This window comes from Pholcus phalangioides, unplaced genomic scaffold, assembly GCF_987345545.1.
Source record: "Pholcus phalangioides strain wild (caught in Gottingen) unplaced genomic scaffold, Ppha-v1.0 ptg000017l_1, whole genome shotgun sequence".
NCBI lineage: Eukaryota > Metazoa > Arthropoda > Arachnida > Araneae > Pholcidae > Pholcus > Pholcus phalangioides.
Window position 1 is genome coordinate 47,458,453 of NW_028301610.1, and position 142,896 is coordinate 47,601,348.

A 142,896-nucleotide genomic window follows, 5' to 3' on the forward strand; every position below is an offset into this window, starting at 1 on the left:
AGTATAGATAGCTTCGCGACCTACCCCAACATATTTATTGTATTTCTTTTTAAACGTGTCAATTGTGTTAGAACTTACCACCCCCGGAGGTAAGCATTTATTAACAATCCTATTAGAGAAAAATTGCCTGTGACACACCACAACCTAGAATTGTCTCTCACCAATTGATACTGGTGTCTTTGTGTCAAAGCAGTTGATTGACAGCGTATTAAGAAATATAAAAGGGTTCTACTCTATACCCAAACCTGGAGGATAACCACATATAAATTTATGTATACTTTACCACAAACAAAAACTGCTTTCTATCCAACTTGTTATTTGGGTCAAGCAAATTTTTCTTTTTCCATACCTTGTTAAGCAATAACAGATATAACATGCAGGCCTTTCTAATATACTTTTATTTAAAAGAAGAATCACTGTCAAAAGACTTCGTTCTACAATATCCTGAAAACCAGAGTAAAATCATTATTTTACATGAAATAAAGAAACTTTATTCAAAACACCCAGATCATTTGATTTATTTCAGAATAACTATCAACCAGAAAGAATAAATAACCAAATAAAATAAAACTTTCACATGAGATATGATATAAGTGGCCTATTTTTTGTTTGTTACTGTGTTCAATTCTCAGTTTGAAAAATATTACAAATGAATAAATAAAAAATATACAAAACATTGAGTATTTATCATGCTTGAGTAAAAATTAAGCATACATATAGCCATACTACTTTGCAATTAAAATAAATTTTCGTACATTCAAACCCAAATTTAACAAGTTGAGTTGTATTAACAATCTTATTATTTAAATTAAGGAAATCATAGAATTGGGGTTGAGATCACCACAAATAGATACACACAGACAATAAAAAGTTCTTAAGTAAACGGAAAAAGGATTAAATCAATATTCATTATTTAATCCTTTCATCAGAACTTGGATTCTACTTTTTATGCAGGCTTATATAAGGATAAACATTCTATTGCTTTGTGACAGAACTGCTTAACTGAGATTTGATTGAGCACAATACTTTATAGAGGAACAATGACCTTTTGCCTGATATTAACAAAATAAAGAAATCATTCCTATATATAATTGGTTTCGGCACCCATAATATGTGGAAACGAGTTAGGTATACGTCTCTTTTCCTTGTTATTTGATGATATTGTTGGTTTCTCCCTTATTGTGCACAATAACCTAGTTTCAATTTTAATTTTTATGAACTGGAATTAAAATGTTGGAAATTAAAACTTATTGCAATCAATTGAAAAAAATGAACAAGCTCATTATTTCATTGTAAATTCCGTGAAACAGACCAATTATTAAATATCAGAGGTTTCATACAAACTATATTTTTTGTCAAAAGAAAATAATTCACAACAATCTTAATTTTCAGATAATTAGGAGTTTAGTTAGTTTCGAAATATGAGTCAATACTCAAAAATGACATTTATTGGTATCTTAAACACTATCTGGCTATCTATTATATATATTTGTTTATATTATTTCAGGACTTGTGACAAATCAAAAATCATGTAGGCACCAGCCATATCTCTAGCGGAGCAAAATTATTTTTTCATTAAAAAAAATTATTAAAAATAATGTTCTTTTTTTTACTTTTCCAGGACTTAGTTACCCCTTTCTGTGCTGTTAGAGTGACAAAATTTCTGAAAATTTTGTGTTGTCTTCATGCTCTAACTTCGTGATCACAAAGGAAATTTCAGGCACCATTACAAATTTTTCAGTTGTCATGGTGCCCGGGATTTGTCAAGCCCTGTATGCTATACAACCAACCTTGGATAAAACATCAATAGGCTCCGATCTTGGCTGATTTCTGAAAGTTGAAATGATATTCATGACAGGATTTGTTGCATAATTGCCACTCATTTTGTGCATTCATTGCACATAGGAACATTGGGAAAGTTCATAGAAAATGTGGATCTCTATTAATATATTTTTCTTGGTATCTCCTATCAAGCTACAAGTATTTTTCTAAGGACCTGGATCCTTCACTCTGATTAATAAAAGCATTCATAATAATTTTGAACTTTTATTTAAAGGGATTTCTGGAATCCATCTCAAGGAAACAGCGGGAGACAAAAACCTCTTACGTATAGGCATTTCTATTAGCAATTCAGATTTCCAAAGAAGCATGTTTTGCCTTCTCATACACAAGTGTGCAAGCTTTGTTCATTTCTGCATATGCAGTCTATTTCAAAAGTTTAATCACTAAGTAAATTGCAACAAACAGAAAACTAGATGACAGCAAAAAACTTAAGATTTATTTGCACACATACACACTCTAGGCTGCATATACATAGTAACAAATTTTGGAAATGTAAATAAATACATACAGGCCATTCCGAAGTATGAAAAACAAGTGTTTCAAAAGGCACAAACATCATTTATGGAAATTAATGATTGTGTGTGATTGGATGATCAAGATTACGTGTCAGATTCATGATATAAGATCAGAATCACTGATTTCATTACTAAATCCAAATGTCAAAGTCATCAAAGAACCAAGACAGAGGTTTGTAAATTGTGGTAGCTGAAAACGAAAGGCAAGGGTATTTAACAAAATTTTGAATACTTTACAATGGTCCAAATGAATTATTTACCCTGTGTTAGCCAATAATATAGATTCTGAGCCAAAATCATGATGCAGAAGGCCACGTACCGTGACTACAGTGAAGTAGATTGTAAGAATGGCATTTGGTCAGAAAATGTCTCTGCATCTGATAAAAAATGGCCTTGATCAAAAAATTGTGTCAACAATTTGTCCTCAAATCAACTGTCAACCAGGGGTGGCTTGTGCAAAGGGTGCAGTGCACCTGGGCGGTAGTGTAGACTTTGATTCGATTCCAAAGTTTTTAAAACGTTCGCACCTTAAAAATTCACATGACATAACGCTTTTGAGCCATGCCTTGACAACGGCAATGTTGAGAAAACTTGAGGGAATAGATAGGGTCTGGGACCATGATACCAGAAATAAGAATGTGATCTACCCAGGGCGGCTCTAGACAGATTTTATAAACGTGTGGCACTTATGTTTTGCTCATCCTGTTTATCCCCTCCCCGTGGGTCTCCATCCTTACTTAGGGCTCCTAGGCTGAAATATTTCATGGGGTCCTTCTACAGTTATTTTATAGTGTGGAAAAGAAAAATTATGAGAGAGAAAGGATAGTCTTCTGGGCTGAACATGACCCGTTGCAACCGCAATGGGTCGCATGGCCGAAGAGCATTCCCTGCATTCGATTACGAGAGGTCAGTGTACAGTTTGGTTCTCTCTCATCTTGTAATTTTTTCAAGAACGGTCAAATGAAGGCAAAGGAAAAATTTGGCTTTTCATGTGTCTGGTCCCTGGAGCACCACAAAAACCTTTCGAAATAAATTTCTTAATAAAAATGAACCTCATTATACATCATCTTTAAAGGACAAGTGTATATATATGTAAGTGATGATGGCTCACCAATAAGTGCTGCTTTGAGGATTAAGTTATCTGACATTATTAAGAACAATAAAATAATCTAGACCAAAAAAGCAGGAAAATCTTGCTTTAAAATTGGGACGTATGGACTAACATTTTACCACACTAAACAATGGTGTGAGATTTTCTTCTGAAAAAAATAATCAGGTTTATCTCAAGGACCCCCAGACTGCAGCCTTGTCATCCTCCCACTAGGGTAGCTTTTAGAGGCTTCGCATCCGGGCAGCACGTAAGCTCGAGCCGTCCCTATTGTCGACCACATACTTTTGCAGAAAATGATTTGCCCGCTCTGTCAAAAATCAACCTTAAAAAATGAAAGATTTAACTTGGCTCGTAAGTCCATTTGTTTATAAGGAACAAACAGTTACAAAAGTCTGGAATGGTTTATAGCGCATTTTACTTCAGAGGACAGATTTTTTTGTTTTTTCTAGAAGTCTGAAAATTCAGGAAACTCGAGCATAATCTGCTCTTATTAGGGGAAATAATTAGTGAGATAAATAGGTATTTCAACAAAAGATAGTGCCCGATATATCTTTTTACTTCTATAAAGTGGTGACTCATCTTGTTGAAGTGATCTGATGCTAAGTAGGCCTAAATATGTAAAATATTTTTGTGTGATCTAGGAACTTGGAAACTCGTTTTCTCGATTTACGCTTAAATTTTTGAAACATTTGTTTTTCATACTTTGGCACATTCTGTGTATATTTATCTACATTATTAAAATTTGATACTATGTATATGCAGCTTTGTGTGTATGTAAATAAATCTGAAGAGATTTTTTTACTGCATCATCTAGTTCTCGGTTTGTTTTATTTTTTTTACTGTGCCTAAATTTTTAGATGATATTGACTACTTTATTTTTGCATTTGATAATATATTTCATACCCAGATTTTAAAAACCTTAATTTTGATTATAACATATTTTCACTAATGCGGTTATAACTGAGATTGACTATATATGTTAGATTTACTTTCTGGGAATGAATGTGAGACGTATGAATGCATAGTAGCTCACATTAAATACATCAGAAGAATTCAAGATTAAAAATAACAGAAAATGACACGAACATTACACCTTTTAAATGAATATTTAAAAAATGGAAATGAATTAAATTTTTTTTTGTAACAAAGGTAGTATCAAGAGAGAAATTTTCTTTCAATCCTTTACTTATAGGTGTGTAAATATGGAGACTGAAAAACAAATGTGTTGATAAAAAAAAGATCAGAGTAGCATATCTTTCTCCTAGTACTTTTTTCAATAGTGGTGGTTTGAATCATCTTTTTTCTTGACATTGTTTGGTTTTGAAGTGACATAATTTTTTTCCATTTCAAGTGTTGCTAAAAAAATTCTAGGAATTGCTTTCCCAAATCTCAGGTTTTTAAATGCTAGGCTGATATTAGGTCAGAGTTAGGACTGTTGTTTACATATATGATATTAAGTAAATAAAATTATTTTATTTATCGCTAGATGTTATCATATTTAGTCTAAAATAGAGTCTTATATGACATCTTTTTTTGTCAACAAACCATCTATAGGTTTTTATCATAATCTTGTCAAAAAACCCTTTTCCCAAAAAATATCAGCAATAAAAAAAAAGACGACACCATAGCTGTTCCGAATGATCAATTAATAAATATATCTGGTAAATAAGCCACATCCAGAAAAATGACTGAAGAAAAAAAAGTTTTCATAGAAACATCAGTTTTTTTTACACACCGTAGCTTCATCTAAGCTGCATACAATTTTCATTCCAGAATTTAAAAACAATTATAACATTCAAATAAAATAGATTTTATACACTTAATTTACTTATTGAGTTATCTTAAATAATTTTACAATAATACTGATCAAACATTACTATGTAGTAAAATACAATTATTTTTCAACTGGAGCGCTCACATAGTAGAAGATTTCTTTTAAAATGTATGGAGGTGTCTGAAAGATGCAATGCAAGTGCTCCAGAGTTAAAGTAAAAAATAAAATGTTTATAAAAATTTGTTAAAATCACTCCAAGTCAGAAGGTTGGGAAAAATAAGTTATTGTATAAGCTGCAGCTTCATTAAGAGAAATCACAGTACATCAAGAAAACTCATTACAAATAAAAACAAATACTATGACTACCAGACTTGAAACAGTGCTGCATTTTCCAAGATAGGTTTCCATCAGAATTATAGCGTATTTGTACAATTCACACACTCATTGACAGATAACGAGAAAAACTTTTCTTCACCGGTGACATTAAATATTATGAAGGTTAACTTTTTAAAGATAGCTTATAAGTTATGCTTGAACATCCTGGATTAACACCAAATGGTTCTTGAATAGCATCTTCTAATTCTTTTTGCAAATTAGTCTCTTTTATCCGTTGGACAAGTTCTTTTTCTGCAAAAGTTTCCTCAGCTTCTTTTGCTTTATACACCAACCACCGGGATACCATTTCATTATGCTCTTTTTCAAGTTTTTCTTTAGTTTTTTCAAGGCTAGAATAAGTCAACAATAAAGCAGCATATTCATCTTGAACTAATTGTAAATTGTTTTCAGCTTCTAAAGCTTTATCTGCAAAATACTCTTTTCTTTCTTTCGAAGCAAGAAGTGCCACTCTTGTTTTATCCAGTTCTTCTGTCTTCACTTTTAAGTCCCGTTCTTTTTCATCAAGAGATCGCCTCAGTTCAATAATTTCTTCCGCGTGATCTCCTTTATTTTTATGAAGCTCTGCCAATTCAGTTTGTAGGTCATAAATCTTTTTTAGAAGACATTTATTCGTTTGAGTGATGTCTGGAGAATGTTCACAACTCAAGTTTTCAGCTTCTAACCTCGATTTTTGAGCTCGTAAACGATCGTTCTCCTTTTCCAAAAAATCGACATCCTCGTGCAACGAAACACAAAGTTTCACGACACCTTCAAAACGTCTTTCTATGTCATTTCTTTTTTTCAAATCAACGAAAACTTTCTCATTTGCTTTCTTGAAGGCCATAAGTCAATCATCGTTTCGAACATTTATTTCTTTATATTCCACTTCAAATTCATTAATCACACCACATTTGAACAATCTCTTAAAATTTCGAAAATTAATCAATTTCACCTCAAAGAGAACTGATCAAGAAAATCGAAAAATAGCTGCTCCTAGTCCGAACTTCTTGATCAAATTTTCTTGATCCGATTCCGATTGAATTATGCAGAAATTTGTTGATGTTTTCACTTTTCCCACACAGTTCGGTTCGATAAATGGGAACATGTTTAGACTGCACTAACCGTTTCTGTAGAACAATGAGACTTTTCGAATAGACGTCATAATCATCATCAGCATCACTCTGAGGGAGAAACACTAGGTGATTCCTATAGAGATCAATGTTAAAATTCCAGATTTTAGCGTAGAAATGCGGAAATTTAGTGGGATTTTCTGCCACATCAATAATTTTAAAAATTGAATTGAATTTTTGGTTTTCGAAATATTGATTTCGCTTAGAGATACGAAGCCCAGAAAATAAAATATAAAATAATGAGCCAGACCAGCACTTCCTAGAGATAGAAGGTCTCTGCACTGTTTGCCATGAACGTCATTCAGACTACCTAGCAAGTTTGCCACATCTTGAAATACAGCATCCTATTTCGTTTCATCTTATTTTGGCGTAGAATCTTCCTAATTGGCTCACAAATACCGCATAGCGATTGGATGTGGGGCATAGAAATAGCCAATTCTGAGCCAGATCATTTCTCTTCCTCGCAATGATGATACTGGCACGAGCAGGGAATTTTTATCCCTGAGTAATCTGAGGGAAAATGGACTACTTATTGACGTCACAAGCAAACTGCGGAGGCCTTCTATCTTACCAGACCCACTTTTGAGGTGAATATCCATGCAATAACATCGATTGGAAAATGGATCTCTCCACATCCTTCAGTCGGGAATCCAGTGGTATATATATGACATGATAAAATATTATATAATGGCCATAAAAAATATTTATGGTTGTCTTATTCTAAGTATGAATAGCTTCTTGATTTACCTCAACATGATTGCTTATTAAACATGTCAATTGTGTTATAATTTACTACCCCGGGGCTAAGCTATTCCATTTATTAACAACCCTATTAGAGAAAAACTCTCTGCCACACCCACAACCTAGAATTATCCCTTAACAATCGATACTGGTGTCCCCTTGTCAAAGCAGTCGATTGACGGCGCATTCATGGTCCATCCTATCCATCCCGTTGAAAATTTTGAGCATTTCGATCATATCTCCCCGACACCTGCGTTTATCCAATGTAAATGTATTCAAAAAATGAATTCTCTCTTCATAATTCAAGCCCCTTGTGCCAAGAAGCACACGCGTAGCTCTTCTCTGTATCCCTTCAACCAAGTCTATGTCCCTCTGTAGGTATGATGTCTAAAATACATGTTCGTGTCCTGGGCAGCATACACCAGTCCAGGACGAACCAAGTCTAAAAAAAGCGGAAGAGTGACTTTAGGAGAACGCGATGAGACCTTTATGAAAATGAAACCGAGCATTCTATTCGCTTTTTTTCACCACCGCTGAACAATAGTCAGAAAATCTAAGCTGCTCGTCAATGAGAATTTCGGGTTGCCGACCCTAGTTGCATCCGGGATGGTGACACCATTCAACTCGTAAGAGAAACGTGGGTTGTTCGAACCAAAATGAGCGATCATGCACTTGGTGCAAGAAATAATTTCAGAACTGGTGAAAGCCTCCAACAATTTATTGTGATTTCACGCGACATTATCTATCTTCTATAGGTGGTTTTGCATGCACTCACTGTAAATTATTGGTTCAGGGCCCCCATGAAACGCGGGGCGTGGTGCGACCGCACCTGTTACACCCCCCCCCAAGGGTAGTTCTGGTATGAGTAGGGTGACCATACGTCCCGTATTTCCCGGGACAGTCCCGGTATTTTCTGTATTTTTGGCCGTCCCGACTTTTTCGCAAAAGTGTCCCGGTTTTTCCCGTATTTTACACGACGCTTACTTGAATTTTTATTCTTTATTGAAGTCAAAGATTGAAATTATTTTTCAACTAATAAACTATATTATGATAATTACAACTATAAATGAGAATATTTATCTCCCACATTTGTCTTGGTGAACGTTTTTTTCGTGAAATTCATTTTTATCCACTGCAATTTGCAGTAACGTTTCATTTCCCGCCATTGTGATTTTACCGTAATTTTAACAATATTTGGCAACTTTGATCGGTTTTGGCGTCATTTTTGGCGATAATTGGCGATGTCCCGTATTTTCCAATATTTGCAATCTCAATGTCCCGTATTTCTCTCGAGGAAATATGGTCAGCCTAGGTATGAACCATTTTTTTCCAGCATGTCTCAGGTCTTCTTCGACTTATATCTCTTCGTTGAGACATGATATGGTTAGGAGTAGATATGGGCCGTATTTAATCGAAATTTGGGAAACAGTTTCAATGAATTGTTCTTTACTTATTGATTTCGTCTAATACAACAATATATTTTGGTGTCCTTGAGTCTTAACTCAGCCCTTATCTCATCAAGCGTTCTTCGTAAAGAAATAGTTCCAATTTTAAAAATGCTCAAAATACGTATATTGAAAAAATCACCCTGTGTGTGTGTGTGTGTGTGCGTACCAATTTTCAGAGTGAAATCAAGAACCACTACTGTAAAGGGATTACCGTTATACCGGGAGGCAGTTTCATAAGGCAGACTACGAGCATTTCCAAAGAAGATTTGAAAAAAATTTTGCGGAAGAGAAACTCATCGTAGTACCGAGTATCGTTGAAGTGAGGTTTCACAAAAAATATTGTTGGTATGAAACAGTATCCCTGGGAATGAGAGACAGACATTACAAAGGTAATGATACAATATATACGGGGTGATTATAAAATAACTATCCCGACATATGGGCCCCTAACTATCATACCATTCACAGAAACTGAATGAAATTTTGGCATAAGGTATTTTGAGGTATGCGCTCAAGAATGATATGGAAAACAACAGTGTCACTCTAACAGTTACGGTTACAGTGAGAAAATTTCGAAAATATCAAATGGCAACACCAAGTTTTTTGTATTGGAATGTGATCTCCATTGTGAAAAACCCTAAATAGCGCTCGAACGGCAACTGTAGCAGGAAAATCACCGGCGGTAGATAGGCTAAAAGTGAGGACAACAATAAGGACAGAGAAGCAGCATAAAATAAAGCATTTTATTGTGTTTCACAAATTTTCCACATGACCTTGTGGAGGACTAATCAGGCTGGGATCTCAGCCGAAGTAACGGTGTGACGAATGAAACGAACATTAATGCTCTGGTGCACGGCAAAGTCCTTTTTAATTTTTCCTTGCCTAGCTCCGGGGATTTTCGTGCTACAGGTGCCATTCCAACGCTATTTAGTGTTTTTCAGTATGGAGATCGCATTCCAATACAAAAAACTTGGTGTTGCCATTTGATATTTTCGAAATTTTCTCACTGTAACCGTAACTGTTAGAGTGACACTGTTGTTTTCCATATCATTCTTGAGCGCATACCTCAAAATACCTTATGCCAAAATTTCATTCAGTTTCTGTGAATGGTATGATAGTTAGGGGCCCATATGTCGGGACAGTTTTTTTATAATCACCCTGTATATAGAAAGTGGTTTAGATAAAAGTCAACTCAGATGAGGTATAAAATCTGCTCCCCTTCAATGACGATATGCAATTTCTTTGAGATAAAATTTATAATTATTTCTCTTTTCTGCTATGCGCGAGAACTTCCCATAATAGCCAATTACCAATAATAAACACTGATGGCGAATATGTACAGGCTACTTCAGTGGTTCTCAACCGGTGCTCCACAGAGCCCTTGGGGATCCTTGTGCATTCACAAGGGGCTCCGCGGCCACTCGAGGAAAACAAAAAAAAAACCAGTAAAATTAAAAAAAAATATTATAAATATTTTTGAATAGTAAAAACTAAATCAATAACTTTGATGAATAATTAAAAAATTATCCTAAGGGGCCCCCGCCATAGAATTTTTTACTATAAAGGGCCCCGCCAGTCAAAAATGTTGAGAATCGCTGCTCTAGGCCAGTCTTCTAACAACCTTTTTATCCCATTAGCCTTCGAATACGGTGGTGACCATATTGTGAAAAAAAACCTACAGTTTAGAAATTGCTTGTAAACCCATGTTCCCACATATTCAATATATTTTAGGCTTCCCGGTGATCCCCCCTTTCCGAATTTTCTCTGTTCAATGACAAGCAGTTTTGAGATGAGTTAGAAAAGGCGATCATATTTTTATTTGCCTTTGCTTAAGATATGCGCGTTTTCATAACCATATGATGTAGCCCAGCGGTTCTCAACCTTTTTTGACTAACGGAGCCCTTTCTGGTCTATAATTTCTATGGCGGAGCCCCGTATACGCCTATTTTTTATTTATTCATCAAAGTTACTGATTTATTTGTGTTATTTAAAATACTTATAACTATTTTTTTTCAAAGTTACTGTTGCTGTTCAAAGTTACAACCGCTGATCTAGACAAAATTAATCCTTTCGCTCGCAAGTGATTGGCAAGAAGTTCGGATGATCTCCATTTAACGAATCAGCGATAAATATGGTAACTTTTTCCTAACCAAACCACACTTTAGAAAAAGGAAAAGAATGAAAGGGGAAAAAGTAGAAAAGAAAAGAAAAAAAACAAATGAAAAAGTAAAAAACAGTATAATAGATAAGTTGATAAGAGTAGTGCTAAGTATATTTCTCTTTCCCCCTCACCCTAATTGCTTATATGTACGTATACAGTAGAAAGATACATGATATATTTGGGAAAAAATCACTATCAGTTTATAGAAAAAACAAAGAGGAAAAAATTATAGTGTTACAACAAGACTTCGCCATAATGGGGGGGGGGGGTTGGGAAGAAAACAGAGAGAACTTGTTTGAATTTATTCCACTGGCATTTGGACGCAATATTACGTCCTTAATCGTAAAGTGGTTAAAATTATGAAAGGGCAGGTTCGTTGTCATTAAAATCTTAGTGACAAAGCCCTCAAAATATCTGCCATCCAAATTCATGGTTCTGTAAGACACTTGCTGTCAAGTTTTGTCAATAAGAACTATGCAATGTAAGGTATTAAAATATTGTTTTCAGAATTCTTGAGTGCTAGTTAATTCTATACCCAAAATTATTGCAAAACATCTTTGAAAAAAATTCTTTGGTGTGTAGAGCTTCTTAAAGTTTAAAATGACCCGTTGATTCATGGGATGGAGAACAGGAGTCATATTTGGGGGTGAGAGCTTTTAACTCTGGTGAAATTTAGTCATTCAACCAACTCCCTGTCAAATAAAAAAAACGAAATGCGGTCACAGACATCTAAAATATGCTTTTCCGGGAATTAGTCCATTTTGAATGTTTGTAAGGCTTCCTTTCGCCAATTTGTGGGATTGTAAACCAAGAGAGAGAGAGAGACACCAACTCACACACACACTAGTGCGAAAATCAAATCATTTTGTACTGTTCGTAAACTGAATTGTTCGCAAACTGGAGGGTTGACTGCATCAACGTTTTGGATGAAAATAACAAATTCAAGAAAACTAGAAAACTGGAAAAACCGGGACATTTTTTGTCGGGACAGGGCTAAAATTCGCTGTGGTGGTCTAGTGGTCAATGAACCACTCGCATCGCGAGGATCCGGGTTCAAACAACACCACCTATAGAACAAGGCCTCCGCACGAAGCTTGTGACGTCAATGAAGAAGGTCATTTCTCTTATTGCCATTGGATATACTGCGAAAAAAGGTAAAGATATCGCATGCGTCGACCTGCTATATCCAATGGCAATAGGAGAAATGGCCTTCTTCAGTGACGTCACGAGCCTCGTGAGGAAGCCTTGTTCTATAGGTGATGTTGGTTCAAACCCCACAGGTGGCAGTGTGGTGTTTAAATCAACATAATATTTAATTTCTGGAAGCAATGGTGAATAAACAGCCGTCAACAAATAAACGAAATTTAAAATGTTATAACAAAATACAGATCAAAACACGTCACGGAGACGTAACTTTCGAGTATATAGAGCTAAATGTGGACGTGATTGCTATGGGTTATTCATAATGGCAACCGATACATTATTTTTTTATTTATTAGTTTTAAATTCAATCTGCTGGTTTTAAACAGTGTCTGTGGTGGCCGAGTGGTCATAATGACGGACTCGCATAGCGAGAACCCAGGTTCGAACCCCACAGTGGTGGTCGGCTGAAGTTGATTTTCTGTGGTTCCGAACTTCGAGGTGCGAATGCAAGCCGATCTCCTCGTTAAAAATTCTCACCACCGAAACCAACAGGCCTGCAATCATTACACTTCACTCATAGTTCGAAAAATTGATGGCAGCACGAATAGCATTGCACAGGTCTTCTTCGACGTAGGCTAAAATCTCTTCATTGAGACAAAGCGATGAGTCATGATCTGCTTAGGAGGAGGACAACCAAAAAAAGAAGAAAAAACCAGGACTGTCCCAAAATACAGGACGTATGGTCAGTGCACATAAGTAACATTTGATTTCCACACTTTTTTATAATTACTAGGAATTTTTTTAATTAATATAACTAAATACGCGATCATAATTTAACTCATTTGAATTAAATAAAATTATTTTTTTAATTCAGTCCTCAGCCACGTATGTGCAGTGGAGCCGTGGATGAAAATAAATGTACGTTTTGATGATAAATGGTGAGTGGTAGTACACACAAACACGCGAAATTTCAGGATATTACTTACTTCGCATTTAATTTCTTAAATAAAAATGAGATCTTTAATTTATAATTGAAGGAACTGCAATACCGGTTTATTTTTCCATTGCGTGAGTACAATATAACCCCGCGTATTTTTATTTATCGGTAAATCGAAATAAATATGACCTAGAGGCAGGGTTGCTGTATTGTATTCAATTTTATTGTTGCAGATGTGTGTATATGTTACTGCCAAAGCCCGAAGTGCGGCCAGTGCGTGAAGTGGCCAAAAGTTTTGATCTTTGATCAAAACTTTTGATCAAAGTCTGATTTGCAGAAATGATTCGGGTTTTGGTCGGTCAATTCGCGAAATGGCTGAAGATCCCTAGTCAATGTTCGATGTGCTTAGGTAAGACTGTCCAGTAGGTCCCAAATCTATTTTTTTTTCATAGCCAAAGTGTGGTACATGGCTATATATATAGTAGCTAGATTAGCTTAGCTCCATGTGACCCAGAGAAAAAAAAGGAGAAAAGAGAAAACTATTCATATAATAATGTAGACAGTTTTTTTTGTCAAATTTGGAAAAAAAAGTTATTATCGCATCGTCTCAAATGGGTTCCCATAGCTAACGTGGACATAATTATCACAAAAAATATACAAAATGCTGATGACCCCGAATCATGCCACTTTTTGGACTTTGGCCAGAGATCTCCAGCTCCTTTGCAAACTGGCTGGCCAAAGCCCAAAATCTGAACATTGGCCGGGTCAATTTGCAATGAAATTAGCCAATTCATAAACAAGCCGATTTCAGGCTTCGATACACTGCGCAACAATGTTTGTACTATTTATTTTATGTTATTCAATTAGTCCATTACTTTCTTAATTTAATAGGCCTTATATGGGGTGTTTGTAATTAAACTGACAATACTCTGAGCCCCCAAAGCAGAATATGCCAAAATATACAGTGTTATTGGGAAATTTTAGATCAGAACATTTCCAGTCAGCCGAGGAATTGTTGCAGAACAATGCAAAACATTCTGCTTTGGGAATCAGAGCCATCTGTAGCTTCATGGTGCGATCTGAATAGCACAAAACTTGGTAGAGTGACTAATGACACTATGAGAAGGATTGTGTGAAAGCCATTTTTAGTTCCAAATAGTGCTGATTGGGTAAAATGTTTATAGTGCATAAAAGAGTCAAAGCCGTTACAAGGGGGGGCAGAGAATATGTGTACGGAGCTGGACATTTATTCGGTGTAAGGCAAATGCTCCATGCTGGATCTTTTGGAGTATTATGTGACACCATGTGTGGAACAGATGCAGTATGGTCCGCCACGACTTTGGCGACTTTTTTCTCGCGATAAGTCGCCAAGACCGTCATAATGCTTCTCTGGGTTGCCGTATTTTTTAACACTTTTCCGGTTTCGTTGGGTGATACTAGATGGCGCTAGCTTCAACAAACAGGATTTTTCTTTTGTTCACCGCGTTTTTTCAAAAATTCTAAGCAGCCGTTGTTCCATTTCCAGCGCCTCTCTCTCTCTCTCTCTCATTATTATTCCTCCCTTCTGTAGCTCTAGTTATTTGGATTATCTACTGCTCAGGTTGTATCATACCATTTTATTATTTCGTTGTATTTATTAGTTATTCATCCATTGCCATGCCTTCTGTTTTATCGGTTTATTATTTAAAATGAACCTACAGAATTTTTCATGCCCGGACCCGTTTACTTAAAGAAAAGGGTCCGGGTTTTAATTTTAATGCATAAATATTTATTTATTCAACATGCCCGGATCCGTTTATTTAAAAAAAAGGGTCCGGGTTTTAGTTTTAATGCATAGAATATTTATTTATTTATTCAACATGCCCGGATCCGTTTATTTAAAAAAAAGGGTCCGGGTTTTAGTTTTAATGCATGGAATATTTATGCCCGGAATTCCTTATGCCCCGATCTTTTTATTATTAAAAAAATGGGCCAGGTGTAATTTTTTTTTAACTGATATTTTTTTATATTTTTATGCTTGGTGGTTTCTATTATGTTTTGCACGCTTTTTTTTCGGCGTCCGTAGTGTCTGACGGCCTTGGCGACTCTTCGTCGGGCCATCAGACATGTGTGGCGCCAAATAATCGCCAAGTGGCGGACCATACGACAGCTGTTCCCTGTAATCAGACATGTGTGGCGCCAAATAATCGCCAAGTGGCGGACCATACGACAGCTGTTCCCCATGTGTTTATTCAATGTGCGTATGGCAGATTTAATTAAATCCCTGGTTTATTTTATGTACACATGCTTGCTGTACCTTTTGGAAATAACTAAAACAAATAATTGCATCTATATATGCTATTTAGTGTGATGTAATTTCGTTTTTATGTTGTCATGCCGGCTCACAGTGGGGGCCAGTGTCCTTGCCAGTGTCCTTCTGCCAGCCCCACACAGTAAGTACATCATTATCCTTCACTCCTGAATACAAGTTATTAAAAATGAATCAATTATTATGATGGCTCACGCCATGGCCGCCATAGCAGGGCTCCTCTATAATGATTTATAGCATGAAAAAACAAAAATAATGTGAATCGTTTTGGCCTCGCAGGCTGGAGCCCTGTCAACCCCTGCCCTTGTGAGGGGTCACGCGAGCTGAGGTGACCCTCTGGGGATGACTGGACGCTTCATACACAACTTTGAATACAAGTGAAACACAAAGAAAAATAAATCAGTAACCAAAAAAATCAAAGATGTAAGTAAGAGAAAAAAATCAGATGAAAGTAAGAAAAGAAATAAAAACTAGAGTTGCATGCTGGATTAGAATTGTCAACCTTCGTACTGCCAGTTATACACTTTTGCAACTGAGTTAACAGCAGATGCTAGGTTAATATTACTGGCCAGAATCCTAATTTAATTAATTCTTGTAGATCCACTTGTCACTAGTGTCAGGGTTGGCAGGTTTTTGACGCATGTCAGTTTTTGACGGTTTAAACTGTCACGTCAAAAACCTCAAATACTGCTTTTCAACATATAAATTCCCATTGAAAATACGCACATTGATTGCATGTAATGCTTAAAGCGACTATGCTGCAATACATAATGTGTGATTTTAAAATAATCTTCCCACCCCCCCCTACATAATTATTTTGGACAATTATATACATGTATATATACTTGTAAAATATAGAATTTGAGTAGAGCATAGCATAAAACTATGGAAGGATATATAATGTATTCAAGATAGTTTCAACCTTCTAAAATTTCTTCAACTGTTTATTTATATATGAATATATATATATTTGCATATCAACATCTGCTCTACTTTTTTTTTTACAACAGATACATGTTTAAAAAGTTCTTTCATGCTTGTTATATATAATGTTGATTTCCGTTATTATATTATCTAGACAATCCCAGATATTTAAAACAATATTATTATTGTACATAACATTAGAATATATATATCCAGCAATCAAAATACTAAATTATCCTTAAATAATTTTTCCCCTGAAAAATTAATTAGTTCATTATTAGTCAAAATTTTTCATTGTTACCACAGTTTCTATTCTTGGGTTACATTTGGTGGTATATTTTTAAATGATAAGTGTTTTTTTTCCCTTCAAAAAGACCTTATAAAAGTAGCCTAAATATACATATTTTTTTATATAAAGTATCTTAGTTACTTAAGTTATATTACAATATCAAAATTGCTAATTCTTACCACATTTTCTAACCTTGGGCTATGCATTCTGACGTTCTATTTTTAGAAAATTCATGAATGGGGATTGCATCACAGATCTAAATGTAGTGGTATATTATCTCACAGAGTTTTGTTTTTCTTTTTCCTTCATCAAGAAGCAGCAACAGTAGTGACTGCATTATCATGCTAGGGGCAGATGGTCTTATAATCCAATAAAGACACCAGCTGCCCTTAGAGGACAAAGACCAGTGTACTAGAGAAAAGTCCAACTTTGCTATTTATTGTTTGAATTGTAAAGTAGTGAGGATTAATATGGAAACCAATTTCAGAAATTTCATTTGATATTTTTTTATGTTTAGTGAAACCAATTTCTAAGAAATCATAAATATTTAGTCTATTATTAGTTTAAAATATAATGAATCGTGGTGGAAGTCCACAGCATATAGCCTGGCAAAATTTTGATAAAGTAGAGAAAAATGGAAAGATATATGCAAAATGCATTAATTGTGGAGTTATGCGATGTAATCGTGTGGACAGGATGAAGAGCCATATAGCTCAGTGTATTGGAAGGGGCAATGATGTTGAACAAATACCTGATGTACAAAAAGCAACTACATCAACATCTACAGAGTCCACTGCTTCACAGCCTATTATTTTGTTGGAATCAACAGAACCTGAAATTTTCACTCAAAAAAAGAAGCAAAAAATTGATGACTTCATTGTGAAATCAAATTCTGCTACAACTAAAAAAATTGATTTATTAGTGGCAAAGTTTTTTTATGCCAATAATATCCCATTCAGTGTTGTTGAACATTCAAGTTTCAAAGATCTAGTTTCTGCTTTGCAACCTGGTTATAATACCCCAAGTAGAAAAGCTTTGGCTCAGTCATTGCTTGATGAAGTTACAAGAGAGGTTGAGAAAACTGCAAAAGACAATCTCAGTGGAAAAGCTGTAACTTTAATTGAAGATGGATGGAGCAATATTCATAATGATCCAGTCATAGCTACATGTATACATTCTGAAGGTAAATCCTATTTTCTTGAAGCTGTTGAGTGCGGTGCTATTATGAAAAATGCAGATTACCACAAGCAAATAATTGACAATTCCATACGTTTGGCCCACGATAAATATTCTTGTGAAGTAAAGGCAGTTGTAACTGATAATGCGAAAGTAATGGAGAAAGCCAGGCAACTTTTGCTTAATGAGATTGACCAAAATTTAATAGAATATGGGTGCTCTTCTAATTGGCTCAACTTACTCTGACAAGATCTAACACCTGAAGCTGTGCTCAAACAGGTGGTTAAAATACAAAAATACTTTAGAAACCATCATTTGCCTTTGGGATGGCTTAATGAACATATGGGGTCAATAAAACCCCAATTACCTGGTGATACTCGATGCAAGAGTACACTTACTTGTCTTGACACATTTTTACACAATAGGCCATTCTTTCAGAAAATAGTAGAAGATCACGAAAATGACATTGACAAAGGAATTGTTATTTTAATCAACAATTATAATTTATACAAACAGTGTAAAGATCTTTCATTCCAACTCAAGCCAATAAGTGTTGCATTGGATATTCTTCAAACAGATACAGCTACAATAGCTGACTCATGCCGTGTTTGGCTAAGCCTTCTCAAAGAAAGTGCTCTTCAGCCTCACATTGAAAAGATACAAAACAGGATGAACCAGATTCTGAGACCATTTCATTATTTGGCATATAATTTGCACCCAAAATATAAAGGTGAAGGACTGACTGATGTGCAAAGTGATTTGGCTCGCACATGGGCAACAGAGAAAATTAACGGTTGTCTGCCATTGCTAATTTCATATGAAGCGGAAGAAACTCCTTTTCCACCTTCTTATTTCAGTGCAGCAGGAAGAATGACAAACCCTGTGATTTGGTGGTAAGGACTTTCTAAATGTAATGCTTTTTCAGCTGAGCCTGCATCTGAACTCATAAAACTAGCAATGCTTTTGCTATCCAGTCCCGCCAGCTCAGCCTCCATTGAAAGAGTATTTTCTAACTTTGGATTTGTCCATTCAAAACTTAGAAATCGTTTAGGTGTAGAAAAATGCGCAAAATTAGTTACATGTTATCGGATGCTACGTGGTAAAAATGAACCATACTATTAATTATATATCTATTCTAGACATTTTGTACCTCAAATTCAAAATCTCAAATTATAATTAATATTTTGTTTCCATTTTAATAAATTAGTGTCTGAAAATGAAACATTGTTATATCAAAGTGCCTCATCATTAAGTTATATACCTATTCTATTCAAAACATCCCAAAGCATTCATTTAGGTTTTTGACGGTTTAAACCAGTTTTTGACTATGTTATCTGTATAGGTGTGTGTGCTTGTACAGGGTGGGCAAAAAGTCAGTAGAAACTTTAAAAATTAATAAAAACTGGAAAATAGAAATAAAAAAAGTTTGCAGGGTTAGCATCGCTAGGTCACTGGAATTTTTTAAGACAGGAAAAAACACAGCCGATAGATGGCACTGATGTACACAAGTCGTTTGCAGTTCTGCAAACGACCAGTTCATGGACATGCAGCGTCATCTATACACATACATATCAGGGTTGGTAAAAAAAAACGTTTTTTTTGAAAAAATCAAAAACTGGATTTTTTTGGTTTAAACTGGTTTTTTTTGTTTTAAATAGTATTAAAAACAAGATATACAGAAGACTGGATGTTGTGAAGATATTTATTATTTGAGATGTTAATTTTTTTTAAGGAAGGAAAAAACTCATCTCTGCCTCTACCGGGAGTCGAACCCGTAGTATTAAAAACATTATTATAACATTAAAAACAATAAAATTTCTGAAAAATCATTCAAACTTCTAATAAATTAAAATAAAATATTTATTAATGTAATTATAACACTATTCCCATATTAATTAATAAATATTTCTTACATTTTCACAAAAACCAACTTTTGCAATTTAATCTTTTTTTGCTTAACTCAATGGATTACTTTGTGTTTGAAAATTATTTTAATATTATAAATAATATAAAGATGTTTTCTCTAGTTGCTTTCAGTATGGTTAATTAGGAAGCTATTTTGCAAAAACTATAATAAAAATTAAGTGAATATAATGTATTTAATGAAGCATAAATAATGCAGATTAATTAGCAATGATTTACGATATACAAGGTGATTATAAATAAGGTTCTGATTTCAAAACACTGTAAAAAAAGAACCATTGTCAGAATGACTTGAAAATTACCATGAATATTCCTGAAGAAATGGAATTTTATTAGGTAAAGGGGGGAAAAAAATACTTAAAAATGTAAAATTAATGACATCCAACACGTGGGAAATTTGCTTGCGGAATGGAAACAATAGTTAAATATGTTGTCCACCGTGTTCTGGCTATGAGGTGAAAGCACAAAAATTCTTGTTCAACAACAGATCAGAGTATGCCATGGTCATGATGTGGATGCGCTTGCAGTTCACCTTTATTAAACCAAATGCGCCCCCCACGTTAATATTCCTGAGGAACTTCTAACATATAGAGATTTCTAATGATGTTATTGCATTGTTATATTCTTCTTAATTTAATAAATATCTTATTAGAAATACATAAATAAATCTATTATTTTAGGTTATATTTTCTCTTTTTATATGTTAAATACCAGGCTTGCAAATTAAAAAAACAATTTTTTTTTTGGAGCCAAGCATTGCTTTTTGCTGGAAAAATTGTTTTAAATAATATTCTTTTTGCCTTTCCCAAGACTTGATGACCCCTTCTCATGTTGAAAGATGCATTTTTTTTTTGTCATCCTTAGACTCTGATTTAACAACCCACATGTAACTCATAAATTTCAAAATCTTGGGCACACGATTTTTCTTCTCTAAAATTTAAAAACTTTTCTCTAATTCATAATAAATATTTAGATATGTGAACCTATCATTTGAATAAATAAAAAATATGACAATGGAAAAAATCAAAAAGAAAACACATGTAGCTTGATTTCCTAGAACTATAGGAAGGTTTTTCTCCTCTTATATTATTTTTAGGACTAAAAAATTTGAATAATATGTTCCACAATGGCAAAATTAACTAATTAATTATTTGTGGAAATGCCTTGAGAAATGAAAGGATAATGAATATATGCTCACGGTCTGGTACAGTTGATGTCACAACCCGGTGGTTGAGATACACTGATTTAGATAGTTGTGATTGTTGTGTATTACTGTTGATTTTTAATTTTTCTAATTTTTGGGATAGAATTTGATATCCTGTGAGAATAGCAAAGATGCCAGAAACGATAAAAACTGCAGAAAATACTGGAAACAAAGTAGATGTTCAAGGTGATGAGAAAGCTGGATCTGCTGAACTCAGAAATCTTGGTAACCTGTCGACTGACTTAGCAGCTAAGTCTACATTATCCTCTGACAGCAAATCTGAATTGGAGTCTGTCTCAAATGAAAAACAGAAAATCAGAGAAGTGAATGCAACTTCTACAAAAGAAGTCAGAAATGCAGCTTCTATGTCTGCAGCAGCTGCTAAAAGCAATCAATCAAATCAAGATGGAGAATGTCATTCCAATAAGGCAACAAATGATCACAAGACAATTGTTGCAGGTCCTTCTACTGGCAAAAGACCTATAAATGCAACAGGCAACTACAGCAAGGGCAAAAAAAGCAAGACAGCTGTAAGTTTTGTGTGTTTCTATCAATGTACATTTATTTTTATGAATTAAGAAAATATTGGGGGGGGGGGTTTTCTCTGCTCCATCCATAAATTTTAAAAAATGGGACATGAGATTTAGTAATAAACTGTCAATGTTCAATGAAAGATTGCAGGCTTTCATGGCTGGTTTCATTATAAACAGTTTCTGGGCAATAGAACAGTGGTCCAAATGGAATTAAGTGAAAGGCATTTTGTCTACATGTCATAATATTCAGCTTATTGGATATAGAGATGTAAAATTCTTGAGAATAATCTTTAGGAGAATATTCTCGTAGAGGAGGACTACTTTTATAAATTACTGGGGAATATTTTATCGAAAATAATAAGAATTATTCTCTAGTTATTAATAATAGTCCTTCCAGAGAGTATTCTCAAGAATATTTGTAATAACGTGTTATAATAAATATAATCTCTATAAATAATGAGAATAATTCTTATTATTTTCGATAAGAATATTCTCTAGTAATTTATAATAGTAGTCCTCCTTCGAGAGAATATTCTCTGCCCATCTCTTTTCCTGTCAAGAAGACAGGAATATTGGAGTTTGTAGCCCACAATATCAACGTTTGAAAGCAAGAAAATTAAACCACATGGCTGAATTGCACAACTTTTAAAGAAATATGAGTGATACAGAATTTTTAATTGTACGTATATTTAAGAAAACAACAGTTCTGTATCTTCTTAGAATGAAGGTGATTATATAAGAAAAGCTTCCTTTATCAATCAACTTTGGTTTAATTTTTTTGTTTTGAATTTATTTCTGAAAATGTATCTAATTTTAAAGTAATTTTTTAAGGTTTTAATTTTAAGGTTTCTAAAATCTTCATAATCAAACTTTTAAAACCTTTCATCATGACCAAGAGAATATTCTGAGAATAGGAGTATATATTCTGAGATAGTTTGAGAATTCCTATTCTCAAACTAAAAGTTGTCATTGGGTGATTATGCCAAAAGTTGTTTTGTTTTAAATGTTTCAGGCAATGGAAACTAATTTATATTTAATATAAACAAAATTAGTAAAAAAATATTTGAAATAAAAATGAATATTCTCAATTATTCTCCATTTTTTTACATCCAGGAGATGTTTATGATTAATATTCTCCGAGAATATTCTCTAACTGGATAGGACTGGAATCTAAAAGTACAATTTCATTTTGTACTTTTGAGCTGAGGTTTACTAGCATATCCATAGAGAAAAAAACTGAGCTCTTAATTCTCAGAGATCAGTTGTTTTGGGTATCATTTCACCTCAACTTATTTTTTTACAGGAAATTGTATTAAATTCTTCATTTTCATTAGCACCAAAATCACGTATTTCTTCAGCTGTCCCAGTTATGGGGGAACTTTGCGTCATTTTTCTATAAAACATATTACTAAATCATAGATACACCTCATAAACATTCCTCTTAGAAACTACTAACAAATTTGCATGCTAGAAGTATCTTGTGTGCATTATGAATTCATCTAACATATAAATTTATGATGAAAAAGTTATTCGTGTTTCACAGTTGAGAAGTACTACTATCTGTCTTCCATGCTAGGAATGAAGTGACTGATACCCAAATTTTGCTCTTTTGTATGAAAAACCAGAAAAAGGTATTTCAATTGTGTTCTAAACAAGCATAAACATTTGTTTTAGCCTTTACTTGTAAGAAGTGGTTACATAGAGGGTATCCTCTGACCATCTGCACCCAGGGCTTGCTCTAAACATTTTTCAAGTGTAAAGGAGTAATATTTTGGTGATAAGAAATTGCCTCCTCCCCTTCAGTTGGCACCCAAAAAAATTGCTCTCCCTCAGTTGGTGCCCTAAAAACTCACTCCCCTTTAGTTGGTGCCTTCTGTGGCCGCCTAGTTCACAAGATTCAAGATCCAGGCCTGTCTGCACTAGTAGTGAAGATAAATACTTAAGATTTCACTGTAGTTATGATTTTCTATTCAAAATCACAAGCACAGTTTAAAAAAGAAGTCATGTTTTTTTTTGGTACTTTTGTTTCTAACCATTAATTTTAATCAGTCACATAGTCAATTCATTTACATTAGTATTTTCTATCTTTGTGTAGGATAAAGATGCAAGGGGATTTCATAGAGGCTTGAAGCCTGAGCGAATACTTGGAGCAACAGATGCTGCTGGAATTTTGATGTTCCTCATTAAATGGTAACTCTAATATACCTGTACATTATACACTTAATATTTATACAGAGACTGTGGCTTATCAGTGTGACAATATTCTGCAGACCAAGGAAAAATATCAATGTGACAATATTCTGCAGACCAAGGAAAAATATCGCTGTAGAGGGATTATCTTGATATAGAGAGGTGGCATCATAATGCATGCATAATTATGATTAAAATCATAATCAAAATTATATTAAAATCATTATGCTGCTGTTCTCTCTTCTAATGATGACTTCCATGATGTCACCAATGACCAATCATTAGGGAATTTAGATAACTGATGGCAAATTTTCATGATTATCTGCCTTATGCAGTTCTACTAAAGCTCGAAAAGCTATTCAATCAAGAAAATATATGGTTTTACTTTACTAAGAATTGCAACTTTACCTGAAAATTGCTTCACCATCTCATTTCCCTCCAATAGAGCAATAGCTTTTCATACAAAAATTTGCAATTCGAACAACTTCCTTAAGAAAATAATAAATGAGTTTATATATATGGGTCATTCCCAAAAAAAGTGTACATTCCACATTTTTGAGATGAAAAAATTCAAAGTTGAATTTTCGCAATAAAATTGATCTCAAATTATAGCCAATGACTTGAAGTTTAATATTTCATAAATATTTTTCACTTTTATTTCATAATAATATTTGATTTTTTGGGTTTTATGACTGAAAATGATGGATTTTATCCACTCTGTTACGAAAACAAATATCGCTGTAAAAAAATAAATATTATTATTTCTGCTGTTTTTTTTACCCCATAAAATAATGAAATCAGCTTATTTCTTACACATGGGCTGAAAAAAAAGTAGTTGAAAAAAAAATTCTTTTTTTTTTCTGTCGTTTTGATCGTTTTTCATGATTTTTTCAAAATAGCACATAGAAAAGTTTATTTTTTACATTTTTTCAACTACTTAAAATTAATGTTTTTTATTTCTGGCAGACAATGGGTTGGTAACTTATAATTTGACACCTTAGTTTGAAGTGTTTTTTAATTTTTTTGCCTGTGAACTGCAAAAATGCTTCCCGTAACAGAGTGGACAGAAATGTTTAACTTAGAGTAAGCAATCACAATCATTCTTAGACACTTTTATTTTTTCAACAATTATATAGACAGTATGAAAGGTATCCCAGGCACTCCTCTATGACATCTGAAAAACATCCACGCTATGAGGAAATTCAAAAAACACGCCCCCCCCCTCGTGGTTTGAATTTTGGCTTTGGCAAAATTTTTTAAATCTGGTTAAAGTGGATGTAAGAGATCTTTGTGATCAGCTCTGAACAGCTTCCTAGGATCATTCATAGTTTTGAGGCACATAACTTTGACCTCCACCATCATCTTCGCTGTCATTTTCGGCTACAACAACGTATCTGTATGTAGATTTATAGGCCTATACACTACAAAATCAAAATTTCACGAGCATATGAACACCTGGTTTAATTAGACCAGTTGACATTTCTTCATTGCTATTTCCTTCGAAGTCGATAGCATAGTTTTCACTATTTTCTTGAATGTCATTTTCCAGAGATTCAAACTCTGAAATCAGTTGTGGAACTTCCAGTTTTATACTTTTTTGGCAAGAGTAAGTTTTCTTTTCGTAGCATTCACACAGATTAGCATTTCTTTCACAAAAGCAAGAAACATCTCTGCATTGCAGCAATCCCTCGCCAGTTGCTACTATTTGGTGGACTGCCATAGTGCCTTTCAGCACAGGTATATCATTTGGGATAATTATTAATTTTATTTCTTCATTTTCGATTTCATACAATTTTACATTAGTGGCATCTTTGAGAATTGTGAAAAACTGAGTAGCATCTGATATGTCATTCCCACATACTATAAGCTGTCCTTTTCAATATATCACTAACACCATCAACTCCTCTTTTTCCATGGTTTGCTTCAAAAAAATTCCAAGTATAACACTTGAAATATTTTGAGACATATTTGTCTAATAAGTATAAATTTTCTCTTTTGTTTGTACTGAGTACAATGTCCATCAGAAAAAAAAGTGAACCACATTTATTTTTCATATTCTTCTTTCATTACTTTCAAAATCGGTTCCAAATGAATTCTGTGACACTGAGCAGCAGGGTTGTTTGGTTTAAACCAAGTGTTTTTTTTTCAAAAAGTCAAATAAAAGTGGCCTAAATATCACTTTTTCCTTGAAAAATATCATATTGGTTCATTATTAGCCAAAATTTTTCATTTTTATCACATTTTATATTCTTGGGGTATATTTTGATGGTATATCTTTAAATGGCATAAGATGGTGTAAGTGGTTTTTTTCTAAAGTCTCATAAAAGGGGGCCTGAATATATATATTTTTTTCATATGAAGTATCTTAGTTATTCAAAGTTATATACAGAAGCCAAAATTTCTTATTCTTATCACATTTTCTAACCTTTGGCTACATTCTGATGCTCTATATATATAATCTTTACCAAATTCAGGAATAAAGATTGTATCATACATCTAAATGTAGTGGTGTATTATCTCACAGGGTTTCTTTTTCCCTTCACAAAGCAGCAGCAACAGTAGTGATACCATCATGCTAGGGGCAGGTGGTCCTATAATCCAATTAAGACACCAGCTGTCCCTAAAGGACAAAGACCAGTGTACACACTAGTAGTTTTATATATATATATATATAACCTCACAGACATTTTCTTTTCATTTTCTTTCCCATAAAAAGTAGCACATCTCCTACTGTATATCACCCATCCTTAATATTCAACAATTTTTTTTATACTTTCATGGTTAAGCCCAGTTAATCAAGGTTCTACTGTATAGTAGTAGCAGATTTATGAAATATAATCAGCTATATAAAGGGTGATTATAATTAAAGTTTTGATTCAAAAACTATACAATAAGTACTGGTCAGAATGACTTGGAAATTTGCATGGATACTCCTGAAGCAATGGAATTTTCTTTGGCGAAAGAAAAATGTGCAAGTAGATGATGCACATCATCTTGGCCAGCAGTATAATCTATTGTGTGCAGCCACATCATTTCGGCACTTCCACAGCATCAGTGTGTGGATAGGACAACTTCTATCAAGATGCACATTGCAATACCAGCAAAGCAGCTGCTGAAGACCCATTTTGACAATAACAGGATTGCACGACACCTGGCCGGCCATCAGTTTATTTGACCTTAACCCTAGTAACTTCTGGCTGTAGGGGGTACCTCAAACTATTATGAACAGTGGTCGGATCATGGCCCCCACATGCTAGTGCTGGGCCCCGCTACCCCCCCCCCCCCCGAAAAATCTTGTGCACCTCCCTTGAGAAAAGATTATGGTGTATTTTTTCAGTAAAAAAAAAGAAACCCCTTTCGGGAAGGAAAAAATGTTTAATGCTCTTCCCCCCCCCCCATGAGAAAATCCTGCATATGATACACATTTGTATATGCAGCAAAACATCGCTACAACACGATAATCGATAATAAATACATCTACAATGATATTTTTTTCAAATCTTGTTTGGAATTGCCTGGCTTAATGTAAAACTCTCAGTACAACGACATCATCTACTATGATAAATGCCTCTATAACCCAATATTTTTAGGAGAATTTTGAAATCGCTACAATATTTTTTATATTTTGTTCAAAATTGTTTTGAATTTAATTTTAACTTCGCCACTTGTTCTCGTTCTTTTGAAGACGTCTGATGACATCAATATTTTGCACTAAATGATCACCGAAAGCTAACGTTATTTGTATTGCTGCATTATGTGTACAACACAAAAGCACTATGCGGTAAGCTTCTGTACAGGGACAATACACATCTAAGTGAATTTTATAGATAAGCTAATCAATTACAATTTTTTGTAACGAATAAATACATAACAGTGTATTTTCCGATAATATTAACAATGCCAATATAGAAAAAATGACAATAGCATAAATTTGATCACACTTGAGGATAATGTTACCTCTTTAATCCCTCTACCACAATATTTTCTTTTTGGTCCGTAGAATATCGTTATATCGAGGTTTCACTGTATATTTAAACTAACTAATAAAATATAATTGTGTGTGTGTGTGATAAATATTATCACATTTCGAGATATGATTATGTGATTTGTATATAATTTTTCGCAATACAATAGAGCTCCTCTATGGGCCAGTTAAAAGAACGAATTGGTTAGGCGATATGGTTTTCCCATAGAAACTTGTGATTGTCATAGGCGTATTGCCATTTTCACGAGGGTGGGGGGGGGGGTTTACGTTCTTTTTTCCTGCAATAATTTTGATAATAATTTTCCCTATAATCTCGGCTCTGGGGGGGGGTGAGAACCCTAAACCCCCTTTGCATATGCCAATGGTGATCGTGATCCATGGTCGGCAGGGCCTCAACAGGGGGGGGGGGGGAGACAAAAGCAGGTATCTTGCCCAGGACCAGAAGAGTGAGCAAAATTCACCTTTTATAGCTTCTTCTTCAAAATTACAGGGGGGGGGGGATGTCAAAATATGTGCTTACCTCAGCTGATCAAGCATTTGGTTGCGGCCCTGATGGCTAGTGTTCAATGTCAAAGTCTCTCAATTAACGATAATACCTCTATTATGGTATTTTTCTTCGTCCGCAGAATATCGTTATATCGAGATTTCACTGCAGTTTTATCATGCATAATACTAGCTACAATACCCGGCGCTGCCCATGTTTTCTTTATTTATTGGGAGGATTGGAAAAGTGACAAACCATTACAAAGGAATAAATATATAATACTGGCAGGATTAAAGAAGTGACAAGCCATTGTGAAGGCACGTGTAAAACGCATTACTAGGGAACCACGGTAACCAAACGAAAAAAAACCGAAAGTGATTGTTGAGGCCCTGAAACCATTGTTGCCCGACGATTTTTCGTCCATTTCGGGTATCTGCCCTTCTCTGACGAACTTTTAAAGTAGCCTATCGTTCAATCCGAGCCCTGTTTGGTATATATCCAAATTTTGGCGACGATCGATCTAAAATTGTGGATTTGTATAGAGAACATACGCACAGACAGAAAATCAATTATATATAGATACTAGCTGTAATACCTGGCGTTGCCCGGGTTTTCTTCAGTGAGGCTTTTTGGATCACGTGATATATCCCTCTTTCTTCGAGGGACATACAAACCGTGTTCGAGTTGAACCAATATTGCGATTTAATGTGCGACACACACACACTTCTTTTTTTAAAGGGTGCTAGGTATTTTGATTCCACCCTTTGAACTTCAAGTTATTTATCTCTGCCTGTTTCTGCATCAAAAAATGCTTTATTAAAGCTGTGGAATTTTTTCTTTTTACGGGCCCATAATTAATTTTAAAACAACCTAAAGTATATGTGAATTTATGCAGTAGAATATTTAAGTAGAATATGCAGTAGAATATTTAAGTAGAATATGCAGTAGAATATTTAAGTAGAATATGCAGTAGAATATATATTTAAAGACAATACGGAGACATTAATTTTCATGCTTGAGAAGATATGAATAAAAAGTTGAAATCAATGTTATTGCATGGATATCCAACTCTAAATATGAAGTAATTAGTCAGACTACTTTTATCTCCTGGGCTTTGTATATCTCTCAAAGTGAACTCAATATTTCAAAAATCGAGTATTTAATTCAATTTTTGAAATTATTGATGTGACAGGAACCCCACAAAATTTCCGCATTTCTACATTAAAATCGGCAATTTTAACACTGATTTCTATGAGGATCACCCTTTTCCTGACCCTCAAAGCAATACTGATGATGATTATGACGTCATTCAAAAAACCTCATTACTGGGAGTATTGAAAATATGGGAATCCATTATAAAGGCATAAATATTATACATACATTGGCAGCGTTGAAGAAATGACAAACCATTGTAAAGGCATATGCACGTCAGAAACGTATTGCTAGGGAACCACGGTAACCAACGTAAACGTTCGGAAAGTGATTGTTGAGGTCCAAAAACTATTGTTGCCTGACAGTTTTTTGCCCATTTGGGGCATTTGCCCTGCTCTGATGAAATTTTAAAGTAGCCTATCGTTTAAGTCGGGTCTCATTTGGTATATATGCAAAATTTGGCGACGATCGATCTAAAATTGTAGATTTGTATAGAGAACATACACACACACACAGACAGACAGTCAATTTTATATATATAGATATATATGCACAGTATCAAATTTATCCTTAGTTTCTCTCAGATAAGATATCCACCGCATCTCTATAGTTTCGTTGTTCACCAAGCAAGCAAGTATACTCATACTACACCAAATGAAACTACTGTAGAATCTCTACACATGAAGAACCAATTTGAAACGTGTTTTACACAAAAAATTTGTATACAAACGTTTAACTTCAATTTAGAACATCAAAGATTATTCCTATAACGCACGGGTTCTCAAACTGTGCGCCTCCAACCTTTGTCATGGTGTGAGGTTTTCAAAAATATTCTTTGTTAAACAGCTCTGGAGAGCCGGTGGAGCTCGCGGATAAGCATTGAATAGGGGAAAAGGGTGCCTTGTTCTAATGTGAAGTTATTCCATGCAATGATTTTTTTGATAAAACAAAGCGATTCCGTTATGCCAGGCGATTCCCTATAAGCGTACAAAAAGAATAAATGAGTTTAGTGAATTAAAGAGTTGAAGTAATAATACTGAAAACTATTTTCAGTGGCCTTGGTTGAAGCACCGGCCTGAAAAATTGTGTGTGAGAACCGAAATAATTCAAATATTTATGTTCACTTCATCTATTCAACTGAGCAACTTTACAATTTTGTTACAGTCGTTTATACGACGTTCAAGAGGCCGAGTAAAAACGTTTTATAAAACGTTTTATGTATAAGTCGAAGTGAATATAACAGCCTTTTTAAAAAATTATTCCCCCCTCATACATATAAAATGTTATAAAATTTTATGTGTTTGTGGCGCTGCTTGTCTTGTACAATTTTTATATTTTTATTATATTTTTTATGCCACTCGCTAGCTAGGCATTATCTAGCGTGTTCTTGTATTGGAGTTCAGTCTGGCTCCAACTGTCGACCGAACGTGTTGTAAAAATCTCTCTCTCTCTCTTCTATTAAATAACTAAAAAAAAAAGGAATCATGATTGTATGTTTCCGCAATAACAACCAGACATCCACCAACACTATCATCACCATAGTACTGGTGACCCGCGTAAAGCAGATGTTTGACAGCCACGAACTCGAAAGCAGACGAAAACAAGTACTCTTTCTCGCTTCGTAATATGTTACTTGCTGCATTTTTTCCCCCCCTGTGTGTGGTGCGTTTGCTGACTGATTGAGGGGGCATCTCCTCAATTCTCTTCCTGGATTGTGCTGAACTTTTTTTTTGGATATGCCGAACGCTACAGAAGAAACAGGTATGTCTTCTGAATTAGAACTTTCGAGTGTTTCTTTTCGCTCGCCTTCGATTTGGAAATCCGATGTCGATCTTTGGTTCCTTCAGATTGAATCAAACTTTAAAATAGCTGGAATTACTGATCCTAAAATGCAATTTCACTGTGTTGTGACAGCTCTCGATGTCGAAGTGTTGTCATATGTTAGTGATTTGATCAGATCTCCTGTTACAGATGATTCTTACAACCAGTTAAAAACACGCATTTGTCAACAGTTTTCACTGTCGGAAACTTCCCGCTTAGGAGTTCTACTCCAAGAGCTCACTCTTGGGGATAAGCGACCTTTTCAGTTGTTGCATGAGATGCATATATCATAGCTGCCAAGTCTCCCGAATTTTTCGGGAATCTCCCGAATTTTAGCTTCATCTCTCGACCTCCCGAAAAGTTCTTAAATCTCCCGAATTTTTACGAAAATCACAAAAATCCCTAATTGTCCCTTAAAATTCCCTACTTCATTAAAAAAAATCCCCGCTTATAAAAACAATCCCTAAGGAATTTCTTGTGGGGCATGAAGCTTCTTTTTTTTCCCCTTTCGAAATGACGTCACACGTCGTAAATGGGGAAATTCCCTTTTTAAGGAAGTTTTACAAACCCTCTGATGGTAACAAGAAAGTTGTTTGTCTTATCGTGCAGGGAAATGGCTTAGCAGCCAATAGTCCTGGATAATAATTGAAGATTATAGTCACGCGCATGTGGTCAAAATTTCTTTTGTTATAACGTGCGATATAACAAAACACGAATACTGATAAGCAAAAACATACTTAATCAATTTTAAAGATACTTATTCCGATGAATTTCCTTTCATCAAACGTTCCAGAAGAGGGCCGACTTTTCCTTTTTGTACAAGTTGTGTTACGGACATAAACATCAGTCATGGTGGAAAGAGTGACATCATCACTCATGTGAAATGAAAAAAAAGACACGCAAGTGTCACAAAAAGTCAGTGTTCTTCAAAAATTGACGGTGTTTTCCTTCATCTTCCGATGATTTTGGGGTCATTCGCGCAGAATGTTTGTTCACAGCGTTTCTGATTGAACACAATATTTATTTTTACATCATTGAAGTTTTGGCCTCCAATTTCACTTGTTTTTTGCCTAGGAATTTTATTCCCAAGTGTTTAACTTCCATGTGTGTAAAATCCCTATTTTAATTTGACTTCAGTAGGGATTTTATTCCCTACACTTTAACTTTTATGTTTGGAAAATCCCTATTTTATTTGGAAAAATCCCTATTGTATTTATTAGGGAATGGTTTTAGCATAAAATACGGGTTTGCGCGAAAATCTCCCGAATTTTCATTTTCAAAAGTTGGCAGCTATGATATATTAGCTGACAAGAAAATTTCAGATGAAGTGCTTAAAACCCTTTGGTTAGAACGTTTGCCTATCTATACACAGCAGATACTTTCTGTTAGTAAGGGTACATTGCCGGATTTAGCAGAAATGGCAGATAAAATTGCCGAAGTAACTGGGCACACACAGACTATTTCTGAGGTCAGCCGTAACGAAACCGTCAGCTTACAATCACTTCAAAGTCAAATTCCGACTTTGAACGTTGCTGTTGACCACTTATCCCGCTATAGAGAGAAAAATTTTAGCAAGAAGGGAAGAGTTCGTTCAAATTCTCGGTCTAGAGAGAGATCTAGTAGTGATGGTACACTCAAACGTAAACCTTATTGTCGGTATCATTTCAAAATCAGCAGGTGATGGCCGGCGTTTAGTTCGCCTTTTTGTTCATGATCGAAAATCCGGTACTGGTTTTTTAGTGGACACAGGTGCTAGCATTTCGGTTTTCCCACGAGATAAGGATTACACAGACTGTTTAGATGGTCCTTCGTTATAGCTGATGTTAATCGCCCGATATTAGGTGCTGATTTCTTAGAACATTATGGTCTATTAGTTGACGTAAAAAAGTCTCGTTTGATTGACAGTTTGACTTCACTTTCAATCAAATGTAGCAATGCCAGTTGCCCTACATTAGGCTTAAAGACCATTAGTGGAGATTCGCCCTACTTGAAAATTTTATCTAAATTTCCTAATCTAACGAATCCTTCTATGCTTGGGGCTACTTCTAAAAAACACTGCGTTACACATTGCATTACTACTAAAGGTTCTCCTGTCTTTACCAAAGCCCGCAGACTTTCTCCAGAGAAATTTGCTATTGCAAAGCGTGAAGTTCAAACGCTAATGGATCAGGGCATACTGAGACCTTCAAAAAGTCCATGGGCAAGCCCGATACACATTTTTCCTAAACGTAATGGAGAATACCGTTTATGTGGGGATTACAGAAAACTTAATTCTATAACGTGTCCAGACAGATATCCTATACCACATGTTCATGATTTCAGTTACGGTCTGCAGGGAAAAAACATTTTTTCTAAATTGGACTTGGTTAAGGCTTATCATCAGATACCTTTAGATCCTGAGTCTGTTGAAAAAACTGCCATTATTACCCCATTCAGACTTTATGAGTACTTATATATGTGTTTTGGATTGTCTAATGCGGCACAATCATTTCAACGGTTCATAGATATTGTCTTAAGAGACTTGAACTGTTATGCATATTTAGATGACGTACTAGTTGCATTAGCAACAGAAGAATAACATCTTAGAGATCTAGAGTTAGTTTTTGAACGTTTAAACAGTTTTGGTTTAATTCTTAATCCTGATAAATGCATATTTGGGAAATCTGAGATAGAGTTCTTAGGATTTTTGGTTAACAGCAACGGCATTTCTCCTTTGCCAGAAAAAGTTGACATTCTTCGTAATTATCCGCAACCAAAAACGGTTGATGAACTTTGAAGATTTCTAGCAATTCTCAACTTTTACCACCGTTTCTTAAAAAACGCAGCATCTGACCAGGCTCCCTTACACAATTTGTGAAAAGGAAAGAAGAAAAAAGATAAATCTCATCGCTTGGTCGGGGGAAACTATTGCTGCTTTTGAAACGTGTAAACATGCTATTACCAACGCCACGCTTTTGGCTCATCCTAAACACGATGCTCATCTTTCGTTGACAGTCGTCAGATTTCGCTCTCGGAGCTGTTTTACAACAAGCTTCCGCTGGTGTCATCGAACCACTCTCTTTTTTTTCTCGAAAGTTAACAACAACTGAAAAGAACTATAGTACTTATGATCGCGAGTTGCTTGCTGTTTATAGTTCGATTAAACATTTCAGACACATGTTAGAAGGCAGACCATTTACGATCTACAGTGATCATAGGCCTCTAACTTATGTTTTTCACAAAGTTAATGATAACAGCTCTCCCAGACAACGTCGTGATTTAGAATATATATCTTAATTTTCTACGGACATTCGTTATATTTAGGGTGAGCAAAATGTTGTAGCGGATGCTTTTTCCAGATTATCCAAAATTAATTTACCTGACTCGATTGATTACGCAGCTATTGCTACTTCACAGAGTACAGACGCCGAATTAACGACCCTCCGACAACCAGGTGGGTTGCTCAATATAAAACCTATAAAATTCGGTCCTCAGGGTACAGAACTTTTTTTGTGACTTATCCACTGGAACTATCCGTCCCTACGTACCAGAAAAACACTGACATCACGTGTTTACGGTCCTTCATAACTTCGCCCATCCAGGCGTTTAATCAACTGTAGACCTTATTCATCAACGATTGGGGGCCCATTGCTGAAAGATACTTTGCAGATAAATTATATCGAATGTACACTATACTGTACTGTATTTTATAGGGCTGTGATTCCCAATCTGTTTGTTGCAGCACTTTCTGGGTGCCGCGGACAGGGTCGTAACTAAGAGTGTAGATTATTTCTGTCGAGTGTGTGTGGTGAGGGGGCACTGAAACAAATGTAGTTTTAGATCACCTCCACATAGTTTTTGTATCCCCTAAAATTTGCAGTGCCCTCAAAATTGCTGCCCAGGGCCAAAAGTTTTTGTGAAAACATCACAGTGTTTTACACGCTGCACATTATCTTTCTGCAATGACTGATGAAATACTGATATTCAAATAAAACTTAATTTATTTCAAATTAATTCCCTGGACCGACAGAGCCATTTGAAGCCCCCAATAAATTTTATGAGGGGGCTGAGCCCCCCCCCCTCCAATAATTTCTGAAAAAACAATGCAATGCACCTTCTCTCTTGCGTACACGCTTGAGTCTCGAATATACGGGACGACCAGCAACTTTCATCTCCCCCCACAATGTTTTCTTTATGTGGACGCCTCTGCATGCCCTCCCATAACATTGGCGGGGCTGACAGGGCTCCAGTCGAGGAGTTCAGGATGATTCTTGTCATTTTTTCATTTTGCACGCTTTAAATTTACTATGTAGAGGCCCGTGAAAAGGGGGGGGGGGGCTTTTCTTCTTGCATTGTCTGGAAGCTTCTTTCCCCAAGGGTCACGTTCAAACAAAAGAAGAAGAGATGCTTCTGAGTTTTCCGACAGCAGGAACAAGAAAGGACCACCTCAACCCCATATCATCTCCAGGTGCCATCCAGAGATGCATGCCTTTGGGGCAGCTACGATTGGTACCGAGGGAGAATGATAATTGGAAATCGAGTGTCGTCGTTGATCATGAGAAAAATACTAGAAATTGTTACAAAAAAAGAAAGCCAAGGACAAGTCGATTGCAATTTAAAAAAAAGTATTAAAATAAAATTTCAAGCAGATTTTTTTACTAAACTTTTTTTTGGGACAATTTTTTTAATCATAAAAATTGTTTTTCCCAGCCAAATATGGGAAATGTATCCACACAATTTTTTTGAGGGGGGGGGGGGCTGAGCCGGTCCTTCAAAATTATTGGAGGGGCTTGGGCACGTGGACCGGATACAAGTTTATGCCTTTGAGGCAGTGCGGAAAAGTAATAAAAAAAACCATGCAAATTAAAATAAATAGCGATTTAAAATACTTTTTAATTATTTAAAAAAATTTACTTCACTTTTTCCATTGTGCAACATGATGTATAATTTGTGTATGCGCAGAAAAGAGATGCACGAGACATTTTTGTCTCAATTTTTATGGTGCATGCAATCAGTGTTTGATCTCATTTATCGAATCATCTTTTCTTTCATGCACAAGAATCATCGTTGAGATTTGTCTTCTGTAAATATAGAATGCTGAAATGATTATTTACCTGCATTCTGAAAGTAGTAGTGGAAGGGTTTCCTCTTGGTGTTTTTGACGATAACTTCATGAGGATAATTAAAACGTGTGTACCTTTTCTTTTTATTTGAAGTCATTTATGATTTTTTTTCCACAAATTCTTCTTCACACTGTCAGAAGTCGTGAAAAATGGAAAAAAACAAACGTCGAACCATTTTTCTTTCGTCTTTGAATCACAATATACAGCATCTCATTTTAATAGGATGTTCTTTTTAATACATGTTTCTGTGTCTGTGTGTTTGTTTATTTATATATATGTTGAGCTTTGAATTTTAATTTTTTTAATAGCCATTGAATACACGATTCTGTAGTCTGATTTTTTTTTTGCTGTATAAACTTTAGGCAACAAAGCTACGTCTTTTTGCATTTATTATTTTTTATTCTATTTTAAAAGTTTTATTTTCTCTCTCTCTCTCAGCGACTTTTTTTGTACTGTTTAACTACATCCAAGGGCGTAAACATCATAAAGTAATGAAAAAGCAATGGATATAGAGCAGCTTTTTCAAAGTGTGCGTCGCTGTTTCTAGAAGCATCACCAACCTTTATGTGGGGTGTCGCGGCAAGCTTGAGATATTGATTTGTGCACCTAATTATGCTTTGAAATTCTTTTATATGGGAAAATAGCTATCAATCTATCCTGAATAGCCACTGACGAATCATGAATTAGGCAAGGGAGCCGTGGTTGACAAAAGTTTGTGAACCATTGGTATAGGAAAAATGTGTTCCGCTGAGAGAGGGATTAACTTCACAAAATATTTGGGCTTGCCAATGCTAAAATAAGGAGAAGAGATATCTTGTCAATGCCACTAAAAGGGTTGAGATTCGTCTGAAATCAGCGATGAAACGTACTGTCTTAAGTCTATTGCTGTGATTACTGTTGTGATATTCAGATTCTATGATGCTCATTTTATATATTCTCATGCTTAATAAATATACAGGGTGTGTGGGAAAGTCCCTTGGACCTGAAATGACTTGCAAACAAAAAGAGCTAAAGCAATACAACTCCTCGCATGGAAAGGGTCCCAAGGATATGTCTTCAAAAATTTTAATTAAAAAAAAAAAGAAGCACTTTCAGTGCAATATTTGAGCTGTGTTCAAATGGTGATTGGTATTGCTGAGCAACACCATTCAAATGATTGGTATTGCTTTAGCAACACGAACAGATATGTTCCGGCATCCCTGTCTTCCACTTAACCAGTGAAGTGGTTACGACGGCATTTGCCGTCGCTGCCATACCTAATGGTGGTGCCTATGATGTCATTTGCCGACACACAGACTTTTTGGTCTTTTTCACATAGATATGACGAAATAATTTGTCATACATGTGCTGTCATCTGTAGAGCCATCCCTAGATTGAGTTGACAATTATATTTCAAGGTCTGAGATTATTATTACTATTATCTTTGTCATATTTTGCAAAGCTGCATCCCCATCGCTTTTTTTTCCCGATTCCCTTGCAAAGATGCATCTATTTTATTACTCATATATCAAGGTTCAACTACTATGGTTCCACATAAATCCATCAACAGTATTTCTTCTAGTCATAGGACATTATGACCCCCCCCCCCACTTTTGGGTTGTCACATTACGTCTCAACACATGCGACAACCCAGCATAACTACCCAGGATTCTGATCTGGCGAAATTGGTGCAATTGATACACAGTCAGAGAAAGACAAATGATTTCAAGAGAATTTCTAGATTTTAACATAAGTAAATTTATTAATACTTTTAACAATTAACTAGGTTACAATTAACAGAACAAAATTATTTCTCAATTTCATACCAATCACCATGCAAGTCTGTTGACTCATCAATATAGTTGATATATCTGGAGACTGAAGTTTGGTGATCTTGAATCACTCGACCAGTGACGTCGTTGACCTTGACGGGAGCAAGCGAAGGTCACCAGCTGAGACTCCACGTGGCGGCAAGAACTGCAGGCTCAGCAGCTAGAGCCGAGGTGACAATCAGGCGGTCGGAATAGACAATCAACGGCAAACTAAATGACGGACCAGCGATGACAGGAACCGGGACAACGGCAATGACAACGGATGACTAGAGAAGAGGCATGATAACGTCCGGAACCAGCCGGCGATGTGCAGAGCACCAGTGAGACGAGCTATTTCATACTATGGACGATTCACCAAAAGGCGACCACCTTCACCTTAAGGGATGTATACTGAGTTTAAAGCGAGATTGAATGCGAGAGAATGCAAGGGTTCGCACATCTTTACAAACTCCTTAAAAACTCCTAACTTTTCATTTCCCTCTGGAAGGGCCCTTAAAACTCCTTACTTTTTGCAGCCACGCCTGAAAAAGTCTTTTTTTTTTTTTTTTTCTTTCTGAAGGGATGATCTTTCTTAGAATAGGCATTCCCCATGGTGATGCATTGCCTAGAAAAATAAGAGGAAGCTTATTTTGCGTGTTTCCTGCCTATGTCGCAAACTGGTCAGCGTTGGAAATCGATGGTCCTTAGAACGACATCACTCCGCTGAACCAGTAGCCGAAAATTCCCCCATGCCCAGTGGTGAGAAAGTTTTTTCAAGTTTTTACTTATGCGGCGAAACGATGTCTCGAACCTCCTATATTATGCAGTATACTGAGTGCAGACCTCGCAGCTTTCCTATTTTTCCTACTATTTTCCTACTTTCGCCGCAATTGTCTTTTTTTTTTACTGCAATTCACTCCTACTATTCCTATTTTATCCCTCCTTCCCATTTGCTTACAGCCAATATCTCACTACGAAAATTCCGAGAAACCGCAAAATGTCACTGCTTTCCGCAGTTTTTTTGACGTGTTTTATTCATATTACAACTCGCTACTGAAAAAGAAGAAAGGAAAAAAAATTTCAGTTCCACTGGAGTAAGGGACGACGACAAGCGTATCTTTTCGCCGCCGCGCCTTAAAATGCTAAAAACTGAAGTCCAGTGGGGAAAGCGAATCTGTTTCGCAGATTGGTTGCCGTAAATAAAAAGGCAAAAAAAAAGAGGAACAGGCTCTATCCACACACTCTTGTGTGTGGATAGAGCCACACTTCTATGAGAGACAATGGGTTTATCTCTCCTGGGATCCCGTAACGAGCGTTCATCCCTGAAGCCAGGTTTTCCTAGGAGTAGGCTTTTTGCGCCGCGTGAACCTAACTGGATCATTTCGTGTCGGCAGAAATGAGTTACATAATGACGTTACGCATTTGTGTTTTCCAAGCGTGACGCATCGGCTCAGGACGGCTATATAGTATATGACCCTGGCGTCATATACTCTATCGGCTGCATGCTCCGGTTTAAAGGGAAGAGACACAACACACGAAAATGAAGGGAAGATCGCTTAACTTCTCCAGAAGCAGTCTGCCAATCACGCCCGACGTAAAGCGCTGTCGTGAGCCGTATTGCGCTCTGTAGGAAAATAGTCGTACTGCTTTTCATATTGATGAATAGACAGGGGTGATTCACGTTGCGCGCGGCATAGAAAACCTGCTTGTAAAAGTGACGGCCCGAGCCACGTCTGGTTTTACAGGAGGGGGGGAGGACGAGCCGATCAGCCGCTATAGCTGAACCCACTTTTTTTAACCTTCAGAAAATAACTTTCGGGTATCTTTATGTTAGGGGTCATTCAAGTATTACGTCAGCATGGATGGGGGATTTTCGATTTGCTGACTTGATGACGTGGAGGGAGGGGGGTGGATGATTCTTACGTCATCAACCACCCTTTATAAAAAATATGAAATATTCTTAATGGCGTCTTACTCGGTGCGTGAAAAACGAGTAAAACTTTACTAATTTGTGGGCACCTGAACTAACATTCTCTCTATTGAGTCCCCTACAGAGCCACTCTAGTGATTTTCAAATACTTAGCGGATCCAAATGCTCTGGAGCTTTGCCACGCGTCATATAAGTGATACGTGATTATGCCGCAGATCACTTAAGTAATCTGGGAATGTGCCGCGGATAACTTAAGTGATGTATAACCGCACTGGTTTGCAGGACCAATGCTCTAAAACTTTGTCACATGTCACTCAAGGGATCGCTTAATGTGCCACAGATCGCTTAAATGGTCTGAAATTGTGCCACGAGTCACTTAAGCGATCTGTAAATGTGTCACTTGGTTCATTGTTACAAAAATAGATTTAGGGACAGGTCACATCATAACACCAGGGCCACATTTGGTCCGCACAGGCCGAATGTTTACCGCGGGTCAAGGGTTACCAAGGGCTTAGAGAGGTAGGGTCGCAATGAATTTCTTGAGCAATTTTGGGTTCTTAGCCTTCAAATAGCATTGAAATTAACAAAAATTGATTATAATAACATATAAAGATATTTTGTTTCGAAATTGTAAAAAATATTTTTACAATTCTTTTAAAAAATATTTTGTGGATTAAAAAAATAAATTTTTGATCATTTGGGGGGAAGCCCCCAATTCAGATTCCACCAATAAGCGTTAGGAGGAAGGAGGCAGAGCGCTGACAGGGGGAGGGTGAGAGTTTTGCTGACTTTTTCTGACAAGAAGGGTGAGTCAAAAATTGCTGAAAATTTGCTGATGTAATACTTGAACAGCCCCTTATTTTAAAGCATACATGTGCTCAACACATGATCTAAATGTGGCCTGCCTCAAGTGGCTCGTGGCAAATTCTTACTTCAATTGAGCGGCCCGCGGCACATTCCCAGATTGTTTGAGTGAGTGATTTCCGGGGGGAGGGCGGGGGGGGGGGCTTTCTTTCTTTCAAACCAAGCACAACTCAGGTCTATTGCTATCTATGGGCAATTTACTATCTATGAAGTTGTGCTGTAAGTGTGTGTGTGTGCCTAGAGTTGCTGCAAATATAAATAATTTTGTAAGAAAAATCTTTGTCAGCTGTGGTTTTTATTTTGAATAATTGGAGGGGGAATGAATATCACTTTTAGAATTTTTATAATTTATGTGATGCTGTTATGAGTTATATTTTTGACTAATACTTGAAGGTTTTAGAACACTTTGGCGACGACAGAAAACATGTATGTGGATTGATTATTTTATGAATTCTTATGATGCTGGGTAACAAATCAAAACTTCTACATCTATATTTTTGAGAAGAGGGAAAGTTTGTTTGCAAATCAAAAATAAATTTGCATATGTGCCCCGCCATTTTTTTTGCTGTAAAACTTGTAAGTTATGAAGTTTGCCATGACTCCTTAAAAACTGCTTGAAACTCCTTAAAAACTCCTTACTTTTCATTTTGAAAATTTTGTATGAACCCTGAATGCGAAGTGACTCCGGGTATTTATACCTAAAAAGGAAGTGCGGAACGATCCAACTCCTGGGACCGACCACCTCAAAAAAATACACATCAGAGCACGACCAATAGGAAAATACAACATCTAATTTGCATAAAGAAATGACAATAGATTTTTTATAGGTACTTTCAAAATAAAAATGGCAACAACAATTTAAAATGGCGATGTGATCAGGATCACTCATTTTTCCAGACTATGAGCAATGAAAATATCAGACTAATTTAATCAACCGTGCACAGTTATAAAAGGTAAGAAAACTTAACAAATTCTATTAAAAGTTATACAATTACAACTATATAAACATGTTTCAAAAATAAGAGATAGAGGCAGGTTTGGCAAATTCCCCAAAGGTTCCCGACTATTGTTACACACATTCGAGCTATAAAAAATATTTTAATATTTCAAACTTTCAAGAAAAGGAAAAAAAAGGGGAAAACCATGCACATCTTCAAAAAAAATTGGGCACTGCGGGTAACGCTCGGAGAAATTAATTGGACAGTTGACTGTGGTTAACAGAGAATGAGGAATTCAATATTCCCTGCAATAAGTGTCCAAAAGATACATTAGTCAAACCAGAAGATCTTTTAAACAAAGATTCAATGAACATTGGAAATATGTTAATAATCAGTAGGGCTCAGATATGTTAGACAAAGATTCAATGAACATTGGAAATATGTTAATAATCAGTAGGGCTCAGATATGTATGACCTAAAAAATCTCTTGGAAAATATGCAAGCATTTATGACCCAAAAAACATGAAATATGACCTTATAATTTTCCCGTTATGTCATCTTTTTTTTCCAGCTAATGATTTTTTATCTTATTAAGTCGAAAAATAAACAAAAAATTAATAAATTTATTTTATTTAAAATTCTCACACCAGATTCAAATGAAAACCATGCTTACTTTGTGCATAATAGCTGTTCCTTAGGACATTCTAGAATCGCGCTGAATTTTATAGATGCGTGTTTCCAAATGTTTTAAAAAAACTTTTTTTTCCTTCTAATAAATATTTGAGGAAACTACATTGCAAAGGTTTAAAATCTCAGGAAAAATTACCTGATAGAGTAATATTTCTTAATGCTCAAACTCTAGTCTATCGCCATGGGCAATTTACTACCGATTGAGTTGTGCCAGAAGTGTAAGTGTGTGTACCTAACAGTCTGAGTGCGTATATTGTGTTATGTGTGAATTTTTTGTGCTGCCATCAATATTTCAAATTGTTAGTGATTGAATATTTGTACCTTGTGGGCCTGTTTCTCTGTTTCAAGACTTTTTGACCAGTCAAGTGGTTACGACGGCGTTTGCTGTCACTGCCATACGTAATGTTGGTGCTTACGACGGCATTTGCCGACACGCAGACTTTTTTCAGTCTTTTTCACCAGTGAAGTGGTTAAGACGGCATTTGACGTCTCTGATATACGTAATGGTGTTGCCTACGACGGCATTTGCAGACACACAGACTTTTTGGTCTTTTTCACATAGATATGACGAAATAATTTGTCATACATGTACTGCCATCTCTGTACAGCCATCCTTCTACTTTATTATCTCATCACTAGATTGAGTTGACAATTATATTTCAATATCTGAGATTATTATTACTATTATCTTTGTCATGCTTTGCAAAGCTGCATCCCCATCGTTTTTGTTTCAATTTCCAACTCCCTTACGAAGATGCATCTGTTTTATTACTCATACGTATATCTTTTAGCAAAGGTTCAACTACTATGGTTCCACATAAATCCATCAACAGCATTTCTTTTAGTCACAGGACCGCCCCTCCCCACTTTTGGGGTGTCATATTATGTCTCGACACATTCGAGCTATAAAAAAACATGCTATAAAAAAATATTTTAATATTTCAAACTTCCAAGAAAAGGAAAAAAAGGGGAAAAAGCGCGCGCATCTTCAAAATAAAGTGGGCACTGCGGGTAACGCTCGGAGAAATTAAATAGACAGTTGACTGGTTAACTTGTGTTTCTATATTCGTGATTTGAAGCTGGGAACCACTGAAAACCAATTTCAGCTGACCAAGTGAAAAGCCACCAAACTGGTGACTGTGGTGTTCGAACCCGGGTACTTGCGATGGAATTCCATCACTCTGACCACTCGACCACTGCAGGGGAAGGGATCTGGTGTCCTTTGCTCTGGACCAAGGAAAAGCAGCAAATTTGCTTTTTGTTTATTCAAAATTACAAGGAAAAGGGATGCCAAAATGGTTACTTACCCTGTAAGAAAGTGTGAAAGTGTCTATTTTTGTTTTTGGTTGCAGTCATGGTGGCTGATGGTAGCACTACACATAACAAGCATTACAGAGAAACAACAAAACTTCACGGCAGTTTTCACTACACGTACACGCACATTCCTGCATGTACCGATTCGTTGGGGGGTTCCGCGGGGGGGGGGGAGGGGTGGGTGGGCGGGGTGCATGTGTGGTGTTGTAGTAGTAGTAGGTAGGGCCTCCAAAAAATGGCTCGCGGATCCATGATGTTCTTAAGTCAGCTACCTCGTTGGGCAATTTGCCTGTTGTGGCGTTGTATTTGTATGTATTTGTATACATCATCGGGTACAGTGAAATATCGGTTGTAGGATCTGTTGCAATACTTTTCAACAGGGAGACAGACTCGCATTAAGCTGGAAAACATAAGAAAACCAACTTTAGCCAAGCACCACTGTGCCAACGGTGGGACTGTTATGCAATATGCAGATCCTCGTGATGTGAGCCCTGCATGGTGCCCACATACCATCGGTGCTGAAAATATTCTTCCATAAGTTCTGTGCCAAAAAAATTCTAAATTTTTACTCTAAATAACTTAACTATAGCCAGAATTTAAAAAAAGAAAAGAAAAATGAAAGAGGGGGGGGGGGCAACTACCAAACTTGAGGGAATTGCAATTTTAGGGGGGGGTTGGAAAGATTATTTTTACTTTAAAATATAATGCGAAAAAACATTTTTATAGAGCTATGGAGCTTTACCGTGATGGGTTGCAGTAGCAAAACCAAGTCTGCCCCTCCTGGAAAAAATCCCTGTTTAGGCATGATGAAAATGCATTAAGCGCAAATATGTCCAGTGTCAGAATGAATAACATCATCTGAAGAAAATGCCTGCAGATGCAGATTAAAATTTTCTGTGATAAATTAAAAAAGACTAAAAAATGATTTATTGCTTGAAAATTCCTAAGCTGTGACTGATTGCTCAAAAATGCTTAAAATATGACATGCCATAAAAATCTGAGCTCAGGTCAGGAAGTGAAAGATGTTTGAACAAGAATCATATTTTTAATTTCTTGGTGAGGGGGCAGAGTTGTACAGAGACAAAATTCAAATACCTTATGAATTTCTGTGTAGGTGTGTACATCAATATTTTTAAGGACACTGTGAACGATATGAAATCAACGTCAAATGAAATCAAACAATTCCATCGCCATGGCTGACTTTATTTTCCAGGAAATGTTTTCACCAGCTAGGTGGCTGCCAAGTGAACAGCCAAATCCAAACTATCCAACTGAAGACTTGGGATGACAGCCAAGAGAGACAGAATATGAGGAAAGTAATTGTCATTTCATTGTTGTAAGATTAACAGTTATGTCATACAGTGATACCTTTGAAAATGGTACCCAGGAGTGCTGAAGTTGTCTGGTTATTTGAAATTCTTTCATTGTCTTAAAAATGTTCGAATTGTAAATTTTTTAACGAAAAGCTGTTGCTCTATTGAAGGGGAAACAGTGGGAAAGTAGCAGAATGACAACCTTGTAATGGTTTCGACACTCTCAAGCAACTCTCTCTGATTTTTTTTCATTTAACACGAGCCGGTCTGTTTTTTCTGTGCACAGTGAGGCAATCTGCTATAATCTACAAACAGAGTATTTAATGGTTTTGGGTGCACAGGACACATTTTCACCGTCTGCATGCCCACATAGTTTAAACAAAACATCTTGTCCTAGGTCCAGCTGGAGATTTGATAGGAATAAAATATTGTAGGAGGGATTGCTAGACATCTGTATATACAATCCACAAAGGTGCATGCAGAGGGGAGTTGCAGATTCAAAATTCATGAATTGTGACCAGAGCCCCTAAATTCCAGCGCAAATAGGGTTCTGTATTTTAATTAGACTTTCAATTAATTTTTTTTTCAATTAAATTTGAGAATTTTGAGTGATTTTTTTTAAAATACTTTTTTTTATCAGGCTATGGTTAGGTTGTCTCAGTGGATACTCTGGTGCCCTCCCTAACGCCAATGTTGACACATCTAGCTCCTTAAAAAATCGGCCTTAATTTTTTTTTATTTGTCAGGCCCTGATGAGATTTATCATTGTATCAAGTATCGTTACAGAAAGGTTTCACTGTATTTGTTAATAAATTAAGATGATAAGATTTATTAATAAGTGCTTGGGTAGCATTATGGGTGTATTAAGAAACCTCAGTGACAGTAAATTATTGTAGACCACTGTGTTCTTTAATATAACACTTTCAAAAAAATGGAGGAATGGATCACACAGTTGACAACGTTCTGTAAAAATTTTGTTGAACTTTAATTTTTATTGCTATCCTTTAATTCTTGTATCAGTGATGTATTATAGCATGTCGGATACCCATAATTAAAAAAAAAAGTTTTGTCCCATGGGAGATGTTTTTTCTTGCAAGAGAGTGGTTTCTCCCCCATACTTCAGTATAATTTTTTACTCTTCATATCACCATCTGCCATAATTGCATTATCTTGTGACCCTTTGAGAGTAGTACTATTATGTGCCTATAAGTAGAAGTACAGTGGAACCTCCCATAATGGATACTCGTGAAGACTGTGGAACAGGGCTTCAATGTATCTCATATATTAAGGGACACTCCCTGTTAGCTGACAAAATTTTTTGGTGTTTGTTATCGAGAGAATTCACTGTATTACCACAGTTTCCTGTTTATAAATAAAAATAAATTTATGCTCTGTGTGAGGTAACGACGTGGGTAATCTATGCATATATAAAATAACATGTTCTAATTCATTGACTGACTGATTCATCATCGCCGAGCCAAAACCACTAAAGCTATAAATATGAAATTTGGTCAGTAGTTTTATTTTATAATGAGACTCAAACAAAGACAGGCGTTTTTTTTTTTCAAAATTCAACCCCTAACAGCTGTAGGCACCCTCAGCAGTTAACTGATGAGGGAATGTTGAAATGCTGGTTATCTGAAAAACTGTATTCTCCTAGCTTAAACACCCGGTTAAAGTTCTGTATAGAGCTAAAAATAAAAGTACTTTATTTGTCAAAAATTATCATCCTGGCAGTGAACAGTCCAAATGTTTATAAATCCCTTTAAAAAGAAGTACAGTACAGTAAAACCATCTGGTTCTTCTTGACTTATTTACATTGAACCTTGTAAATTGCACATTTTGCACAATGCTTTTGGAAGTGGTCTTTTAAAGGAGCATTATTCTTAAAAAACTTGCATATCTTAGTTTTTTTGTGCTCCGTGGAAGAGAGATCTTTTTATATCTCTTTATTTGTTATGTATGCTTGTTGTGAGTGTGACAAGGACAAAAGTTTAGATCAGTGGAGATTATACCAGATAAATGATGACAGGAACATCCAAGAGAAAAAAAAGAGTTGAATATCCCAAAATTTCAAATTTTCCCTACTCTTCTGTATCATTTGAAAATATGGGATCCTTTTCAATATAAAATAAGTATAAATACAACAATTAAAAATCAATAATTTAACTTTTTACTGCTTGAATTAAGGTTTGAACTGATTTTATTAATTTTTTTCTGTTATTTCTCCTTCTGATCTTTTAGTTTAGAGATATCAACCATAAAATTCATGAAAAAAAAAAATGTGTGTATATTTTCTGTACTTTCCCATGTCCATAGAAACAAAATTAAAATTAAAAAAATATATTCCTTAAAAATGGTATATATGGAAAGCAATTCCAAAACAGACAAATTCATTAGGCTCAAGTGACAGTAATTCTAATCCTTTTGTACGCAAAAATTCATCTCAAAATATGGCTGTATTGTTAGCTTGTAGAATGCACATCAACTGAAACATTTGTTGGCCAAGTTTGGAAAACTGCAAAAAAAGAAAAATTGTTAGCTGTAACTAGAGACGTAAAATTCTTGAGAATATTCTCTGGAAGGACTACTATATTATAAATAACTTGAGAATATGCTTATTATTCTTAATAAGAATAGTCTCCAGTTATTTATAACAGTGGTACACAAACTTTTTGAAGCACGACCCCCCCCCCCCTTTTGACCAAAAAATTTATCGCGACCCCACATGGGCTGACCATATTCCTGGTTTTCCGAGACATTTTGATTTTTTGCCAGTAAACGTGCTGTCCCGAAAGTCCATTTCAGAACGCTTGTTCCGATATTAATTAGGCGATATTGACTTCTAAAGGCATTCAGTTTTTAAATATATAAATATTTACGTTGTTTTTTTTATGTACTTGGTGTCCCTTATGCAAGATGGAAGTGCAGTGAGATGTATTGTTATTCAATTTTGTATACAGGGTGATTAAGAAAGAATAATCCGATTTCAAAATGATTCTACACTTGAAATCGACCATTAACAAAAAGTGTTCATAAAATGTAGGCACATTTTCCCCCATATATTCACATATTACTTATCATTCTATTCTGTGTTTTTAATTTTTAAGATAATAAAACATTGTTTAACCTTGATGAGGTTAACAGAGTGTGGCATACCTCGAACTGCTTACATTGTCAGTCATTTCATCTAGAAAGAACTGCCGATGTCATAAAGGACGTAATGGGACGTTATGGGCATCTTTTTATCAGCTACCTCGTTGGGCATTTTGCCTGTTGTGGCGTTGTTTTTGTATTTGTATTTGTAATTAAAAGACTTCTTTTAAAAACAAAAAAAGACTTCTTTTAAAAACAAAAAAAAGACTTCTTTTAAAAACAAAAAAAAGACTTCTTTTAAAAGCAAAGTTAGATATTTATTAAATATAAAAAACATGATAGTGCCAGACGTTACATTAACAAGGTAAAAAGGAAAGACTGACAATATGCTGAAGGTACATTTTGCTTATATAGGCTCTACACATCATGTGACGTCACGCACATGCTGTGATAGCAACATAATTTAGATAACATTGCATGTGATGCCAACACAAAATGTCTAATTGCATTTCCGGTTTTTCTCTGGCCCACCCGGGTGTATTATAGGACAGAAAATATGTTTATGACACATAGAAACAGATGAAAATAAAAACTTTATGAATATGTACAACTAGCACCGCATTTGTTTGGCTCTGTTTATCATCCGATTGAAGTAGCCTCGAATGCTGCCGTTTGGTCATTCACATCCCATATCCAATGAGTTTGTCAAAGGGTCGGCGACATCAAGAGGAGCTGTTTTCGAGTGTACGTGTGACATTCTTGGCTACTCGACATTCGTACATGCTCAAAATAAGGCTATCTGGTCATGATTTGCATAAGAACAGAAAGAGGAAAAATATACGATCGGTTGTGGTTGAAACCGTAAACCGCAAAGATAAATATGTAAATATTTTTTTTTATATTCCAACATTGCCTTCTGTCTTATGCACAGGACAAGATACATCTTACAATTAAAAAAAAATTCACAATAGAAAAATTCAATTCATATAAGCAAATAATTCCTTTGTAAATTTAGATAAGCTTTCTTTTACAAGTGATTTGTGAAAATGTCAGCTAAATTATTTTTACTGTTCACATATTGAAGCTTAAACAGATTATCATGCACTAAACCTCTTAAAAAATGAAATGCTATATCAATATGTTTTGTCTTATAATTTTCCTTGGGAGATTTGGAGAAAATCAATGGCTGCTTGATTATCACATAATAAAATGTTAGTATTTGATTCAAAATCAAATACACTGCTGGCCACCCAAATTGCAACACCAAGAAAGACAAGAGATATCGCAACAATATTTATTTTGTAGATAACATGTTGACCAAGCATCAAATGATTAAATTTATAGACTTCTGTGAAGTGTGATTCCTGCCAAAATCAGTAGCCAGAGTAGCCGCCATTGTTGGAGATCACCGCTGCCACACGCCTCGGCATTGATTCAAAGAGACTTTGGATGTGTTCTTGGGGTACAGCAGACCAAGCAGCTTCCACGCGTTGCCAAAGTTGATCTGGTGTGGCAGCTGGGGATGTAATCTGGGTCAATCGTTGAGCAACCATGGACCACATGTTTTCTATCGGCGAAAGATCCGGAGAGCGAGCTGGCCAGGGAAACAATTCAATCTGGCAATTGACGAAGAACCTTTGGACAATGCGTGCCACGTGTGGTCGCGCATTATCCTGTTTGAATATGGCTGTGGGCAAGCCCTGAAGGTAAGGAAGGACAACTGGCTCCAACACCTCGGAGATGTAGCGCTGGCTTTTTAAAGTACCGGCAATGCGTACTAGAGGAGTGCGAGAGTGATATCCAATACCGCCCCATACCATAATACCCGGTGCAGGACCAGTGTGGCGGTGCATAACGCAGCTGTTCAGCATCCTCTCTCCACTGTGTCTCCAGACTCGAATCCGACCATCGTGGTGTTGCAGACAGAAGCGTGACTCGTCAGTAAAGACAATTTCATTCCATTGTGCCATCCACGTCCTTCTTTCATCGCACCATTGGCGGCGGAGACGTCTGTGGTTCTGCGTCAAGGGTAGACGAAGCAATGGACGTCTTGCGGACAGACCACTCTGCTGTAAACGGCGTCGAATGGTACGCGCAGACACTGGATGATGCGGTACAGACTGAATGTGCTGTGCTATGGTTCGTGATGTGGCTGAGCGATCCGTCACTGCCATACGCACAATACGGCTGTCATCACGTGAAGTGGTGCACTGAGGTGGATGCGATCGAACACGTCGGTCCGTCGTACCCTCCTGCATCCAACGATCACATATCCGCATTACAGTTGTTTGGTTTCGTCCAACACGACTACCGATTTCCCTGAAAGATAATCCACAATCTCGGTAGGCCACTATCCTTCCTCTGTCGAACTCGGATACGTGATCAAAAGATGATCGCTGTTTTCTACGAGGTATAATTGATCGTTTTTTTGAAAAAATCACAAGAAAAACACAATTGCCGTACTTCAAATCGTCGGAATCTCCAAGCCTTAAATAGCCCTTTGAAGTGGCGCCACAGGCGCGCGTGATGTGCGTCTGCGCTAAAATTCTAATCATTTGCATATCTCACCTCCGCTAATGCATGTTGTAAATTTCATATTATTTGCATGCTTCCTTCAGGGTGTTGCATTTACGGTGGCCAGCAGTGTAAATTGAAATTTTTACATTTCTCTAGAATTCTAATAATCTACATCAGTTCTTTAGCTGCTTCAGTCAAAGTGATATATTCAACTTCCACGGTGGAGAGTGCAATACATTTTTGTTTAAATGTGTGCCAAGAAAAGAGCACTTCATCAATAAATAAAATAATACCCCCATTGAAATTCTATTGTCTTGATTCGAGGCAAAATCATAATCGCTATAACATTTGACATTTCATTCATTTAATTTAGAAAGATCTAATTTGTATTCTTTAGTAGAAGAAACATATCCTAAAAGCTTTAACATACAATTCCAGTGTATAAAACTAGGATTTCCTTGGAATGGAGAAAGAATGTTTACTGCATAACTTATATCAGGTCGTGTATGGCCTGCAATATGACAAACAACCAATAATATTTCCTCCGATAACAACTCATTTAAAATTTTATCAAATTTAAAAAGTTTTCATCATCCCATCTATAAATAACTTGTACGATACCTGAATACTCTTTGGGAAGGTATCTGATAAGCTGGAATCCTTTGTATAGATCTTCTGTAGGATGTCTGGCATCGACAAGTTGACTGACAATCCGCTTTAGGGGTGTGGGTCATAATCCCGACATATCGAATTTAAAAATTCAATTTCGCCGTATAAGCCGTACTTCGCGATTTCTGGCGGGATTTGAATTTCTCGACGCGAGGGGCGTTGTGGCGACGATAGGAATGATAAATTGCGATCAAATAAATTTTCAAATTTTAATTTCGCCGTATAAGCCGCACTTCGCGATTTCTGTCGGGATTTGAATTTCTCGCGGAGAGGGGCGTTGGGGTACCCTTGAAGAGATAATGAATTGCAATCAGAAAATTCCTAAATTTATTTGATTTTGCACCGCGACAAAAATCTAAGGATTCTGGACCAGAAAGTTTTGACCAGATCTCATTGGCATGAGGCCATTTCTTTCGTCCGGGGCACTGGTTCTGTTCTAAACGCATAGTTCTTGGGTTAGTTCTTACAGGGGAAGGCAAATATTGCTACTGCCCTGTGGACACATGGTGAATATGTTTTTTTACATTATAAAAAATGATTCCTTTTTATGATGTATTAATTTTTGTGAATATTTATTTACTGAAAGAAATCATTTAAAAATTGGATTAAAGTGAAAAGATTAAAAACAACGACTTCGAAGTAATTAAATGTCTTATTTTGGTCCCCTGCTGAAACCGCGTTCCCGTTTTCTTATTGCACACTGAATTTTTCTGTTGTGATTTGCCGGATCCAGAGTAATTGGCCCGGCGGCTTCGTTGAGAATTCCAATTCCAGCTGTAGTCTGTTCTACACCGTTCTAGGCGAGAGACATAAAATGTGTTCATCTCTTAAAAAGAGCCACCTTACCTAAAAAGTGGCTCTCTTTCCAGAAAGCGGCATTTTGTGGGAAAAAAAAAAACATTCTTGAAAAAAGGAAGTGGCAAATGAGAAAAAGCGTTATATATAAAAACGCTATAGCGCATATGACAGAGAACTATTGGCTGCATAATCTTCTATCAAATATTTTCGACACATGCTTGAAGCACGTCAGTTCACTCTATTTACAGATCAAAAACCTTTGGTCTATGCTTTTCGGCAGAAGCATGACAAATGCTTGCCTCGCCAAACCAGACATTTGGATTTCATTTCCCAATTCACGAGTGATATTTGTCATATTCCTGGCTCAGAAAACATAGCAGCCGATATAATGTCCCACATATGTGCTATTTCAATGCCAGGCCCAATTAATTACAATGAAATCGCTGAAGCTCAAGCGACAGATGATGAATTATCAAAATTGATGGGTGATTCAAATTGTGGCTTACAATTGAAAAAAATTAAACTTCCCGAATCTAACATAGATTTAATTTGTGATATCTCCACTGGAAGTGCGCGTCCTTACATTCCTGTGCAGTATAGGAAAACAGTGTTTGATCACGTTCATAACTTAGCGCATCCAGGCATCAAAAGAACGATCCACCAAATCTGTTCTCGCTTTGTTTGGCCTGGTATCAATAAGGAAATAATAAAATGGGCAAAAACTTGCATGGCTTGTCAAAAAAGTAAAATTCACAGACATGTCAAATCTCCTTTGAAAGAATTTCCTATGCCATCTGCAAGATTTGACCACATTCATCTGGACATAGTGGGTCCATTAACTCCATCAAATGGTTATTCTTACTGTTTGACCATGATGGATCGTTTTTCCCGCTGGCCAGAAGCACAACCAATGAAAGACATCACAGCTCCAACTGTAGCGGAAGCCTTTTATAAATGTTGGATATCCCGTTATGGTGCTCCATCAGTTATAACAACTGATCAAGGTTGACAATTTGAGTCCCACCTTTTCCGCTCTCTCCTACGACTTCTAGGCACCAAACGAGCTAGAACTACCGCTTTCCATCCTCAAGCGAATGGTTTGATTGAGGAATTTCATCGACCACTAAAAATGGGCATTAAATGCCATAACGCCGAACGTTGGACCAAGGTATTACCAACTATACTTCTGGGCTACTGAGGCGCTCTAAAAGCCGACCTGCAGTGTACGCCAGCCGAACTCGTGTTTGGTGCACCCTTGCGTCTTCCCGGCCAATTTTTCGACTCAACGAATGTCAACATTGACCCTTGTGACTACGTAAATAAGTTACGGGGCCCACATGCAGCAGCTCCGTCCAACGCCAACAAAACATCATGGAAAACGTGCTACATTTGTGTATCCAGAACTGATGAATGCTACTCGCGTATTACTACGTCGTGATAGTGTCCGTCAACCCGTCCAGAGACCATATGATGGTCCCTTTCTTGTCATTAACAAAAATGGAAAAGTGTTCAAACTTGACATCAATGGCATAACAGTTTCGGTTTCCATCGACCGCTTAAAACCAGCATTCTCCCTCTCGGAAGATACAACGCCGCTGGTGGCGAAAACGCAAACTAACGACTCTATGTCAGAGAACTCGACCATGAAATCGAAACCACCAGTGACCACACAATCTGGACGTCGAGTCCGGTTCACAGATTTTTATTGTGTCCAACATTGACACTGGGGAGGGGGTACTGTAGAGCCTCAATATATATTCTTATATGTATTATTATCAAGGGCGTAGCGAGGGGGGGGGGGGACTTGGGGGTCTGGTCCCCCCTGAAATGTGAGAAAATGACCGAAAAAAGGGAAAAAGATGAACAAATCCATTGTTCTGTCACTTTGGTCCCCCCCCGAACGAAATTTCTGGCTATGCCCCTGATTATTATTACTTTACTTTGTACATTGGCTCTCTCTTAACAAGCACGCTCTGGTCACGTGAAAGAATCTCAGTACATTCTGTACTGAAATACGAGATGATCACGTGACCGGATGACCCTTCGGAGGGTCTCGAAGGGCCATGTGTGTGAGAACATCAGTTCAGCTTGAGCTCTCACATGAGATGCACCAACGTCGTCTTTCTCTCTCTTAATATATGTACCATGTAAATAATATCTTCTATATAGCATCATAATTAAAGATAATGTATCTACAACTACGTCTCATTCATACGGAGTCAGATGCAATTGCATTATCGTCACTACTTAGCATTAAATTTAGCAAAATAATGTTGTCCATGCACGGTGTTCCCTCGGGGCCGGATTTAGACGTTTGAAGACCCTAGCACTTGAATATTTTTGGTGGTTCCCCCGATACCTACAAGAATATTTTACTCGATATTCAGTCTATAAACTTAAAAAAATGAAATTTTACATTTCAGAAGTGAGACTAATCTAAGGATGGGATTTCACTCTAAAAGGTTTATGAAAGTTATTTTATAAAACTTGAAAAAAGCAACTAATAAATTTATCGGTTGCATTTGCTTGAATGCAACCGATAAATTTTAGTTGCTTTTTTTAAAAGAATTATTATAAATTTTTTATAGTGTAATCCGCACTTAAGACCAGGATTATGCTATAAAGTTTTATAAAAGATATTTTATAAAAGTTGAAAAATTCAACCAATAGGCGCATCGGTTGCATTCAAGCAAATGCTACTGGTGATCTTATTGGTTGAATTTTTCACGTTTTATCAAAGAGCTTTTACAAAACTTTTATAGTGTAATCCCGGCCTAAGGTTGGTATTACGCTATAAAACTTTGATAAAAATTCTTTTATAAAACTTGAAAAATGTAACCAATAAACACATCTGTTACATTCGAGCGAACTTAACTGATCCGCCTATTGGTTGCATTTTTATAAACAAACTTTTATAAAACTTTTATAGTGTAATTCCGGCCTAAGACGAAATTGTGATGTGAATATTTCTAAGCACAGACATCTTGAAAGTCTCCACCCCTCCCCTTTTTTTCTACTTGCAAAGTCTTTGATATCTCCTGAATAGACCCGTATTCTATGACGCTCGTCTAGACTTAACCACCAAAGAATGCCACTAGGCACTGAATCAGGGGTGAAGGAGAAAAATAATTACAAAAATTACGAAAAAATAGTTTTTATGCTCGAATTTCAAACTAAAGATGCGGGCGAAACACCCGCATCTTTAGTACACTTGTGAAAGGGTATGCAGACCCACGTCCGCATCCGCTCTCTGTGAAAGGGGCCTTAGGGCGCAAGTTTTATTGCAACTAATGAAAGAGAAGGCCTCCAATTCAGAGGGGGCGGGCACAAATTTAACCCTTTAACTTCTCCTTCGACATTACAAGGAATCGCCAAAATGCATGCTTGCCCAGCTGGCTTGCCCGGGCTGATCATGCATTTAGTCACTGTCCTGGGCACAACAGGTAGCAACATGATCACAAACCTAACTTCTTAATATGACAGCTCCTTGTAACCTTGTATGAGAAGCTATCATATGGACTGAAAAACAGTGTAAGAGTACTGAAGAAAAATTTTGCAAGAGACTGTTCCTGGAAGTTAACTGAATTTTGCGACTCATATTGGGTTCCACTTCCCCTGTGTTTCCCCTTGCCTCAGTGTACCTTAAAAGTTTATATTTTTAAATAATACCAGTATATAAACAGTGGTAATCAGGATTTATTTCATAATTTTTTTTCTCAATTATTACAATTTGTGAACTTTTGATCTTGGTTTTTTTTTTATTTCAAAGAATTGCACAATAAGACAGAACAAAAACGCAAGGAATGACATAATGCAAAACAATACAATTCAGACAAAACAATAAAAATAAAATTGAACACGCAATTCGTAATCAGCGCAATTTCATTATAACCGAGGATTTCTAGTTGTTATATTATTGTGTTCATAAATCATATATCTATAAGTTCCTGTTTCATGATGTTAATTCACAAGAATTTCTTTTTTTTATTCAATCCTACATATCATAAATTAACATTTTGACAAAATTATATGTTTTATTTTAGTTAGAAGCATTTGTATGTGTTTTAAGTTCTGTATATTTTGTTTATGTTGTTCAGTTGGGGTTGATTTATATTGCTATCATTGCCACCCCCTCCATAAGCACATATGGCGGGGGGGGGGGGAATATCTCACTATAAAATATATCATGCATCTTTGATTAACTTCTTATCAACAATGTATAGAAATTTGAATTTTAACAGTGTAAAAAGTCTTATTTTTAAATTTCCTCGCAATGTACATTTCAGATCATCTAACATTATCACGCCAAAATAAAATATCAGACCCTATTTCTTGCCAGTTACATTGTGCAATTATATGACAGGGAATAAGGATCTTAATGCAGATGTTTATTAGCGTTTATGTAACTGGTTTTGAAAACATGTATTTACATTTCTTGTACGTTTATTTTCAGTTTATCTTTGACTAGCCACAAATTGATTTTAGTCCTGTTCCTCTTTTTTATGACCTATTCCCTTTCAGTGTTCTCAGCGTATAGTACTGTGTCATCAACAGAAGATAGACTTATCCATTTAGGTGAAATTTACAAAAACCACTGATATAAATAAAAAAACAACGGTCTTAGAACAGAACCTTGTGGTACGAATTGTTTTGACTTCTTGATTTATTATTCTAATCCACCCCGCAATATTTCCTAGTTCTCTAGTGCAAGAAATCGTATAGAGAAAAGAAACCTAAAGCAACGACTTAGGGGCCATTCAAGTATTACGTAAGCAGATTTTCAGCCATTTTTGACCCCATCCCCCCCCTTGTCAGTAAAAGTCAGCAAAACACTGACCCCCTTCCCCTCTTGCCAGCAATATTTCGTCAGCAGCTTAAAATATTTCATATCTTCAAAAAGGATGATTGATGACGTAAGCAACCTTCAAACCCCCTCTCCCCTTGTCATCAAAAGGCAGCAAATCCGAAACCCCCCTCAATGCTGACGTAATACTTGAATAACCCATTACGTGTTGAATTTTCTAATTTTTTTTAATCGTAATTTACTACCTTGTCTGCGCCCCAACGTTCCGCTCTGCAAGAAATAGGAATCCGTCAGAGAGAAAGCGCGAAGAGTGGCTTATGTGGCGAAATTAAAATTTGAAAAATTATTTGATCGCAATTTATCATCCTCATCTGTGACCCAACGCCCCTCGCAGCGAGAAATTCAAATCCCGACAGAAATCGTAAAGTGTGGCTTATACGGCGAAATTAAAATTTGAAAAATTTATTTGATCGCAATTTATCCTCATCGGCGCCCCAATGCCCCTCGCAGCAAGAAATTCAAATCCCGACAGAAATCGCGAAGTGCGGCTTATACGGCGAAATTAAAATTTGAAAAATTTATTTGATCGCAATTTATCATCCTCATCGGCGCCCCAACGCCCCTCGCAGCGAGAAATTCAAATCCCGACAGAAATCGTGAAGTGCGGCTTATACGGCGAAATTAAAATTTGAAAAATTATTTGATCGCAATTTATCATCCTCATCGGTGACCCAACGCCCCTCGCAGCGAGAAATTCAAATCTCGACAAATCGTGAAGTGCGGCTTATATGGTGAAATTGAATTTTTAAATTGGACCGTGTCGGGATTGTGAACGGAACCGCCGCTTTAGACAAGCTGCATAAAGTCTCATGCTTTCTCCATCCAGGATACGGCAAGAGAAGAAATCATCCAGAAGTGAGAGGATTCAACTTCAGCTATCTGGTTTGAGAGAGAGTAGTGATCCTTTAATTTCCTCTAAGCAGCTGATGCATCATCACAATCTGCAATGATATGTTCGGGAAATCTATCTCAAATCAAACAAAACATAATCATAAACATACAAAACACAAAAAAGTGGTACTGTATGTATGAAAAGAATGGTATTTTTTTGGCCCGAAATATACTGAGAAATTTAATTTTCTGGATGTTATGCCGAAACTAATATTTGGAAAGAAAAATTATTTGTCTCCTCCAGGAATTGAACCCTGTCCCTTACATACTGGGCAAATGCTCTAACCAGAGACACACATTTCAACTCCTTATAACACACATTAGTAGTGTGAAGCGCTGAGTGGAGACATAGCAGCCTCCCTTGACTACATCAATTTTCGCCCCAGTTGGCGTTTTGTATTAAGATATGGTATTTTTTTGGCCGAAAGTATACTGAGAAATTGAATTTTCCGGATGTTATGCCGAAACTAATATTTGGAAAGAAAAGTGATGTCTCCACCAGGAATTGAACCCGCCAGCCTCACTAATCAATGGTGCCAAGATACTTTCTGTGTACTTGGTTATAGGCTAGCAACAAAATCAATAATGCATTATATTATTTCTACACATATTATCTTTAACCACACATCCCAAAGTGTAATTTGAAATAGTGAAATACTTTTCAAAATTCTTTCGTGGCCAGATTAAAATTCTAGATGGGGCCTGTCAGTGGTTTGTGCACTCCTGTGATTTAAATGCTTGCATTACTTGAATATACAGAGTGTCCCACAATCATCTGACGGTTTTCAAAATGGGAATAGCAAGAAAATGGTGACAGATATTAAAGTCATTCTTGCGGAATGTAAATGTGCGAAGTCAGAAATTTCATGTCATTCATGTTTCAAGGGATTGTTTAGTTATTAAAATAAAATAAATTAACTTTTTATATGGACAACCTGTGCCCAAAAATCGAATTAAAAAGTGGTTGCCCTGTCTCTTTTGATGCCAAAGAAGAAATTTCCACGTTTCGAAGTGAAATACAGTTTCAAATTCAAATACAGTTGAACCTCGTTATAGTGAATACCATTATAGGGAAAACTTTTCCAATCCTTCAAATCAGTTTACATGGGAACAATGTATTGCACAATTCTGGTATAATGAAATGAAAAATCTGTTATAACGAAACCGAAAACAAGTGTCAGAAAAAAAAATCGTGTATCTCCATCTACTCTTTCAACATTTTTGAAAAATCGGACGAAATTGGAATTGTAAATTAAAACAGTAGTTATAGGATCCCATAGGAAAAAAATCTAACTATCGAATTTCCAAGATGTGGATGTAATTGTCTTTACCTGGTTTCAGGACATTTGTTCCTAAAATGTGCCAGTTACCGATCCACTCATAAGAAAGAAGGTTTTGGAATTCGCATGCACTTTTGGGTGCGAAAACTTTGAAGCAAGTGTCGGCTGGCTAAATCGTTTGAGGGAATGGTATGGTACGGTAGCAAAACAGATTTGCGGGGAAGCAAATTCAGTTCATATAAAAAATGCGGATGAATGGAAAACTGGTGAAATAGCAAAAGTGATAAAGTCATACGATTCTTCCGATGTATTCAGCTCAGACAAAGCTGTAATATTTTTGCCATTGTTGGCAAAAACTCCAAGCAACTTTTATTTTGCTGCAACATGAATGGAACTGAAAAAAGAAAAGTTTAAATGATCGGCAAATTTGCGAATCCATGATGCCTGAAGAACATGAAATTACTGCTTTGTAATTACAAATAGGTTGGCTGAGGGCATGGATGACTACAAGAATTTTTAATGAGTGGCTATTTAAGCTGCACAATTCTGATATAAAACTTATTACAAATACAACGCCACAACAGGCAAAATGCCCAATGAGGTGGCTGAGAAAAAGATGCCCATAAAAATATGGATGTCATATATTTCAAAAATACAGCAACCCAATTAAAAATGCAATTAATAAAATTTATAAACAATATATACACGTGATAAAATATTATACAATGCCCATACAGAATACTTATGATTGTCTTATTGTAAGTATGGATAGCTTCTCTATTTACCCCAACATGTTTATCGTATTTCTTTTTAAACGTGTCAATTGTGTTACAATTATTACTACCTCCGGGGGTAAGCTATTCCATTTATTAACAACCCTATTAGAGAAAAATTCCCTGCAACACCATAACCTTGCATTGTCCCTCACCAATACTGGTGTGCCCTTGTAAAAGCAGTCAATTGGCGGTGTACTGAAAGTTCATGGTCCATCCTATCCATCCTGATCATATCTCCTCAACACCTGCGTTCATCCAATGTAAACATATTCAAAAAATGAAGTCTCTCTTCATAACTCAAGCCCCGTGCGCCAATAAGGACACGCATAGCTCTTCTCTGCACCTCTTCAACCAAGTCTATGTCCCGCTGTAGGTATGGTCTCCAAAACCATACCAGTCCAGGACGAACTAAGCCTCGAAAAAGCGGAAGCATGACTTTAGGAGAACGCGAAGAGACCTTTTTGAAAATGAGACCAAGCATTCTATTCGCTTTTTTGACCACCGCTGAGCAATGTTCAGAAAACCTAAGCCGCTCGTCAATGAGAATTCCCGAATCGGTGAGCCTAGTTGCATCTGGGATAGTGACACCATTCAACTCGTAAGAGAACCGTGGGTTGTTTGAACCAAAATGAGCGACCATGCACTTATCAATGCTAAACGTCATGCTCCATTCATTTGCCCATGCTGCAATCCTGTTTAAGTTGGTCTGGAGCAACTCACTATCGCTTTGATTTCTAATTACCCCCATTAGCTTCACATCATTTGCAACCATTAAATACTTACTTTTAATTTTGGAAATACTTGCCAATTTTAAAAATGCTACTCTGTTAATTGACTGTTGAATATAATGCGATTCAATAGGCCAATCTCTTGGAAATTGCGTTTTTTGAAACAATAATGAACATAAATGCGCATCTCTCTCAGTGTAAGCACCACCAGTCTCTAAAAATCACATTTTTCAAAACCTAGACAATGCGATGCTCGTTCCATGAAATACGGGGATTCATATAACATAACAATTAAAATACTCTGTATATGTCGAAGGCACCATGTCCATTTTTGTCAATATTGAGATAACGCTATTAATTTGCTGTATTTTCATTACACTATATGCATAGGTATATATTACATATATAGGTACATAGAGTCCTATTTCAATAAATTACAGAGATATTCACTTTAAAAACACTTTAAACGGCTCTCTTGTAAAATTTCCCTTTTCGGCACATGGTGCCAATTATCTCAAATATACAGAAATAGTTCAAACTGCAAATGTAAAATGCAAATTGTTCACCTTTCGTGTTTGTTACTCATCTGAAGAGCAAGTAAGACAGGACAATATAAAGATTGCAGAGCAAAGTTTTCTAAAACACGTTTTAATTGTTGCCCTTGTATTAAGACCAGGATGTGAGTCAACTTCATGTGGTTTTGCAACCAAAATGAAACTAAAATACAATAAATATTTCTTTTTTACTTTAATTTCTTAAACGAGCGCTAGCTCAAACTTTTTCAATTTATCGATGTATCATATAAAAAAATGAGTCTTACGCCTTATTCAATACAGTATTACAGAGGATTCCAAATTACCTAAGACTAAATTGTGGTGATTGTTCATAAATTATCATTAAAGAAAACTCTCACAAAATAAAAAAAAGTAATTCACTTACAGCCAGGGATTCTTGAGCTATGAGTGACGTTTGAAAGTTGTGCATGGGCTTGCAAGATGTGTCGTACAAATCCACTGACAGCCAGGGGCTCTTGAGATTTTGGATGATGACCCAAATGTGATTCGCCGGGGCTTTTGTGACGAGTCGTACAAATCCACGTACAGTTTTGTTATAAGTGTACTTATTGCGCTATTTTTTCACTAATTTTGAAAAGCAAAGTCGCATGGGTCGTGAAGCTGATCTTGTTGCTGATTTTGGGTTGTGGCTGAAAAGGTCAAGAACCTCTGTTCTAGGGGATGTCAGTTGAACTCTTCTTTTCCCAACACCTTCAGTAGTCTAAAATGGGTGATTGCCCAGGTGACCAAGCATCTAGTTGCGGCCCTGGGAGATCGGCTTGCATTTGCACCTCGAAGTTGGGAACCACTGAGGTGACGGTGGGGTTTGAACCCGGATCCTCGTCTTTCTGTACTCCAAAATTCGCCACCCCCCTCCGAATTTGTTGCCCTGGGCTATAGCCCACTTAGGCCCCCGTGAATACAGTACTGGTGATAGATCATGCTGAAAGCTTTATCCTTTGCGAATTTGATGATCACGAATCACTTCAGGAGATGCTCCGGCATCTAATTTGATCTCTGTTCCGAGCACAAAGTCCTACAAGCCTTCGTCTTTGAGTAGGAATTTGACGTCATCCGACCAAGTCGCGAAGTTATTTCCATTCAATTTCTTTATTGTATTCTCCATCACATCGTGAAGATTCATGAATTAAAAGTTCTGTGATAAAGACAAAATTTCAGTTCTCCTGTCGAATAAATTCCAAGCTCTTTTGTTAAAAGTGATGGAAAGTTCGTATTTATATTGATTGGAAATTTGATGTACCTGACTTCACGCAAATCGAAGTCATCACACCTGGAAATAATGCAGTTGTTTTCAAATACACAATTTCAAAGTCCAGGCACCCACAAAACACTCAAATCTTGCAAGGAAATAACATGGATGATGGCTCTAATGTCAAACTTCTGATGTAAACATAAATGATAATCCACTAAGATCATTGTTATTGTTCACATATTCAGGCAATATCAAGGATGATAGGATCACAGATGATAAATAAAGTTTGATCTAGGGGTAGTTGGCCCATAACCAATAATAAAAACATTGCTTAACCTTGATGAGGTTAGCAGAGTGTTGCATACTTCAAACTGCTTACATTGTTAGTCATTTCATATAGAAAGAACTGCTGATGTGATGTCAGGGACGCCGGAACATATTTGCTCGTGTTGCTAAAGCAATACCAATCATTTGAATGGTATTGCTCAGCAATACCAATCATACAAATCACCATTTGAACATAGCTCAAATATTGCACTGAAAGTGTTTTTTTTTAAATTAAAATTTTTGAATAAATACCCTTTCCTTGTGAGAAGTTGCATAGCTGTAGCTCCTTTTGTTTGCTAGTCATTTCACGTCCAAGGGACTTTCCCATACACCCTGTATATCCATTAAGCATGAGAATAAAATGGGCATGATAGAATCTGAATACCACAACGGTAGTCACAGCAATAGACTTGAAACAGTACGTTTCATCGCTGATTTCAGACGAATCTCAACCCTTTGAGTGGCATTTACAAGATATCTCGCCTTCTTATTTTAGCATTGGCAAGCCCAAATATTTTGTGAAGTTAATCCCTCTCATAGTGGAACACTTTTCCCTATACCAATGGTTCACAAGCTTGTGTCGACCACTGCTCCTTTGCCTAATTCATGATTCTTCAGTGGCTCTTCAGGATAGATAAATAGATTTTTTCCCGTAACTTCTTCAAAGCATAAATAGGTGCACAAATCAATAACTCAAGCTTGCCTTGACACCTCACATAAAGGTTGGCGATGCCCCTAGAAACAGCGGCGCACACTTAGAAAAAAGTTGCTCTATACCATAGGCGGTAATAGACTTGAAAGTCTGGGGAGGCTTGATAATAACGATGTCAATTCCTATTTAAATATATACATTACATTATATATGTGTATAGTCGACTCCACCTTTAACGCTGGGGGCGCTGCAGATGCTTGGTCAGCCAGAGCAAGCATGCATTTTGGTGCCCCCATAATGTTCAAGGAGAGATTAAAGAGTGAAATTTGTGTCCCCTAGTAGGGCGTCCGGGGCACCAGACCCCCCCCCCCCGTATCTCCGCCCATGCACTATACTCATTACTTTTACTTTTTCATTAATTTATACTCATTTACTGCTGAAAATCATAAGAAATGTCGCTGAGAAAATAAAACAAAAATAATAATAAATGCAATAATGACATAGCTCTTTTATCTGAAGTTTATACCACAAAAAAAAAAAAAAAAAAAAAATCACACTACAGAATCGTTTATTCCAGCGTTATTACCAAAACTAAAATTCAAAGCTCAACATAAGTATAAATAAACAAATACACCATAGACACAGAAACATGCGGAATGCGAGGATTACTTCGCAGAGACCAGACACAGAAACATGTATTTAAAAAAACATCCTAGTAAAATGTGTGAGATGCTGTATATTCAAATTCAGAGACGAAGGAGAAATGGGTTCGACGTTTGTTTTTCTATTTTTCATGACTTCTGACAGTGTGAGGCAGAATTTGTGAAGAAAAAATATGCATAAATGACTGCAAATAGAAGAAAAGATCACAAAAAAAACGTTTTAATTATCACTATGAACATAGGCATACGCAAAATTTTCTCGAGGGGCGTGGTTCCGATTTTTTTTCTCTTCTGCGGGGGGGGGGGGTTTACGTTTTTTCCTGCAAAATAACACTGCAATTTTAGCTCAAGGGGGTTAGAACCCCAAACCACCCCCTTGCGTACGCTAATGACCATGAAGTTATCGTCGAAAATATCAGGAAACCCCTCTGCATGGCCCCCACATCCTGTAGCGGGGCCCCTCGGTCAGACTTTTAACGAGCCCCTTCTGCAGTTAATTTATAGGGTAAAAAGCAAAAAAATGATGGTAACCGTCCCGGGCCCCGGGGCTAGAGCCCTGTCAGCCCCCCCCCCTATGTGGGGCCATTCCCCTCCGCTACTACTTCCAGAACGCATGTGAATAATCATTTCAGCATTCTATATTTACAGAAGACAAATCTCAACGATGATTCTTGTGAATGAAAGAACAGATGATTCGATAAACAAGATCAAACACTGATTGCATGCACCATGAAAATTGAGACAAAAATGTCTCGTGCATCTCTTTTCTGGACATACACGCATACACAAATTATACATCATATTGTACAATGGAAAAGTGAAGTAATTGAAAAAAAGTATTTTAATTAAATCACTATATTTATTTTAATTTGCGTGTTGTTTTTTTTAAAATTTCTTTTCCGCACTGCCAACAGTAAAAGTCACCAACCCCCCCCCCCCTCTACCCACGGAGAACCTATGAATTCATTGAACCAGAATTTTATGGTGATGCTTGCCCCTATTTCGGGCCATACCAAGTCACCATGAATTCATGTTTGAGAAGTCTGCACACTTTTCCAGACGTCTGGCTTGCACATTATCCCCTAGGGTTGACAAAACAGAATTTTGCTTAAAAAGACACCATTAACCAAATGTCGTTGTCATTTTCTTCCCACATTTCTTGTATTCATATACCCATGTGATTTGCGTTGTGTTGTTCAAAATCAAAGACTGCACCGATTCCCGCGGGCACCATAGGGAAATGAAAATTGCAAACGAATATAGCTTCTTTTTTTCCTCGAAACCAAATATTTCTATAGGAAGAGGAAAAAACCCAAGGTTTCTAGAACATACAAGGTTCTAGAAAAAATCGTTTTGCAGATCCATTCAACACATGCGTTCAATTAACATATAGCTGTCGGTCTTTTTACTACTCAGCGAAAAGAAAGCCGATGATAGCGTACAATTACATTAGTGTGCAGCCTGGCTGTTCCTTGAATAGATATGCAGTATACCTACCATATGAAGGGGAAAAAAATCGTCGAAAAAAAACCGGCAGATGTGGCAAAAGTAAATACTGGACCCCTTAAATTAGAAAAAAGTGTAATGTTTGGGTTTTACGCTGCCCAGGGTGTGCGCCCGTCCTTAAATCCACCTCCTACTTGGGCCTGCTAGAATTCCCAGCCTACGGGATGTGAGGGCATAGCCCAGCCAACAAAATTTAAACAACAGATATTCACATTAGTCTCAACCCCTTCCCCCCCCCACCTGTTCCCCAATTCTTGCTTTGTCCTCAGTGGAGAAAACGGTTGATGCTGCCAAAGAGAAATGAGAAAAAGTGATTTCCGCTGTGAAAGTGAGAGTCGCTCTTAGGAGTGTGCGACAGGAGTGGTCGCACTGAGCACCGTACTTTGTGGGGCCCCGCACTGACGGTAAACTATTGGAGACTTTCATGAATTCTGAAATTACTTCTTGCATTAATGCTGAAGTTTCAACAATTCTTGAAATCCCCCGCCCCCCGTAAATTCTGAATTTTTATTGATGCTGGAATTATTACTTTGAATTATTTTTGATTCATCAAGTCCAAAATTTTTATCAGTTTCAGGATTTTTTTCTCTCTCATTAGTTTAAAATTATCCTCAGTGCTGCATTTTTGCCAGTTTTTGTGTTAATTTATTGAATTGTGTATTTAACATTTTCTGTATGGATATTTCACAGCATTCTTGTATTTGTATATTTTGAAATAATGGATGCCGATTCCATTAATAAATAATTTTAATTTTTGGTTGTCTTGGGCAGGGCTGTCTTTAGAGCGTCATGGGCCCCCAGGCCAAGTAATTTTTCCATTGATCCCACCTGGCAAATTCTTAAAAATTTTAACCGGGTCTCATTTTTGTGAGGCCCGCATTCTCTTGAGGCCCCCGGGCCGTGCCCGGATAGTCCCATGCGTTAAGACTGCACTGGTCTTAGGGCTGACATGGTACCATTATACACTCTCGTGCATAGGTTTGTTACATTTTACTGTGGTAAAAATCTTACCACTACTGCAAAAGTAGGTTGAAGAACGGACCATCACTGAAATCAAATAGATTCGAAACAAAAAAATGGGACGTATGGTCAGTGGAAAATATATGTTAATATCGTGGCCTGTACAGAGAAATGACTCATATACTTTGAGCAACACCAATCATTTTTGACTTCCGCCGTCCCTGTGTGATGTGGTAAAGGAGATACTAAAAAGACTTCTTTTAAAAAAAAAAGTTAGATATTTATAAAATATCAAAAAGGTGATAATACCAGGCTACACATTACATTAATGAGGGAGCAAGGTAAAAAAGAAAGAAGACAATATGCTGGGGTTACATTTTTCTTATATAGGCTGTACACATCATGTGACATTGGGACATAATTTACATAACATCACGTGATGCCAACACAAAATATCCAATCAAAATGATGCTATCTGGTCATGATTTGCATGAGAACGGGAAGAGGAAAAAATGTATGATCAGTAGTTGTTGAAACCGTAAACTGCAAAGGTAAATATGTAAATATTTTTCTTATATTCCAAGATAAGAAATGTACAATTTTGAAATCGGGTGATTCTCCCATGCACTTTTTTTGCAATAACATTGCACATTCATTCGTGATTCTGCCATGACGGAGCGATATATTGATTATTGTACAAGTAGAATTTGATAAAATTACATTGTATGATACATGGTAATTAGCTCAGCTGAATATAAAGGCATTCTTTAGTTTTAATATATTTTTAAATAAAAATGAATTTGTTATTTGAAGTTTTTATTTTGGGGAATCTCTTGCGACCCAAGGTTTGTGCACCACTGATTTATAATAATCCTTCTAGAGAAGATTGTCAAGAATGTTTGTAATAATGTATATTATAATATTCTTTATATTAATAACTTGAGAATATTCTCGTCAAGGAAAATATTTTCATGGAGAAGATAATACCTGGAGAATATTCTCTGGAAGGGGACTATAATTTAAATAACATTCTTATTATTTTTGATGAGAATATTATTATTTTTTATGAGAATATTATTATTTTTTATGAGAATATTATTATTTTTTATGAGAATATTATTATTTTTTATGAGAATATTATTATTATTTTTTATGAGAATATTATTATTATTTTTTATGAGAATATTCTAAAATTATTTTTATAGATGTACAATTCTGTGTTATAATCTTATGAAAGATTCTCGAGAATATTTTTGAAGTTACAATAAATAAATTCTCTTTATTTTTACTTGGTAATGAATGTCTCCAAAATTAAAAAATTATATATTTGTTTATAATATACTACATGTGTTTATGAATAATTAAAATATATATGTAATAGCAAATTCATATAATGGTAAATTCATTATATTTAAATTTGTGAATGAGGGAGAACCTGTATTTTCTTCTTTTCCTGAAAACAAAAGTGAATACAAAAGTATACAAAAAATATTCTCATTCTCAAAGGATACAGAACTGTTTAAAATGTGTATTCAGACTAATTATTCACATTATTATTAATAAATAATATTTTAGACTAATTATTCAAAATTATTATTCGCTTAAAATTGAATAGAGTAAAGAAAAAGCAATGATAAAGCAAAAGCAAACGCCGCCTCACAGTCTAGTGACTAGGGATCTAGCTTCTGACTGCTCAGGTCTGGGTTCAAATCCGGGTTGGGGTATGGACAGATCATAAAGATCTCTTGGGAATACGTGATGATCACATTTTATAAAAAAATGAGAAAAACCTTGGATCCTTGGCATGTTTGCACATAATAAATTAGCTAACCTGGTACTTACCATCTTGTAAGTACCATCAGTAGATGAAGTGTTAAGCAAAGATGAGCATGAATCAGAATTTATTTACCGTTTGGCAACTGCAGAAGGTAAGCCATGAGAGGGGAAATTCTTTTAAATCTACCCAAATACTTGGAAAATAAGACTTTCCGTAAAGACGAATGTCATGGGAATTCTGCAGAAAACTTTGGTGCTGTTATGTGGTGTAAAGGAACGTGTATTGGAATGAGTTTGACAGAAGTTGCATTCTAAAATTGCTGCAAGAGCTTTCAGAACCTCATACATAAACCCTTTAAGCCTGAGCCAGAACTATCGTGCGGGTGAGATACTAACAAAAATTTATGCTTTCAAAAATTTCCCGGTCTAAAAGGAATAAAAGAATTGTCAATAGAAAGAAGAGGGAAATTAAAGTTTGCAGCCCATCATATTAAACATTTAAAGCAGAAAATGAAAATAACATGGATGAATTGAACAACTTGCAAAGAAATACGAATGGTAAAGAATTTGAGTGTATGTTCATTGAGTTTATTGAAGAAAATGACAGTTCTGTATCTTTGGAACGAAGGTGATCATATGAACAGCTCTCTTTGTCAATCAACTTTGGTTTTATTTATTGCTTTGAACTTATTTCTGGAAATATTTTAATCTTTAAAGGTTGCCAAAATTTTCATAACAAAAACTTTTGAAACTTCTCATTGTGACAGAGAATATTCTCAAGCTAAAACTTGTGATTATGAGGTGATTGCGCCAAAAAAAAAATGTTTTAAATGTTTTAGGCAATGAAAACTGAATTATATTTCATAATATAAAATTAGAAATTAGTAAATTTTTTCATTATTTAAAAGAAAAAAAGAATATTCTTGATTATATATATTCTCGAATTTTTACATCCAGGAGAATATTCTTACATCACATCTCTAACTGTAACATTAAAGCGGAGTTACTCATTAGTCTAGGTATCGCTGTGTATATGAAAAGTTTTAAATAGAATCAAAAAATACAACAAAAACATTAATTTTTCTATGAATTGCTAAGAGCAAAGGAAGGAAAATGTACTCTCATTTTAAACTTTGTTTCGGTTGTACAACCTCATTTATAGGTCATTTGAACCTGGTCCGCTGAAAGGTGTATGAACAGTGTTCTATTGTATATAGAATACATGAAACATGATCCATATTTTTTGCTTAGATTAAAGGAATTAATTTTTCGAAATTCAAATTGTTTCAGGTATGGAAGTGATGAAGCAGATCTTATTGATGCTCGTGAGGCTAATTTACGCTGTCCTCATCTGGTGATAAGATTCTATGAAGAACGTTTGACTTGGGCAAACACCATCAATAAAGAGCATTCCTCCAAAAAATAAGACTTGAAATGTACATAGCTTTCATATGCATTAAGTTTTCATATGCATTAAGTTTTCATATGCATTAAGTTTTCACATGCATAAAGTTTTCATATGCATTAAGTTATTGACTCTCATTTTGATAGTTGGTTAACATTCAAATATTTATTATTTTTCCAATACATTGCAGCTATGATAATGATTTAAGCTGATCATTGTATATTCTGTTTTAATGTATATATGGATGTATATCTGTAGTTTCAATGATATGGTCTTCTTTTTTTTATTAATGTATCATTTGTTAATTTTAAAATTTTAATGTATATCTGTATTTATAAAAAAATATTCATGAGATGCGCTTTTGTTCTTTTATGTGTATGAGCATTTATCTGTTTTAATGCTTGTTTATCATTATTCACAGTCAATTCACATTAATGTGGCCCTCAGCTTGATCTCTTCATTCCAGAGGTCCACACATGTGACTCTCAGGTTTAATGGTTTCAATGATTCCGTTTTAAGTTAAGACCTAAAAAAAAGGTATACATAATTTTATTCAACTCGATTGGACCTAGAAAAGATATCAACCCAAATTAATTAGTTAAATTTTTTGTAAAAATTAAATTTTATTTTTAAGGGACATTTTGACGTACAATAAACTTTTTTTTTGATAGCCAGTTTTGCTTCAGGAGTTAAGATGCCAAATCCAGGAAAATAGTTTTGTGCACTTCAACAGCATCAAGATGGTCTAGAAGTGACGCAGTAACTTGCCGGCAGGTTGTTAAATTTATCTGGATCCAAGCATACTGCAGTTCATTCAGTAGCTGCTAGAAAGTGCATGGTAGAAGATCTAGAGCTGTGATTCCCAACATGTGGCCCATGCCCCATAAGGGAACAATTTGAGAATGAGTTTTTTCTTTAAGGCTTGGAACTTTTCAGAACTCCTACCATTTTTTATATCAGTTCAAATTTATACTTTTTAAACAATTTCTTGATGACTTTATTTTTTTCAGTGTTTTCTTTGGAAGGGGTTTAATCAGGATTTCTTAATGTATTGTGTCCCATGGTCAATTTGTGTCAGTAAGATGAAGTCCACAGACTTCCCTGTGCCGTTAAAAATAAACGTACAATCCACAGACCTTTTTACAAAATAATATTCTGTATGCAGCAATGTAAACAATGAGTTGAATGTTATCTCACCCAAGCTCAGGGACACCAGTCTCTCCAAGAACCCACTGGTTAAGGGAATCGCTGCTTTTGACTAAGTAAATAGTTTTTTGGCTCCCTCAACGTGAGTACAACTTTACTTTTTTTAATTACAAGAAATGAGGGAAAGAGACAGAACTAGAAGAGGGGCAAAGCCGCCTAGGTTGCAAAATTTAAGGATGCAAAGCAAGAAAGTTTTAGATATACTTAATTATGTTCAAGTCTAGACAATTTGGGGAGGGGAGAAATTAGAAAAGTACTTGGAAATCAAAACAGCATTAGAATTAAAAAATAAAAGTTGAACCCCTAAAAATACAAGAACCTACTGGTCCCCTAAACGAAATCTGTTCTGAATATTAATTTATTTTCCTAAATTTATTATTCATTTAAAAGAGTGATATACCACTAAGGGGTGCAAAAAGCCATACAAAACAATTAGAAATGCAGTCGAACCTTATTTAAAACACAACTGTTGATTTTGTGGCTTTGTCTAGAAACAAAGTGTGGAGGAGTTTAACCCCTTGACACAGTATGCCTGAGTCTACTACTTTACCGCACACCAACTCCAGTCATATATCGCCATACAGCAATTTCCAACCAGAGGAGTTGGGTGGGAAATGAAGGCTCCATCCATCGGTGGTTGCCCCTGGCTCGGAAGGTAAATGACTCGCTTCTAACGTTCTATGCCCAGATTCGAACCCCTGTACCTTGATGGTAACCTTCATAGTGGAAGACGAGCATCTTACCACGGCACCACTCGGGCTAAGCCCGAGTCTAGTTCGAGCAAAAGAAAAATTTCATGTCTGTGATTTGATGATTATATTTGTGACAAAAAGTGTTTTTCTTCCACGAAGCCGAATTGAGTTCATTTATCCTTTTTATTGATATAATGCAAAACAACAAGGAAAAAAGATTTACATTTTGGTGCATTTTTCTGAAATAAATTGCACTGTCAGCGAGTTAAAGAGGCAAGATACTTGCTTCTACTGACCATATTCACTGACATAGTTTACCTTTTATAGGGCAAAAGACCATGAAATAGGTTTTTTTATCATTTTTTTCAGTAAAAAAAAAATCTGTGGATCCAATATTATTTTTATCCTATTGGAAAAAAAAGAAATTATTATCCCAGAGACACATCTATAAAGGGTTAGATATTCACACGAATTAGTTAAATTCAGGATTTTTTAATCACTCCGTGTCTGTCTCTAATCCTATATAACCTGTGATTATAATTTAAACTCTGTCAGAGTGAATACGGCTGTAAGAAGATATATATATTGAATGGTTTGCTATAAAATTCAAACGGCAACATTAATTAAGAAATAATTAAAACCAAACATCTTCATAAATGCACGACTTTATTTTTTAACATATTCAGCAAAAAAAATAAGGCCTTTTCAGGTGTCAAAGCTTCCAAGACAGAAGGCAGTGCTGTTGCCAACTTCAATAACGAAAAAAGGCAATAATAAATAATAAGTTGATCGCCAATAGTGCGAATCAACAATCGCGCCAAAGACTATATCGTGTGCTTATCGGTGATTGGTCACCTACCTTCGCAGCATCGAGGGACCAAGGGCTAGTCAGAAGGACAGGAAGCTAATTTCGCAAATGCACCACTATTCCGCGATTACACGATTTCAACCAATCACGTCTCTTCTTGGTTTACGATAATTCCCACTACCTTAATATCGTACGATCTGTTGTGCTTTCGGTCATATGGTGGCTTCGTTATGCAATTATTGGAATGTATTCTGAAAGATTAACACACTCCTAATACCAAAAAAAATTGTTCATTTTAATTCGCGTAAGAGGAGGATTAAAATTCCGTGATTAATGCTAGCGAGTGGTGGTGGTAAATTTCGTTTCCACTGAAAGTATATGCTTTTACGTTTGCCGAATTAGTGTAGGTGATAGTGTGACGCTGAAGACCAAGGTTCGAGTTCAGCTCGCGAAAGTTATTCATTTTTTTTCCACTCCAGAAAATGATTTAAACATTTTAATTCGTTTTTGCTGATGCAATACATTTTACAATATATTTTGCGGACTATTAAAATACAAGTACTGTAAATCAGTTGAATATTAAACTAAAGAGCCAAAAAAAACTGGTACAGGCATGCGTATGCAAATAAAGAGATATGGAACCTATCAGAGTACGGCGCTGCGGTCGGCAACGCCTATATAACACAACAAGTGTCTGGCATAGTTGTTAGATCGGTTACTGCTGCTACAATGGCAGGTTACCGAGATTTAAGTGAGTTTGAACGTGGTGTTATAGTCGGTGCAGGAGAGATGGGACATAGCATCTCCGAGGTAGCGATGAAATTTGGATTTTCACGTACGACCATTTCATGAGTGTACCGTGAATATCGGGAATCCGGTAACAAATTAAATCTACGACATCGCTGCGGCCGGAAAAAGATCATGCAAGAACGAGGCTGACGAGAATCATTAAACGTGACAGACGTGCAACTCTTCCGCAAATTGCTGCAGATTTCAATGCTGGGCCATCAACAAGTGTCAGCGTGCGAACCATTCAACGAAGCATCATCGATATGGGCTTTCGGAGCCGAAGGCCCACTCGTGTACCCTTGATGACTGCACGACACAAAGCTTTACGCCTCGCCTGGGACCGACATTGGACTGTTGAGGACTGGAAACACGTTGCCTGGTCTGACGAGTCTCGGTTCCAATTGCTTCGAGCTGATGGACGTGTACGGGTATGGAGACAACCTCATGAATCCATGGACCCTACATGTCAACAGGGGACTGTTCAAGCTGGTGGAGGCTCTGTGATGGTATGGGGCATGTGCAGTTGGCGTGATATGGGACCCCTGATACGTCTAGATACGACTCTGACAGGTGACAGGTACGTGAGCATCCTGTCTGATCACCTGCACCCATTCATGTCCATTTTGCATTCCGACGGACTTGGACAATTTCAGCAGGACAATGCGACACCCCACACGTCCAGAATTGCTACAAAGTGGCTCCAGGAACACTCTTCTGACTTTAGACACTGCCGCTGGCCACCTAAATCCCCAGACATGAACATTATTGAACATATCTGGAATGCCCTGCAATGTGCTTTTCAGAAGAGATCTCCACCCCCTCTTACTCCCACGGATTTATGGACAGCCCTGCAGGATTCATGGTGTCAATTACCTCCAGCACTACTTCAGACATTAGTCGAGCCCATGCCACGTCGTGTTGCGGCACTTCTGCGAGCTCGCGGGGGCCCTACACGATATTAGGCAGGTCGACCAGTTTTTTTGGCTCTTCAGTGTATAACAAAAGCATGCAGAAGAAATTAAGACCAATAATGTTATAAAAAAGTAGTCTTTTAGTGTCTTTTCTTTCCCTAAGTTCCGATTTTTAAATATTTTATAGGTGTTTATGACTAATTTTAACGTGTATAATGTATATATTTTTTATACAATAATTTTTCTGTTTACTTTTAGTCGATTTCCTATAGAAAAATGCATTGATAAATTGGAGAAATATTTTACTAACATTTGCGAAGATTTTCGTAATCCGCCTCTTTAGCAGTTTGAATATTTCAGTTTATACCGAATTTATAATGTATTTATATTTTGCCGAATCTTGAAACTTTGGTATATAATAAATATTAGACCCATAATAATGCTCTAAAAATGTAATTCTTTTTAGCATATCTTTACTCTTTTGAAGTTGTGATATTTAAATAGATGTTTTTAAATATTTCATAGTTTGCGATTATTAACATGTACGATATATTTTTTCGTACTATAATTTATCGGTTTATTTTTAGTCGATTTACTATCGAAAAATGGATTGATAAATTAGAGAAATTTTTTACTAAAACTTACAAGGATTTTCTATCACATTTTCAGAAATTTAAGTCGTTATCCTCCTTTAACTATTTCAATATTTAAGGTTGCTTTCAATACATAAATTTGTTGGTTAAAAAAATAAAATCGTTTTGATAACATTGAAAATAGCGCGATTGCACATTTGAAATGCCTCGCGGAACATCAGTGGAAATGTGATATCGTAGAGTTACGCAAATTATCGTAGAGGCTGAAGCAACGTGATTGGCTGTGTGGAAAAAATTCCGAAAAAAATCGTGTAATCGTGGAATAGCGGTGCGTTTGCGAAATATGCGACCGCGACGAATGGAAAAGGGACGTCACCGTGTCCATTTTTTCAATTGTTGTGAAATTGGATTCTTTTCCTTTAAGATTTTTTCTTATTCAAAAACTGGGTTAATTTTGCATAAGCGTGATCGGTGCCAACGTGGCAACTTTTTGTCACGCCAAAAGCCATCAAGGCTGATACAGTGTTTGCTAGTTTTGGCAACCCTTTATCAAACGCCATTAATTTACCGTATATTTCGTTTATTCAATTTTTTGTGTATCATTTCGTAGTAGTTTACCGCATTTCCCGCATATTTCGATTGATTATTGCGCATTACCGCATATTTCGATTGATTATTGCGCATTACCGCATATTTCGATTGATTATTGCGCATTACCGCATATTTCGATTGATTATTGCGCATTACCGCATATTAGATTGATTTCATGTAATAAATTGAATTTTTTGCAATTGTATGTGTTCTTTGTCTGCCATCTTGAATTGGCCGCTTTTGCGGCGGATTGCTTGGCGCGAAAAAAAGTCGCCACATTGGCGGTGACCACGCTTATGGAAAATTAAACAAAAACTGCGAGGAGGACTCTTAGAACTATCTAATGTGTGTATTACGAACTACGATCATTTTCATAATGTACGGTAACTTGCATAGATTCCCTTGTGATAGTCTTCCTGCTGAGGAACTGGGAATATGGTCAATTGAAAGAAACTGACCACGAACTGAAAAGAAAGAGGGTTTTTTTTTTCACCCATGCCTTCACAATAGGAAAGAAATTGCAGGAGAAACTCTCAGGGCCACAACTAAGGGGGCGGGGGGAGCAGGAGGGTCTGCTGCCCCGGGCACTGGACTATAAGGGGCTCAAATTTCACACTTTTACCTGGCTTTCAACATTACAGGGGGGCGCCAAAATGCTTGGTTGCCCCTGCTGACCAAGCTTCTTGTTGCGGCTCTGGAAGCTCTACACGTACATGAATCAAAGCGGCTATTACGTCCCGATTAGGGCATTGTGAATGGAGTACGAAAATTTTTGTCAACAAGGGAACCTTTTGACTTCTAACATACTCTTGTAGTTTGGTAACGATAACTTTATAGAGAAAAAATTAATTTCGTTCAACCTTAGCTTCAGAATACGCAAAAAGAAAATAAAACTTTCGGAGAAAAAAAATTGATAACATCAACCTGTAAAACATGAAGTCCTGATAACTATAAACGAATTTTTTCTATGTTATGATTTTTGTCTGTTCCGTATTTAGCGAAAGTGATAACAATACCCGAATGATAACATTATCTGTGATGCTAATAAGCGGCGTCGACTGTATTTATCACTAAACATTGTAACACACGTACATCATTTTTATACAGTCAAATCCTGTTTTAACGAATACCGTTATAGCAAAAATCTCGTTTTAACGAATAATTTTCTAATCCCCCAGATAAGTTCACATAAGAACAACGCAAAAACCTGGAATTCCGTTATAACGAAATTTCGTGATAACGAAGTGATGTCTCCGGTCTCTTGGTGTTCGTTATAATGGGATTCGACTGCATTTAAAATTCATATAATCTGAGTAGTTTTTCTCAAAAATAAAATTAGAAATGAAATTCTTGGTTTGTTGTCTGAAAAATAAGATTTATCACGTTTTATGTTACGCAGTAAATGTGTTAAGTCCGGTTACTATGCATAACCACCGAGCATTTTGGCAAGTTTGTAAAATTTCCTTAAATTTATCACTTTTACCTGCGATTATGCAAAATAGTGTCGTTGATAAATTCCATAAATCGTGCTAAATTATTCATCAAATTTGTCGGTTATTATGCATAATTACTATTTCGTATCGGTAGATATGATAAATCGGTCCTATTGCCGTGATAAGATTTATTATTTAAATGACCGTACTAGTGAGAGCCAGAGTCTGAACCGTATATAACTAACTCTGATTTTTTACGATTTTATCATATATAGGTCTGAGCAGTGTCAGTATGGTGTCAGGCGCTACATAGGTCTGAGCAGTGTCAGTATACTGAAACTACTCAGACCTATAAAGCGCCCGTTCTGGTGGACGTATTCCATTGAAACTTGGTATATACGCTATATCAGTGTTTCCCAAAGTGAGCAATATCGCCCCTTGGTGGGTAATGGAATCGTCCGGGGGGGGGGGGGGGTGGGAGCGATAGAAACTACGAGTACAACGTAGGAGGATCCTATGCGTTCGCTTGAGTCGGGGGCGATGAGAGAAAAAATTTCTGAAGAAGGAGGCGATGGAAAAAAAGTTTGGGAAACTATGCTCTATATATGCATAGGAAAATATGCCATAGGAAAAAGGAAAATGCAATAAAAAGCGCTACTTTCCCCCTGGTTATTCAAATTTGAACTATTTTTTATTGCATAAATCTCTCTTCGATGGTATCATTAACATATCCTGAAAATTTTGGCTGTATTCGGATGAGTAGTTTTTAGAAAAACTACTTATATATAGAGTGCAGGAACTTTAATTGTAAATGCCCTGTATTCAATAGTGGAGTACTGGGAACAGGCATAAAAAAAAGAAAAACACACACTTTTCCCACTTTTCCCATTTGGGCCTCAGCTACACTTTAGGATAGAAATGATGGAATCACTCAAAAATAAATACAAAATTCAAATACTCAACGCATTTTACTTGTATTTTAAAACAATTTGTATTTTTTAGAATTCATCAGCATTTATCCATCGATGCAAATTTCACCTGAATTGTAATTGACATCGAGAACCGAACAAATAAAAGTTGTCTCAAAGTTGCATACATCATGGCAGCTGGAGGTAGAATAGTTGGATTCTATTAAAAAATAGACGGAATCGAAACCGTACATACGCCAAGGAGACTTCAAGTATGTAGAGAATCAAATATGTCACAGCAAGAAACACGGCACCAAACAATGCAGAGAGCACCAATGAATGATATGGGAAATTATCAGCTATAAAAATGAAACACGATTGATATAAGAAAAGAAATTGAAAATATTTAAAGCTTCAAAAATGAACTGAATAAATTACAACTAACTTTTTCATGAAAAATTCAGCAATTTAAGCTCTTCCCAAAATAGAATTTTTTCAAACCCTTTATTAGGCGGTGTTGCTTTCAAGCAAAATGAATTTCTCATGCAGTAGAATCTCGACTATCCGGCCTAAAGTCTCCATGACGTTTCCAAATCACCGAAGCTGTCACCAAACTTTGCTAATTTTTCTGCCAATTTGGCGATATTTACAGAGGAATGCTTTGATTTTCATTTTTACATACGATAATGACTATTTATAGGCAAAAAAAGGACATAATAAATAATAAATAAGAGTTATTTACATATATAATTTTTTGTAACAATATTTATACACTTGGACTTATTTTTCTGTTATAAATTTTTAAAACGTGCAGTACAGTACACAACAAACATTTAAGACATGACCACTGTGACGTCCATCGAATCCTACCCCTTGAACTTATGTGGACTGCCCCTGCGGATGCAGTCAAAACATCTGCCGGTTGGAAACACCTGCTCCTGTAGAGGTAGTACGCCGTCGTCTAACGAGAGATAAGAAGTTAGACAGAGAGAGACGAACTGAGATAGTGAATGGATGTGCGACCAACGTGGTCGACACTAAAGTATTTTAATTAAAATGTAGAATGTACATATATTGTTATTTAAAATTAAAAATCATTTAATCAAGAATAATGATTTGTTATCTCATTGGCGAAAATGAGTTCACCACTACGCTACACCACAGAGACTCCCTGCTACCGCAGGAAATCCCCAATCGAGGGACTAGTGCACCAACCTCTTGGTGACTATAACAAAAAAAAAGGCTGCCGATCGGAATCAGCAATAAATTTTAGGTCCCGGTCTAATTAGCCCTCTTATGCAGAAAATGACCGTTGTGCGACATAAGTAATCAAATGATCACATTTTTATAATTTTTCGAAGGAAATATTACTCGCAATACTGTATATGCATAACATCGGTTTTTATCCGCACATGAATAATGGTCAGTTTGTATGTCCTGCCTACGTAAAAGATATAAACAAGATTTGGAGATAGAGGATTTAGGTGAACTACTAAAGGGGTGTTTGTACCCAGTGGAGTATTTACAGGGGGGCTTGGTGGCGGACTATAGTTGGCGGCAAGTTCAGAGGGGCAGCAAATTTGAGGAATGAGTTTCCAAGAAAATTAGTAGAGTGAAAGAAGGGCGGCAAAATTTTTATAACTCTCAATAAATCCGCATCTCTGCTCAGATACCTAGGGACTAGGACAGTGATTAATGAAAAATGTGACAGAGAGTTTGCAAGCACGTGAGTGAGCAAAAGGGTGACTTGGAGCGTGAGCAAGCACGTAAATGATGATCAAAAGAGTGATCTAGAGCGTGTGCAAGGTTTTGAATGACCGAAATAGGGACCTAGAGTGCGTGCAATCATGTGAATAACCAAAGGAATAATCTAGATTCTAGAGCAGTGGTTCTCAACCTTTTTTTGTCCATGGCCCCCTTTCACCCATTTCTCCTTCCTGTGGCCCCCTTTCGAACATAAATAATTTTCTACTCCCCCTTCCTTCTCCTCCCTTCCCCCCCTCGTTTTCCCATTAGAAGATATTTATACTTCAGATAATTTTTGAATAACTATGTTTGAATTTAATTTGATTAGTTTTTAATTTATGAAAATAATGATAAAGCAAAACAAACATAATAGAATACAGTAAAAAATAGAATAAATTATTTTCAATCAATGTAAACTCTGCGCTTGAAGACAGCACAATGTCATCAAGTTACTGTACTGGATGAAATTTGTATTATTTCCAAATTAGTTTTTTTTTTGTGTGTAATTATGGTTTCATTGAGAACTGTCTGTTGTAGCTTCCAAAATACGCATTCTTATAATGATAAAAATCGCAAAAAGTTGTAGCAAGCAGTTTTATTAATTTTATTCTCTTCATGCGGATAAAAGTAGTAATGAGGGAGTAGCTACACAAATGAATCACAACTGAAAAGTTCAACCCTCCACATCGTTTTCAACAATAATACATGTATCAAGGATATAGGTTCATGTTGTATTTATGTATTATGTATACTATGAATTTAAAGAAATGAAAAATACGTGTGAAAATTTTTTAAATATTTGTTTGAACCATTCATTCCAGAGAAATCATGTACGCAGTGACAAAACTGTTCGTGTGAACATAACGATTCATTATCAGGATTTCAAGCCCATTGGAAAATATAAATAATCAGATTTTCAAATAAGAAAATTATCAGTTTGTTGACTTCAATTTCGATACGGTGAAAATCGTGTCCGGAAAATTCACCGCCAGCAATTCACCGACAACAATTCACCGCCGGAAAATTCACCGACCAACAATTCACCGCCGGAAAATTCACCGACCAACAATTCACCGCTAGGAAAATTCACCGACCAACAATTCACCGCCATGCAATTCACCGACCAACAATTCACCGCTAGGAAAATTCACCGACCGACAATTCACCGCCATGCAATTCACCACTAGGAAAATTCACCGACTAGCAATTCACCGACAACAGTTCAATGCGAGGGAGTGAGCGAGTGAGTGACCCAGTGAGTGACTGAGTGACCGAGTGAGTCAGTGATTGAGTGACCGAGTGAGTAAGTGATTGAGTGACGGAGTGATTGATCCAGTGACCGAGTCAGTGATTGAGTGACCGAGTGAGTGAGTGACCCAGTGAGTGACCGAGTGACCGAGTAAGTAAGTGATTGAGTGACCGAGTGAGTGAGTGACCCAGTGAGTGACTGAGTGACCGAGTAAGTAAGTGATTGAGTGACCGAGTGAGTAAGTGATTGAGCGGGTGAGTGAGTGACCCAGTAGTGACTGAGTGAGTGAGTGACCCAGTGAGTGACTGAGTGACCGAGTAAGTAAGTGATTGAGTGACCGAGTGAGTAAGTGATTGAGCGGGTGAGTGAGTGACCCAGTAGTGACTGAGTGGCTGAGTGAGTGAGTGAGTGACCCAGTGAGTGACTGAGTGACCGAGTGAGTCAGTGATTGAGTGACCGAGTGAGTGAGTGACCCAGTGAGTGACCGAGTGACCGAGTAAGTAAGTGATTGAGTGACCGAGTGAGTGAGTGACCCAGTGAGTGACTGAGTGACCGAGTAAGTAAGTGATTGAGTGACCGAGTGAGTAAGTGATTGAGCGGGTGAGTGAGTGACCCAGTAGTGACTGAGCGAGTGAGTGACCCAGTGAGTGACTGAGTGACCGAGTGAGTCAGTGATTGAGTGACCGAGTGAGTAAGTGATTGAGTGACGGAGTGATTGATCCAGTGACCGAGTCAGTGATTGAGTGACCGAGTGAGTGAGTGACCCAGTGAGTGACCGAGTGACCGAGTAAGTAAGTGATTGAGTGACCGAGTGAGTGAGTGACCCAGTGAGTGACTGAGTGACCGAGTAAGTAAGTGATTGAGTGACCGAGTGAGTAAGTGATTGAGCGGGTGAGTGAGTGACCCAGTAGTGACTGAGTGAGTGAGTGACCCAGTGAGTGACTGAGTGACCGAGTAAGTAAGTGATTGAGTGACCGAGTGAGTAAGTGATTGAGCGGGTGAGTGAGTGACCCAGTAGTGACTGAGTGGCTGAGTGAGTGAGTGAGTGACCCAGTGAGTGACTGAGTGACCGAGTGAGTAAGTGATTGAGCGAGCGAGTAAATTGGTTAGTGAGTGAGGGAGTGAGTGAATTGGTAAGTGAGGGAGTGAGTGAATTGGTAAGTGAGGGAGTGAGTGAATTGGTAAGTGAGGGAGTGAGTGAATTGGTAAGTGAGGGAGTGAGTGAATTGGTAAGTGAGGGAGTGAGTGAATTGGTAAGTGAGGGAGTGAGTAAATTGGTTAGTTAGTTAGTTTTTAACCTAGTAGTGTCACAAATGATTAAAAAATCCGATTGTTCCGAAAACGTATTTATGATGAAGTGTAGATTTGAAGACACTTGGATCGGGCGTCCTCTTCGTCGTCAGCCGCGCTTTGACATCGACATTTGGAACTGCTTTCAAGGAACGCGTAACGATTTACCAACAATTCTATAGAAGGATGGCATCGAGCGTTCCAACAGCAATTATCTGCTCACCACCCAGATATATGGAAGTTCATCGGTGTCATAAAAAGAGAACAGAGTTTGAATGAAGTTCGGATGGAGCAAATTGTAAGTGGACAAAACCATCACATTGATTAGGAGAAAGAAATACCGGGACTCTGCGCAGAGATTAAAGAATTTACCCTTGACCGAATTCGCAAATTTTATGGGGTCCCAGACTGGATATACCTTGGGCTTCCACTATCGCAAGGAACCCTGGAAATGAAACCTTTTAATTTCCCCATGAAGGTATATGTGCAATCCCCCGGGTACCCCGACCCTGTATGTTGGGAGCACTGGTGATATATGTATATTTTACGTATACATACCTCTCGGCATGACCCCCACGAGGGCAGGGCTGACAGGGGCCGGAACGTTTCTTATCGCTTTTTGATATTTTCACACTATAAATTAAGCACAGAGGGGCCCGTGAAAAAGCTGGTTTGGGGGCCCGCCATCCATTTCTGCTTAGGGTACCTACTGTAGGATGTGGGAAACTCGGGGTACATGCACATTACTTGGTCCCGATGTGTCAAATGGGTCCCGATATATGCAAGAGTTAAATGAAAACTTGACCCCGAAATCTTAACCGACTTCCGTAACACAAAAACGTAACAGATTTCCATCACTCAAAAAACGTCACCGACTCCCGTAATAAAAAAATATTCACTAATTTCCGTTGCATAGGAAGTATATATATACGTATATAGTAAATATAGAGTACATATACTAGATACGCACTAAGGCGGGATTCCTGAAAATCCATCACGTAAAATCGCGGGTAACAGCTAGTTCATCATAAAAAAAATCCATTGGTTACTGATGATCAACGATGTTTTTTATAACATCAAAGTGATAACAGGAGATGATTTTAAGCATTTTTAGGAAGTTAATTCATCGCGTATCCACTTACTTTATTATCTTTTAATTCTGTTATTACCTCTTTTAACATTTCATTAGAAGTTTCTGAGTAAAACAGAGTTAATGGAATTTTGTTGAATATACTATCTTGTATTGGGCAACAGCAATTTGTAATTTATACAAATACAAGGCCACAACAGGCAAAATGCCCAGCGAGGTGGCTGAGAAAAAGATGCCCACAATAAATATGGATGTCATATATTTAAAAAATACAGCAACCATAATCCGTATCATCTGAATTTCTTCTCATAAAGTCATTATTTAAACTTTCCGCCATATCTTTAGGACATAGCACTTACTCACTCAATAGATCACTCACTCACTCAATAGATCACTCACTCACTAGATCGCTCACTCACTCACGGACTGACTTACTCGCTCATTGAATCAGTAACCCACTCGCTCACTGAATTACTTAAACTCACTCGGTCACTCAGTCACTCACTCACTCAGTAACTCAATCGCTCATTCCCTCGCTAACTGACTCGCATCGAACTGTCGTCGGTGAATTGCATGGCGGTGAATTGTTGGTCGGTGAAATTTCCTAGCGGTGAATTGCATGGCGGTGAATTGTTGGTCGGTGAATTTTCCTAGCGGTGAATTGCATGGCGGTGAATTGTTGGTCGGTGAATTTTCCTAGCGGTGAATTGCATGGCGGTGAATTGCTGTCGGTGAATTTTCCGGCGGTGAATTGTTGGCGGTGGATTTTCCGTAAACCGGTGAAAATCGGATATTTCGTTGGATGACAAGCTACCTTCAAGTGGCTTTTTGGTTCATAATGTGGCCGCTCTCTCGACATATCTGAGTTGGACACATGATTTGGATAGTTTTTCTAGTTGGGTATGTCTCAAAGACTAACGGCCCGCCAGTGAAGTGCCATACGCCCTGTTACCCATGAGCCTGCACGTAAAGAAATAGTTTGGGACGAAATAAAGTCGACTCCCGTTTTAACGAATACCGTTATAACGGGAAAAAAATATCGTTTTAACGAAAACTTTTCTAATCCCCAGGTATGTTTACATAGGAACAATATAAAAATCTGGAATTCCTTTGTAACGAAATTTCGTTATTACGAAGTGATTTCTCCGGTATCTTGGAGTTCATTATAATGGGGTTTGACTGTATTTCTCTCCCGAAAAAAATCTGACACTTTTGCACGAAATAATTGAACTTCGGCAATTTGATCTGAAAACAGTCCTTTTTATAATGATTATGTCCTTTTTACTTTTATAAGTTTAGGAAGGAAACAAAAGGAAGAAAGGGTGGGGGGAAAAAAAGAAAAATGACCAAGAGGGGCTCGGTTGTGCGTAAATGCCTCGAAATTCCACTTGTACGCAAGGGGATTCGCGCCTCACTCTCAGTTTTATGACAAAATTTCACATTTATGAGACGTTTGAGTACGGTCACGATTAATCTCAATATATAGCTTTCAATATTAAAATATTTCATTTATACGAAGAAAACAATTTAAATTATTTGACATTTTCATTTTGATTCGAACTCTCCGAATCTTTGGCATTTAGACATTTCAAAGTATCAAATCCATGCAGTTTTTGCAGATTGTGAAAACGCGTCTCTGAATTGGTTTTGCATGCGTATTATCAACACTAAAAACCATAAATTTTAGGTTGACAGGTACAAAGAGATGCATTCAGCCGGTTACTGACATTTCAAAGTGAAGACTTCAGTGAGAATTTATTGCACTTTTCTGAGAAATCAACAGACGCAGTGAGTCTCAAATAAACGGATTTAAATTGCTTTAAATGTGGTCATACGCCCTTTAAGATTTTTTTTTCTAATGTCCACAACATTGTTCTTGCAGGATAGGAAAATTACATTGAAATTATTTGGAATGTTGCAGGCCAGTAGTAGGCGCCTATCGACATTTTGTACTGATGAATGTCTGATCACAACTTGTAAAAATTGAGATTATATATATTATACCTCAACAAGGCTATGACCACAGTGTCAAGGTGACGCTGTTTAGAGCGCGTGGACGCTAGTGTTCATCTTCGGATGGAATCAAGAACTTTCGGAAGATTATGATGTAGATTTTATAGTTGATTTTTTTTTCCTCCGTATATTATGATTCGTCCATTGACGAATATTGATTATGTGTGAACTTATACGTGCAATCTACATGTAATATTTTTATTTATTATCCTGAAGATATCTAATAAAATTTCCAGACATACTCATCCTCCGGGAACGCTTTGATATCTGAATGAGATGGGAAGCAGGGTGTGTTTGGTCTTCAAAGGTCAAAGGCCAGTAGTAGGCCAGCAGCAGGCTTAAGTAGTAGGTCAGTTCATTAATAGGAAGCATTGCAGTATCGATTAAAAAACTTTAAAGGTGTAGTGTCAATCTTAGAGGAAGTCCTAATACATTATCTTCTTGGATTGCATATAGACACCAATCAGCAAACCAAATGACGTTAAGACAGTCTTAAATATGTTCAAAATTACGTTTTTCCTGTTAAATTGAAAGGAATGGCATATGAACACTTTCGATTGAAACAACAGTAATTTTATGCAATTATAGTTTCTTAAGTTATATAGCAATGTAGTTTTAATTTAAAAATTTTAAAAATTAAATTTCGCGGGTATTTTCTCTCATGTATGATTTGGTCTCTTGGAGTTCGTTATAACTGAATTCGACTTTATTTGTTTTCAGCAAAGGCAATGAATTGGCACCCCCCCCCTCCTCCTCAAAATTCATAAAAAAATACCCCAGAGCAATCATTCTTTATTCGATTTCTATAAATATATTTCCCATCAGACCACTACTGAAGATAGCTTTGTGCTAAATTAGATGGCTATCCGTCTGTAATTGCATGAAAATGATGGGTTTTTTTTTACAAGCTTTCATTTTTCACTCATCGACTTCTTGGATTGCATTTACTACCAGCACTCAAAAGAATGTCAATGAATGGTCAACAAATCTGTCAGCTTTCTTTATGGCAGCCCTCTCTGAATGAAAAGTCTTCGAACACACACAATTTTCTGTCTTTACAGTTACTCCATTTTGCTTAAACCTCTTCTAATAGTTTGTGTCAGAGCCTACTGTCACCCCCAAGTCGTAAAACCACCAAGATTACATGAACAACTTATTTTATTTTTTTCCTCATGTTAATGTTGCTTGAATAGGGGAAAATTTGCGAAAAAGATATGCTATATATATATATATATGCTATTCTATGCATTTTGTTTGCAATTAAATTTTAGTCAGAGTGACTAAAAAAAATTTAATTTCATAAATTTCTTCGTGGCCCCCGTATCAGTAGCCGTGGCTCCCCTTTTGCGAGATTTTCATCCGTGGCCCCCCTGAAATATCCTAGGGCCCACCTGGGGCCATATGGCCCCCGGTTGAGAACCACTGACTTAACATACTTGAGCAGTTTAAAAAAAATGGAAAAAATTATATAAATTTTGATTTTTGAAAAATCAAAGTGAATTTCTTTCTACCTTTTTTTTGAAATAGTATGGCTTTCATCATACTTTTCTATTTCCTAAAATGATAATTTCTTGGAGAGGGCGATTTCCCCACCCCCAGCTTTTACAAAAATTTGAAAAGTAACAATAAGTGAAAATAAATAAATAAAAAGTTAAAAAAAAGTATAAATAAAAAAGTAAAAAAAAGTATAAATAAAAAAGTAAAAAAAAGTATAAATAAAAAAGTAAAAAAAAGTATAAATAAAAAAGTAAAAAAAAGTATAAATAAAAAAGTAAAAAAAAGTATAAATAAAAAAGTAAATAAATAATAAAAGTATAATAAAGTACAATAGAGAAACAAGGTTAAATATATCCATATATTGGGTATATGTTCTTCACCGCTTCCCCGGAAGAAGTTGAAATGATGAAGTTCTAGCAAAAATTTATATGAAAATTACTTCAAAAAATTTTTAAACATAGCCAAATCAGTCAACAATGGGTTTATAAAAATATAGATTCAGAGGCAATTCATTAAGAGTAGAGCAATTTTCACAGTAGTAGCTGGAGGACAAAAAAAATATATTGCTCATAAAACATAATTTGTTAATAATTATTACAATTTTAACATGTTATTTGGATTTGTATTCCAATAGTCTCGTTTTTTTGCCTTGAAGCGACCCAAATATTTTTTATTTTTTAGTTTTCCAAAAGATCATGGAGAAAGGCAGCTTTGGGAAATCGATCTTTGGAGAGAAGGCCTCTGATTACTCCAAAATTTGCTCCAAGCGTTTTACAGAAGACGGTTTTGATCGGAAGAAGTTCATGGCTAAAAAAAGCTTGTTGGAAAGTCAATGAAGAAGCGGAAAAGTGATGAAAATTCAATGTGCCTAGTACGAGTAATGCAGGTAATAAAACACATTTAGTTTTCTGTTGTAATCCAGCTTAAACTATTTTTTCATAGATTAATTTGATTCTAGTCTGTCATAAGAAAAATATCTCGAAATGCAGATGTGAAAACTCGTGGACATGTTTCTCTTAACACGAAACTTTGTTTTATGTTTTCATGTTGATTGACGTGAAACTGATGCTTGTCACTAATTTTACTGTTAACATATTTTGCAGTTGGCAAAAACAAAAAGAAATACTACCTTGGATATTTTGGTACTGATGGTATGAAGTTCCCTGCTGAAGATACTGAAGCTTTGAAAATAGCTAATCACAGGATAAGCTAATAATAGCTAAATTACAATATTGGGCAGAAAAAAAAGAAGAAAGTCAGTCGAGATAAAAGTCAGTTCTCTTCAAGAAATGCTGGAAATCACGAGGAAAAAGTCTTCAATCTCTGATGTTGCTTCTAATATGTTAGAGGTATGGTTGCATTTTTCATGAGGTTATTCTATATAGACCTACAGTCAATTTTCTATCAGTTGAACTCTGATGACTCAAATATCTGCTTGAGTTGAACTTTTCTTCCTTTAAGCCGAAGTTTTTGGTTTGAAATGAATTAAATTCATTATCAGAGTGAAGAATTTAGGTACGGCATATATTTAAGACATTTTTTTTTATTTCCTACTTTCCTTCTCTAGTTTTGTAAATAAACTAACCAATGACAACCAACTTGGTCAACAGTGCTTGCAAATCTGTTGTTGCATGTATGATCATGTCAGTAGTTTTTTAGCTCAGTTGTGAGTAATGCACAAATGCCAGAACACATCTTGATTGTGTGTAGACTTTTCTTGAAAATGTCAAAGAAGTAAAATTTTAGTTTTGAAACAAAAAAAAAAAATTATTAGCTTAATGAAATGGAAAGAAATCCAAATTTCAAAAGTTCGTACGTTAAATTTTTTCCCTGAATATTATTTTTACCGACTTTGTAAAACATGGTAATTATTCGTGCAAGACTGCAAATATGAATGAAAAGAGAGACAATTAAAAATTGCTGAAATCACTATAGAAGGGGGGGGGGAGGGGATTTCGGATTTTTTGACTTTTGAGGACAAGGGGGGAGGGGGGTTTGAAGGTTACTTACGTCATCAACCACCCCTTTTTAAAGATATGAAATATTCTAAGCTGCTGACGAAATTTTGCTGACGTGGGGTCAGTGTTTTGATGACATTGAATGGGGGGGGGGGAATCAAAAATGGCTGAAAATCTGCTTATGTAATACTTGAATGGCCCCCGATTCCTGAAATGTTAAAAATAAACATCCGCTTGTTATTGAAAATAAATCGTTCCTTTATTAGGTACTTGTTTTTTCTGATAGTCGTTTTCACCTTTCTTATAGTTTCCATTGCCTGGTCCAGCAGCAGAACTTACGAAAGCTCAAAAATGGAAAAATATCCACAAGAGTTTGGAGCCTTTGCCTTAACGTTAGTTTTATTCAAGCAAGACATTCAAAAAAGACAGACAGGAAGACATTCAAAAAATGCTTGTCACATCGGCAATGCAAAAGTGGTATCAGATGGCCAACCTGATGAATGAATGTTTGAAATCTGTTGTCTCTATGTAAGTAGTCTCTATGACTATTGATGGCACCAGCTGTAATTTTGCAACAACCAAAAAATATGCAACATGAATCCATATTTCAAACATTTATTTATTCGCAACATTGTTTCATTCATCATATTTATTCCCATCGTGTTTATGCATCGTATTCCCAGCATCAGGGACGCGGGAAATAAAAAATGATTGGTATTGCTCGCTGCGTCCATTCGGTTTCGATATTTGGCTGACCATGCGTCCCACTTTCAACGAAAATGCCCCGTTTTTGGCCTTTTTCGTCAAATTCAAATTCCACATTTTTTTGCCATTCCTCGTTCATATAACTCTGTGGTTCCAAAGAAAATTGGAGTTCTCCGTCTGAATGGTTTATTCGTGGAACCCCCACCCTAAAGCAAGGCCTCCTAGGCTGGGATCTTAGACTGGCCGCAGACTAGATTTTTTACTATAGTGATAGAGCGGGGGTCATGTCTGGTGTTCGGGGCCCGTCTATAGTGAATTGATGCAAAATTAGCAGCCTCTGAATCCCAACCAAGGCCGTATCCTTAACACCAGGGACGTCGGGAGCGTTTTGAACGTGTGGATTCTTGTCTTGTTCTTATAGAGGAAATTTTGATTTCTGAATTATTATATTATGGTGTCAAAACTTCAAACACAGGCAGGGCGAGCGGAGGAATCATATTGGGTTATAAAGCCGATAAAATCAAAATTTTAAAAATTGTAGCGAAAATTAGATTCTCTATTATTGCCGAATTTTCTTTGACAAGTGATCTAAAATGTTTAACAGTTTTTGGCTATTTCCCTCCTGGCAAAGAATATAACACTAATTTTAGACAGTTTTTATCAGACCTGTCTGAACTGATTTGTAACTTCGATAATGTTATAATTGCTGGGGACTTTAACGCTAGATTAGGTGATAAGACATATTTTCCTATTATGCATGATGAAAATGATATTGTTACTAGAGCTTCAATGGATAAGATAAATAACGAGCGAGGTCGTTGCTTATATGATTTTTTCTTAACTAATAACTTGATCTTATTGAATGGGTATTCAAGGAGGGGAGATACACATGGCGCGTTCACATATTATTCCTACAATGGTGCTAGCACGGTTGATTTATTTGCTATCTCATATGATTTATACATACAATTTTTTCATGACTTAGAAATTTTGGATGATTGTTTCTCCGATCATTTTCCAATTAGTGCTAAATTTATCTCAGCTACTGTCCCTCAAAACAAACGATTTTTAACAAGCTACAAAAAATCATTCTGGAATACTGATTGCTCAGATGAGTTTGACACGAAAGTTAATCATTCCTTTTCTAGGATTCCCGATTTAGAAATAACTCCAAACATATTCGTTGAGACCCTCTTTAATGTTGCTACTGAATTGAATCTTATTCGTACCGTACACAATCGCGACTTTTACCATAACAGATCAACATGGTTTGATGAGGACTGCCGTAATTTAAAAAAATATATTCATAGAACTCTTCGTTCTCTCAGAAAATCTCACTCTCAAGAAATATTTTTAACTTTTCGAGCTCTAAAATTAAGGTATAAAAAACTCTGTAAAACGAAAAAAAATGATTTTTTTTCAAACCAAAATAGATTGTTGATTTCTGCGAAAAATTCTTCTGAATTTTGGAAAATAATTTATAATTTTAAACCTAGACGTTCGAATCTCAATAATGTTCCTACAGCAACATGGTACCAGTTTTATTCAAATTTGTTTTCCCCGACTGATAACAATCAAGTACAAATTTTTCCCTCCAGTTTCGAGCCTGCTCTTGCACATACGGATCCTATTTTGGACAACCCGTTTTCTTTGGAAGAACTTTTGTTTGCCCTCAAGAATATGAAAAGTGGAAAGGCACATGGAAGTGATCTCATAAAACCTGAATATTTAAAGAGTTTGAGACCTCCGAATCTTTCAAGGCTTCTAAAAATCTTCAATGATATCTTTGAAAAATCATGTTTTCCAGTTTCCTGGATCGAGGTACAAGTCAATCCTATGTATAAAAAAGGTGACCCCACCCAACCCAAGAACTACAGATCCATTTCTTTGATCTCAGTCGCGACCAAGTTATTTACCTCCATCTTGAATAATCGATTAAATACCTGGCTAAATGAGAAAGACGTTCTTCCAAGGGAACAGGCTGGATTTCGTTCTAATTTTTCAACCACTGATCAAATTTTTATTTTGAATACTCATACAGAAGAATATTTTTAAACCTAGGGGTAAACTCTATGCTATTTTTATCGATTTCAAGAAAGCTTCCGATAGTGTTGACCATTCCCTACTCTGGCATGTTCTGAGATCCATAGGTATCAGTGATAAATTTATCAAGATACTCCCTGACATGTATGTTAAAGCAAAAGTGAGAATCAGAACCCGCGATGGGCTATCTGCTGCAATAAATATTACTAAAGGGGTTTTTCAGGGTTAAGTTTTATCTCCATCACTTTTCTCTATTTTTATTAAAGAACTCACAGACCGTCTAAATTCCTCTAGTATTTCACCAGTTTTTATAAATCATGCCACTGGTATACATGCACTTCTGTACGCGGATGATGCCGTAATTTTATCAGATTCCCCAAAAAACTTGCAAAGAAAAATAGATATACCCCAGGGTTTTTGTGACGACTTTTTGATTGACCTTAATATTAATAAAACTCAAGTTATTGTATCCAAAAAATCAGGTAAATTGTCAAAATATGATAAATGGTACTTTAGGGGTCAACAACTAACTACCACTTCGACTTACATGTACTTGGGGGTCCCTTTTTCAAGTTCCGGCAAATTTTATACAGCATACTTACACTTTTTGGCAAAGTCCAAAACAGCTATACTATCAGTAATAAATATACTTAGAGGAGCTCATAATAATTCTTTGGTCACGGCTTTAAAACTTTTTGATTCCCTTTTGCTTTCAACAGCCTCATATGCATCTCCCATTTGGGTATTACAATTTATTGATAAAATGGATCAAATATTTAGTATTTTCGCTAAAAGGCTATTGATAGTTTCTAGAAATACCCCTGGGTACGATCTGAGAGCTGAACATGGCCGCCCAAGCCTCAGTGTTTCGTTTAAAAAATATATTTTAAAATTCTGGATACGTTTGCTTGAAATGATACAAAAGCTGGATACAAATACAACGCCACAACAGGCAAATTGCCCAACGAGGTGACTGACTTAAGAACATCATGGATCCCCGAGCCATTTTTCACAATGAAACAATCCCGTTTGACAAGAATAAGTTATGCCCAACTATTTCAATCTTGTAACTCGTCCATTAATAATAAAAATAATTGGGCATTTCACGTTAAAAATATTCTTGACAGTGCTGGCTTCGGTTTTATTTGGGTTCAACAAAATCCAAGTCTTGTAAAAGCTTATCTTCCACTGATTATCGAGAGCATAAAAAACCAGAGTATCCAAACTGATTTCTCCCGTATTGTAAATAGTAAAAATTTTTCTCACTATAAAGATATAAAAACAACTTTCGTGATGGAAGATTATTTTTTCCTTCCTTTTCATATCTCAGTCAAAAGGGTTTTTGCCCAACTCAGATTTAATCAGACATCAATTTTTGTTATTGGTAAAAACTTTTCCATAGATCCCATCAGCAATTGTACATATTGCAACCTTTTGGTATTTGAGGATTGGAATCATGTAATTTTTCACTGCCCTTTTTACTCTAACCCCAGATCCAAATATTTAAATCTCTCTTCAGGTCCCGCTAATATTGCTCAATTACTTTCGATCACTGATAACTTATACTCAATATATCTATTTATCTTATCATGTATTCGCCTACGCTCGCTCTGTTTGGACTGAAGTCCATATTTTTCTATTGTTATTAATTTACTTTTTCTTTTATTACTTGCTTTTTGTCCGCTCTGTATGTATATTACCTATTATTATTTGTCGGTATATTATAATCATGTTTATTCTGTGTCTGCTTATCATTCATTCATTATTTCCCCTTGTCTTATATTAACTGTTCTGACACCAACATATGTGCTTCATTATATTCCCAATGCATGGTATATTTTGTGAATATGACTGTAAAATGTAGCAACAATGAATTGCCACTCATTGAAGGACCTACTGGTCAAATTAATAAGATTTATTATTATTATTAATTATAACGTTGTGTATCTTTTCTTTTTATTTGAAGTCATTTACGTATTTATTTTCCTTCACAAATTCTCCCTCACACTGCCAGAAGTCGTGAAAAATTGAAAAACAAACGTCGAACCATTTTTCCTTTCTCTTTGAATCTCAATATACAGCATCTCATTTTATTAGGATGTTTTTTTTTTTTAATACATGTTTCTGTGTTTGGTTTATTTATATTTATGTTGAGCTTCGAATTTTAATTTGGTAATAGCGCTGGAATAAACGATTCTGTAGTCAGATTTTTTTTTTGCGGTATAAACTTCAGGTAACAAAGCTATGCCATTATTGCATTTATTATTTTTTATTCTATTTTACAAGTTTTATTTTCTCAGCGACTTTTTTTTGTACTTTTTAACTACATCGATGAGACCATTGGTTGGTGCCTTTTAACCCTTTACACGGCATAATAGCAATAAGCTTCCTTATGATTTTCAGCAGTAAATGAGTATAAAGTAATGAAAAAGCAATGGATATAGAGCAGTTTTTTCAAAGTATGCGTCGCTGTTTCTAGAAGCATCGCCAACCTTTATGTGGGGTGTCGTGGCGAGCTAGCGATATTGATTTGTGCACCTATTTACGCTTTGAAGTTCTTTTATACGGGAAAATAGCTATTAATCTATCCTGAAGAGCCGCTGACGAATCATGAATTAGGCAAGGGAGCCGTGGTTGACAAAAGTTTGTGAACCATTGGAATAGATTGGGAAAGTGTTCCACTGAAAGAGGGATTAACTTCACAAAATATTTGAGCTTACCAATGCTAAAATAAGGAGGAGAGATATCTTGTCAATGCCACTCAAAGGGTTGAGATTCGTCTGAAATCAGCGATGAAATGTACTGTCTCAAGTGTATTGCTGTGACTACCGTTGTGGTATTGAGATTCTATTATGCTCAGTTTATTCTCATGCTTAATGAATATGCAGGGTGTATGGGAAAGTCCCTTGGACCTGAAATGACTAGCAAACAAAAAGAGCTACAGCTATGCAATTTCTCACACGGAAGGGGTCCCAAGGATGTCTTCAAAAATTTTAATTAATTAAAAAAGCGCTTTCAGTGCAATATTTGAGCTATGCTCAAATAGTGATTGGTATGATTGGTATTGCTGAGCAACACCATTCAAATTATTTTTTCACTAATTTTGAAAAACAAAGTCGCATGGGTCGTGAAGCTGATCTTGTTGCTGATTTTGGGTTGTGGCTGAAAAGGTCAAGAACGTTTGTATTAGGGGATGTCGGTTGAACTCTTCTTTTCCCAACACCTTCAGTAGTCTAAAATGGGTGATTGCCCAGGTGACCAAGCATCTAGTTGCGGCCCTGGGAGATCGGCTTGCATTTGCACCTCGAAGTTGGGAACCACTGAGGTGACGGTGGGGTTTGAACCCGGATCCTCGTCTTTCTGTACTCCAAAATTCGCCACCCCCCTCCGAATTTGTTGCCCTGGGCTATAGCCCACTTAGGCCCCCGTGAATACAGTACTGGTGATAGATCATGCTGAAAGCTTTATCCTTTGCGAATTTGATGATCACGAATCACTTCAGGAGATGCTCCGGCATCTAATTTGATCTCTGTTCCGAGCACAAAGTCCTACAAGCCTTCGTCTTTGAGTAGGAATTTGACGTCATCCGACCAAGTCGCGAAGTTATTTTCATTCAATTTCTTTATTGTATTCTCCATCACATCGTGAAGATTCATGAATTAAAAGTTCTGTGATAAAGACAAAATCTCAGTTCTCTGTCGAATAAATTCCAAGCTCTTTTGCTAAAAGTGATGGAAAGTTCGTATGTATATTGATTGAAAATTTGATGTACCTGACTTCACGCAAATCGGAGTCATCACACCTGGAAATAATACAGTTGTTTTCAAATACAAAATTTCGATTCCAGGCATCCACAAAACACGCAAATCTTGCAAGGAAATAACATGGATGATGGCTCGAATGTCAAACTTCTGATGTAAACATAAATGATAATCCACAAAGATCATTGTTATTGTTCACATATTCAGGCAATATCAAGGATGATAGTATCACAGATGATAAATAAAGTTTGATCTAGGGGTAGTTGGCCCATAACCAATAATAAAAACATTGCTTAACCTTTATGAGGTTAGCAGAGTGTTGCATACCTCGATCTGCTTACATTGTTAGCCATTTCATATAGAAAGAACTGCTGATGCGATGTGGTAAAGGACATACTAAAAAGACTTCTTTTAAAAAAAAAGTTAGATATTTATTAAATATAAAAAAAGGTGATAATACCAGACTACACATTACATTAATGAGGGAGCAAGGTAAAAAAGAAAGAAGACAATATGCTGGGGTTACATTTTTCTTATATAGGCTGTACACATCATGTGACATTGGGACATAATTTACAAATACAAATACAACGCCACAACAGGCAAATTGCCCAACGAGGTGGCTGACTTAAGAACATCATGGATCCCCGAACCCTTTTTTACCCTACCTACTACTGCTACACCACACATGCACCCCGCCCACAACCCCCCGCGGAACCCCCAACGAATCGGTACATGCGGGAATGTGCGTGTACGTGTAGTGAAACCTGACGTGAAGTTTTTTGTTTCTCTGTAATGCTTGTTATGTGTAGTGCTGCCATCTGCCACCAGTTTTATGAGTGAAGCCAAACTATGAGTGAAGTGTTATGATTGAATGATTTTTCGTTGTAGGACTGTTGCTCTCTGTGGCGAGACTTTTTAACGGGGAGATCGGCTCGCATTTGCGCCTTGAAGTTGGGAACCACAGAAAACCAACTTCAGCCGACCACCACTGTGGGGTTCGAACCCGGATCCTCGCATCGCGTACATCGCTTTACATAACATCACGTGATGCCAACACAAAATATCCAATCAAAATGATGCTATCTGGTCATGATTTGCATGAGAACGGGAAGAGGAAAAAATGTATGATCAGTTGTTGTTGAAAACGCAAACTGCAAAGGTAAATATGTAAATATTTTTCTTATATTCCAACATAAAAAATGTACAATTTTGAAATCGGGTGATTCTCCCATGCACTTTTTTTGCAATAACATTGCACATTCATTCGTGATTCTGCCATGACGGAGCGATATATTGCTTATTGTGCAAGTAGAATTTGATAAAATTACATTGTATGATACATGGTAATTAGCTCAGCTGAATATAAAGACATTCTTTAGTTTTAATATATTTTTAAATAAAAATGAATTTCTTATTTGAAGTTTTTATTTTGGAGAATCTCTTGCGACCCAAGGTTTGCGCACCACTGATTTATAATAATCCTTCTAGAGAAGATTGTCAAGAATGTTTGTAATAATGTATATTATAATATTCTTTATATTAATAACTTGAGAATATTCTCGTCAAGGAAAATATTTTCATGGAGAAGAGAATACATGGAGAATATTCTCTGGAAGGGGACTATTATTTAAATAACATTCTTATTATTTTTGATGAGAATATTCTTATTATTTTTGATGAGAATATTCTTATTATTTTTGATGAGAATATTATTATTATTTTTTATGAGAATATTCTAAAATTATTTTTATAGATGTACAATTCTGTGTTATAATCTTATGAAAGATTCTCGAGAATATTTTTGAAGTTACAATAAATAAATTCTCTTTATTTTTACTTGGTAATGAATGTCTCCAAAATTAAAAAATTATATATTTGTTTATAATATACTACATGTGTTTATGAATAATTAAAATATATATGTAATAGCAAATTCATATAATGGTAAATTCATTACATTTAAATTTGTGAAAGAGGGAGAACCTGTATTTTCTTCTTTTCCTGAAAACAAAAGTATACAAAAAATATTCTCATTCTCAAAGGAGACAGAACTGTTTAAAATGGGTATTCAGACTAATTATTCATATTATTATTAATAAATAATATTTCAGACTAATTATTCAAAATTATTATTCGCTTAAAATTGAATAGAGTGAAGAAAAAGCAATGATAAAGCAAAAGCAAACGCCGCCTCACAGTCTAGTGGCTAGGGAGCTAGCTTCAGAAGAGTAAAGATATGCTAAAAAGAATTACATTTTTCATCGGTGAAGTCGTTATCCTCCTTTAACTGTTTGAATATTTAAGGTTGCTTTCAATACATAAATTTGTTGGTTAAAAAAATAAAATCGTTTTGATAACATTGAAAATAGCGCGATTGCACATTTGAAATGCCTCGCGGAACATCAGTGGAAATGTGATATCGTAGAGTTACGCAAATTATCGTAGAGGCTGAAGCAACGTGATTGGCTGTGTGGAAAAAATTCCGAAAAAAATCGTGTAATCGCGGAATAGCGGTGCGTTTGCGAAATATGCGACCGCGACGAATGGAAAAGGGACGTCACCGTTTTTATTTCTCACGGGGTTTAAAATGCTAAATCTTCCATTTTTTGTAGAGGGCATTAATCTATCTGTATCTGTCCATTTTTCAATTGTTGTGAAATTGGATTCTTTTCCTTTAAGATTTTTTCTTATTCAAAAACTGGGTTAATTTTGCATAAGCGTGATCGGTGCCAACGTGACAACTTTTTGTCACGCCAAAAGCCATCAAGGCTGATACAGTGTTAGCTAGTTTTGGCAACCCATTATCAAACGCCATTAATTTACCGCATATTTCGTTTATTCAATATTTTGTGTATCATTTCGTAGTAGTTTACCGCATTTCCCGCATATTTCGATTGATTATTCCGCATTACCGCATATTAGATTGATTTCATGTAATAAATTGAATTTTTTGCAATTGTATGTGTTCTTTGTCTGCCATCTTGAATTGGCCGCTTTTGCGGCGGATTGCTTGGCGCGAAAAAAAGTCGCCACATTGGCGGTGACCACGCTTATGGAAAATTAAACAAAAACTGCGAGGAGGACTCTTAGAACTATCTAATGTGTGTATTACGAACTACGATCATTTTCATAATGTACGGTAACTTGCATAGATTCCCTTGTGATAGTCTTCCTGCTGAGGAACTGGGAATATGGTCAATTGAAAGAAACTGACCACGAACTGAAAAGAAAGAGGGTTTTTTTTTTCACCCATGCCTTCACAATAGGAAAGAAATTGCAGGAGAAACTCTCAGGGCCACAACTAAGGGGGCGGGGGGAGCAGGAGGGTCTGCTGCCCCGGGCACTGGACTATAAGGGGCTCAAATTTCACACTTTTACCTGGCTTTCAACATTACAGGGGGGCGCCAAAATGCTTGGTTGCCCCTGCTGACCAAGCTTCTTGTTGCGGCTCTGGAAGCTCTACACGTACATGAATCAAAGCGGCTATTACGTCCCGATTAGGGCATTGTGAATGGAGTACGAAAATTTTTGTCAACAAGGGAACCTTTTGACTTCTAACATACTCTTGTAGTTTGGTAACGATAACTTTATAGAGAAAAAATTAATTTCGTTCAACCTTAGCTTCAGAATACGCAAAAAGAAAATAAAACTTTCGGAGAAAAAAAATTGATAACATCAACCTGTAAAACATGAAGTCCTGATAACTATAAACGAATTTTTTCCATGTTATGATTTTTGTCTGTTCCGTATTTAGCGAAAGTGATAACAATACCCGAATGATAACATTATCTGTGATGCTAATAAGCGGCGTCGACTATATTTATCAGAAAAAAATTGTAACATACGTACATCCTTTTTATACAGTCAAATCCTGTTTTAACGAATACCGTTATAGCAAAAATCTCGTTTTAACGAATAATTTTCTTATCCCCCAGATAAGTTCACATAAGAACAATGCAAAAACCTGGAATTCCGTTACAACGAAATTTCGTGATAACGAAGTGATGTCTCCGGTCTCTTGGTGTTCGTTATAATGGGATTCGACTGCATTTAAAATTCACATAATCTGAGTAGTTTTTCTCAAAAATAAAATTAGAATTGAAATTCTTGGGGTTTGTTGTCTGAAAAATAAGATTTATCACGTTTTATGTTACGCAGTAAATGTGTTAAGTCCGGTTATTATGCATAACCACCGAGCATTTTGGCAAGTTTGAAAAATTTCCTTAAATTTATCACTTTTACCTGCGATTATGCAAAATAGTGTCGTTGATAAATTCCATAAATCGTGCTAAATTATTCATCAAATTTGTCGGTTATTATGCATAATTACCATTTCGTATCGGTAGATATGATAAATCGGTCCTATTGCCGTGATAAGATTTATTATTTAAATGACCGTACTAGTGAGAGCCAGAGTCTGAACCGTATATAACTAACTCTGATTTTTTACGATTTTATCATATATAGGTCTGAGCAGTGTCAGTATGGTGTCAGGCGCTACATAGGTCTGAGCAGTGTCAGGCGCTACATAGGTCTGAGCAGTGTCAGGCGCTACATAGGTCTGAGCAGTGTCAGGCGCTACATAGGTCTGAGCAGTGTCAGTATACTGAAACTACTCAGACCTAATCTGGGGTAATCGGGAATGAAAGCGATAGGGAGTTGCTTCAGACCAACTTAATCAGGATTGCAGCATGGGCAAATGAATGGAGCATGACGTTTAGCGTAGATAAGTGCATGGTCGCTCATTTTGGTTTGAACAACCCACGGTTCTCTTACGAGTTGAATGGTGTCACTATCCCGGATTCAACTAGGGTCACCGATTTGGAAATTCTCATTGACGAGCGACTTATGTTTTCTGAACATTGTTCAGCGGTGGTCAAAAAATCGAATAGAATGCTTGGTCTCATTTTCAAAAAGGTCTCTTCGCGTTCTCCTAAAATCATTCTTCCGCTTTTTCGAGGCTTAGTTCGTCCTGGACTGGAGTATGCTGTAAGGTTTTGGAGACCATACCTACAGAGGGACATAGACTTGGTTGAAGGGGTGCAGAGAAGAGCTACGCGTGTCCTTATTGGCACACAGAGCTTGAGTTATGAAGAGAGGCTTCATTTTTTGAATATGTTTACATTGGATGAACGCAGGTGTCGAGGAGATATGATCGAAGTGTTTAAAATTTTCAATGGGATGGATAGGATGGACCATGAACTTTTAGTACACCGCCAATCGACTGCTTTTACAAGGGGACACCAGTATCGATTGGTGAGGGACAATACAAGGTTATGGTGTCGCAGGGAATTTTTCTCGAATAGGGTTGTTAATAAATGGAATAGCTTACCCCCAGAGGTAGTAAATTGTAACACAATTGACACGTTTAAAAAGAAGTACAATAAAACATGTTGGGGTAAATCGAGAAGCTATCCATTCTTAGAATAAGACAACCATAAGTATTCTTTATGGGCATTGTATGATATTTATCACGTGTATATATTGTTTACAATTTTTGTTGATTTCATTTTTAATTGGGTTGCTGTATTTTTGAAATATATGACAACCATATTTTTATGGGCATCTTTTTATCACCCACCTCGTTGGGCATTTTGTCTGTTGTGGCGTTGTATTTCTATTTGTATTTGTATATTTGTATAAAGCGCCCGTTCTGGTGGACGTATTCCATTGAAACTTGGTATATACGCTATATCAGTGTTTCCCAAAGTGAGCAATATCGCCCCCTGGTGGGTAATGGAATCGTCCGGGGGGAGCGATAGAAACTACGAGTATAACGTAGGAAGATCCTATGCGTTCGCTTGAGTCGGGGGCGATGAGAGAAAAAATTTCTGAAGAAGGAGGCTATGGAAAAAAAGTTTGGGAAACTATGCTCTATATGGACCATAGGAAAAAGGAAAATGCAATAAAAAGCGCACTTTCCCCTGGTTATTTATATTTGAACTATTTTTTATTGCATAAATCTCTCTACGATGCATAATCTCTCTCATTAACATATCCTGAAAATTTTGGTTGTATTCGGATGAGTAGTTTTTAGAAAAACTACTTATATATAGAGTGCAGGAACTTTAATTGTGTAAATGCCCTGTATTCAATATTAGAGTACTGGGAACAAGCATAAAAAAAAGAAAAACACACACTTTTCTCACTTTTCCCATTTGGGCCTCAGCTACACCTTAGGATAGAAATGATGGAATCACTCAAAAATAAATACAAAATTCAAATACTCAACGCATTTTACTTGTATTTTAAAACAATTTGTATTTTTTAGAATTCATCAGCATTTATCCATCGATGCAAATTTCACCTGAATTGTAATTGACATCGAGAACCGAACAAGTAAAATTTGTCTCAAAGTTGCATACATCATGGCAGCTGGGGGTGGAATAGTTGGATTCTATTAAAAAGTAGACGGAATCGAAACCGTACATACACCAAGGAGACTTCAAGCACGTAGAGAATCAAATATATCACAGCAACAAACACGACACCAAACAATGCAGAGAGCACCAATGAATGATATGGGAAATTATCAGCTATAAAAATGAAACACGATTGATGTAAGAAAAGAAATTGAAAATATTTAAAGCTTCAAAAATGAACTGAATAAATTACAACTAACTTTTTCATGAAAAATTCAGCAATTTAAGCTCTTCCCAAAATAGAATTTTTTCAAACCCTTTATTTGGCAGTGTTGCCTTCAAGCAAAATGAATTTCTCATACAGTAGAATCTCGACTATCCGGCCTAAAGTCTCCATGACGTTGCCAAATCACCGGAGCTGTCACCAAACTTTGCTAATTTTTCTGCCAATTTGGTGATATTCACAGAGGAATGCGTTGATTTTCATTTTTACATACGATAATGACTATTTATAGGCAAAAAAAAGGACATAATAAATAATAACTAAAAGTTATTTACATATAATTTTTTGTAACAATATTTATACACTTGGACTTATTTTTCTGTTATAAATTTTTAAAACGTGCAGTACAGTACATAACAAACATTTAAGACATGACCACAGAGACTCCCTGCTACCGCAGGGAATCCCCGAATCGAGGGACTAGCGCACCAACCTCTTGGTGACTATAACAAAAAAAAAGGCTGCCGTTCGGAATCAGCAATAAATTTTAGGTCCCGGTCTAATTAGCCCTCTTATGCAGAAAATGACCGTTGTGCGACATAAGTAATCAAATGATCACATTTTTATAATTTTTCGAAGGAAATATTACTCGCAATACTGTATATGCATAACATCGGTTTTTATCCGCACATGAATAATGGTCAGTTTGTATGTCCTGCCTACGTAAAAGATATAAACAAGATTTGGAGATAGAGGATTTAGGTGAACTACTAAAGGGGTGTTTGTACCCAGTGGAGTATTTACAGGGGGGGTTGGTGGCGGACTATAGTCAGGGCCGGACTTAAGGAGGTGCGAAAGGTGCGGTCGCACCGGGCCGCAAAATTTCAGGGGCCGCAATTATTCCAAAAGAAACCCTTTCCTTTCTCAGCAGATGTTTTGGAAATGTTTGATTAAAATTTAATTTTTTTTCCCATTAAACTATCATTGATTTTGAAAGGATTTTAGTGTAAAGCCCTATAATATCATTTTTAGTGTTATTAGGTATGGCATTAGCTTATGTCAAAGAGGAAAAAAGTGTATATGCAGGTGGTTGCATTCTTTACCACTGAAAAAAGTCGGGCTTTTCTTTCTGCCATCAAAGAATAACAGGGCTATATTTACCCAGAAAAAAAAAACATGCTTAGAGCAAGCATCAAAGAAAAAGGGACATCACAAAAGAAATCTAGTAATTTTTACCCTTGAAAACCTCCCCTCTCATTTGCGTTATCATCTAGTCTGGAGGTACCAATAGTGCGCACAAAGTGAATGTTTGCACTTTTCATTCGAGTGGTGCTTTAGCTAATCATTTGGTCATTTTTGTCGCACCACGGTCATTTTCTGCACGCGAAGGCTATTAAGACCGGGACCTACAATTTATTGCCGATTCCGAACGGCAGGCTTGTTTTTTATACTCATCGAGAGGTTGGTGCGCTAACCCCTCGATGGGGGACGCCCTGCGGTAGCAATTTTTTCTGCGGTCATGTCACCATTTTTGTTGTAATTCTGTGTCAGGTGCTTTAGCTATTTATGTTCTATAGTATTCTGCAGCATGGACATCTCTAGATCATAACTGTCCCGGAGCGAAGCAACTTCCACTGTCCTCTGGAGTGTTAATTGCATGCCTTCCTAGGAACTTCTGAACTGTAATGTTTCCCTAGGGAAGCTTGAGAATTTTTCAGTCATAAATACCATCTGAATCATTCTCTCATATGTTCCGGAAGACAGGGGCCGTCTTAAGAGTATCATGGGCCCCCGGATCAAGTGGTTTTATGGAGGCCCTAACTGGTAAATCCTAGAAAATTTCAACCGGATCTCATTTTTGTAAGGCCCCTTCTCTTGGGGTGCCCGGGTGTGCCCATGCGTTAAGACGGCACTGCCGGAACACGGATATACAATGTAAAAATTCTAAATTTTGACAGTTTTTACTACTGAGCTTCCGGAAAAAAATAAGACGTTTTCCCTCTGATTTTTTCTTCTTCTCAATTTAGTAATTCACCTAGTATTAACCAACATTAGAAATATTTTGTTTCGTGAATAGATTTCATGCATAGAAGCATTTAAGAGCACAAAGATCCGAAAATTTAGGATGTAGGCTATGTAGACCCCAGCAATTCGTTTTCCGATAAGACAATGTGTTTGCCTACTATTAAATAAATTACATCTGAGGTTTAGGCTGATTGCAGCTAGTGATGTTAATATTCGACAACCTATATACCAGGGCGCCTTTTTGAATTTCGAATTTGAGTATTCAAATGTTGAGAGTGCAATCTTGGATTTTATTTGTGGAAAGAAACCCTTGGTTTTAAACAAGTAATAACGTTGAAGAGCTCATATACAGTGAGTCCCACTTATAGCGTTTTCCAAAAACGCTATAAGTGGTAATAATATGCTAACTCTAGCATATATCGGGACCCATTTGACCCATTGGGACCATGTTATGTGCATGTACCGAGAGGCTCCCACATCCTACATCAGGGCCCTTAGGCCGGAATTGGGATGGCGAGCCCCCAAACCAGCTTTTCACGGGCCCTCTGTGGTAAATTTATAGTGTGAAAAATCAAAAAGTGATGAGAATCGTTCCGGCCCCTGTCAGCCCTGCTTTTGTGGGGGGGGGGGGGGTCATGCCGAGAGATATGTATATGTATAATATAAATATAATACCAGTGCTCCAAACACACAGGGTCGGGTACCCCGGGGGGATTTCACGGGACCCCACAAAAAGTATGCGAATTGGTGTACGGAGTAATTGATTGGGGGCCCTGGATTTTATTCGTTGGTAAAACGAATACAAATGAAAATTTTGCATGACAGTCGCAGCTGGGGATGAACGAGAAGCTTCCAAGTCGGGGGCCCCATGTTTACAGGTTTCATTTTGGGAGCCCTGGATGAATCTCATTCTTTTTTGTTGTTTAACATTGTAGAAGTTGCAACAGCGGAAGACCGAGATAAATCCCATCTGGATTCTTCACTAAAAATCTGCGTATTGTGTCCCCGCTACTGGATGTGGGGCCCTGGATTTTATTCGTTGTAATATTGATAAAAATTTTGTCCCCTCACAGGGGGTGTCCGACAAGCTTCCAAGTTCCCGTGGAAATTTTGACAGGTTCTAATTCGGGGGGCCCCCTAGTATTTGATAAAGATGATGAAACACTCTAAAAGTATGTCAGAAATGTATGTCTGTTCAATATGATTCGAGCCACGGTGAAATGTAAGCAGGTGGACCACGCTAATTATTATTAAGAATTTATAAATTTTGTCAAATTAATTAAAATGCGATTTCTTCATAATATATCGTGTTCGATTGATTACAATCTCAACTATCAACGCGTCCCTGAAATAATGAAAAAATTAATAATAAAATGAGTTCTCTTTTCTGAATAATTTTTTCCCTTTCAAGATTTATGTTCGTAAGTCGAAAAATTTATAGGTTAGGGAGCGACTGCATGAAATTTTTTTTGGAGGGACCGCAAAAATTCTTTTGCATTGGGCCGCGAAACTCCTAAACCCGGCCCTGACCAGTCCAGGGCGGCAAGTTCAGAGGGGCAGCAAATTTGAGGAATGAGTTTCCAAGAAAATTAGTAGAGTGAGAGAAGGGCGGCAAAATTTTTATACCTCTGAATACTCTCCGCATCTGCTCAGATGCCATTAGGGACTAGGACAGTGATTAACGAAAAATGTGACAGAGAGTTTGCAAGCACGTGAGTGAGCAAAAGGGTGACTTGGAGCGTGAGCAAGCACGTGAATGATGATCAAAAGAGTGATCTAGAGCGTGTGCAAGGTTTTGAATGACCGAAATAGGGACCTAGAGTGCGTGCAATCATGTGAATAACCAAAGGAATAATCTAGAGTATGTGTAAACGTGTAAATGATGAAAAGAGTGACCCATAAAGCAAGAAACTATGTCGGCTAGCAACCGAAATGCGTGTGCAAGTATATGAGTGACTGGTGCAGGCATGTTAGTGACCAAAACAGCGTGCAAACATGCGAGTGACCAAAACAGCGTGCAAACATGCGAGTGACCAAAACAGTGTGCAAACATGCGAGTGACCAAAACAGTGTGCAAACATGCGAATGTCTAAAAGATTGACTTGGAGTGTGTGTGAGCTTGGTAGTGATCAAAAGAGAGTGACTTAGAGACACAGGTGTACTTGCAGGGGGGAGGCTAAGCGGGTTATAGCATAATGTGGCAAATTGAAGGAAAGAGTAGTCAAGAAGAATTAAACTATATAGAATGGGAGAGGGGGCGGCAATTCATGTATCCCACAGGCGGCAGAACCATAAATGCGGCTCTGTTTGTACCCTTTTTCAGGCATTTGTTACCCAAGCAGGCAGCCTAGAGGTCAGGTTTAAAATGATCTTATTTCTTAGATAGATGTATATTTGAAATTTTGACAGTTTTTTTGTAACTATTTATATATATATAAGAGAGAGAGAGATGAAAACCAATTAAATACTTCCTTTCTTTCATACCGAGCACAACTCAGGTCTGTTGCCATGGGCAATTTACTACCCAGTGAGTTGTGCTCGCAGTGTGTGTACCTGACCGTATGATGCATATCTAGTGTTGTCCGATTTTTCAGTGCTACCATCTAGTTTTCAAAAACGAAGTGAGTGAAGGGTAATGATTGTATATTTATACCGTTTGTAGGCTTGTTGCTCTCTGAGGCGAGTTTTTTAACGGGGAGATCTCGACTCACATTCGCGCCTCGAAATTGGGAACCACAGAAAACCAACTTCAGCCGACCACCACTACGGCGTAAGAACCCGGATCCTCGCGCCCAATTAAATACCACTTCACCAACTTCGGCCATATCGTTATATTGCAATTTACTGCCATTAATGAGAAGAGTTGGAAATGAAAGCGCTGTCCATCAGTGGTTTCACTTCAAGTTATAGGGAAAACATGTTATCTGTATCCTCCCTGGGTTCGAACCCGGGACCGTGGCAACAACCCTCACGGTGGTACAGAAAGCTCAGACAAATTTTTGAATATTTATCCAAAATGTGTGTCCCTACTACCATCTCGACAGCCTCAGGGCAAAATGAAAGAGGGCTTAGCACCACCTATTAAATACATACAGTATTTAGTGTCATAAATCATTGCACCAGATGTTATTGTGGAAGCCCCTATACGCAAGGTCGTAGCGAGGGAAGGACTTGACCCCCCCGAAATGGGAGAAAATGACCGAAAAAAAAGGGAAAAAGATGGCCAAATCTATTGTTCTATCACTTTAGTCCCCCTGAACAAAATTTCTGATTACGGGCCTGCTTATACGTAACAGCCCGCATGCCCCCCCCCGGGGAGCTAGAATGATGTGAATCATCCCAGGGCTCCAGCCCGGAATGATTCACATCATTCTTTGTTTTTCACATTACAAATTCATAATAGTGGCGTCCCTGTGCAAATGAGGTCCACGTGCTCTGCGCCCAGAATTTCTGTGGGGAATGACAAACAACATGCTACCTTATACAATATAGGGAATTTTTTTCTGAGCAGCAAAAAACTTTGTATAAGTTTTGTGTCCTGTATACGGAAAAATCCTTGAACCTTCACTCGTATATCGGGGTGCCATAGATGAGACTTTAACCGCTCATACCCCCTTCTATCATCCCTCTGCCAATTAAATGCCGTAGTGCATCGAAGCCATGGATGGTATAAGAGAATAGGGATGATGACAATTTAAGAGAGTCATTCTCGCACCATATCTAATATTGTGAAAATTTTAGAAAATAAATGTGGGGGGGGGGGGGGCTGTGGAAGTACATGCTTACTCCGGGAATTACCAGCTGTCTCCACAGGCAGGGCCGAAACTAGAGGGGGAGGGGCGCAACTGCCCGGGGCGGAAAAACTTAGGGGGTGGCAGTTTTAGGTAGAAATAAAGAACACCGTTATAAAATTATCGAATTTTAAAGTTGGGGGCAGCGGCAAAATACTGTTTGGCCCAGGCGGAAAAAAATCCTAGTTATCGCTCTGTCCACAGGAACTAATAGATAACATACAGGGTCTCCTGTGAGGGCTAATGCTGCCTCTATCTCATCAATCGTTCGTCGTAGAGGTATAATTATAATTTAAAAATGCTCAAAAAGTGTTCAAAAATTACCCTGTACCAGTTTTGAGAGTAAAAATAAAATGCGTATATAATAAAATAAAAAAATCTAAATTTTTATACGGTCTCCCGTCCTCTAACTTCCAATTAGAAAGTTGTTGTCCTGTCTCTTCTGAGGCCAAGAAAAAAAATCCAAATTTCTAATAAGAAAACGCTCCCAAGCTAAACTCATAGAATTCGACAAAAATTTTACAGGCGTTAGTAGATGGCTCAAAATATGTACCGTGAAAAAAGTAGCTGCGGAATTGCATTAGGAGAAGAGTAAATTAATGTTGAAAATTGGGTCTTGGGATGCCAAACTCGTAGAGTTAGCATCAACTGGCGACTTTGCATTCTTGAAAATTAACGAAAACATCTAATGCGTTTACACTATCAAAACGTGGTTTATGCTGTATTTAGAGGCGTTAATATTTGAAAAATAGCTTCTGAAAAGTACCACTCGAAAACCAGAATATGCAGATTTTAGAAGCGCATTAGTACTATCTTGCATAGTTTACAACAGATATAATTGATTACAATTGATTCAGGTCGAATGAAAGGGTTAATTTCTTTATAAATTGAAAGCGTTACAAATACGACGCTCATTGAAGTGTGGGGGTTGCCGTCAAGTAAATATCCGACAGATGGCAGAACGGATACTAGCAGAAGGAGAAAGTCTTTCTGTGAGGACACGATATATCTGTCGACACCACTAATCTACGAACATTGAATTGTTCGTCTTCAACCGTTGAGTTCGCCATGTGCCATCGACGCCGTCGCATTTCTCGTTCCGTGTAAATATGTTTTAATAAATAATAATATTCATTCCCGTGCCACTCTCGCCTCAGTGGTGACCAAAGGACTCGAAACACGTACCATCGACATCAATGGAAACGGCATTGAGGCCAGGACTTGTGGACAATTTGTGTAGAAAATTCACGCTGGAACTCACATCGTACGTCACCTACGTCCAAGGATTTCCGCCGACAGCTTGGATGTTTACGACAATCTCATGCCGTGAATACTTTCGCTTCTGAAGATCGCTCAGCGATAATCACGTAAGTCCCAATTTCGTCCTTTTCGGGAGAGCCGTCAGAACCATGTATATAGGAACTGTAAATTTCCGTTTTATATATAATACTTTCGCTATCAGCAATATGTCTGTCACTAACGCCGAGGGTGCCGCTGCTCAAATCGATCGTATAGGTCTAAAAATGCCACCTTTCTGGCGCCAGAACATCGCTTTATGGTTTTCCCAAGTCGAGGCGTCGTTTCTTTTATCGGGTATCACGAGAGACGAAACTAAATATGCTGCGCTCATCGCCTCAATCGACGCAGATACTTTATCTCACGTTTCTGATTTCGTTTTCCAACCTCCGGAAACAAATTAATATGAGGCATTGAAACAAAAATTAATCGCAGAATTTGCTGATTCGGAAGCCACACGAATACGTAAACTTTTGGGGGACCTACAGTTGGGCGACAACGAACCGTCATTTCTGCTCCGTCAAATGCGAGAGTTGGCAAGGGACAAAATTGACGATGACTTTTTGAAGAACCTATGGCTCCAGCGGTTGCTTACGACCATTCAATCTATTCTTTCCGCCTCCACCGAGGAGTTGACGCAGCTTGCCAAGCTGGCAGATAAAATCCACGAAGTTGCTGTTGATCCAAGAGTGACGTATTCTCTCGCGACCGATGACGAATCTTCAAATGCTGTTGCCGTGATTTCGCCTCTCATAGCGGACTTACAAAAACAAGTTTCCAAATTGACAGAGCAGGTTAATCATCTAAGATTTCGACGTAAACGATCAACCTCTCGTAACCGACGTTCATTTTCTAGGGGCTCCAATACGTCGCAACAGCCACGTCAAAATTTTGCATCGGAACTGAACGACGAACACTGTTATTATCATGCCCGTTTCGGAAATTTAGCTCGCAAATGCAGAGATCCTTGCACTTTCTCTAAGTCGGGAAACGAGTAGCAGCTGCCACTCAGCAGCTAGTGGGTGGTAGCTTACCTCTTTCAATAAGTCACAGGCTACACGTTTACGACAAGACCACAAATCGTCGATATTTGATCGATACCGGCAGTTACGTATCATGCGTTCCGGTAGGTCGCAACTCGCAAAATCACAATCCCGATCCACTCGAACTGTACGCTGCAAATCAGTCCAGGATCAAAACTTATGGTACCGGACTCATTAACTTAGACCTTGGGCGCAGGAGGTGCTTCAAGTGGAACTTTATCGTCGCGCAAGTAGCCGTTCCCATAATTGGTGCTGATTTTCTTCGACATTTCGGCCTCTTGGTCGATCTCAAAAAGAAACGTCTGGTCGACTCTATCACCAACCTCAGCATCTCCGGCATATCTCAAGCTTGTTCCCAGTGTACAGTTCGTGTGATTGACGACTCCTCTCGCTACCATTCCATTTTGAAGGAGTTTCCAGAGTTAACTAATCCATCTGAAGCTTTTCGCTCTGTGAAACACAACACCGTTCATTATATTCAGACCACTGACCCGCCCATACACAGCCGGCCTCGAAGGTTGAATCCGCAGGTGCTTAATACAGTTAAAAAAGAATTCGAGTACATGGTAGAACAGGGCATTTGCAGGCCTTCCAAAAGCTCTTGGGCCTCCCCATTACACATTGTGCCAAAAGCTAATGGTGCAATTCGTCCTGTCGGATATTATCGACGGCTGAATGCGCAAACCGTCCCTGACCGTTATCCGATACCTCATCTCCAGGACTTTTCACATGCTCTTCATGGTATGAACATCTTTTCAAAATTAGACATCTTACGAGCATACCATGCTATTCCAGCCAACGAATCGGACATTCACAAAACCACTATCATCACTCCTTTTGGACTGTTCGAGTTTCCGTTCCTGAATTTCGGTCTGTGCAACGCTGCCCAGTCCTTTCAACGTTTCATCAATGAAATTCTCCGTGACGTTCCGAACTGTTTCGCTTACCTAGATGACATACTCGTTTTTTCAGCCGATGAAGATTCGCATGTATCCCATCTCCGACAAATTTTTCGACAGCTAGACCAATATGGTATAAAGCTCAACGTATCCAAGTGTGAATTCGGAGTGTCGGAACTTTCGTTTCTCGGCCATAAGGTTTCTGCAGCCGGCATTGGACCTCTACTCGAAAAAGTACAAGTCATCCTAGACTATCCATTGACGAAGACCATCAAAGATCTGAGACAATTTCTAGGACTTTTAAATTTTTATCGAAGGTTCTTTGCACACGCTGCACACAAGCAAGCCAGATTAACTGCTTTTCTCAAAGGCTCTAATAAAAACGAAAAAAAGGATATACCTTGGACAGAAGAAGATCGACAGGCGTTCACAGAAACCAAGCAGCAGTTGGCTCAGGTGACACTATTCGTGCACCCTAATCCAAACGCTCAGATAGCCTTGTGTGTTGATGCATCGGATTACGCTATTGGGGGTGCACTTCACCAGATCAACAACAATAAACTCGAGCCACTCGGTTTTTTCTCGAGAAAACTGAGTGAGACAGAACAAAAGTACAGCGCCTATGACCGAGAATTGCTTGCTGCGTTCGCTGTTACGAAACATTTCCAGTTCATGCTTGAAGGAAGGCAATTTTGCATACTCACAGATCATAGGCCATTAACGTTTCCCTTCAATCAAAAACCGGAAAAAACTTCTCCTCGACAGACACGACAGCTTTCGTTCATTTCACAATTTACGACTGACATTCGTTACGTGAAAGGTTCTGACAATCAGGTTGCTGATGCTCTCTCCCGAATAAATGCGATCGAATTTTCCAGCCAAATCGATTACGAAGCAATTTCTCAAGCACAGACGACCGATCCAGAGTTGCAGACGAATTCTTCATTGCAGCTTCAGAAGCTTCTCCTACCTGGAACTTCAGCCGAAGTTTTATGCGACATCTCCGACGGAAGAGTCAGACCGTATATAGCAAAGGACTTTAGACTACAAGTCTTCAAGGTAACTCACGGACTCTCGCATCCAGGAGTGAAAGCAACGCAACGAGTCATCACTGAGCGCTTCGTCTGGCCGTCGGTCAAGAAAGACTGTAAAACATGGGTGACATCATGCATACCATGTCAACGGACGAAAGTGCAACGTCACACTGTCAGCGACTCAGGAACATTCTTGCTACCGAACGGAAGATTCGACCACGTACACATCGATATCATCGGACCACTTCCACCAAGCCAGGGCAACCGATACGCAATAACGATGATTGACAGATTCACACGCTGTCCAGAAGTAGTGCCCTGTTGCAGATATCTCGGCGGAAACCGTTGCAAGATATTTTGTGCCCACTTGGATTTCCCGATTCGGCGTACCTAGCAGAATCACCACCGACAGAGGTCGACAGCTCGAGGCACAGTTATTCCAAGAACTGGCGCAGCTGCTTGGAATACAAAAACTTCGAACGACATCGTTTCATCCTCAAGGCAACGGCCTAGTCGAAAACTTCCATCGGCCACTAAAGGCAGCTCTAAAGTGCCAACTCACCGACCGATGGGCAGATGTCTTACCAATTGTTCTCCTTGGCCTCCGCTCAACCTATCGACCCGAAATCAAGGCCACATGTGCAGAACTGCTCTATGGTGCCACACTGCGGTTACCCGCGGAGTTCTTGGTTCCGAGTACCGAGCAGCCCACGGATCCACTAACATTCGCAGCACAACTAGCGAACACCATGCATAATATTGCGCCCGTTCCTACTGCTAACCACAATAAACTGAAGGTCTTCATTCATCCAGTACTTCAGACATCGACTCACGTGTTTGTGCGCAGAGATGCCGTGAAGCCTCCGCTCCAGTGCATTTATGATGGCCCGTTTCAAGTCATGCAGCGGACGCCCAAATACTTCGTGTTACGGATTAAAGATAAGCATGAAACAGTGTCCATAAACCGACTAAAGCCAGCATTTTTGCTGCAGGAAGATGTGATACCACAAAACTTTCAGCCAGTGAAAACGACCACCGAACCTACCACTCGTAGTGGGAGAAAAGTCCGATTCCCTGATCGCTATAAATCGTGACTGAAGTCACTGGTGGGGGAGTACTGTGGGGGTTGCAGTCAAGTAAATACCCGACAGATGGTAGCACGGATACTGGCAGAAGGAGAAAGTCTTTCTGTGAGGACACGATATATCTGTCGACACCACTAATCTACGAACGTTGAATTGTTCGTCTTCAACCGTTGAGTTCGCCATGTGCCATCGACGCCGTCGCATTTCTCTTTCTGTGTAAATATGTTTTAATAAATAATAATATTCATTCCCGTGCCGCTCTCGCCTCAGAAGAAATGCATAAAGCAGAAACGTATTTTACACCATCTACAGCGAGCGAATGTTTTGAATGCAGTTTTGTTTTCAGCAATCAAGTGCGTTGTTTACAATAAATATGAAATCAAGATGAGTGGTTTTAAGCGGCATCACAAACATATGAACGATTTTACCCGGTGGCGTAACACTATCAATCAAATCATTTTTCAAGGGTGACCAAGAATCCACTTTAACAGTACGGTTTCATCGGGTGTGTTTTTAAAAAATGCACTTCCGATAAAAATATTCGCGCAGTTCTTCTGATCCCATTTTCCCCGATTTCTAAGAGACGGTATAAATATTGTCAGCTTGAAACATTTTCTGCCGAGCTTGGGTTCCAAATTGTCCTTTAGGCCCAGAATACACAATAAATAAAGGCGATAGCAGCATTTCATCTTCGCTGATTGTTGGTATTACAGTATATGAAAATGGCTCGTAGCATGGATAGATTGTGCAGCACTTTCAATCTGTTTTGAACCCAAAAAAAAAAAGAAAAAAAGCGTTCTCCCCGAATAAATTTCTTTATTAAAACCCTGATTGTCAGTATTAAACATCTGGTTATCCTTCGCAACTGCGAATTCTTTAAAAAATACATACATCATTTACATATGCTTTTGAAGCATTTATAATATGATCCTCTTCATAAATCTGCTTTTGAGCGATCATTTTAGTAATTTTTCTGCTAACAATTCTACATTTCTGTTTGAAACTACGGAGCCATTTTTCGGAAGCTTTGAATGTCATTTTTAGGGACAGCTTTGTTACAAGCCCAGCTTTTCAAATCCGAGTCATGCAGGTTTACATGCCTGCGCCTGGCATCCCGAAAACTTTTGAAAACGTATTTTTGAATTTCATATAGTTTGTGTCTCTTATCACAACATTTGTTTTGACTTGATTTCCCCACAAATACACTTGAGTCAACCTTTTCACAAATCCATACTTGCTTTGAACAGATTTTAGTGTGCGTTGTTTCATTTTTTTACTGCTACGCCAGTATTTAACTGCTGCTCTTTTAGTTTCAAAAATGGGATACTCTGGACTTTCTCATTTTTATAACTCTTCACCTACATACATTTCATCATTTTCATCTATAATGTGAAAATCAGAATTCTCAAGTTCACTTTCGTCAACGCCCCGATGACGCGAAATCCAGAGTGTCTTCTACTTCATCACTAAACATTTTCAAATAGAGACAGATCAGGTTCTTTCAAAATTTCCATTATTTTATTTTTTAAATTTATTTCGTTACCGTTGAACTTTGCAATGGAGCGCCGGGCTAAGCCCCTATCTCCTCCGTCATTGGTTGGATTTTTAGCGAATAGAAACTTTGTTTATTAAAACATTGCTTAAACTATGCTTATGTTAATAGACACTTGATATAAAAAATTGTTTCTAAAAAGTTTTCTAAAAAATTATTTACGTTAATTTAAAACATCATTGAATTAGGAAAAATTTGGAATTATTTTTAAAACGGCTGGAATTGATTTATCTTATATTTTTAAACTCAACATGTGTCTTCGGACGAGCTTGTTAGTATCGTTACCTGTTAGTGAAACCGCTGGAGAAGTGAAGGGAAGAGCTTGGACTCCAGTGATTCGTTCATTTGGAAATCCAGCCTCGGTATTGGCTGGTTCGGCCCTTTGATCCTGGCTGCTACCTGAAAAGAAAATATTAGAAGAAAAGATAGAAATTTTTAGGAAGTTATAGTTAAAAGTAACAAAATGTTAGTTAAAATAATTAAATATTAGTAAATATTTTTTTTTATAAGTTTTCATTATAAAATTTTTTTTGGGTTTTTCATTTTTCATAAAGATTAGCGTGAAAAATAAAACACAAGCTAAAGGAACTTGGGCACTACCCAAGGGCGTAGCCAGGGGGACTTGGGGGTCTGGTCCCCCCCCCCCGAAATGTGAGAAAATGACCGAAAAAAGGGAAAAAGATGGCCAAATCCATTGTTCTGTCACTTTGGGCCCCCCCCCGAAATGAAAGTGGTCCCCCCCCCGAACGAAATTTCTGGCTACGCCCCTGGCACTACCTCCTATATGTATATAGGAGGTAGAGGTAGTGGTTCAGTGCACACTAGCTCCAAGGAAAGATTGAGGTATTCGTTGCCTCTGTAGTCTAGGGCGTTCACCCGGAAAGTGAAAGGACCTGGGTTCGATTCCCCACAGGGGGCAGTTGAATTTTTTCTATCTTTCCAAAATATATCTTCGCATCAGCCAGCTGTTAAAAAACCTTTGTATAATACAGAATTGATAAGAACTCTATCTGTTCATTTTCTATTACTCAAAAAAGGCCGAATTCGAAGGATTGAGAGAAAACTAATAGGTGTGGAAACAGTCGAACACACATGACAGTTTGGCTTTGTCACTACCAAAGCCGCTTGAAAGTTTAATGCACTTTTAGTGCAGCTTTGGTTACCAAAAAAAAAAGAGGTGAAGTGGTTTCCATTACAATTTTTCATCCATTTAATTTTTTTAATTTAAAAATTTTTGACCTGCGATGTTTTTGACCGCGATGTTTTGACGTAGACCCTTAGTTATAGATTAGTATTAACAACAATTAACCATCACAAAAAGTCCGTTGAATTCAGAGTAGCAATTAATTATCATTAACTAATTAATGATTAATTAATGATGAACTAACGATTTTGCTTTTATTATGTCATAACGAATTAACGATTAGTATTAACAACAACTAATAGTCACAAAAACTCCGTTGGTTTCAGTATAATCATTAATTAACGTTAATTAATTAATGATTAAATAAAGATTAAGTTTCTATTTTGTCATAAGTAATTAACGATTAGTAATAACAATAATTAATCGTCACAAAAACTTCGTTGGATTTACTATTCTACTATAAGTATCCGTTTCAAAGTCCAAGCGATGAGCAGGTCAAAAGCGAGAAATAGAAAATGAAATAATATAATTCATTCTGGTTAAAGCGGGTAAAAGCAGGTACGCGCGCGGCTCTTATAAACAATCCCTACATTTCTAGTTACATTGTAGAAATTTAGCGGTGTATACAGTCAAACCTCGTTAATGAGTCACTCTTGGGAGAACAAAAATATGACTTGATAAGCGGAGTGACTCGTTAAGTGGAGTGAGCCATAGCTGTGCCAATTCCTGGTTGAAAATAATTGGTACTTCCAAAAAGCGATCCGGTAAGCGGAGTGACGTGTTAACCGGGCACTAACGAGATTTGACTGTATATATATATATATATATAGTAAAACCTCGATTAGTCGTCACCTCAAGTTATCGAAAAATTATGACGGCGGAGTGTGTTGTCAATTTTAATGTGCAATGTTGTGAAAATCGTATAAATTTAAAGTAATATGAAATTTATAAAAGTATGAATCAAAATAACAATATTAATAAAATTTACAAAAGAAAAAATAATAGCACTTTTTTTATCTTTTTTATCTCTTATTACTTAAATTATTGTGGTAAAATGTACTGTACACTTTGATTTATACTAATAATTTTTAATAATTTTTGTTCCGTTTGGGTATATAGGATTTTATGGTGACTTAAGCATATGGTAATGTTATTAATAAGCTCTTTTTTTAATGGGAGCCATAAAAATAGTCTGTTCCTCTTTCTCAAACTTTTTCATAGTGACGAGTTAACGAGGGTTTAATAACATTGTTGTCTATGAGAGCTGGAGGGGCTTGAAGAAAAATGACGACTTAACCGGAGTGACGACTTATTAGGGTGACGACTTAACGAGGTTTTACTGTATATAAGGGTAAATCAATCAAACATAACTACACTTTGATCTTTCCAACACATTTGGTGTCGCCATCTAGTGAACAATAGCATAAATAAAAAAATCCTATGAACTTTTTTTCAGTTACCGTGGGAGTTAATAGATGGCGCAAAATTATGTACGTTAAAATCTGTTTCGCTATCCATTAGTCCATACGTCCATGCATCAGCCATAGCATAATCACTGTTTCTTGAACAGTGATTTAGCTTTTTTAGCTTATGACCCCTTTTGGATCATAATTTCCTTCTCGTACAGCCCCTTTTTTTGTTGAACTTTTTTAACTTAAAACTAGGGATACGTAAATTTCGTATTTACGAAAAAACCGCGATATATGCGAAATTTGCTAATTTTGACGAAATTAATGCGAAAAATTGAATTTTTACTATTTTTCCGAGAAATCTCGATAATTTAGACTTTACACTTAGACGTCATTAATGTTTCCGAACGCTCCCAAGCTGTAATTGACACGTTAAAAGAATACAAAAAATTGAATATTCTGAAGTAAAGAGCCTAGTATCAGACTCCGCGCCAGGGCCGGATTAAGGCCGGTATTACACTATAAAAGTTTGATAAAAGTCCTATTAAAAAACTTGAAAAATGCAGCCAATAAGGTCAACGGTTGCATTTTCTAGAATGTAACCAATAACCTTATTGGTTAGATTTTTCAAGTTTTATAAAATGGATTTTATCAAACTTTTATAGTGTAATACCGGCCTAAGACGTTTGAAGGCCCTAAGCACTTGAATGATTTTTGTGCTCCCCCCCCCTCCCCCCCCCCCGATACCTACCAGTATAAACTAAAAAAAAGGTGAAATTTTATATTTCAGAAGTAACTAATCTAAGGCTAATCATACACTATGAAAGCTTTATGAAAATTATTTTATAAAACTTGAAAAATGCAACCAAAAAATTTACCTGTTACATTCGAGTCAATGCAACCGATCATCTTATTGGTTGCATTTGTAAAAGAATTATTGCAAATTTTTTATAGAGTAATTCGGGTTTGAGGCAGAATTATGATGCAAATATTTCTAAGCACAGAATTTTTACTCACCAGCTTCCCTTTTCGTTCTACTTACAAAGTTTTTTGGTATCTCCGCAGTAGCCCAGATCGATAAGATACTCGCCTAAAGCACCAAAGGATGTTTAGAGGTGTCGCAAGTTTTTATACCTGGTTCGTCGTTGGGTACAACAGAAATGGCGGCATGACCACAGAAAAAGATTGCTATTCAGGGAGTCTCACATCGAGGGGTTAGCGCACCAACCTCTCGATGAATATTTAAAAAAAAAAAGGCTGCCGTTCGGACGGCAATAAACTGTAGGTCCCGGTGTAATTAGCCCTCTTGCATTTATTTATTCAGAATAAATGCAAGAAATAATGCCAGCATCTATCGAAATTAGAATAAATGCAAGTGATATTTTTAGAATAAATTAAAATTCCATATAAATGAAAGAAATAATTCCAGAAATTGATGAAAAATTCTAAAAATGATGAAAATTCAGAATTCTAAAAATTATAGTCTTACGAAAAAAAAAAAATCCAGAATTCCATAGTTGTGAAGTTCCGACAAAGAGTGAGCGAGCAAATGAGTGGCAAAGTGAAGAGGTATTGACCGCATGAATGATCAATTGAAGGGGGGGGGGTGTGACCGTATTAGTGAATAATAAAGTGGATGGGTGACTGCATGAGTGAGTGAAGAAAATGGTCACTAACTTGATCACTCATTTGATAAATCATACAATCAGGCATTTGGTCACTCATATAGTTGCTCACACACTTAATAATTCATTGTAAAATGCAGTCACTCACACTTACTCATATGGTCACACATACGGTCACATTCCTACTCACGTGGGTGCTCATACGGTCACTCAAACACTCAGTTGGTCATTCACTTGAACACTCATGTGGTCATTCACACACTCAGTTGGTCACTCACTTGAGCACTCATGTGGTCATTCCCCTCAACCATTCAGTAACTCACTTTAACACTCATGTGGTCATTCCCTCAACCATTCAGTCATTCACTTACTCATACAGTCACTCACTTGGCCATTCATACGGTCACTTTACTTGATCTTTCATTTTACCATACTGTCACTCAAACTTACTCATACGATCAATGACTTGGTCACTCACTCACTCACCCCCTTATATGGTCACTCACTCATAGTCAATCACCCCCCTTATATGGTCACTCACTCATAGTCAATCATCCCTTTATATGGTCACTCATCCCTTATATGGTCACTCACCCCCCTTGTATGGTCACTCACCCAATCAGTTGGTCACACATATGGCTGCTCACTTAATCACGTGGTCACAAACATAGTCAGTCACTTACTTGATCACTCACGTGGTCGCTCATACAATCAAGGCAGGGGTGAAATGAATTCTAACTAATGTGAGAAACCGTTTTCGAAAGTAATGAAATATTTAGAATCGATGGATTAAAAATAACTGCAAGAAAATAATTCCAGTACAATGGAAATTCAGAATTAATAATAAAAAAAATTCCAAAATTGACGAAAATTCAGAATTCAGGGAAGAAGTAATTCCTGAATTATTTAAAATGCAGAATTAATGAAAGTGATCACTCCAGAATTGTTTAAAATTCAAAATTAATGAGGAAATTCCAGAATTATATTTCTAGAATTTGAAAAGTAGTAATTCCAGAATTATTAAAAATTGAGAATTACTGATAGTAATAATTTTAAAATTATTAAAAACACAGAATTAATGAAAATAATAATTATGAAAATTTAGAAATTATGAAAGTAATTTCAGAATTGTTGAAAATCCAGAATTAATGAAAGTGATAATTCTAGAATTATTGGAAATTTTCAGAATTAATGATAAAATTCCAGAATTATTAAATATTCAGAATTGATGAAAGTAATAATTCCAGAATTGGTGAAAATTGGCAAGCGAAATAACATATAAATGAGGTTTTACATAAAAAATGAAGCTTCTCGCCGAGACTCAGCACCGTCACCGTCGAAATACAAACTAAACCATTCGCTCACGGCTCGGACTCGTTGCAGTGACGGCGCTCGGCCAGGATGCGGAGATGTGTGAACGGCTGTATTGCTTAGTACTGTGCAAATTGAATGGCACACACACACACACACACGGATCGGCACGGTCAGATGCGTATTTATTGTTGTGCTGCCTTGGGCTATTCAAATTTTGTCTCCCTTCTCCCATTCAAGTCTAATTTTATTGACTCAAATTCACAGCCCTGTACCGTAACGAGCTTGAGGCGACCACCGATAGATAGCGCCGTCATTTCCAACCCATCTCACTAATGGCAGTAAATTGCAATACAGCGATATGGCCAGAGTGGTGTTTCGTGAAGTAGCCCTGCGCTGTAACCCTCTTGTAAATCTGCCCTTGTAAATATGCCCTTGTAATATGTAAATAAATCTCTATCTTGTCTTTTTTGTCCTTGATGTGAGCCGCCCAATTCAAGTTCTCGTCAATATGGATTCCTAAATAATGCAATACCTTTGTTCGTTTTACAGGGGTTCCTTCTATTTTGATGGTCGGCGGGCTCTTCGAGGAGACCCGTAAGAACCTGGTTTTCTGATGCGATAGTGTTCGCTGTAGTCTCTGTAGCCAAGTATTCAGCTGAGGTAGCGTTTCTCGGCGAGTTTGGCTGTTCTTTCGATTGTGGGACCCGATGCGATTATGATAAAGGCATCTGCAGTACTTGAACCAGCACATTGGTTGGCCAGTCATCCTTCAGGACCTCATCGATAGCTAAGTTCCAAAAGAACGGCCCAGAACAGGAGCCCTGGGACACTTCCCTGAAAAAGCGACATCGTAGCCATGCCCTCATCAGATGACAGTTCTCTTCGTCAGCAGATCTGCTGTTGCAGCTCGTGGGTTATCTGGTATCGGTGGGTCCGAAGTCTCTTCCAAATTGCTCCATAGCTTAGATGGTCAAATGTTCCGCAGATATCGACCGAAATGATGGCAATGTCATTCCCGTTGCTTTTCTGTCTGTTGACTTCCGTCATCATGGCCTCAATGGCCGAAACTGTATATTGACCTTTTCTGAAGCCGTACTGGCTACGATGCCACCACTGGGCTTTTTCAGTGAAGAACGTTTTTCTCTGCCTGGGCAGTTTCTTGAGTACCTTGCTGATACAAGATAATAGGGATATCGGGCGGTATGATCCATGCACTTGTTAAACCAAGTAGCGGATAGGTCAGGCTTGGCTCTTTGCAATACCTTCACCATGCGGTTGTTTATGTGATCAGGTACAGGTGCTTTCTTATCGTTAAGATTTTTGATGATCCTGTCAACTTCAGCGTGGGAGAATGGCTTGTCTTTTGAAAAGTTTGCTGCTCTGATTGCATCTCGGTGTCTTTCTTTAGCCAGCTCTTCCGCAGGTTAAATATCCGGGAAGATTGTAGCGATCTGTCGGTGAGTTGCCTCCAGGATTTTCTCGTTGCCCTCGTTTTGAAGTATTACCTGTGGAAGGAACGTCTCTGATTTCAAAGCGGCTTTGTATGTTCCGTATGCGTCGGACGTTTTCTGGCACTTTTTCTTCCAATCTGACAGCTTGGCGGAATTGATCATTTTGGAGTAGGAAAGCCGCTTTGTCCATGGAAAACCGTTCTTGCCTGAGTTCGCAGGTTCTCGGGGGCTTTCTTCCAGCGTCGCTTCAAAGCCCTCACTTTCTTTTTCTCTATAATGAGGTCTTGGTTCCACCACGACGGGGGTGAAGCTGCTGGCTTTGCAGTGTCGTTTGTTCTTAGTGTTCTTTCGCTTGCTGCCAGGATCGTGGACACCGCGTTGTCGGAGGCATCCTTGAGCTCTTCACTCGTTCCGCAAGCCTTAAGTCTGTCTATTAATTGGGGCAGGGCTGTTTTTAGCAGTTTTGCGAAGTTCGAGAGTCTAAGTTCTGTTGTTCTAAATCCCCGCGTCTGATGTTCGTAGGTTCGTCCCTGATTTTGATGTGGATGCATGCGTGCCCGCTAAGTGACTCCTCTTCTCCAACTGACCAATCAATGAAATTCGCAATTTTTCAGGAGTTGCTGAGCATTAGATCCGGCCACCCGATTCCATTCGAGCTGCTGAAGGTTTAGGGTGGTGTTCTGCCGTTAAGTAGTATAAGATCTCTGGCCAGTATCAGGTCGAGAATCTGTTCGCCCCTTTCGTTGCTGTCTCTATATGACCAGAGGCTATTGTGACCATTCCAGTCAGATGATATCAGCACATTTTCCGTGGATTCTGCTGTATCGTCTCTTCTACTTCGTGAAGGGTCTCAGACAGGTTCTTGTGAGGTGATGTGTAACTACTGATCAGGATTATTTCCTTCTTCCACGAGTTGCATCTGGACCGCCACCGAGTTCTTTTTGATGCTGACCGTAGTCCCGTTGATTTTTCTGTTGCGGATGATCACTGCCGCCTTGTCATTTTTTGATAGCTAGCAAGTCCAAGCTTTCGGTAGGCTTTTTAGAGCGTATCCATTATCTGTTTTACATGTCCAGGGTTCCTGAATAAGGAGTATATCCACGTAATGCTTTATTGCCGTGACCTCTAGTCGATTACTCGCAACCCTACCATTATCTAGGTTGATTTGGATTACGTGGAGACCTTTCTTTTCCTGAATCAGTTCATCCAGGACTGGCCGTTCCCCGCCTTGTGATCTTGAGTCGGGTGCCTGTTTGTTGTTCAATACTCAATTTCCGCTGGTTTCGGTTGCCTTTTTTTTCAGTGTTCCTAAGGGTGTAGCACCCATCGAATCGTCTAGGAAGTCTTGTGGCGTTCGGCAGTTTGGGTCACGGGTGGCTCTTTAATAAGTTTCTTCCTCTTACCAGATGCAGCCGTAGGTGGTTCAGGGTCTGTTTGAATACCCCTTGACTCATTCGTGGGCGCTATCTCTACAGTCGGAATCAAGTGTTCTTGTGTAGTCTGCGTCCCCCATCAGTTCTGTTCATGGCTGGCTCTGCGTCTGTTTGGGTACCCAGATCCTGGTAGCACGTTTGGTCCACTTCCGCTCGTGTGGCCTAGTTCATTCGCGTTCCGTCCTGATGTGTTTCGCCGCTTATCCGTGTGCGCCCTCGTTGTTAGTCACTCGTTTGTTATTGAGTATGCGTCAGGCTGGCTTGGTCATGCTCTTGGCCCGGGCTGGAGCAGGTAGTGGGCATCCTGTTCATCAGAGCTACTTTCTCCTTCCATCAGCTTTGAGTTTTTGCTTTGGGTCGCCACCATTTCCAGGAGTAGTCTTCTGATTTTGCATGAGTGCCGATTCCTTTTTTCTCAGTCACGATATTCCAGATTCTGTTAGCACCCTCGTTAGAGAAGGTGCTAACGAGCCTTTCTAGTGGCACAGGTGCGGTTGAGTGGCTTTGGCAAATCAGGGGAGTCGCATCAATTTCGTCTTTCGAGTGGGTCTCGGTCATCGGTGATCGCTTGGGTGGCATTTTTCCCGCGTGGGCTGTAGTGGATTTGTTGGCCGTGCGGGTCAATGAGACCACTATGGCCATGGCTCTGCTTTTCTGTAAAAGTGGGCGCATGTACTTCTTTTAGTCACCGCCCGTGGAGGCTTTAGCAAGTATAATCTTTGAAGCTGCTCCTATAGCTTGTCATTGGGAGTGGTGTCTGTGATGTGGGGCTACGAGTACTTGATGTAGTGTCCATCTCTTCCTCGCTACGATACGTGTCTGAGTCGTTTGTCTGTTCGATGGGTGTCTCTTCCGTCCCTTTGGTGTCTTCGTATTCTGGGGTGGCTCCGTCGCTCTCCGAATATAGCAGGACCGGTCTTTTGGTTTTGCCCCGTCCCAGTGTGGGCGTCTCGGTGATGCTCTTGCTGCCTGGAGATGAGTTGCTATCTGTCTTAGGGATGTGGACAGATCTGAGGAGTTTTCGAAAGAGGAGTGCGAGTCTGAGGTGTCATCCAGGGTGTGGGAGGCAATGCGCGTCCGCTGGCTTACCCATGTTGCTTTCGCAGGAGATTGTGTGCTACATGGGCTCTTCTGCTTAATCAGTTCTGGCATCTTCATCTGGTTGGGCCATAGACTTAAGATATAAATAGACCGCGCACGCTATTCATAAAACTTGTGGAACGTGAAGAAAAGATGAGCAGTATTGTCGGGGAAAGAACAGGTTCTGCGCTATTACATTTGGCGCGTTTTCGCAGAAGCTAGGATGTTGCTGTAACGAAATTTGACTCGAAATTCGATCAAGTTGATGAAAACTTTCCTACATTTTTTCAATGAATTTCACTCATTTTTATGTGAAATATTTAGGGAGTATCAGATTTGAAAAAATAAATTCTATAAAATAAACAAATATTGGAAAACGGAATTTTTTTATTTTCCATTAAGGGATAATTCTTAATAATTTCTTAACACATGGGTTTTTAAATTTTAATTGAATATATAATATTTGAAGGAAGTGAATGTAAACAGTATAAATTTCATGGAATAAATTTTTTTGGCACAGTTTTTAATATCTTTCTAAATATCTATACACACACAGGAAACAAAATATTGTATACAACAAATATATAATGTTTATGTTACTGTAAATTTGATACATTATACATAACATGTTGGAGTAAAAATAAATGCTAGAAAATCGTATATGTTGTAAAGCCTAATTCATTTATATTTTTAAATATTCTCTTCATTCACTTTGTCGCTTTTAATTTCGAAAATTTATTTATACTAGGGGTTATTAAAACAAAAATATATCTTTCCAGAACATTACAACTACTCTATATACTCATAATTAATGTATAATTAATTATAATGCATCATATTATGTTATGTAATGTAACACATTCACACTCATACCATATTCAGTCATGAAATAATATTCAAACAATAAGAAAAAGTTTCATTTCTAACATTCCTGAAAAACCTTAATGTTATAACCTCATCACACAAAACTGTAAACACTTACATAATATTTCAGGATTAAAATAGATTTTACTCAAGAAAATTACAGAATCTCATCATCAATTTCTCTAAATTATAAGAATTAAAATTCCATGTAGAGTATATATATATATATATATATATATAATATTTTAGGAAATAATATTTCATATATATAATATAATATTTACACATGTCACATATATATATATATGTGTGACATATGTAATCTCTTCGCTCCAAAAGTATGCATATGTTAATCTTAATTTCAGGTATTAAATCGTTTTTAGAATGATTCTTTTTCAAGATAACATCTGAGGTACACAATATATGACTTCAGGTCTTAGTACAGATATTGACTCAAAAAATCAATTGAATAATTAATTTTCTTGTTTGAAGAGGCAATTTCACATACAACAAACATAAATTAATGAATAAAAAAATTCTTTTCTGTAATAGTTTTATCTCAGGTGTGAAGAGGGGTAAAAATACTATTATTTTTAGAGGTTGTTATGCATTTTTATGCCAAACTGCAATTGTATAGAGGGGGGGGGGGGAAGTTTTCCTCACATTCTATTTAAATATAATATTTTTCATAAATTTCTCCTTCTGAAAAGCATATTTTCTTCCAAGTTGAGCAAAACTCGAATGAACTCACTAGATCGCCAAATCTCGCCAAATCTTGCGGAGACGTATATTTCAGTTAAAACTCCATAAAACTCACAATTTCAATCATTTATTGCAAAAATTCTATTAAAACATTTAATAATGATTCATGACATTTGAATTTTACCAAAACTTGGAACTTTAATTGAATTAAATCCAAAATGGAGTCGTTAAAAACTGAGATTACGTCAGAAATCCGTTGCATCGTCAATTTAATATTCCAATTTTTAATTTATAAGAAGGGGAATAAGCAAAAAAGTATTCCCTTGTGAAAGGACACTGGTCCCCCTTTCCTAAACCGTTCAGAACATCCGAAAGCTGCACACGTGGTGACCATTCTAATGAAAAATTAGACAGCACGTGTAGATCGTCATACGAGTAGCCATAAGGAAAGCATTGCCAGCGAGATTCCCTGACCAGCCTTTCGACCGGAGTCACGTGACTCCGGATCTTTGCTTCACATTGTAACCCCTCGCGCGCACTCTATAGTATTATTACTCTGTGGGTTGGGCGGTCCTGCCTGTCAGGGTCATCATTGAGGATCTGAGCTCGCGCAGCTTCTTTTCTGGTGGTCCTTGGGTGCTCTTCGTGGGTATGTTGATCTTGTTAAGTTATTGTGGACTCTTCATATTCTGGTGTGGTCGGCTATTGGATTCTCTTTTGGATGGATTTTTTATTTTCATTTCTCCCTTTTCATGGATGCTGGAAAACCGCTGATGGAAAAACATTTCCTGTTTTTCACTGAAATGGTAATGGTCTTGACATTTGCTGAATGCTATTATCGTTCATGTGTAGATCCACTACCGCATTTGCAGAATGTTACGGATGGTGGGTGTAATCACACTGAAATATGAGATAATGATGATGTCCGGGGTGTAATGTGATAGGCCTCCTCGTGGTGCACTCTGGGTAACGCCAAATCTATCACACGTCATTGTCATCGCTTTTTGCGCTCATATACTTCACCTTCAATAGCCCAAATTACATGTTTATTTGTACATGTCTTGCGTCTCGTTTTGTCCTGTACATGTTTGTCTTCTGTGTCCAACCCCTCATTGTGGGCCCCGCTCCGGCGGGGAGGGGTCCTCCCGGATGGGGCATTGCTTCTAGCGTATGCTCCATCCGGGACGCTGTCTACCTGCGTGTTTGCCGTGCGTGGAGACCGTAAGGCTGGAGATGGGGATCCTGGTTAGCCTGATGCGCTAGCTTTGGCCTCGGATTCAGCCGAAACGGGAGGCTTGGATTAGCCCCGTCCAGGTCAATCGGCTGTGGTCGCCTCGGTGGCTGAAGGGGTTACACTACTGGGCAGGTAGAGGGGCCGGGCCTGCCGGACGTCGTTGAGGTTTGTTGGTGCTGCTTCACGACGATCTTGGATCTTGAACGCGTCTGCTCGCCTGCTTTGGTGGTGTATAGCTCCCACCTAACCTGACGTTGCTACTAACCTTCACCGGTTACGTGTGCGCGTCCCCTCGTAGGGCTCCATGGTGGGCATGGTGGGTGGGAGTGGAACAATACCCATTCAAATATGGGAAAAACAAAAAATGCACCAAAACGTCAAAGAACTACTCTAAGTGAAACAATTGTCACAGAAACCGCTTCTTCAAATCTGTCATCTGTCTCATTCTTCTTCTTGCATAGCTCTGATACCAATAAACAGCTGTCAAAAGTATCACCATTCTTGATTGATAAAGCTCTCTATGGCGCAGTTGGAACTCTGAAATCAGTGAAGGCTCTCCGTTCAGGAGACCTTCTCGTCGAAACTAACACTCCCAAACAAGCCGAACTCATTCAAAAGCTCACATCTCTCGGGGACATTCCCATAACAATCAAAATCTACCCCACGCTGAATTATTCACGTGGTGTCATCTCAGACCCTAACTTAATTAACATGGATGAAGATGAACTAACTCAGGAGCTAGCGTCTCAAGGCGTAACATCTGCCAAACATATCATGAGCCGCAAAGATGGCAATCTAGCTCTATCACGTAATATAATCCTGACATTTTCATCCCCAACATTGCCGAAAGATGTCAAAATCGGTTACTATAACCTCCATATCCGGCCATACATACCTAACCCTGTAAGATGTTTCAACTGCCAAAAATTCGGTCACTCACGAATGGCGTGCCGTGGTCAACCCACCTGCGTAAAGTGCGGCGAGAGGGACCACATTTCGGACAACTGCACTAATTCACCATTCAAGTGCGTCAATTGCGGTGGCGACCACCCCGCATTTGACAGAAAGTGTCCGAAATGGAATGAAGAAAAAGAGATCCAGAAGATCAAGGTCCTTAATAACATCTCATATATTGAAGCACGCCGCCGTGTAACCCCTAACCAAACTCCAATAGCTAGTACATCATACTCTAATATGGTAACAAATCCACCAACAGCTAATAAGACTAACAATGTCACCAAAGCATCTGTGACAACTCAGACCGAACTACTCATAGCTGATACATTCACTCAAACATCATCTAACCAACCATGAAATAGTTGTGGCTGCTGTTGCTCTGCTGGAATACGGAAGGAGTCCACCACCTCCGAAGAAGCAGGAAAAGCAACAGCGAACACATTCAAAGTAACTACAGCTACTAAGCCAAAAATTAATGTTGGAAATAAATCTAAAATAAAACTATTCAAGACCGGATATTCAAGAAAAGCCATTCAGAGAGCAAAGAAGAACCCTACAGTACAAAACATGTCACTGCTTGATGACAAATCAATTGGTGACATGGATCTCGATAATCCGCCAGAATCCGGTGGTACTCGCCGGAAATTAGACCGAAATAAGTTCAAGGACCTTGAACCGTCTACATCCATTTAAAATTTATGGCCAACATTATTCAATGGAACATTCGTGGTCTTAGATCTAATTACGAAGATCTAAAGGATTTAATCAATCGCTATCATCCTGTTTGCGTGGCACTCCAGGAAACTTTCACGAAGCCCTCGGAGACATGGAACATTAGGCGACATTCCCTGTTTCGTATTGACTACGATGACGGGAGTAGAGCCTGCCGCGGTGTTGCTCTGCTGGTTCCACATCATGTGTCGTCGCGCGTTCTAACGCTGCGCACGAACCTGCAAGCCATCGCGGTGGAAATCTCTACAGGCCTAAGAATTACCATCTGTTCCATTTATTTGCCACCAAATGACACCATCTTACAGAGAGATCTAGAACAACTGATTGATCAATTACCACCACCATTTTTTCTTCTTGGAGACTTCAATGCACATAACATGATTTGGGGTTCTAACAGCAACACCCCTCGTGGGGAAATGGTTGAACGATTGTTAGATGACATGGACCTTACCATCATGAATGATGGCAGTTTCACTCATTTCCATGCCCCAAACAATAGTTTCACTGCAATAGATTTATCATTATGCTCACCTTCACTCTTGCCGAACTGGTCCTGGTCGGTTGATCCAGACCTCCACGGGAGCAATCATTTCCCTCTAGTGGTTAAGTGCCTTGATCGAAGCCATAGCATACCTGAGGGTCCTCCTCGGTGGAAGCTTGTGGCCGCCCGATGGGCAGACTTCACGGTCAAGGCAGAAATCACGGAGGATATGGTTTCGCAACCCGATGTTGACCATTGTGTCGACCTTGTGACCAGTTGTATGATCTCAGCAGCCAATGAAACAATACCGAAAGTCTCCTCGAAACTTCCTAAATTTCTTAAACCTTGGTGGAACCACGAATGTAATCTTACGATTAAAGCACAAAAGAAAGCATGGAGTAGGTTCCGTCGGTATCCTACCCATGACAACAAGTTGGCATTTTTAAAAGCAAAGGCGATAGCGAGAAGAACCAGGTGCCAGTCTCAACGCGAGTCCTGGCAAAAGTTTACGACGGGAATCAATTCATCAACTTCATCCAAAATCATTTGGGACCGGATCCGAAAAATCAATGGTCATTATCAGTCTCATCCTATCACCATTTTAAATATCAATGGCACTATCATCAGTGATGTGAGGGATATTGCGGACACCATCGCCGCTGTTTCCAGCGATGCGAATTATCCTCATCGTTTCATCGCATTAAATCATCAGCTGAACGCACATCGTATATTTTCCGGCCTTCTACACCGGAGGGGGTACAATTCATTGTTCACCCTTCATGAACTGACAACGGCCTTGCAGCGAAGTCCTGACTCAGCTGTAGGGCCCGATGCCATTCATTATTCCATGATTCGACATCTCTCACCAGAATCATTGTCACATTTACTTATTTTATTTAATCGGATTTGGGTCAGTCATTCATTTCCTGACATCTGGTGAGCAGCCATAGTTCTTGCATTTCCGAAGCCAGGCAAAAATCCTCAACAACTGAACAGTTACAGACCTATTGCTTTGACCAGTTGTCTATGTAAGCTCATGGAACGCATGATCAACTATCGCCTTATGCACTACCTTGAGGTTAACAATATTTTATCTAAACATCAAAGCGGCTTTAGACGGTTCATGTCCACAACATGCAATATGTTACGCCTTGAGACATCAATAAGACAAGCATTTGTGAAGAGGGAGCATATGCTAGCCATATTTTTCGACATAGAAAAGGCCTACGACCGTACTTGGAGGCACGGAATTCTTTCCGACCTCTATAATTGCGGCTTGCGGGGCAACTTGCCTATTTTCATTAAGAACTTTCTCGCTCGACGCATCTTCCAGGTACGGATCGGAAGTACATTATCAGCTCCCCAAATCCAAGAACAAGGTGTACCTCAAGGTAGCATTTTAAGTGTAACACTTTTTATTTTAAGACTCAACGGGGTGTTGAACCAACTCCCGTTGTCAGTCACTGGCGCACTATACGTGGATGATCTGTTGATATCATATCAATCAGTGAATATGAGGTCAGCCGAGAGACAATTACAAACCGCACTCAACAATATCAGCAAGTGGGCTCATAATAACGGCTTCTCTTTCTCCGCTGACAAAACCGTCGCTGTGCATTTTTGCCGGCGTCGTGAGCTTCATGATGACCCACAATTATTTTTAAATAATAGTCAAATACCTATTGTAGAGAATACAAAATTCCTCGGCATTACATTTGACAGGAAACTTACATTTAAACCTCATATTTCACAGTTGAGAGCTCGTTGCATGAAGACGATGAACCTCTTGAAGGTCATCTCGTCTACATCATGGGGAGCAGACCGTAAGTCGCTCCTCCACTTATATAAAGCTCTAATACGATCAAAGCTCGACTACGGTTCCATTGTATACGGGTCAGCACCTCGGAGCTATCTGAGTGTGCTCGACCCAATTCATCATCTCGCTCTCCGCATTTGCTCTGGAGCTTTCCGAACTTCTCCCATGGAAAGCCTCTATGTCGAATGCAACGAGCCATCACTGACATCAAGACGCCAACAACTTTCTTTGAAATATTATATCAAGATGAAGTCTTTACCAGGTCATCCACTTCATAATGTCATTTTCAATCCGTCATTTCATAGACTTTTTGCTGCTCGACCTTCATGTGTTCCATCGTACGGTCTTCGTATGAGGGCACTTGTAGAAGAAAAACAAATAGACATCAGTCGTGTGGCCCCAGTTGCTTTGCAACTGGCACCATGGGAGCAGTCTCTGCCAGATGTCTCTCTTTCATTATCGTTATACTCTAGAGCCACCACAGCAGATGTTATATATCGACAGATATTCTTCAGGCACAGGGGTATGTACAACAGGTACTTCCCCATATATACCGATGGCTCCAAGAGCCCTGGGCATGTCGGTTGTGCCTACATCTGCTGTGAGGAGACATCTTTCAAACTTCACGACACATTCTCTATTTATTCGGCAGAACTGTACGCAATCCTTCAGGCTCTACGTCATATACGACGCAAACGCCACAGACGATGCATCATTTATAGCGACTCTCTCAGCGCATTGCAAGCACTGTGTTCCTTCACTTTTCACACTCATCCATTCATTCATGCCATTTTTCATGAACTACATCACCTCATTCATCACGGTACCACAGTAAAATTTTACTGGGTACCAAGTCATGTAGGAATACCGGGCAACGAAAAAGCAGACAACGCAGCTCGAACAACAACTAACATTGACAATAGCCTTTTGGTACCTGCCAGTGACCACTTCTCAATCCTCCGGGAAGTGATGCATCGCCGCTGGCAGGATCATTGGAACAATCAAACTAATAATAAACTTCATGCCATCAAGCCCACACTTGGCCACTGGCGTTCGAGCTGCAGGACCAACCGAAAGGAGGAAGTTCTGCTTGCCCGGTTACGCATAGGACACAGTCGCATCACACAACCATATCTTTTACTACGAGAGAGTCAACCGCAGTGGCCTCATTGTCAAAGTCCATTTACCATTGCCCATGCTTTTACTTGTTCGCACCATCGTCATCATTTTACGACCGCTTTTGGTCAGAATCATCTTCACTTCGTGACATTTTATCTGACCATTGCGATGCATCTCGCATTTTTAAATTCATCAAAGCCATTGGTTTTTATAACAAATTATAGTTTTACAATTCATGTCATTTTTTTACGTTTGTTTTTCTTTTTATATGTTTTAGTTTTTTTTGACACGACAAAAGGACATTTTTCTTATTTTTGTGTCATGTTTTGGCGCAGTTTGGCCAAATTGGTCCTTGCGCCAAAAAATTCAAAATCCAATCCAATCCAATGATGATGTCCCAGTCGATATGTAGTAGAGAAGGTTACGTATAAGCACACCACTTATAGGTACAGGTTAAGTCCGTACATTAGTGACGCCTGAGATGCAGATATTGAAATAGATGAGTTGTACACCATATGTCCCGTCTTTCAGGGCGCTCAATTGTAATGTAACAATATGTAATGCAATAAAAGTGTGTAATCGATGTAAGTCGCTTTAAGCACTTCATTTTGATGATGCGACCCCTTTTACTAGCCACTTTGGATATCTCTTCATGATGCGGAAGTCGTGTTCACAATGAGGGGAAACAAACCTATAATGTTATTGGACGAGCAGTTATAGATATACGCTAGTATATTGATCACTGTATATGTGAGCCACCCTGTATGACGTATCGCTGTCTGAGGTTACGACAATATTGTGTGTGGGGGAGTTGCTGTTCCATGTCCTAGTCTGTGTGGGTGTGCTCTGCTTTCCGGTTGTTTGCAAACAAACATTTTGATAGCGCTGTCTGTCCGTCCTTGACCATTTAGAAATTCGTTTTTGTAGCGTTCACTCTTTCCCGAGGCCCTTTAAGAAAATACAAATACGACGCCACAACAGGCAAATTGCCCAACGAGGTGGCTGACTTAAGAACATCATGGATCCCCGAGCCATTTTTTGGAGGCCCTACCTACTACTGCTACACCACACATGCATCCCCCTCCCCGCGGAACCCCCAAACGAATCGGTACATGCGGGAATGTGCGTGTACGTGTAGCGCAACCTGACGTAAAGTTTGTTTCTGTGTAATGCTTGTTATGTGTAGTGCTGTCATCTGCCCCCAGTTTTTCTAACTATGAGTGAAGTGTTATGGTTGAATGATTTACCGTTGTAGGACTGTTGCTCTGTGTGGCGAGACTTTTTAACGAGGAGATCGGCTCGCATTTGCGCCTTGAAGTTGGGAACCACAGAAAACCAACTTCAGCCGACCACCACTGTGGGGTTCGAACCCGGATCCTCGCATCACGAGTCCGGCACTATAACCACTCGACCACCACAGCGGCATATATATAGCTGACTATATAATAAAAAAAATCGTTCCGTGTTCCTCCTGTTTTCTTTGCGGTCCTACGCTGCTAGGGTGGCACCGGTCTATCTGTTGGTATTGTGTGTGTGTCCGAGTGAAGCTATTTCTCCCTCATTCGGAGGGGGAGAGAGGAAAAAAAGTACAGATTTAATTGATTATCGATGGCATCACTGCATGATGTTGTATGAAGAAATTGTGTAATTAAGAATCTGTAATCAGCATTATCTGCTCGTTAAAACGACACCAAACATCCTAGAGGTCTGCAGAACTATCCAAAACAACGTCCCAAACCAGGATCTAGACCAGTGATTCCCAACGTGGGCGTTAACCAGGGCCGCGACTAGATGTTTAGTCACCCGGGGCAAGTGCGCATTTTGGCGCCCCTTGTAATGTTGAAGGAGAGGTTTGAGAATAAAACTTGCGCCCCCTCTGGTCCCAACGTGGGCGATGGAATGTTCCAGGGGGCGGTAGAAGCTACGGGTTTAACATAGGATCCTATGGGTTAGATTGCGTTGGGGGCGATGGGAGAGAAAAACTTCTGAAGAAGGGGGAGATAGTACAAAAACGGTTGGGAAACTGTGGTCTAGACAATGCAGATCTCGTTACACAAAATCGGTAATTATTTCTTTACTTCTGCGTAGATTTACGCGTAAGAAGCAAAAAGTAAAAGCAGGGTACCGTATGCATGAACTTCATTCCAGAAGAAAAAAATGAAAGCTGAAAACCATCGTTATAGTCGATTATTCGCCTTTTTGTCCGCCTTCTCAGGTTTCCGGAATTATGCTTAATTTTTTTCTGGGAAATTTTTTTCCTCTACTTTGAAACATATTTTTTCATTTATATGAGTGTTTTTGTGTTTTTTCCCACATGTGCATTCACCAATAGCCGTCCAAATTCCCAGAATTTTTTCTGTTTCTGCTTTTTTAGGGCCGTATTCACTGACATGGTTTAAATTGTAGTCACAATTGTTGGATGAGAAATCAACATAGATTGGTTAAAAACCTGAATTTAATCAATCCGTGTCGCTCTCTTATCAAAAATTTGGGACTATAGTTTAAACTATGTGTCGGTGAATACCGCCATTAGCGGTTCTGTTTTAGAATTGGGAAAAATTATTGTTGTGTGGTTGGGGGGGGGGGTTTATTGGTCGCAGTAGTGGCACCATCTATTGGTGGGACGTGGGATAAATTGGGATAACTGACTTCACTAAGGGTGAGTACACAGATGTCTTCCTTTCTAAGTCTTCGGATCTGGTAACCCTACTATAAAGGGACCGATAAAAAATCCGCTCTGGGGTCCGCCAAAGGTCCCAGCCTAAGTTTTATGATTTTCCCATAACTGGAAATAATCATGGAGGAAAGAATAACAGGAGGTGACGTGAGACCAGCGCGTCCGTTGAGAAAAAATGGGAATCAGGGTTGCCAGATGAAGCCAGTGATCGCTCTATTAAAGGGACCAAGTAAACCCAAACAAACCGTGGCTTCCCATGCTTTCCTATGAGAAACATCCCCGTTTTTAAAAAAACATTTAAAAATTTACTGTTCACTTTAGGAACTCGATTTTTTTCCTCAAATTCTGTGGATATATTTATACAATTGACCGAGAGCTTTTACAATTTTAGTTGTTATTTGTTTTCGAATATTAACTTCAACAACATGGGACCTTTCGCAAAAATAAGCACAATTTACCCATATCTTGTGCCACGAAATGTTTTTTAGCATTTTAATTCTAAAAAAAATTCTGCCAATGCATGTAACACCTCAGTGCTGAGAGAGAGACAATGTTTAAAGACACTTGAACAAGCGGTGTTTGAAAAAATCTGACTTTTTTTTTGTGAAAAGAGAATTTTAATGCAAAATATTAGCATATATAATGTCTTTCAGCTGTTTATATTAAATTATTGTAGAAATACTTCCAGTCCAGGTAGAACAATAACTCGAACACAGACAATATTAAATGTCACAGTTTCGAATTGAAATTATTCAATTCGAAACTGTTTTTTGTCAAGAAAAAAAAAAAATTCGTACACATACCACTTTAAAAGCAAAGTAATAGGTACAAAATGAAGAGAAAAAAAAAGCAGCCAGTGATTATTTTCCTAAATACTATAGGCCACAGAGATGACTCATCATGGCTCGTAAAAAAGTTTTTTATTTTCAGTTTAGTATTGAGAAAAAAAATGTTAAAGAGCCAAAAAAAACTGGTTCAGGCATGCGTACGCAAATAAAGAGATATGGAACCAATCAGAGTACGGCGCTGCGGTCGGCAACGCTATATAACACAACAAGTGTCTGGCATAGTTGTTAGATCGGTTACTGCTGCTACAATGGCAGGTTACCGAGATTTAAGTGAGTTTGAACGTGGTGTTATAGTCGGTGCAGGAGAGATGGGACATAGCATCTCCGAGGTAGCGATGAAATTTGGATTTTCACGTACGACCATTTCACGAGTGTACCGTGAATATCGGGAATCCGGTAAAAAATTAAATCTACGACATCGCTGCGGCCGGAAAAAGATCATGCAAGAACGGGACCAACGACGACTGACGAGAATCATTAAACGTGACAGACGTGCAACCCTTCCGCTGCAGATTTCAATGCTGTGCCATTCAACGAAACATCATCAATATGGGCCTTCGGCTCCGAAAGCCCACTCGTGTACCCTTGATGACTGCACGACACAAAGCTTTACGCCTCGCCTGGGCCCGACAACACCGACATTGGACTGTTGAGGACTGGAAACACGTTGCCTGGTCTGACGAGTCTCGGTTCCAATTGCTTCGAGCTGATGGACGTGTACGGGTATGGAGACAACCTCATGAACCCTACATGTCAACAGGGGACTGTTCAAGCTGGTGGAGGCTCTGTGATGGTATGGAGCGTGTGCAGTTGGCGTGATATGGGACCCCTGATACGTCTAGATACGACTCTGACAGGTGACAGGTACGTAAGCATCCTGTCTGATCACCTGCACCCATTCATGTCCATTGTGCATTCCGACGGACTTGGACAATTTAAGCAGGACAATGCGACACCCCACACGTCCAGAATTGTTACAAAGTGGCTCCAGGAACACTCTTCTGACTTTAAACACTTCCGCTGGCCACCTAAATCCCCAGACATGAACATTATTGAACATATCTGGGATGCCTTGCAACGTGCTGTTCAGAAGAGATCTCCACCCCCCTTACTCCAACGGATTTATGGACAGCCCTGCAGGATTCATGTCAATTACCTCCAGCACTACTTCAGACATTAGTCGAGTCCATGCCACGTCGTGTTGCGGCACTTCTGCGTGCTCGCGGGTGCCCTACATGATATTAGGCAGGTGTACCAGTTTTTTTGGCTCTTCAGTGTACATCTACATAGCGGAAGGTTCAGATGGGTGGCATATATTTCAATCATACCTATTCAAGAATATGAGAGTGGAACGGAAGAAGGGTGGTGAAATTTGTACAAAAAAACCGTAAATACTAGTGGCGGAGGACGCTCGAGCGCTTCCAGTACTTTGAGGCACGGGGACGGCAAAATGCTGTTTGCCCCGGGTGGCAAAAATCCTAGCTACGGCCTTGTCAGAAGGTGCTCGAGCAACTCAGAATTGATTCAGAAATCAAAATTCCTCACGTAAAGCTTAAGACGAGCGCCCACACGCCTGAAACACTTTTGAAATGTCCCGGATCTATCATAATGATGAACGAAACAAAAAGGCAAAATAAACAGTTAAAAGAAAAAAATAATGAAAATTGGATTTTATAGGAGCTTCATATTATTTTAATTAATCATATTCCCATAGACATTAATGAGATACATTGAATTTTTAAAATAAATTGAAGGCATTGAACTAAAAACTTATGAGCGTTGAAAGTGAAAAATTATCTTCCCCTTTCAAAAATAAATTAAAAATATAACAACCCCTTATATAAGGGCAAGGTTTTATCTTTCACCATTATCGGATCATGTAGATTGCCTGAAGGTGCATTAAACCGTCATGGTGCTTAAATTTATTTAGTTACTAGGGGGGCTCTGCCCCCCTGCCGCCTTTGGCGGCCAACCCCCCCCCCCCCACTTCTCTCCCGGACATATCTTGTTTATTTCGTCCCACTTCATCAGCGTGCTATGGAAAAGGGGAAAGGGACGTGTGAAAGCACCAGCCTACTGAAGAAGCGAATTTTAATGAAAATAATAATAAAGCAACAAAAAACAAATGAGATTCATCAAGTATCCCCAGAAAACTTCCCCATGGGGGTCCCCAGATTCAATTCGCTGAATTTCAGTGGGGCCCCACACTGGATATATCTTGGGCTACCGATGTGTTGCAAATTTTACAATGTTAAACCACAAAAATCAATGAGATACATTCAGGGGCACCGAATTACAACCTGCCAACATTTCCATGAAGCCCTGACCTGCAAGCTTGTCGGACACCCCCCTGTGAGAATTTTTCATTTTTATCAATTTTACAACGAATAAAATCCAGGGCCCCACATCCAGTAGCGGGGACACAATACGCAGATTTTTAGTGGGGCCCCAGACTGGCTATATCTCGGGTTTCGGCTGTGGCAAATTCTACAACAGAAAAGAATGAGATTCATCCAGGGCCCCCAAAATCAAACCTGTAAACATGGGGCCCCCCGACTTGGAAGATTGTCGGTCATCCCCCGGTGCGAGTGCCATGAAAAATTTTCATTTGTATTCGTTTTACGAACGAATAAAATCCAGGGCCCCCAAAAAATTACCCGGGACACCAATTCGCATACTTTTGGTGGGGCCCCAGACTGGCTTTATCTCGGGCTTCCGCTGTTGCAAATTCTACAACAGAAAAGAATGAGATTCATCCAGGGCCCCCAAAATGAAACCTGTAAACATGGGCCCCGACTTGGAAGCTTGTCGGTCATCCCCCGGAGCGAGTGCCATGAAAAATTTTCATTTGTATTCGTTTTACCAACGAATAAAATCCAGGGCCCCCAACCAATTACCCGGGACACCAATTCGCATACTTTTGGTGGGGCCCCAGACTGGCTTTATCTCGGGCTTCGGCTGTTGCAAATTCTACAACAGAAAAGAATGAGATTCATCCAGGGCCCCCAAAATGAAACCTGTAAACATGGGGCCCCCCGACTTGGAAGCTTGTCGGTCATCCCCCGGTGCGAGTGCCATGAAAAATTTTCATTTGTATTCGTTTTACCAACGAATAAAATCCAGGGCCCCAAAATGAAACCTGTAAACATGGGGCCCCCGACTTGGAAGCTTGTCGGTCATCCCCCGGTGCGAGTGCCATGAAAAATTTTCATTTGTATTCGTTTTACGAACGAATAAAATCCAGGGCCCCCAAAAAATTACCCGGGACACCAATTCGCATACTTTTGGTGGGGCCCCAGACTGGCTTTATCTCGGGCTTCCGCTGTTGCAAATTCTACAACAGAAAAGAATGAGATTCATCCAGGGCCCCCAAAATGAAACCTGTAAACATGGGGCCCCCGACTTGGAAGCTTGTCGGTCATCCCCCGGTGCGAGTGCTATGAAAAATTTTCATTTGTATTCGTTTTACCAACAAATAAAATCCAGGGCACCCAAAATGAAACCTGTAAACATGGGGCCCCCGACTTGGAAGCTTGTCGGTCATCCCCCGGAGCGAGTGCCATGAAAAATTTTCATTTGTATTCGTTTTACCAACGAATAAAATCCAGGACCCCCCAACCAATTACCCGGGACACCAATTCGCTTACTTTTGGTGGGGCCCCAGACTGGATATATCTTTTGCTTCCGCTATCGAAATTTTTCAACGTTAAAGCAGCAAGAAAACAATGAGATCCATCAAGGGCCCCTGGAAATGAAAACTTTTTACTTATACGTGAAATCTTCCCCGGGTACCCCGACCCTGTGTTGGGAGCACTGCTGTTGTGTGTGTATATTATACATATATATACCTCTCGGCATGGACCTCCCCCCCCCTCCACAAAGGAAGGGCTGACAGGGGCCACAACGATTCTTATCACTTTTTGATTTTTCACACTATAAATTAATCACAGAGGGGCCCCTGAAAAGCTGGTTTGGGGGCTCGAAATCTAAATTCCAGCCTAAGGGCTCTGCTGTAGGATGTAGGAGCCTCTTGGTACATGCACATAACATGGTCCCGATGGGTCAAATGGGTCCCGATATGTGAATATCGACCCAATATCGATATATGATATCATATCGATATATGAATGTGAATATCGATATATGAATCGAACCCACTTCCGTAACAGACTTCCGTCACTCGGTTGCTTAGCAACAGGCCCTTTTCGAGTTTGTTTGTGATTTTATATTATAGAATAGATTAATATTTTAAAAGAATTCGATTTGGCAAAACACATGTTAAGTATAGGGAAAAGAGCGATTTGTTTGGGCTTACTTATCAGCCCATAGGTTGCCACAACGGCTTCAAATTTCGTTCCTGATGTCACCTCCTTGTATTCTTTCCTCCATGGGAAATAATGATCTTAAAATTTATTTTATGATTTTTATGATCAGTCAAATTCTTACTTCACAGACACCCAATTCGGTTTTCTGGTGAACAAAAATACTGAGATGGCTATCTTAAAACTTACAGAGTATGTTTATAAAGCAGTCAACGATAACAAACAAGGTATAGCTGTCTTCTTAGACTTAAGAAAAACATTCGATACAGTTAATCATGAAATTCTTTTTAAGAAATTGTTTTGTGCAGGAATTAGAGGTTTTTCCACAACTGGTTTGAAAGTTATTTGTCAATTCAGATGTAGGCCATAAAAATTGATACTGAGCTGTCGTTTTTTATTTATAAAGAATGGTGTCCCTCAAGAATTTGTGTTGGGCCATATATGCTTTTTAATTTATGTAAATAACGTGATTGGATTGATTGCGAAAACCATGTTTAAGGCTACGTTATTCACTATGCTTCATATCCGTGTTTGCCACCACTTATTTATACAGTTTGTGTGATGTAGTCCAGTGTTTTTTAACCTTTTTCAGCTCATGGCCCCCCTATGGATCACATTTTCATCTCGTGGCCCACCGGTTTCCCCCCCCCCCACCCTCATCCAAGAGTGTGATAGTTTCTACTTTTTTCTTATGAATGAAATTTTAATAAATCAGATCAATCTCAGGAATCCTGGCTAGGCACGGATTCAAATGGTGGATTATCATCTCTCCCAGGAGTTATATTATCTAGTAATTAATCTTACTATTAATTATATGTTAAAAAACGGTCTGTGTAAAATACGGTACGATCCAACGAACCTGCACGATAAATCGACCCTCCCAAAACATCAACAATTTCTCTGGCGGCTCTCCATACCTAGCTGGAAGTAACAGCTTACATATGAAAATCATAGTGCCAGATCCCATATAGTGCAGTGTCCCTCCCTCCATTATAGACATGAATACCTGGGTCATGCCTACATAGACCCAAGGGTGAGGATGCCCCTGGTTGTATGGACGGATCTGATGAATTCTCAAAGTCGTAATATTTTTCAACCATGTTTCTCTTCTAAAACTTTTCTCTTCACAGTTCTCTGACTCCCTTCACCACTTGTCGTGGACCACATTTCTTCTGATTTTCTCCCGTGGCCCGCCCCCCCTAGAATATCCCAGGACCGCAAGGGGGCCATGTGGCCCCAGGTTGAGAACCACTGATATAGTCAATATTTTATATAGTTTGGCTTGGACGTATCGCACTGATCCCTTAGGCGCAACGAAAGTGGACCATGTATGTTGTTCGTTGGCTGACCTTGTCGAGCTTGGAAATACGGGACATCACCAATTATCGCCAAAAACTATAACAAAAGTAAGCAAAGTAGCCAACTAGTGCTAAAATCACAGAAAAGTTGCCAATTGCGGGAAATAAAGCTCTATTGCAAATTGCAGTGAATTAAAAAAAAAAATGACACCTATGTAAGGTCAATTTTCCTATTTGTAGTCGTTATGATCATAATGTAATTTCTGAGTTGGAAAGATAATTTTAATTGCTGGTTTGAAGAATAAAATGGAGAAAAAAATCAAGTTGGCTTTGTTAAAAATACGTGAAAAACCGGAATATTTTCGCAAAAAAGACAAGGCTACTAGAAAGAGAAAAAACCGAGATTGTCCCGGGAAATACGGGATGTATGGTCTACCTGGTTATTCCTGTATGAGGCGTGTTGTATTTAATTTATGCATATGCATATGTTATGTTTTTTGTTTTGTTTTTGCGTTTGTGTATGAATGTTGATAAAATTTCAATTAAAAATATTATTTAAGATAATTATTTCCAGTTTTTTGATGATTAAATATGGTCAATACACACATAACTACACCTTGATCTTTTAGCTCAGTTGGTGTCGCCATCTAATTAACAATAACAAAAATGAAAAAAAAAAATATATATATATGAACGTTTCAGTTACAGTAACTGTTAATAGATGGCGCAAAAGTGTATGCGTTCAAAACTACTTTGCGCCATCTGTCTGCCAAAGAATAATTTAGTGTTTCTTCACCTTTTTTAGCTTATGACCTCTTTTGGACCGTATTTTCCCCAATGTCAGGTTACTGTTCACTTGGATGCCCATGCTGTCATTCACACTCAGTTGGTCGCTCACTTGAACACTCGTGCAGTCATTCCTTCAACCATTCAGTCACTCACTCGCTCCTCACTTGATCATTCATTTTACCATACAGTCACCAATTTACTCATACGATCAATCACTTGGTTACTCACTCACTCATAGTCACTCACCCCCTTATATGGTCTCTCACCCGATCACTTGGTCACTCACAAGTTACTTGATCACTCACGTGGTCACTCATACAGTCAGGGCAGGTGAAATGTCCGGGGTGAAATGAATTCTAACTAATGTGAGAAACAGTTTTCGAAAGTAATGAAAAATTTAGAATAGATGGATTAAAAATAATTGAAAGAAAAATAACTCAAAAATTGACGACAATTCAGAATTTAGGGAAGAAAAATTCCAGAATTATTTAAAAAATCCAGAATTAATGAAAGTGATAACTCCAGAATTATTTAAAACTCAGAATTAATGAGAAAATTACAGAATTATTTCCAGAATTTTAAAAAGCAACAACTCCCGCATTATTAAAAATTAAGAATTAATGAGAATATTCCAGAATTATTGGAAAAATTCAGAATTATTGAAAATTTAGAATTACGGAAACAATTTAGTATTACTGAAAATTCAGAATTAATGAGAAAGTTCCAGAATTATTAAAAATTCAGAATTAATGAGAAAGTTCCAGAATTATTAAAAACTCAGAATTAATGAGAAAGTTCCAGAATTATTAAAAACTCAGAATTAATGAGAAAGTTCCAGAATTATTAAAAACTCAGAATTAATGAGAAAGTTCCAGAATTAATGAGAAAGTTCCAGAATTATTAAAAATTCAGAATTAATGAGAAAGTTCCAGAATTATTAAAAATTCAGAATTAATGAGAAAGTTACAGAATTATTAAAAACTCAGAATTAATGAGAAAGTTCCAGAATTATTAAAAATTCAGAATTAATGAGAAAGTTACAGAATTATTAATAACTCAGAATTAATGAGAAAGTTCCAGAATTATTAAAAATTCAGAATTAATGAGAAAGTTACAGAATTATTAAAAACTCAGAATTAATGAGAAAGTTCCAGAATTATTAAAAATTCAGAATTAATGAGAAAGTTCCAGAATTATTAAAAATTCAGAATTAATGAGAAAGTT

General features: G+C 37.7%; 2 protein-coding genes across 4 annotated transcripts; one reads left to right on the forward strand and one right to left on the reverse strand.

Annotated features, from left to right (window-relative positions):
* Positions 1-465: 465 nt before the first annotated feature.
* On the reverse strand, positions 466-6,696 carry LOC149073986 (autophagy-related protein 16-like). Its single transcript, XM_089246353.1, has one exon. It carries the CDS (start codon positions 6,459-6,461, stop codon positions 5,742-5,744), a length of 720 nt encoding a protein of 239 aa, XP_089102479.1. The 5' UTR covers positions 6,462-6,696; the 3' UTR covers positions 466-5,741.
* A 6,417-nt stretch (positions 6,697-13,113) lies between these two features.
* LOC149073987 (uncharacterized) lies at positions 13,114-70,133 on the forward strand. Of its 3 annotated transcripts, none has more exons than XM_089246628.1 (4): positions 13,114-13,178; positions 21,105-21,531; positions 23,630-23,724; positions 69,667-70,133. In XM_089246628.1, the coding sequence occupies exons 2-4, from the start codon at positions 21,133-21,135 to the stop codon at positions 69,800-69,802; spliced, it is 630 nt and encodes a 209-aa protein (XP_089102754.1). In that variant the 5' UTR covers positions 13,114-13,178; positions 21,105-21,132; the 3' UTR covers positions 69,803-70,133. The 3 variants fall into 3 exon arrangements, with proteins under 3 accessions (XP_089102754.1, XP_089102752.1, XP_089102753.1); XM_089246626.1 differs by having other exon boundaries at positions 13,169-13,308; XM_089246627.1 differs by having other exon boundaries at positions 13,172-13,586.
* The last annotated feature ends 72,763 nt before the right edge of the window (positions 70,134-142,896 follow it).

Excerpts from the sequence above, each read along its gene's own strand:
- LOC149073986 (XM_089246353.1), bottom strand. The coding sequence starts at position 6,461 with ATGGCCTTCAAGAAAGCAAATGAGAAAGTTTTCGTTGATTTGAAAAAA.
- LOC149073987 (XM_089246628.1), top strand. The coding sequence starts at position 21,133 with ATGCCAGAAACGATAAAAACTGCAGAAAATACTGGAAACAAAGTAGAT. Across the intron at positions 21,532-23,629 it reads GCAAAAAAAGCAAGACAGCT|GATAAAGATGCAAGGGGATT; the intron begins GTAAGTTTTGTG and ends ATCTTTGTGTAG. Across the intron at positions 23,725-69,666 it reads TTGATGTTCCTCATTAAATG|GTATGGAAGTGATGAAGCAG; the intron begins GTAACTCTAATA and ends AAATTGTTTCAG.